Source organism: Danio rerio, chromosome 7, assembly GCF_052040795.2.
Source record: "Danio rerio strain M-AB ecotype USA chromosome 7, GRCz13ab, whole genome shotgun sequence".
NCBI classification, from domain to species: domain Eukaryota; kingdom Metazoa; phylum Chordata; class Actinopteri; order Cypriniformes; family Danionidae; genus Danio; species Danio rerio.
The window spans coordinates 14,223,173-14,367,351 of NC_141027.1; the positions used below are offsets into that span (position 1 = coordinate 14,223,173).

Consider the following 144,179-nt stretch of genomic DNA (forward strand, 5'->3'; position numbering starts at 1 on the left):
TATCCACTGAGCGGCAGTTCTATGGGTGCAAATGACTTGTTGATGCCAAAGGTCAGAGGAGAATGGCCAGACTGGTTTGAGCTGATAGAAAGGCAACAGTAACTCAAATAACCACTCGTTACAACCGAGGTCTGCAGAAGAGCATCTCTGAATGCACAACATGTTCAACCTTGAGCCGGATGGGCTACAGCAGCAGAAGACCAAATCGGGTGCCACTCCTGTCAGCTAAGAAGAGAAAACTGAGGCTACCGTTCGCAGAGACTCACCAAAAATGGACAATAGAAGACTAGAGAAATGTTGCCTGGTCAGGGTCAGAATTCGGCATCAACAACATGAAAGCATGGATCCATCCTGCCTTGTATCAACAGTTCAGGCTGGTGGTGGTGGTGGAGTAATGGTGTGGAGGATATTTTCTTGGCACACTTTGGATAACGCGCCATGTCATAAAGCGTAAATCATCTCAGACTGGTTTCTTTAACATGACAAGTAGTTCACTGTACTCAAATGGCCTCCAAAGTCTCCAGATCTCAATCCAATAGAGCACCTTTAGGATGTGGTGGAACGGGAGATTCACATCATGGATGTGCAGCTGACAAATCTGCAGCAACTGTGTGATGCTTTCATGTCAATATGGAGCAAAATCTCTGAGGAATATTTTCAGCACCTTGTTAAATCTACGCCACAACGGATAAAGAGAGTTCTGAAGGCTAAGAGGGTCCAACCCGGTTGTACCCAATAATGTGGCCAGTACACCACAACTAACAGAAAACCTTTTGAGTGTTTTTTATTTATTTATTATTAAATGTGTGTGTTTGTAGAATCCAATCTATCAAACTGTTTACCTACTGGTTGGTGCGTCTGCTGTTTATTTAAAACCGTGACTGGGAAACACTGTGATAATGAAATGAAAATGAAACGATCTCGGCTTTGCCAATTTTGCAACAAGTGTGAACTTCCAGACAACTTCCCTCAGTTTGTACAGCGTTACATCAGTGCACCACAAATGATGAGCAAACCTCAGCAAAACATTCTCACATGAGACCATATCAAGTGTCATTTATAAAATAATTCATCCTAACAGACGCGCGACAGCTGGGTCAGTTGGCATTTTTGTGTGGAGTTTGCATGTTCTCCCCATGTTGGCGTGGGTTTCCTCCCCTACAGTCCAAAGACTTGCACTATAGGTGTATTGAATAAGCTAAATTGGCCGTAGTCTATGAGTGTGTGAATGTGAGTGTGTATGGGTGTTTCCCAGTACTGGGATGCAGCTGGAAGGGCATCCACTGTGCCCAAAACATTTGCTGGAATAGTTGGTTGTTCATTCTGCTGTGGCGACCCTTGATAAATAAGGGACTAAGGCAAAGGAACATGCATGAAGGTTATCATGCCGTTATTTTCAGATAAACACAGCTAAAGTAGTTTCAGTAGAGCACAGTACTGTTTCATTTATCACTACACCGAATGATTTCAGCTGTATTTCACAGCTACAACAGTCAACAATAAAGTCAAAACAAATAGCTTTAGATGAGATGTGTGAGAAACTACTGCTAGTTTCAGCTGTTTGAGGGTAAAATTACTGATAAATGTCTTGAAACACAACAACTGAACAGTCTTTAGGTGTGGTAAGCAGAATAATCATCTCTAGTTTGTGCACACCTGAGGTAGCAGTACCTCGGCTTTGCCTTATTTTCTAATAACTCAATGGCTCAATGTCATTTATTTCTTACTTAATCTATAAAACTTAAAGCTAACATTTACTGTTTATCAAACAGGTTCTAATTCTACTTGTGTTAAATTAGTTAAAAAGGTAAAACTTAAGTTTTTAGTCTATATACATTTTTCTAAACAAAATTCTGTGCTGAAATTTCTCTGACTGTTTAGTTGCTAATGATTTGCCTATTAACCTAGTTAAGCCTTTAAATGTCACTTTAAGCTGTATAGAAGTGTCTTGTGATATGTAGTAAACAATTATGTGCTGTCATCATGGCAAAGATAAAATTTAAATGATTAAATTTCAGTTTCAGTTATTAAATGAGTGATTAAAATGAATATTAGAAATGAGTTATTAAAACGATTATGTTTAGAAATGTGTTGAAAAAAAGTTCTCTCCATTAAACAAATTGGGGACAAAAATGTACAAAGGGGTGAATAAATCAGGAGGGCTATATTTATGTTAACCATAGAATAATTGACTCTTGTTTGTTGAATTATTAGAAAACAAAGCACACCTGAGGTGTAATAGCACCACCTTGGCTGTGCATAATTTTCAAATAATTCAATGGTCTGTCATTGGTTATTTCTTACTTTAACTATGAAACTAAAATGTAATATTTATTGTACATTTGTTTACCAACACAGATTAAACTTTTAGTTGGTATATAGATTTTATTATTATTATTATTCTGTGCAGTAACGGCAAAAAAAAAAAGGCGGCAGTTTCTGTCTGACATACATGTCTTTAGTTGCTAATGATTTGTCTACTTAGTTGAGCCTTCCCTGTTGAATAATCCAGCTTAAACCAACCTAAGCTGGTTTTAGCTGGTTGACCAGACTGGTTTTAGAGGGGTTTTTGGCCATTTCCAGGCTGGTCAGGCTGGAAAATGACGAGCTAAAACCAGCTTGACCAGCCTGATTTAAGCTGGTTTTAGCTGGTCATCTTCCAGCCTGACCTGCTAAGACCAGGCTGGAAACTAGCCTGGAAATGGCCAAAACCCCTCTAAAACCAGCCTGGTCAACCAGCTAAAACCAGCCAACCAGCCTAGGCTGGTTTAAGCAGTTTTTCAGTAGGGTTTAAGTTGCATTTTAAACAGAGTATGTTGACAAATATCTCAAATGTACTGTCATCATGGCAAAGATAAAAGAAAGAAATAGTTCATTTAAAATGATTAAATTGGTTACTAAAACTATTAAGTTTTGTGTTAAAAAAAACTTTGTTAAATAAAAATTTGGTGACAAAAAGTACAGGGGGGCTAATAATTCAGGATCGGGGGCTAATAATTCTGACTGCAACTGCAGGCTATATAAATCTAAATTAGCTACCAAACGATATCACACTTTTGTGGTCAGTGGTCACAATAACAATAGCCAGCAGATGGGTTCTGCAATAGTATTGCTGGTGTGTAGCTCAGGTGTTGAGGTGCATTAGCGGTTTAATCCTGTTCACAGTGAGTCTGCGTCCTGCTTCATGTCTTCCTGGTTTTAACTCAACAGCTGCCGCCTGCAGCTTCATTCTGTCAACACTTCGCCCTGTTCGTCTCAGCATTCGGACGTTCTGTTCTGCATGATGATTATGGATAATTTTATCTTCCGCTTGTCCTGCTGACCGCGATAGTCTCTGCCGCAGGCAAACCTGAGGTAAGGATATACAGTACAGTAGGCTACAACAACTCGGAGCGCTAGTCGATCTATAGCCTATAAAAGATAGCCTAAGCCATATGAACAATATAGGCTAAGTTAGGCTATTCTTGTTGGGTTTGACACGTAGTTTTAAGAAAAGGCGGTTGAATCTTCTACCGTTGACGACTCGAGTTCGGTAACGTTAGAAGATATAACACTCAGTGACAGCACGGCGCCATCTCCTAACAACAATTCGCTTTTTTGTTTTACACTCCATTTATTTTTACATGTCATGAAATGTTTACAGTTTTGAACATCTGATATTTTTTGAGCGGATATTGTGCTGTTTATGTTTTTTTAAATTACACAAAATAAGATCTTAAAGAGATAGTTCACACAAATTAATAATCTGTCATCATTTAGGCCACTTTACTTTCTTGGCTTTATTACTTTTGTTAAACGCTGAAGACGATATTTTGAAGAAATCCATCGAAGACCTGTTACCACTTAACCTAGCCTACTGTAGTATTTGTTTCCTGCCATGAAAGTCAATTGTTCATCATGTTTAAACAAGTTAAACAAAATAAGATCGATAGTTCACGCTAAAATAAGTATTGTGTCATTATTCACTCACCCCTTTACTTGTTTGGCTTTATTTCATCTGTTAAACACTGAAGAAGATATTTTTAAGAAAGCTGCAGACCTGTAACCATTGACTTTTAAATTAGTTTTTCCTGCTTTGGAAGTCAATAGTTTAGTTTTTCAGTTTTTGTTTTCACAATATCCTCTTTAGTGTTTGAAACCACATGTGGGGGAGCAAATTTTCATTATTTGTTTTAAACTCCATTTATTTTTCATTGTCAAGAAAGGTTTACAGTTTTACACATCTGATTTATATTTGTATAAATTTTATATTTTACCAAATTACACAAAATACGAACTTAAAGAGATAGTTCACACAAATTAATAATCTGTCATCATTTAGGCCACTCACCCCCCTTTACTTTCTTAGCTTTATTACTTCTGTTAAACGCTGAAGACGATATTTTGAAGAAATCCATCGTTACAGACCTGTTACCATTGACTTTATTTGTTTTCCTGCTATAAAAGTCAACTGTTACATCATGTTTGATCAAGTTAAACAAAATAAGATCTTAAAGGGATAGTTCACACAAAAATTAATATTCTGTGCCATCATTTAGGCTATCACCCTATTTACTTGTTTGGCTTCATTTAATCTGTTAAACATCAAAGACGATATTTTGAAGAAAGCTGCAGACCTGTAACCATTGACTTTTAAATTAGTTTTTTCCTGCTATGGAAGTCAACGGTTTAGTTTTTTAGTTTTTGTTTTCACAATGGCTGTTTCTCAATATGCGTTCTTCAGCGGTCTTGCGTCCTCGTGTTCTCGTGCAACGTCATCATCAGTTGCCTAAGTTCAGTTCCAATACTCAAGATCGCAAGTACAGAGGACGCGTGAAACTTCCCGGATGTGATCTTGATATCGAGGACGCACTTATGCAGACTTGAGCAGCGAACTCGCTCTGGAAGTCCCAGAAGTCATTGCGACTGGAGGTGGGAAGCGCAGCATTTTATTTAGATGTATTATTAAAGCTCAGAGATATCATTTATTTACCTCAGGAGTTTCCGTAAAGGAAACAGTGAAAGTAAACATTACCATGAACATCTTAATAAAGGAATAAACACATTAAGGGTGTTTGTTTGCTGAAATTTGTATTAAAATCTGTTTTATTTATATTGTGCAGAGTATATTTATAATGTTTTTATGCAAACGTATATATTTTTAAGAGGGGAAAAACAATAAATCGTTGTATGAATGCTTTAATGTTGGAATAATTTCCATTTAAAGCGCGTGAAGGTCATGTGACCATCAGGAAGATCGCAGCATCCCATTTCTCAAAGGACACGTTCTCTGCTCTGCCCTCGCGCTCTCCTGAGTTCGTTCTTCCGAGGACACCTGGCAAGACCGGTCTCCACAAGAAAGTCCGTTCTCTGCGTTCTTGGAATTGAGAAACAGCCACTATCCTCTTTAGTGTTTGAAACCACATGTGAGGAGCAACTTTTCATTATTTGTTTTAAACTCCATTTATTTTTCATTGTCAAGAAAGGTTTACAGTTTTACACATCTGAAAAGATTGTGCTGTTTACGTTTTACCAAATTACACAAAATAAGAACATAAAGAGATAGTTCACACAAAAATAAATAATCTGTCATCATTTAGGCTATCACCACCCCCCCCCCCCCCCCTTACTTTCTTGGCTTTATTACTTCTGTTAAACACTGAAGACGATATTTTAAAGAAATCCATCGTTAGAGACCTGTAACCATAGACTTAACGTACTGTAGTATTTGTTCTCCTGCTATGAAAGTCAACCGTTACATCATGTTTGATCAAATTAATTAAAATAAGACCTTAAAGGGATAGTTCACACGAAAAAAAAATTCTGCCATTATTCACTGACCCCCTTTACTTGTTGGCTTTATTTCTTCTGTTAAACACTGAAGAAGATATTTTGAAGAAAGCTGCAGACCTGTAACCATTGACTTACTGTAGTATTTGTTTTCCTGCTATGGGAGTCAGCACATCATGTTTGATCAAATTAAACAAAAGAAGACCTTAAAGGGATAGTTCACATAAAAATAAATATTCTGTCATCATTTACTTACACCCTCAACTTGTTTGCCTTTATTTCTTCTGTTAAACACTGAAGACGATAATTTGAAGAAAGCTGCAGATCTGTAACCATTGACTTACTGTAGTATTTGTTCTCCTGCTATGGAAATCAACTTTTACATCCTGTTTGATCAACTTAAACAAAATAAGATCTTAAAGGGATAGTTCACTCAAAAATGAATATTCTGTGCCATCATTTAGGCTGTCACGCTCTTTACTTCTTTGGCTTTATTTCATCTGTTAAACGCCGAAGATGATATTTTGAAGAAAGCTGCAGACCGGTAACCATTGACTTTGTAATTTTAAATTAGTTTTTCCTGCTATGGAAGTCAACAGTATAGTTTTTCAGTTTTTTTTTTTCACAATGTCCTCTTTAGTGTTTGAAACCACATGTGGGGGAGCAAATTTTCATTTTTGGGTAAACTATCACTTTAATTTATGTATTAAGTTGTTAATAAATTTGTAAACAAAATTACCACATTCTAAAAAAGGGTCATCGTAACCCAATGCTGGGTCAAATATGTAGAAAATTCCAATCATAAAATGTGTAATTTAAAGTAATAATAATTAAAAAATAATTCTGTCCATATTTGACCCAACTTTGAGTTACACTAACTTGGAAATGGACAGGTATAAGTTTCTGATGGTATGATAACCTTGGATTAAAATATCATGGTAACACAGTAAAATAAGTTATTTTTAAAGTTCTTAGTAAAAATATTATTTATATATATATATATATATATATATATATATATATATATATATATATATATATATATATATATATATATATATATATATATATATATATACAGTTGAAGTCAGAATTATTAGCCCCCTGAATTATTTGCCACCCTGTTTAATTTCTTCCCCAATTTCTGTTTAATGGAGAGCAGATTTTTTCAACACATTTCTGAACATAATATTTTTAAAAACTCATTTCTAATAACTGATTTATTCTATCTTTGCCATGATGACAGTAAATAATATTTGACTAGATATTTTTCAAGACACTTTTATACAGTCGAAAGTGACATTTAAAGGCTTAACTAGGTTAATTAGGTTAGCTTGGCAGGTTAGAGTAATTAGGCAAGTTATTGTATAAAGATGGTTTGTTCTGTAGACTATCGAGAAAAAAAATAGCTTAAAGGGGCTAATAATTTTGTCTCTAAAATGGTTCTTAAAAATTTAAAAACTGCTTTTATTCTAGCTGAAATAAAACAAATAAAGCTCTTTCCAGAAGAAAAAAATATTATCAGACATACTGTGAAAATTTCCTTGCTCTGTTTATCCTCATTTAGGAAATATTCAAAAAAAGAATAAGAAATTTAAAGGGGGGCTAATAATTCTAATAATTCAACTGTATATGTATATATATATATATATATATATATATATATATATATATATATATATATATATATATATATATATATATATATATATATGTGTGTGTGTGTGTGTGTGTGTATGTTTAAATGAGTATTAGGTGGACATCAGAAAAATAAGACCTGTGCAAAAATATTTAAGACCCTGAACAGTGAATTTAAGACTTTTTAAGGCCTAAAATTTAGATTTTTAAATTTAAGACTTTTTAAGACCCTGTAGTGCGAAACCCTGGGTAAAGAAATCTATTGGCTTTAGTTTTGCTGGCGGTTTCCCCGCTATCTTAAACTAGTTACTAGTTTAAAACAAGGTTCAAAATGAATTAACTCTATTTAAAACAGCTAAACTTCATTGAGACATTTGCCAAAAGGCCTAAAACTAATACGACAAATATTGCTTCCCCACACGGGGTGAATACCTCAGTCTCATCAGCACCTGAGCCAAGGGAACTCCAGGCCCAGCCCATGTCTCATGCATCAGACAATGATGAATGTATGTATAAATGTTTACACATCTTGTGCTCCAGATGGCCAGTCCTCCACTACACCTTGGTCTCAAATTCATTTCAAAGGAGCGCTACCCTGTACTATAATAGTGATGCATTCCTTCAAATAGACATCAATAGCGTAGGCGACATCTAATGTAAGTATCTATGTTTCAGTTTACTATAATACAGTACTTATTACAGATGACAGTTCACTATGGCTAATACTACATCCCCAAGTGATAGTAAAGTTTAACAGACCATGAAACTGAGGACATTTTTACAGTTTTTCCTATAATATTTTAATATTTAATATGTTTTATATTTTATAATAATATTTTTCTTAAGAAAGTCTTGTTTACTTTTTAATTTTGCTGGAATAAGAGCAATTTTTACATTTAATAAACATTTTAAGGCCAATATTACTAGATTTGTTTATGATTGTCTAACACTGTTATACAATGACTTGCCTAATTAACTTGCCTTGTTAGCCTAATTAACCTAGTTAAGCCAAAGAAGCAAAAGAACTCACAAAATATTGATGCATTCCTTCAAATAGACATCAATAGCGTAGGCGACATCTAATGTAAGTATCCAACATAATGTAGTTTTAGCCATAGTGAACTGTCATCTGTAGTAATTACTGTAGTATAGTAAACTGTGGTGTATATTAGTATAACATGCGCTATAGTTAGTATAGAAAAGTACAGTATTGAGTATTTGTTTCTATATTTCTATAGTTGTTATGTTACCCTAGCAACAACAGATTAATTCAAGTACCTTACTATAGTATAGCTCAAAAGTAGAAGGTATTTACTATTTAAAAAAATGATGCAGGCGGCGACAGAATTGTTTTAATATAGTTTCGTCTATAGACAAAGTAGATCTTATGAACTGTAAATCATTAACTTTCTGAATTTCAGCATGTTTCCTTATGGCCGAGCGGCTCGCTATGAATATTCTTTCGCATTTGATACACTGTTGAGATATGGGAAGTGGTCGGTGTAGACAACATCCTTTTTTGTCTTAAATTGTGAGGAAATGAAAGTGTTTGAAAACTCCCACGTTTGAAAAAACACATTTTAAAGCAGGCAGACAACAGAAAAGCTTCAGAGATGCGATGAAGTGTGTATGTGGAGGATTTTAAACATCTATGGTGCTCTTCCTCTCTCTCTGTAGACGTTGATTTGGGGTGTTTCTCACTGACCTGACTGGAAGCTTCCAACATACTGCTGCAGACAGGTAGTAGTAACAATTTATTTGCTTGATGGTTGACTTTATTTGCTGGCTTTTTTTATGACGTTATATATACAGTTGAGGTCAATATTATAAGCCCTCCTGTGAATATTTTGCTTAAAAATGTATCCAAAATCAAAGTTTGGTTACATGACATCTTAAGTCTTTTGAAATTGGAAAAGATTAAGTTTTTTCAGAGGCTCGTCTCACAAGTTTTATACTCATTGGAGGCCACTACTAAATTATTTTGATGATTTAACACCTCTGGAAGTGATTATTTAAGAAATCATTTTATGGTGGGAATTATTATATTTTTTTAGACTAGCACTGTCTAGAACTGTCTAGAACTGACTAGAACTGTCATGCCCTAAACTACACGCATTAGTCCAGCCTAAGCACAACTAAAACCATAATAACCAAGAAGTGGGTAGCACATTATTGTTAGTATAACTAGCTAATGTATGTATTTTATTTTATTTATTTATTTATTTGAAGTTATTTATATATTTATCTCAAAATGTACTATTATCATTATATTTGTTTTATTGTTCATTTCTTATTTTTATTTTTCTATTACTCCGTCTTCCATTATGTTTTACAAGAAAAGTGGCTATGTGTATGTATGGCTGGGATGGGTGGGGGGTTTTGGGGTTAAATGTTTACAAAAGTGTTCAAAAAGGAAAAAAGCAGAAATTGGACATATGTATACAACGATTGCTATCCACTTGTGTTCAATAAATAAAGTTTATAAAAAAATAAAAATGTTTCCCAAGTGATAGTAACGTTTAACAGACCAGGAAACCGAGGACATTTTTTTTTACAGTTTTTCCTATAATATTTTAATATTTAATATGTTTTATATTTTATAATAATATTTTTCTTTAGAAAGTCTTGTCTACTTTTAATTTGCACTTGTCTACTTTTAATTAACACTGCTATACAATAACTTGCCTAATTAACTTGCCTTGTTAGCCTAATTAACCTAGTTAAGCCTTTAAACTGCACTTTAAGTTGACTGGTACAGCATCTTGCAAAAGAACTAACAAAATATTATGTACTGTCATCATGGCAAAGACAAAAGTCATAAGAAATTATGAGTTATTAGAAATTAATATTAATTGATTAAAAATATAAATATACAGTTAAAGTCAAGATTGTTATCCCTCTTGGGATTTTTGTTTTCTTTTTTAAATATTTCCCAAATGATGTTAATGAGCAAGGCATTTTTCACAGTATTTCTATGCATTATACAGTACTATGATGTAAACCCAAGAAAAACCGTGAAAATCCTAATTAAATTCAATTCAGCTTTATTTGTATGGCGCTTTTACATGTAGATTGTGTTAAAGCAGCTTTACATAAATGGTCATAGTAAATTGGAACAGTGTAGTTCAGTTTTTAGTGTTTAAGTTCAGTTCAGTTTAGCTCAGTTCAGTCAGTGTGGTTTAAAATCACTACTGAAAGTCCAAACACTAAAGAGCAAATTCATTGATGCGTAGCTCTACCGATCCCAAACCATGCAAGCTAGAGTGTATATAAACAAGATGTAGAAACCTGTTTGGAAACCCGCTAAGTAATGCACTGAGTGTATGCTTTACCAAACAGATAGGTCTTTAATCTAGCTTTGAAATGGGAGAAGGTATCTGAGCCTCGGACGTTATCAGGAAGGCTATTCCAGAGTTTAGGAGCCATAAATGAGAAGGCTCGACCTCCTTTACTCGACTTTGGTATTCTAGGTACTACGAGAAGCCCTGAGTTTTGAGATCTTAGAGAGCGAGTTGGATTGTAGCGAGACAGAAGGTTGGTTAGATAAACAGGAGCTAGATTATTTAGAGCTTTAAATGTGAGAAGTAATATTTTAAATTTAATACGAAACTTAACAGACAGCCAGTGTGAGAAGGATAAAATTGGGGTGATATGATCATATTTTCTAGACCTGGTAAGAACTCTGGCAGCTGCATTTTGTACTAATCAAAGTTTGTTAATAGAGGATGCTGAGTGTTACAGTAATCCAGCCTAGAAGTCATAAAAGCATGGACTAGCTTTTCTGCATCTGAGATATACAGCATACGTCGTAATTTAAAGATATTTCTCAGATGAAAGAAAGCAGTTTTTGAGACATGGGATATATGGTTTTCAAAAGTTTAATTGCTGTCTAATATGACACCCAGATCTTTTATAGTAGCGCTAACACTAACTTTGTATCCTTTTAATTGTAGGTTGAGTTGCGAGATCTTTTGAGTACGGGATTTAGGCCCAATAAGTAATAATTCTGTTTTGTCTGAGTTTAAAAGAAGAAAATTGTTGGTCATTCAGTCTTTAACATCTTTAATACACTCAGTTAGCTTAGACAGTTCAGACATCTCATCAGGTTTAGTTGAAATGTATAAATGATCGTCATCTGCATAGCAGTGAAAGCTGATCCCATGTCTTCTAATAATGTCTCCCAGAGGTAGCATGTACATTGTAAACAGCAAAGGGCCTAAAACTGATCCTTGAGGCACCCCATACTTTACCGGGCTGACTTGTGAAGGCTGTTCATTAATATTCACAAACTGGTAACAGGGCTCGAAATTAACTTTCTTACTTGGTAGCACCGGTGCTCCCAACATGAAATATTTAGGAGCACCAGAAAAAATGTATAATATTGACAAGTTGTATATTAAAGGATTTATTGTATTTGAAAACAACATCAATTGGGACTAACAAAATACAGAAACAACTATCTAACTAATGCTGTGATGATTTAATATTTGTGAAATAATTCTAAAATGAATGTTGAATAATTATAAAATATTAATGATGACAATGATGACAATAATACTAATAATGAAATATATTTTTCATCATCATGCTGCCTTGAATGTGCTTTAATGTAAGTTATCTGCTATATAAAGTCCTACTGTTACTTTATGAAAAAATTAATTTATAGTTTGCATCAAACACAAATGAAGCATTGTAGTAAGAAATATTTGTTTTGTACTATTATGTTTATATGCATGTCAATTTAAAAAAATAATAGCCTATTTAGCAATATAATATAATAAATCTATTAAATTCAATGCTGAAAGCTGCAAAGCAGTCCTCAGTAATTAAATGGAAAAATAATATACACCTCAAGAAAGAACGGACAAAAGAAAGTAAGAAAAGTCTCACTTTTAAAAGTTTTGGTTTCGGTTTGTGTCGTTTTAATGCTCAGCTTCGTTACGCGCTGAATTACATTTTTCTGTGTTTGTGGAAAAGCATGCGAGTCAGCCGACCCAATATATGAGGGGGGCAGAGCAGGATTCTCCCAATGACCACTGGCGCTATACTGTTCTTTGTTATAACCCGCATCAGTTTAAACGCAGTAAAGGCAAGCTTCATTGGCGATGGTGTTTTAGCGGACATTTGCGTATGAAAAAGTTACGAATTGCCGTGAGATTGTGTTGGCAGCACACGCAGTGCATGCAACGCATCGAGATTCAGTGTACTTTTCACTCTTCAGCAGTTTGCATTCCCCGCGGTCACAGAAGCTCCCTCCCTATCATCTGACAGCGGAAAGTCTTGAGTGATTGACAGCTAATATGAACCAATATAGCGGCAGGGAAGAGCGCTTTTACCATGTTTAAAAAAAACTGGTCGCACTCCAACCTAAATATTCATTCGCACGAATGCTCCCAATAGATATTATGAGGTCGCAAAGCTCAAATTTCAGGCGCATATGCGACCAAAATGGTCGCTATTTCGAGCCCTGTGGTAACGATCAGTTAAGTACTTAAGGACTTACACCATTGTAGAGCATGTCCCTGGACACCTGTTGACATAAATCACCTGTAGCAATTTATAAGGATATTGTGGTCAATGGTGTCAAATGCTGCACTGAGATCGAGTAAAACTAATAGCGAGTAGCTGATTCCAGTACATCAGCAGTTTCTAAAATACTCAGACCAGCTCGTCTGGCACCAACAACCATGCCATGCTTAAAGTCACTTAAATCCCCTTTCATCCTCATTTGATGCTCGGTTTAAACTGTTGCAGATCGTCTTGACCATGTTTACATGCATTAATGCATTGAGTTGCTGCCTTGTGATTGACTGATTTGCTTTAGCAGTGGGACAGGTGTACCTAATAAAATGGCCAGTGAGTGTGTGTATATTATGAAAATGTTAAAGCAACTTGATGCTCAGATGATTATACAATGTGCATGTTTTTCAGACTTCTGATTGGGTTGTTCAGAAATGGGCTTTGCGGAGGACCTATGGTGTCCTCAGGGTCACGCAGCCCTCATGAAGCTACAAGACTCTGAGCTGCGTCTGATGGAGGTCATGAAGAAGTGGATGATGCAGAGAGCCAAGAGCGACCGCGAGTTCTCCATGCAGCTGCACCAGATGTCAGCCATGGTGGAGAAGATGGAGGGAACTCAGCCTGGAGGAGGACTCAACTACATCAGCCAGTTCAACAAGGTGGGAGCGTTTCTCTTTACGCAAGTGTAGTTTTTTACTGCCACGTTCCCATCATTCATTTTATGTTTGACTTTTATGAAATTAAAACTAACCATTTGATTTTGTTAGCTTGTTACCAGTTTTGTGGTGAACCATTCATCTGTGTTCATTCATCAAGTCATTAAGAAAAAAAACTATAGTTTGCCCCTGTAATCTAACATTAAAATCTGAAAATGCACTTCCTGTTTGTTTTCAGTTGAATTCTCAGATGATGCCCAGATTGGGTTTTGGGTGTGGCTAACATGCTTAACCACGCCTCTCCAACTGTCAGTTTTCAAAACAAACAGAAAAGGTGAGGAGGAGGAGTCTGTTAGGTTGTAATAACTCTCACGAAACTCTTTTCCCGATCTTTCTGAATAAATTGCCTACCTTTCAACATCCAATCAGCTTGCAGTGAAAAAAAATAAGCCACACCCACTGTTTTCGCATTTAATATTCTGTTTCTCAAGGAACTACATCATTATACGTACAAAAACGGTCGCAGCTCCAGGTTTATGTGGAGTTTACTGCCATTGTTCATTTATACACTGCTCTACTTTTTTTTACAGTACAACAAAATAAGAAATTGGCAAAAATATCCATATAATGACAGTTTTTAGTGATCCACATGTAGTAAGATGCAAATAAAAGTATTTTTATTAAAAAATATTTTATAAAATGTAATTAAAATTATATTTTAAATTGATTTAAAGTTATTGTGAACTGAAAACTCAGTATGTTGATGTGCTTCAAACTGAAATGGAATACTGAGTATATGGCAGGGCTTTATTTTTGCACATCATTCCCTCATAGCAAACTAACGGCAAGAAGCATGTGGTTACTGTCAACATGAATAAGAAGCCGCGACTGTTTATTTCCGTATTGTGATTCAATTCCTAGAGAAACTGAATTAAAATGAGAAAACAGTGGGCGTGGCTTGTTTTTTCTACTGCAAGCTGATTGGATGTAGTAAAGTAGGCATTTCAAAAGATCAGGAAAAGGGTTTGGGGAGAGTTCCTACAACCTAACAGACTCCTCCTCCTCATCATTTCTGTTTGATATCAAAGCTGACAGTTGGAGGGGTGTGATTAAATATGTTAGCCACGCCCAACACCTCAGACAGATGTAATCTGAGAATTTTACTGAAAACAAACAGGAAGTGCGATTTCAGATTCTTCAATTAAAGTTTACAAGCGCAAACTATTTATTTTCCTAATGGCATGCACAGATGAATTGTTCCCAACAAAACTGGCAATGTGAACTTACAAAGTCACACGGTAAATTTTGATTTAATGGGGACTTTAAGAATATTGTAGCTGTTAAACTGACGTTAACGGAGAAGGACCGCCACTATAAACTTGAAAGCAAATATTCAGACTTTGATCGAAGATTACCAAAACAAACATTATTTTGTATAGATCAGGGGTTTTCAAAGTGTGAGGCGCGCCTCCCCTGGGGGGCGCCAGAGCATGTCAGGGGAGGCGCGGGAAAAAAATATAATATAATAAAAATATAATTATTAAGTTTAATTATTATTTGTATTTTTTATTATATTTAAACGTTTTAATTAAACAAAGCAAAAAAAAAAAAAAAATACGTCAAATATAAGAAAACCCAGAAGGCCATAGCAGTGAATTCGCTTCTGTTTGGCAAGCCCGCCAATACAGGTATATGCCTGCTAATACAATGGGTCGGTTTCTGAGACCCCCCCCGATTCAAAGCTGTAATGAAGTTCACGGCCCTTTGGCCGCCGGGAAGAAGGAGGCGGAGAACCGAAGCAGTTTTAAAGTGATTTATTAATGACAGTGACGGCAGCTCCGTCTAAACCAAAACAAACGGACGGCAGCTCCTCACGGAGACTGCCGTCAAACTGAAAGCAAAAGTAAAATATGTCCGGGTCCGGTCCTCTCTCGGCTTCCTCTGCCCTCATTCCTCCTTTTATGATCCAGAGCTCCTTCCGTGGGATCTGAGGCATGTGCGCACCGCAGGTGTATCCACTTACGCGGTGGCCTCACTCCGTTCCCACGGCGCTCGGCCACGCCCCCTCGCCACAAAAGAAAATAGATTATCCATATGTTAAATACAGGGTTTCCGCTGGGTTTTAAAATGTCTTAAATTTTAAAAACTAAATTTTAGGCCTTAAAGTCCTAAATTCACTAAAATATTGATGTTTAGGTCCTAAATCCTTATAAACAAGTTTTAATTTTCATCTGTCCATGTCTCCAATCACCAACAGTCCATCTCAAAAACCCTTCAACCAAACTCTAAATACTAATATGCTACGTTTAAAAAGGAGCATGTATAAAACTATTTTTAACTTTGTTTGTATTGATACATTATTTAAAATACGTGGTAAAGACATACCTAATTAGATTTAGTTTTTTGGATGAGGCTAGTAAACCTCTTTTCCACATGACCAACTGAAAAAAAAAAATTCTTAGGGCCCTATTATACACTTGGCGCGACGCAATTGTTATTTGCTATTTTCAGCTCTGCGCAAGAGTCGTTTTGAGGTGTTGCGCCACGCTGTTTAAATAGCAAATGCATTTGCGCTCATATGTGCGCCCATAGGCGTTCTGGTCTAAAAAAGCAGGCGTGTTTTGGCGCGTTGCTGGTGCGTTGCTATTTTGAGAAACTATAATAGTCTGTTCTTTAGACCAGAATAAAGCCGGTCTATTGTCTGGCGCAGAGTGCGCCTGGCTTACACACTGCCTAATACACACAAGATGTAGAGCAAAACGCAAATGTCTTTACAAATGAAAAATATATAAAATATTAAGGATATGTATAGGATATAATAAGAATATATATAGTATATAAATATAAAGGATTAAAATATTACAAAACATTATTTTCTACCCTGCATGAATTTAAAAACCACTGCCTTCATACTTTCTTCATCTCGGTAGGCTTTTTCAGTTCATTCAATTTGCTTTCGTATAATGTTATTATTATTAGCAGTATTATTTATTATATCCATATTTATATTTGTTTTATTAGAAACAAGCTTAAATTTGTCCACCTGTCAGGTTTTAGACCATATAGGGCACAGCATGATTATTAGGGTGTAACTCAGTTTTTTGACCACACTCTGTTATTATTGTTCATTTATTTGTTTGCTGGAGATTAGAACTGAATTTAGAAACAGTTCTGAAACTAATCTTAGCGCTTGACAAACAAAATTAATTATTTATAGACTAATTGATGTCTGTGCGTACAAGGTTTCCCTATCCACGAGCGTGAAAGTGAAACTAGATTATGAGATGCCTTATCTCTCATTCTCGCGCGGTAGATGCTCTGTTTAACTGTTTTCTTGCTAGTGAAATGCTTAGTTTTTCCACCTACACTTACTTTACGTCATGTAAATAGCAAATGCGCTTATGGCGCGACGCAGCTGGCTCTTTAAGGGAAGGGGAGATGAGACTCTGATTAGTTTATTTTCAAAAAAACACCTATAACTCATTGAGAAAATAAACTCAACCCTTTTAGACCATGCGCCACGGTGCAAAGCGGATTTTCCCATCCTTATATTAGCACAAATGGATTCTGACACGCCCTGTAAGCATTTGCGCCCTGCGCTCTGCGCTTTGGGCATGGATCGTCAAATTAGAGCCCTTAGTGTTTAGCCATGTATAAGTCTGAAATTTTACTTATAACGGTTTTAAAAAGGCATTGGCTGTTTCTCAATATGTCTTGCGTCCTCGTGTTCTCGTGCAACGTCATCATCAGTTGCCTAAGTTCAGTTCCAATACTCAAGATCGCAAGTACAGAGGACGCGTGAAACTTCCCGGATGTGATCTTGATATCGAGGACGCACTGATGCAGACTTGAGCACCGAACTCGCTCTGGAAGTCCCAGAAGTCATTGCGACTGGAGGTGGGAAGCGCTGCATTTTATTTAGATGTATTATTAAAGCTCAGAGATATCATTTATTTACCTCAGGAGTTTCCGTAAAGGAAACAGTGAAAGTAAACATTACCATGAACATCTTAATAAAGGAATAAACACATTAAGGGTGTTTGTTTGCTGAAATTTGTATTAAAATCTGTTTTATTTATATTGTGCAGAGTATATTTATAATGTTTTTATGCAAACGTATATATTTTTAAGAGGGGAAAAACAATAAATCGTTGTATGAATGCTTTAATGTTTAAATAATTTCCATTTAAAGCGCCTGAAGGTCACATGACCATCAGGAAGAACGCAGCATCCCATTTCTCAAAGGACGCGTTCTCTGCCCTCGCAGTCTCCTGAGTTCGTTCTTCCGAGGACACCTGGCAAGACCGGTCTCCACAAGAACACAAGTCCGTTCTCTGCATTCTTGGAATTGAGAAACAGCCATAAATTTGGAGAGGGTGCTCGCTGCAGAGCCATTTGAGCAGAGCTGAGCTCCAGCGAGGGGGAGCATGAGCTCTCGTTCTGCCTCCTGTAAGCTGTTTTAATGCGTACACCAACCCCACCCCTAACCCTACCCCCAGTGACATCACTCGTAGAAGAAGTGCAAAAAAGGTGGAGCTCAAGCTCAAGTTACCCCTCGCTGGAGCTCAGCTCGCCCAAATGGCTCTGCAGCAAACACCACTTGTAAATTTGACTTTGTTAAACCTGCAGAAACCCTGTAAACAATCCATATTCAGTTAAAATTATTTAATGTAGAAAAAAAAAACTCGCTATTATTGTACTATATATGCAGTACACAAAGTGTATTTACTAACATCAGATTTGGGATTGAAGTTGAAATATTCTGGCCAAAATAAAATCTTGTCAGTCCATCCCAAGTGTTTAACAAAGTTCCTGACAGTGATGTTAGTTTTTGTGAACTTACATGAAACTAAAAGTACAGCAGTTCACATTGAGTCATCCAGAGGAAGCACACAAGTTCAGAAAACATGGTGAACAGATGTGCGACATATAGAACAGGATTCAAATGATTACAGTTAATTATAAACATAATCCTGTGTCCTATTTTATTTTTTTTCATGGTATTGATATTCTGCATTTTGATTGGCTGGAGGGTAAGCAAAAAATACTTTAATGCACACAGCTAGTTCTAGTCAGTTTTGATAACATTTTGTAAATAAATGTGCTACTATTCAACTTTAGTAGTAACCATAATAACTAATATTTGCCTGAGAGTTAAATCTCAACTGATGTGTGCCTCACCAGGAAAGCAGATGGAGATCAATCCTACTCGCAAATTTGCTTTAAACTAGGGGCTCTATTTTATGGTCTAGACCAGTGGTCACCAAACTTGTTCCTGGAGGGCCGGTGTCCTGCAGATTTTAGCTCCAGCCCTAATCAAACACACCTGAACAAGATAATCAAGGTCTTACTTGGTATACTTAAAACACCCAGGCAGGTGTGTTGAAGCAAGTTGGAGCTAAACCCTGCAGGGACACCGGCCCTCCAGGACTGAGATTGGTGACCCCTGGTCTAGACGCAGAGTCTGAAGCGCATGGCATGAAGGGTGTGTCCGAATCACTTTTGTTATTTTGAGGACGGAAAAATACACTCTGCACCCAGGCGTATGGTTTTACAGGAGTCCTAATTTCAATATTATACTATTAAATAAAAATAGTCTAAAGATGACTCAGACCACATTGTCTTTCTCTGGCGTTATAGTTTGTGGTGTGGAGTCTGCTATGAACGAGTTTTAGCGAGACATCTTATATATATCTTTCTTGGTATGAAAAGGAGTTCATAGTAAAAATAGTCTCAAAGTTCTGCAGAATTTTTATTGTGTGGATGGTGTTAAGATATTTAGATATTATGATGCCATTTAAAGAGTTGAAATAGAATAGCTAAAATAGTAAGTGCACTGTTGAAACATGCAGGCAATTCAAAACCTTCTGCCAAAAGCCTTCAGGCCTTTTCTTATATTCTAGATAGTGTTCTTTGAAGTCCATGTAAAACCAAAATTCTCAATGTTTAGTTTGCTAGCGCACATTGTTATTTTTTAATCCGTACAAGTTAATCCACCGAAAAAAAAAGGAAATAGAAAGTTTGTTTAGGTATCTTCAATCAAATCCAACACATTTGCTTCTGTATTTAGAGTAGATGTCTTTCTCTATTGATGTCAGTTTGATGGCTTTAGCTAAAATATTATTAACCACACCCCTCTAACCGTTAGTTTGCTATGAGAGAATGACACAAAAATAAAGCCCCACCCCTTACTTAATATTCCATTTCAGTTGGGAGCACATCAACATACTAAGTCTCAGCAACTTCTGATTCATGGGCTTTAATCAAAATAACTTCCCCTCTATGTTTTCTCTGACATATTTACTATAGCATGGGGGCAGTATGAACCTGTCAATCACATGAGATCAACCAATAGCAAACCACTATCATCCAATCAATCTCCTATACACAAAATCCACTCCTGATCTACATTTGACTATGATAAACATCACAAAAGGGGAGAGAGATTTAGGGCTTGGTGATATTGAAAAAAAAATAGTCACGATATCATGTTTCAAATCATTCGGTATTGATAATTATTGAATATTTTTAACAATACATTTAGAAATATTAGGATTTGATTGAATTAAATTGAATTAAATTGAATTTAATTTAATTTAATTTAATTTAATTTAATTTAATTTAATTTAATTTAATTTAATTTAATTTAATTTACAAACATTACGAAAACTGGGTGGGTGGGGCAGCGGGACAACGAATGCTGAACATAAGCGGGAGCGGATGGGTTTGAACTACAACCTGCGGGAGTGGGCGGAAGCAGAATTCAAAATTTAGTCCCGTGTTGATCTCTACTATACGGCACTCATTTTCACATGTGTTGTTATTCTGATCTAAAGTGACAAGCATGATCGTGTGGTTTCCTTCACTATTTTCAATGCGGTTTGCGCTCATGCTCCCCTGGCATTTCTCGGAAATAAGCGACCATCTACCGTTTTCTCAGAGGATGAAAACGGACAAATCATTGCTGCAGCTTCAATGCAAGTTTATAGAGAAAAGTAAAAAGCGCTGCAGTGTTTGGGTGTGCTGTGTTTGTCTGAGGTAATAAGTCTGCTGTTATTACTGAAATGTGTATATTCCATACAAAGTCTGAAACAGATTGGTTAGCCCAGAAAAAAACTGTAGCTTTCATTTTATTTCAATATTTAGAATGCTAGTCTATTTTTTAAAAATAATTTTTAATAAAAATGTTTTTTAATAAATTTCTTGATTGCTGGTGTCATGAGAAGAGGTAAATGCACTAAAATTAAAATGGAATCACGCAATTATATTTTCAAACTCTAAATCCTAAATGTTGATTAATTTTCTAACTTTCACAGTCGTGGAACGTGCTGGTCAGTCAGACGGAGAGCCTCAGTCGTATTATGCGCAAACATTCAGACGATCTGATGGTGGGACCCCTCAGTAAACTCACCCTCCTCATCCGGGACAAACAGCAGCTGAGGAAGACTTACGGGGAACAGTGGACGCTTCTCAACCAGGACATGTGCAGGGTCAGCGCCATATCACTTTTACACACAGCTGCACATTCAAGTTACACTCTTTATATATATATATATATATATATATATATATATATATATATATATATATATATATATATATATATATATATATATATATATATGGTTCCTTTAATTGTTTGGAATCTTTGCATTGCGTAAACGGTTCTCTAGCCACTCCTTTTTTGCATTTAGAAGAGAGCGCAGTCATTGAAAATTAAAATTAGTGTGAAATTAAAAGTTGCAATGTTCACTTTGCTAGTACATGTTGTTATTCTTTAGATCAGGGGTGTCCAAACTCGGTCCTGGTGGGCCCGTGTCCTGCATATTTTAGTTCCAACTCCAATTAAACATACCTGAAGCAGCTAATCCAGCTCTTCCTAGGTTCTTGAAACTTCCAGGCAGCTGTGTTGAAGGAAGTTGGAGCTAAACTGTGGGGCCCTCCCGGACCGACTTTGGGCACCCCTGCTTTAGATGAACAATTCATTTGTGTTTTTTGTTTTACAAGCATTTTACATTTATAAGCATTTCAGAGCTAATCCGGCTGCTAAATCAGTGAAACATTAGAGTATTATCATTTTTTGTTAGCATTTTAGCGTTTATTCAAGCTATTAATTCACTGAAACGTTAAGAGTATTACTATTTATTTATTAGCATTTTAGCACTAAATATAGCTACTAAATCTGTGAAACTTTAGGGTATTAGCATTTATTAGCGTTTTAGCATTAAATCTGCCTGCTAAGTCAGAGAAACATTAGTGTATTAGCATTTATTTATTAGCGTATTAGCATTAAATCTAGCTACTAAATCAGTGAAGTGCTAAAGTATTACCATTTACTTAGTAGCATTATAGTGTTAAATCTAGCCACTTAATCAGTAAAATGTTAAAGAATTACCATTTTTTATTAGCATTTTAGGATTAATTCTAGCTACTAAATAAGTGAAACATTAAAGCCTTAGCTGTTATTTAGTAGCAATTTTGCAATAAGCCTTGCTACTACATCAGTGAAATGTTAGAGTATTAGCATTTATTTATTAGTGTTTTAGCGTTAATTCTAGTTACTCAATAAGTGAAGCATTAGAGCTTTAGCTGTTATTTAGTAGCATTTTAGCAGTAAGCCTTGCTACTACATTAGTGAAATGTTAGAGTATTAGCATTTTTTAAATTGCATTTTAGTGTTAAAGGGCACCTTTAAAAGAGTCTTTTGTGTCTCCAGAATTTGTCTGTAAAGTTTCAGCTCAGAACTCTCATCAGATTTTTTATTATACCTTTTATAAGCATCTAATTTATACATTGTAGCATCAGGTAGCAGTTTTGTTGTACTGCGTCTTTAAGGCTAGTCCTCCCCGCCCACCGTTTCTAAGTGCCTTTCAACGTGCCTTAATCTTCTCCCTCGGCGGCCTCAGACAACAAAAAGAAGACCTCACGTAGCGTTTGTGAGAAATACAACAGTAAGAACTTAACCACTGAGTATTTGATGCATTTGTTGTGTTGAGTTGCAACGATGAGTTACACACAATGTCGTTACAAAGTTCATGCACACACACACACAAAGACAGCGCGCGTTTAGCTATACACTCTTTTTCCACGCATATGTGGACAGGATACAGGTTAATCTCCACTGCTGTATGGATATCTGTTATGTTTATGTACAAACCAAACCTAATTGAATTGAATTAAATTGAATTGAATTAATTTAATGTCCACAAACCGGGATTGAAGCATCTACTTTTATAATTGTTCTGACATGCGGCTATGGTGATGAAGTAAAGCTGAAGTAAATCGCTGTAAAACATTTTTAAAACACTTTAAACATGTGAAACTCACTCTTGATCACATTTGATGATGAATGATGATCCTTGAAAACTGAACAGACCTTTTATTCCCAGTTGCTTTGCGCACATCCTGTCTTGTTGATATGATTATATGTGTGACTACCACGACATGTTAATATGCAGCTGTCAATCAATTCGGTGGGCAGGGGGAACGCACTCTTACGTCAAGTTGCGGTCAGTCTGAAAACCACTCCAACTGGTCCACCGTTTTTATGTTGTTAAATTGAAAAAAAAGGACTGGGTGTGTTTATTTCACCCCACTATGATGCTCTATACACTATACCTACACATATGTCTGTCCAAACAGCTTGAAAAGTAGATTTTTCACCATAGGTGCCCTTTAAATCTAGCTACTAAATTAGTGAAACATTAGAGTATTAGCATTTATTTATTAGCGTTTTAGCATTAAACCTATAGCTACAGTACCTTAATCAGCGAAATGTTAAAAGTATTAGCGTTCATTTAGTAGCATTTTAGCAATAAATCTAGCTATTAAATCAGTGAAATGTTAGGGCATTAGCATTTATTTATTAGCATTTTAGCAATAAGTCTAGCTATTAATTCAGTGTAATCCTAAAATGTCAATTGCATGCACTTAAAAAAACATTTGACCAATTTGAGCTTTTATTTCTTCCTATACTGTAAGAAATTAGTTTTCAATATATATATATACATTTATTTTAAAATACAATAATTTATAATTCAAGCAAATATTTATTCTATAAATACAAATTTGCCAAATAAATAAAAACATTGTAAATAGTTTTTAATATATATGCTTAAATGTACACAAAATACATTAACTTTTAACACTGGAAGAAAATCTTCATTTTAATATTTCAAACATTAAAAACAAAGAACATTTTAAAATCTTCATTTTTGGCACTTTTTTTTTGGAACAGTGAATATGCCGACATAATATTGCACTTTACAAAGTTTCCAGAATTTGACATTAGCATTGTTATACAGAGTGGCTCTTTCAGAATTTTGCTCATTTGTGTATTAATCCAGTTCATACTTTGGACACTGTATGCTACATGTAAATGACCTTAGACAAGTTTTTACTGTTAGGCTATCTGAACAAACTTAATCCATAATTGGGAACCAGAATATCATAACCACTACCAGACGTTGTTGTAAGGAACCACTGTTGTTTAAATGCTTGACATAGAAGGAAATGTTAAAAATCATAAAGTGATTGTGAAGCTGCAGCCGAATCATCATTGTCTGTTTATATTTAGACCATGTCTGTAAGCTGTTGAATGGTTTAATACTGCAAATGTTTGCAGAAACGCAGTGTAAAGTGGAAAAAAGGCAGATGATTGTTTCTTTAGGATCAGCAACACCTTATCAGATTGTGTTGTAACATTACACGTGAAAAGAACACCTACTGTGACTGCTTTAGGTCTCAGAATTGGTAAATATGAGAAATAAGTGTTAACCCAATGTGAAGATGCGTGCAGCTTGAGTAACAACTTCATTAACTTCAGTAATTGTTTACAGCATAGTTTATCTGCCTGATTGATCTTCTATGGAGTAATGCATGATTTTGCACCAAAATCATGCATTTCTGCAGTTTTATTGAATGTACAACAGCATTACAGTATATATAGGGAGCAGTGGTGAAAAGAGTACTGAAAAATCATACTTAAGTAAAAGTACCATTGCTTGCCTAAAAATGTAGTGCAAGTAGAGTAAAAGTATCCGTTGTAAATATTACTTAAAGTATCAGTAAAATCTAGCCCTTTAAAGAGTAGTGCGTATTACGTCGTAAAAAGCTGAGGCATTTACATATAATTTGTGAATGTTTGTAAACGTAATATTCTGTAGTGCATTGTCCAGCAAGCACAAAACGTCATGAGACGATAATATTAGTTTAGATTTAGGTTGTGATCTCAAGTGACCAAAATCCAATGTCTAGTCAGCGTCTAAGGACAACATTATTTTGATGTCCAATAACAACTTCAAATGATGCTGATATTTGGTTGATTTTAGGTTGTGTTGGAAAGTAACCAAAATCAACGTCAACCAACGTCATATTGACGTCAAATACTGACATTTATTCAGGCATGGCAACCAAAACTCAACATCTGATAGACGTCATAGTGGTAACGTCCACACAACGTCAAGCTGTTACATCATTAGATGTTGATATTTGGCGATATATTGACGTCAACCCGATTTTCATTTTCCAAGCAAAATGCAATGTCCCCATGACCTTGCTGTACAACGTCAATCTACTGTCGCGTTGATATCTTGTGCCTGCTGGGTGTTTAAGGCCATTTCGGTCTTCATACAGTAAACATTCGTCATCTTCAAATCAGTGGCATGCATAAAGTCTCTGGGTCATTGCGTGTGAAAATTCTGGACATCTTCTTGGACACTTTCAATGCATCAAAACAATTATGCTGCAATTATAAATCGCCCATGTCTTTAGGTCGTTCATTATGATGCGATATACCTTCTATGTGCGATTGGATTGGACAGAAATCACAGCACTGATTTTTCTAATCCTCATAGACAAGAAAAAATAAAGCAGGTTGCAGGTTGAAGGAAAGTTGTGGAGTAAAAGTACCAATACAGCACTAAAAAAGTACTCAATACATATTTGAAAATATACATATTTATTTATTATGAAAATATATCTGAAAACATTACTTCCCATATTGGAATGAATATACCTGTGATTAAGATGATAAAATCTCATTGTGGTCCAATCATTCATTCATTTCATTCATTTTCTTGTCGGCTTAGTCCCTTTACCAATCCGGGGTCGCCACAGCGGAATGAACCGCCAACCCATCCAGCAAGTTTTTTTACACAGCGGATGCCCTTCCAGCCGCAACCCATCTGGGAAACATTCACACACACACTCATACACTACGGACAATTTAGCTTACCCAATTCACCTGTACCACATGTCTTTGGACTGTGGGGGGGAAACCGGAGCACCCGGAGGAAACCCACGCGAAGGCAGGGAGAACATGCAAACTCCACACAAAAACGCCAACTGAGCCAAGGTTCGAACCAGCGACCTTCTTGCTGTGAGGCGAACGTGCTACCCACTGCACCACTGCCTCGCCCATTGTGGTCCAATGTTTTTAAACAGCAGCCATGTTTAGTTAGCCATGTTTTAGCTATAGCACTAAAATGCTTGTTAAAATGCTTTAAGAGCAAAAATGTTGGAGTCCTAAATTATCTTTAAAATCTTTTTCCTACTGTAAATCAGCATTTAGCTACTTTCTTTTTAAAGATGTTTTATAAATATGAGCCCAGGCCAGCAGCTAAATTACAAAAATGTAGCCACTTCTCATCCTTTCATGTTCACAATATAAAAAAGCGCTTCCTTTATCTTCATTTGTGAGTCAAATATCATAATAATATCTGCAAAATGTAAATGTAAAATGCCTGAATTAACACATGCGACTCATTTTGCTGCAGGGATCTGAATTTTGATTTGTGTGTTTTTTTGTGTGCTGTTGTGGAAGGTTAGGTCACCCAAACCGAGCTGGACAGGCTCAAATCCAGTTACAGACAGCTGGTACGGGACGCGACCTATGCCAAAAAAAAATACCAGGAAGCAAGCAAAGGTAAGAAGTCGTCTCCGCTTTTGCCCAGTTCTCTAAAAAAGCATGAGCTTTCTTTCATTTTGAATAGCGCACTTTGTGCTGAAAAAGAAGCACACAATAAACACCAAGAGAGAGACTGTTTAATGTTTAAACACTGGGCGGTTTTCGGATGTTGTCTGTAAGCAAGGTGTCCGTCTGTTTGGGTTCAAGTAGAAAAACCTGTTTTTAGACCAAGGCATGAGAAGTGACACAAAGATGTCACAAAGTTTCAAATTGCAGAGGAAACGAGACAAACTAAATGGGGTTTCTCCAGTGACCAAAGTGTCAATGTTTAGCACTGCACTGTTTGCAGCATTTAGGTGGGCCGCAGTGAATGCAGCAGCAAATACATATACCAGCGACTGATATGAGAAGTAACTATAGATATGTATTTGCATCATGCAGTGCATAGCTACTACTGGAGTACATGTTTTTTTAAATATACTGCAATGGTTTTTTGTAGCGTTTAAAGCAATGCAAGATATGTGGACAGTTCTGTGGTTTTGCTGGCTGAGCACATTTAAATGAGCAAATCTACTGTTGTAATTATAAACACACTCAGCAGATCAGAAATTCAGGGTCAGTGAGATTTATTGTTTGCAGTCAAAAATACTGTATGGTGTATTTATATAAACAGAAATATTGTGAAATATTTCAATTTAAAATTGACGGTCTAATGTTTGAATATAGTTTAGCATTTTATTTCTTTCAGTGTACACTGGAACATTTTTGATCAATTTAAATCTGATCCAAAAATTTTGGATTTTAGGAAAGCAACATTATATTATTATCTCGGTTCTGTCTGGTTCTCAAATTAGGCACTAGTACAGCCTCTTCACCCTTGTGTATTACTCCGCTCACATGGAGTGACAGCATATCTATATACTTATGACAGCATATACATATACTTTTGAGGCTTTTATGCGAGAATGTAGATGTTTAGATTGCAACTATGCAGTTTATTTATAAGGGCAGTGCCTGATTTAACTATTCATACTTTTGGAGATTCAGTGCGTTCAGTCATACTGAGCAGAGCAAAGATGGTTGACGTTCCGCCACAAGATGGCAACAGAAACCACACAATAAGTCTTTAGCAGAGCATTTTCAACAGTATTTTCTACACGTACCTTTCAAGCTAGGGCTGATCAAATAATTATAAAACAAGTAATTGACATTCTAAGTCAATCTCTCTCTTGTTAACATTTTGTAATGCTGTATTTATACCATAGTAATCTGCTAGTGTTTGCTTTGCTTCGTTTTTTTCTGGGTTTATTATTGTGATGTCCCGACTGCAACAGAGAAATACTGGGAAATCTCTGTAGACTGATGGCATTTCATGCCATTCAGCCTTATAATCTTAAAATGTGAGCAAAATCAGCTGTTTTGTCATCACTTTAGACATTACGCTAGAGAATCATTCAAACACTAGCTCTAAAGTGACATTTGTGAAGTAGCAACGGTTCCTGCTGTTCTGATGATCAGCTGCAGATGTGAGTGAACGGCAGAAGAAAGTAGTTCCTCTTTAAAAAAGAGTTTTTGAGGCTCTGTGTTTGATTTTCTTTTTTATATACACGATTATGACTTCAAACTGTTGTATAAACACAATATCACACTTGTAGTAGTGCAATATGGAAGTATGTATATGATCCCTGGTGGGACACTAAAACACTCTGCCTGCGGCCTTGAGCCAACCCACACCTCCCATCAGTGCAGACATACAGTCATATCACACATCTACACTTCTGTAATATTGCTTATATATATTAATAGTTACATTGCATATCTTGATCTTAAAATCTTGAAGATGGTACCGTATATAACATAAAATAAATGTAATGTTTTTATTTTAAGTAGGATTAGTGTACAGCTTTATATATTTTTTGTTTATATGAATGAAAATATACAACAATACAAAAAAATTAATTGATCGCTTGAAGATCACTCTGGGTCTGTGATTTATAGTTTTGCATTGGAGTGAAACAGAATGTTGTGTTTTTAGACATGTTTGTATTCATTTTTTTTTTTTAAATGTTTTAACATTTTAACATTTTTGGTGAAATAATCCTGAATTTCAATCACAACAAATGAATTTGTTAAATTTATTTAAAAAACAAAGAAACAAATAAATGTAAGCAAACCTTTATGAAACAAAACAAACATTAACACTTTACTCACTAAATCCTGAAAAACTTTTTCCCTTTTCCATACAGTAGCTGTAAATGTATAGGATTGCTAAACAGTGAATTACAGTATAAACACTTTCTACCTTATATCAATATTCATGTACAAAAACAAAAACAAAAAAACAAGATATTATTGTGATTTTTATAATAAAATAGGCAGGTCAGGGTAATTAGGCAAGTCATTGTATAATGATGGTTTGTTCTGTAGACTATCGAGAAAAATATCTATAGCTCAAAGGGGCTAATAATTTTGACGTTAAAATGATCATTAAAAAGCCAAAATAAATCAAACAAATAAGACTTTCTCCTGAAGAAAACAATAGTATTAGACTTTCTGTGAAAATTTCCTTGCTCAATATTTTTGACTTATACATATATATGTGTGCGTGCGTGTTTTATTGTATTAATAAATGAAAATATACTGCAAAGCAGTCAATTGACCACTTGAAGATCATTCTGGGTTTGTGATTTATATTTTTGTATTTAAGTAAAACAAAATTTTGTTCAATTCTGTAAACTACTGATGACATTTCTTTCAATTTTATTCTTGAATAAATAACAAAAAAAAATGTAAACATGAGTGTATTTAGTTTTTACTAAACAGCAATACTAATGTTTAACATCTGAAGACATAAAAAAAAATAATGTTTGGTGGATTAATCATGAATTTCAATCGCAACAAATTAAAAAAAAAAAACTGTTATTGCGACAAATTGTCATTTTCTGGAAAAAAAAGGTTAATTAAACAAACAAAATAAAGTTTAGCCGAACTTTATAGAACAAAACAAATACTAACATTTTACTGAAACTGGCCCCCCATAGCTGTATATGAATAGCAGTGTCTGGTAATTGTCTGGTAATTAGGTGTTATGTTAAGTTTCACATGTTGATGCATGACAAGCGTGTGGATGTTCCTTTGTACAGACAGAGAACGTGACAAAGCGAAGGAGCGCTTCATCAAAGCCACCCTGAAACTGCATGAACACCACAATGAGTATGTGCTGTCAGTGAAAGCTGCGCAGGTTCATCACCAGCTCCACTACGGCCAATCACAGCCTGCGCTGCTCGGAGCCTTACAGACACTGCAGGAGGAAATGGTGCTAATTCTGTGAGTCAACTTTCATCACAAAATAAAGCCGGACAGGTCTATTGACAGCCTGAATTGAAGCAGAGCACTGTTGCATATGACTTAAAGTACTGTATTCTGCGAAAACAACCACCTGGATGTACTTTAGCCCATTTATTACATAGCCACTAAACAGTAATATGTGACACAAAACATTGTTCTGAGCCACGAAAGTTTGTTAATACTTTGATTATCCACTGAAAAAAAATATTTATTGGATTTACTACATTATTTTCCATGTAGGCAAAGCTGTCAGAAACAAAAATGGATGAATGGAGCATACACTAACTTAGTGTTTTCCAGCCCTGTTCCTAGAGGCACACCAACAGTACATATTCTGTATGTCTCCCTTATCTGACCCATTAACCTCAGGTTTTGGAGTCTCTTATGTTCTGATAAGTTGATTCAGGTGTGTTTGCCTAGGAAAAGGTTGAAATTGTGTACTGTCGGCGTGAATTCAGGAACAGGGTTGGGTAACACTGACTGCACTAACCTACGTATTATTCAGTCACAAGATGGTGCTAAATTGTCAAAAATAGCAGTGTGACATATAAGCAATTATTAGGCCCACATGGAATCTGCGCGAGCAGAATTCCGCAGATTTTCCGCAGAATTCCACAGATTTTCCGCAGAATTCCGCAGATTTTCCACAGAATTCCGCAGATTTTCCACAGATTTCCGCAAATTTTTAGCCCATCATTAATTATTTTTATTTACTTGAGTAAATCTAAGTTTATTCAGTTTTTTTTATTAATTACAGTGATATTATTGACTAATATGAAAATGTTCATCAGATTTATGTACAATGCAGTTTGTAAAGTCATATTTTCTGTCTTTTAGTAGATTAAGATTTTAGTAGATTTACCAAATAAAGTGAATCTAATTGGATTTGCATTTTAAACATTAAATAAAGGTTAAAATAAATATTTTTTATTTCACATATTAATGTTTTAGTTATGATACTTCCAAAATAATTCCGCAGAAATCCGTAGATTTTTACCAAAATTCTCTGCAGAAATAGCAAAAAATGTCCGCAGATTCAGTCTGACCCTAGAAATTGTATAGACGTCAGCGTATTCACTTATGGCGAAAGTTTGAAGTTCTCACATGAGCCTGTGTTAGTCAGAATACCATATCTTGGAATGTAACAACTGACCAATCAAAATGATGTATTCCAGACAGCCGTGTAAAAAAAAACGTGTTGAATGCTTGTTGATTGGCATGCAATAGATACAATTTTAAAAAGCTCTGGGTTGTTTTAACTCAATGCTAGGTAAAAAGACACCATTGGGTACAAAAAATGTAATTAAATTCTAATTTAAAGGGCTCCTGTTTTACACATTTGACAAGATTTAAGATAAGTCTTTGGTGTCTCCAGAATGTGTCTGTAAAGTTTCAGCTCAAAGTACTCATTAGATCATTTTTATACTCTCATTAATATATGTGAATTTTGGGGTTAGAGGACATTGTAGCTGTTGTGGCTGTCTGTGCCTTCAAATGCAAATGAGCTGGTTCTCCCTGCCCACTGTTCCCACATGTGTCTGTTTCTCCTGTTGCGTCACATCAGATAAACAGCAGTCAGTGACAGATGTATGTGAATGAAGCAGAGATTCTGTTCAGAGTCAAAATACCAAGTAAGATTATTTGATGTATTTGTTGTGGAGTTTATTCAAGATTTTCTAAAACGACGAGTGACACACGGTTGCCGTTAAAAAGTACCCAATACATGCACAACTTGTTTTAACTTTGCACTATTTATGCATTTCTACTTAAAGCAATTGATGGCCAATAGACAACACGATGCCGATCCTCCGCCCCAGTTGGAAACCCGCTTGCGAAAAACACACATTTAGGTCCCGTTTACACGAGCACGTCTTAGTTTTAAAATGGCATTTCAGAATAAAGATGATCCCTTTCCACACCGTGTTTTACCTAGCATTTCTGAAAAGTCCTCTGAAAAAGCACACCACATGACCACACACACACACACAGCCACACACACTGTCATGCGTCCATCTGAGCTCCAGTGAGCAGTGCACATTGGACAGTTTAATAAGGATGTATTGCTGGATTGCGTCTCACTATAGTTGTTAAACGTGATATTCAGACATCCCAAGTCTCCCGCAAATGCATAGAGCCTCCCAGATGCCCGCAGATGAGTGATAATCTCCCGGAAATTGCGCGCCTCCCTCCCAGTCCTCAAATAAGTCGAACACCCTTCTCAACCCTCACCACCGGATCACTCCTCGCTCTTCAGACACGTCGCACGCACTCTATCAAACACCTCCTTCCCCGCTTTTCACATAACGACAATGTCATCGTCCATCGCGATGTTTTATATTAGACATCGTATGATGCCGAATCGCCCAACCCTAGTAGACACTGCTGCATGGATATGTTATACTACTGTACAAAGTAAACCGGATTTAACATCTACAAACTGGGACTCCTGTTGTGTGCTTGAAACATTTTCACTTATAATTGTAGTGACGCAGCAGTGGCGATTCCAGCAGTTATGAATTACATTGTGATTTTACTTTTCTTAATACTATATGCACTGTTTTATAAACATTTAAACTTTTAAAACTCATTCTGCATGTGCAGCTGATCACAGAGAGTTGGAACAGATCTTTTAATCCCAGTTTTTATGCAAATCCTGTCCTGTGGACATGTTTATATGGATTACTATGAAGACATGTTAATATACACCTGTCAATCATATTGGTGGGTGGGGAAAACCACATTACTACATCACTTTGCGGTAGGCCTCAAAATCACAGGTATTTGGATATTATTTTAACGTCAGGAATTTAAAAAAATTAATTTGTTGTGTTTATATCATTTCAGTATGACTGTGGACACACTACACCTACACACAGTTCTGTTCAAACAGCATCCTGAAGTTGGTTTTGCATCATAGGTGTCCTTTAAAAAAAAAACTACATTGGGCGTGTTCGTATTTGACCCAACAACCCAGCATTGTTTTTTGTGTATGGTGTCATTGACTACTGGTCAGCAGTATGCGTAATCATTACCTTTTTTAGAACAGGCGACAGTTATAGACTTCTGCTTTTTTCCCCGAATGTACAATATACTGCAGATATAGATACAGTTAGTGGAAAAGCAGAAGTAGGGTATCTGTTTATGGTGTGTGTGTGTAATGTGACCTGTTTTTGTCCTCAGGAAAGAGATTCTGCAGGAGTATTTTGATCTGTCGAGTTTGATTCAGGATGAGGTAGTGAGTGTTCACACTGAAATGGCCAATGCCCTGAAGGCCATCCAGCCGCACAAAGAGTACGACAACTTCATTCAGCAAAACAGGTATATAAGTATTTCCCTTTTGTTCCCCAGGCTTTGCTAAATGCAAAGAGATCCCATATTAGATGAACAAAGGATGTAGCACACAGCTGCCTACTTTCTATATTGAACTGTGTGTCGTGTCCTAAAGTCAACATAACATCAAAGTCGACCCTGTTAACTTTAATTGTATATGTTCCTTTTTTGCTCATTATTCAAGATTGCACATTATAATTAACTGGATCAAACGGTTGGTCAAAGCTGATTCCTTAGCAACTATTCTGCTGTACTAACAAAGCTTAAACTTAAGCTTTTAAAAATCCTAAATGGATGGATAGATAAACTAATGGATTGACAGAAGGATTGTTGAACAGATATAAAGATGGATGCATGAATGGATTAATTGATTGTTAAATGGATGGATGGATGGATGGATGGATGGATGGATGGATGGATGGATGGATGAATGAATGGGTGGATGGATGGATAGATTGATAAAAGGATTGTTAAACAGATATAAAGACAGATTCATGGATAAATAGATATGATGATTGTTAAATGGATGGATGGGTTGATAGAAGGATTGTTAAAAAGATATAAAGATGGATGCATGGATAGATTGATTGTTAAATGGATGGATAGATGGATTAAAAGGATTGTTAAACACATATAAAGATATATGCATGGATAGATTAATTGATTGTTAAATGGATGGAAGGATGGATGGGTTGATAGAAGGATTGTTAAACAGATATAAAGATGGATGCATGGATATATTAAATGATTGCTAAATGAATGGATGGATTGATAGAAGTATTGTTAAACAGATATAAAGATGGATAGATTGATTGTTAAATGGATGGATGGATTGATAGAAGGATTGTTAAACAGATATAAAGATGGATGCATGGATATATTAAATGATTGCTAAATGAATGGATGAATGGATGGATTGATAGAAGTATTGTTGAAAAGATGGTTATGAAGATGAATGGATAGATTGTTAAACGTATGGATGGATTCAATGATTGTCAAACAGATGTAAAGATGTATAGTCATTGATTGTTAAACAGATGGATGGATTCATAGCTTGTTAAACATAAAGATGGATGGGTAGATAGATTAATCAATTGTTAGATGGATTGATTTATTGATTGTTAAAATATATGGATGGATGGATTTATTGATAAACAGATATTAAGATGGATGTATGAATTGATGCATGGACGAACAGATGAATGGTGGATAGATAGATTAATTGATCATTAGATGGATGGATGGATTGATTTATTGATTGTTAAATGAATGGATGAATTTACTGATAAACGGATATAAAGATGGATGAATGGATGCATGAACGAACATGAATGATGGATAGATAGATTCATTGATTATTAGATGGATGAATGTATTTATTGATTGTTAAATGTATGCATGGATGGATTTATTGATTGTTAAACAGATATAAAGATGGATGGATGGATGCATGGATGAACAAATGGACGATGGATAGATAGAGTCATCAATCATTAGATGGATGGATGGATGGATTCATTGATTGTAAGATGGATGGATTGGATTTAATGATAATTTATCTGATATAAGGATGGATGAATGGATGGATGAACGAATAGACAGACAGATGGATAGAAAGATAGAAAAATAGATTTTTAGATTAAAGCATTGGATTTACTAATGGATGGATGGACGGATAGATTAATGGATGGATTCATTGTTAAATAGATACAAAGATTGATGGATATTCATTGATGGTTAAATGGATAAATAGATTCATTTAATATTGGATTTATTCATTGTTAAACTGATGGATGGATGGATAGATGGATAAGAATGGATGGATAATTTGTTAGATGGATGGATGGATGGAAGGAGGAAGGGATGGATGGATGGATGGATGGATGGATGGATGGATGGATGGATAGATAGATAGATAGATAGATAGATAGATAGATAGATAGATAGATAGATAGATAGATAGATAGATAGATAGATAGATAGATAGATAGATAGATAGATAGATAGATAGATAGATAGATAGATAGATAGATAGATAGATAGATATTTTTCACTAAGAAAACATGTTGTTGAAGTGGGAGGGAAAGTTGCTTTGACTACAACATGACTAAAAAATAAATTCAACTAATAACATCACAGCCCAGTTTAGGTTTAATAATCAAATCCTGATTAATCAAGTCATAGCGAGCATTATCTCCATTTCATTTGTGCAGGTCACGAGGAGAGGTTCCTGCATGTGTGGAGTTTGACTGCAGTCTGCTGGAAGAGGCTGACGCTCTGGAGCCTGAAGATCTGCAGCTCAATGAGCTCACAGTAGAGGGAATCCAGCATCGGTGAGCTGCTGCTTCTTTTTTCTGACCACCACTGTGGAGCAACAGTGCTGGCAGTGAAAGCGCAAATGCCAGAAAGGAAGAAGTGAAATCGCTGTTGTTGTTTCTAAAACTGTGATGAACAATTGAACACTCTAACAGGTTTTATGGATTTATATATATATATATATATATATATATATATATATATATATATATATATATATATATATATATATATATATATATATATATATATGCGCGTGTGTGTGTGTTTGTTGTTGTTTGTTATTGTTTGTGTGTGTGAGTGTGTGTGTGTTTGTTTTGGATAACAGGCACCATTTTAAGCTAATTAGAAACCAGATAATTAGTTTTTTTATTTGCACACTAAAATCTATTCTCTAAGCAGGACATCACAACCCATTACGCAGGGGGTTTTTTTACAGCAAAAGGTTTTTTCTATAATCTGCAAAATGTGCTAAAAAACACTTTTTTTGTGCCAAAAAGCACAAACCTGGTAATTGGTTGTGTGTTCATATAAATTTTATTATAATCAGGGCTTCACATTAACACATACCAAATGCAGGTAGATTTCAGCTGTGGTGGGTTAAACAGCTGCTCTCACTAGCCACTTTGGCTGGTTGAAAATAATTTTTAAATTGCTAATGCTGGCTCGTCACTAAAGAGTAGACTGTTAGACCTAATCCCAATTCTAGTTTTTTACCCCTAACCCTTAAACCCCTGCCCTTAAAACCTAGGGTTAAGGGGAAGGGCTTCAAAATGTACCCCTAAGAATTGGGACAGCACTACAGCACCTATACACGTCATCATATGTCATCGCAATCTCTTGCTTCATATGAGATTGAAGATCGCAAATTATTCCAGCTGTTATTTTTTCCAGTATTTAGCTTCAGGAAATCACTGAATGCATATATCATGTTATCATAAAGATATAATGTGGCAATAAGATTGTTACTATACTGCACATTTACATACACTGTGGCCATATTCATCTATGTAAACACACCAAAAACAACATTAACATTATAGCAGACACTGTAAAAAGCCCAATCCCAGCCACTAGACTTTTCTGACAGGGTATTCAAGTGTCGGAATGTTGTGGGACTGCTGTACAGAAGTTATTATTAGGGATTATAGTTTTTATAGCCGTTTTTATTTTAGCATTTGTTTTTAAAGCATGGCGGTAAAACACGAACGTGGTGATGAATGTATTAATACATGTGCTTGTTTGTTGTAAAAATTCGTAATAATGACAAAAAATACTAATTTGTGGATTTAGTGACCTCCAGGTGCTGCTATCCTGCCGTTGTGGCTGCTGTATCCTGGGAAATTTAAAAAAAAAAAAATTAAGTTTCAATTGGAGATTAACTCTCCATGTACGTATAGTTAACTGATGATCTGATTTTACACTCATGACCTCCCCACAACACACTTTCTACTTGGCCAGAGAAAAAAAAGGTAAACCTTTAGTGTTAAGCCCTGAAAAGTCATAGAAAAAAACTAATTGCAATGCCAAACTATGAAACCACAGCCCATTTGCTCATGCTCATTGAGCAAGCTTATACACAACACACAAAAAACTTAAATGAACGATTAGGCATGTGGACAAATCACAAAATCTAAGGCAATTTTTGCATGCCAAAGTCAAATTTATGCATATAAAATATATTTTTACAAATACAAAATTGTGGCTAATGTAAATGTTGATTGGCTAGTTACATTGGAAAGCTACTTGCAACAGTGGCTGGTGATCAAAAAAGTTAATGTCAAGCCCTGATAATATTAATAATAATAATGTCAAATTCACAACCCATTCAAAAGAAAAATGTTTGCATACTCAAGAAATATTTTAATTGTTTATAGTTTTATTGACTAAATAAAAAGAAAAAGTACTGTAACATTTGTAAAAGCATTTATATGTTTGGATACAGTAAGTTTTTTTTTTTTTTAAATAAATAATTTTATTCAACTAGGATGCATTAAAATGCTCATTAATGACTTAAGAACTAGTAATTGCTGCTTAAAATTTCAGCTCTGTCATCAAAAATGTTAAATTACATTTTAAAAACTATATAATAAATATAATAAAAATTATATTTACAAAATGTTAATTAAAAATTTTAATACTATTTCACAATATTGTCGTTTTTAACGGGACAGTTCACCCTAAGTTTCTTTTTTCTGCTGAACACAAAAGATATTTGGAAGAATGTTAGAAGCCAGCAACAAAGACTATAGAAGACACAAGACATGTCACTGATATGGTTTTGCATGGGAACATGTGTAATAGTCAATATGATGACTGAAGCCCCGCCTACTAGTAAAAGCACCAATCAGTGATCGCTAATAACTGACGAATCTCTGGGTGAGAAGCTCGGAGCAGACATGTGCTTTTATGACGGTTAATGTGGTCAACAAGCACACTGAAATCTCAACGAATACTTGCCTTACATACATAAGAAATATATCCACATAAAGTTTGAAATCTGTACTTTTAAATGAACCAACTATTCTTGAAAACAACAGTTTTCCGGATTGTAATCTGTATGAAATGAATGTGAGGTACAATCCGCTGTGTCAAACACACATTACATGACAGCAACCACTCAAACGCCCACAAACCTGCAAACAAAGATTTGCTGTCATTTCTGGAGGAGATTCGCCTGCAAGACCAAGTTGTTAATTACTTCAGAAGACCAGCGCGATCAGACGAAGCATTATCCAGAAGAAGATAATCGTACAGTTAGCTTGACAAACAGTCTTGGAGAATTTGATGTTTCCTCATTTAGACAGAATGCCTAGTGTAGATTGCCCGAGAGGCATTTGAAAAATGGCCGCTAAGTGTAATGACTTGCCTTAAAGGGACTTTGTAAGTAACCACTGACATCCGTATTAGGAAAAACAATTACTATGAAATTTAATGGTTACCAGTTTCCCTTAAATTATTTTTCATTTAACATTTTTCAAAAAAGCTTTTATGTTTAACAGAAGACATAAACTCAACAGGTTTGTGACAAGTGAAGGGTGAGTAATTGAATTTCTTTTAGTTTTGGGTGAACTGCCCTTTTAAATGCAGCAAAAAACACCAGTGCTGAAAACGTTCACACTTCCTGATATATATATATATATATATATATATATATATATATATATATATATATATATATATATATATATATATATATATATATATATATATACACACTTCACAAAAATTTGCTTGCATGACTGGCTGGCTGCAGTATTTTCACTATTTTCAGTAGCATCATACCTCATTTTGCAGTCTCATCACTGCTTCTCTTTTTGCTGTTCTTTAAAGGTCCATGAAACCCCCCTGTCTCAGCAGGGTGTTTTCACACCTCTAGTTTGAAAAAAGTCAGGAAAGTGGGTGAGTCCAGCTTTGTTTAGGGGGAGTGTCGAGTGGTAAAAGAGGGAAGGGTTTGCATGAAAAGGGGAGTTTCAGTACTTGCACGCCCTGATTTTCACAGCAAACACAGACGCAGAGATAGACAGTGACTACGTTTACATGGACATCAGTAATCAAATTAGTAGCCTGCGTCTAAATTAAACAATATTATGATCACGGTGTTTAAATTATCATGATCCTGTTTTAAATGTTATAGCACATAATACGATTAACATCATTGCATCATTGCCGCGCTATCCACATTTCCTCCGGTGTTTCATGTAATTTTGGGTGTTTCGTTCTTAATTTGTCGACTTTAAACGCAGTTTGGCACTTTCACTTTCATTCAGGAATTTTTCATGCATGCCCCCCGTGACAAACGAGATGTATTAGATGGAAGGAACTACAGTAAGAGTCTAGTGTTAATGGAATTTGATACCGCACGCCGTATGGGAGAAAAAAAAACCTCCACATTTCTCGGTAGTTGCAGAGACTCGTTAGGTGCAGAGAATAGCGTCAAACAGTGTGTAAAGACTATCCTGTCACAAAATGCGGCGAAAATCATTTCCATTGAAAATCCTACATGACGGTAATAGTTTGATTAAGGTGTTTACTTGTTTACATTGGGAGAGCAGCATTTACAGCAGATCTTTTAGTCCATAATGTTATTTTGATATTAACGTACTGTACACTTGGTTACTAAAGCATTTTGATCATGGTATGTCTTTAAAAACGGAGCGTACTGCTGACAATACTACCTAACTCAGTAACAAAGAACACTGATCACACACTTACCTAATCCGTAGAGAAAGGACAATCTACACGAACTGGAAACGTGTCTTTTTTTTAAAAGAAGACGAGCGGCAATCCGGATTTCACCCGTTGCGAAAAGCTCTCAGGTAAAAAAATGTTGCTTACAAACATATTGCTGCCGCATGTTAGCAGACCACTGTCATCCACAGATGTGAGGCCACACGCCAGCTGCTCTCTGTAAGTGGGAAATGAAAACAAAACATTTGTTGCAGCACATTTATAAACGAAACACTGATGACCCATGTCTCCGAACAATTCTTCCTCTTTCACTTTTTTTAATTACGTCTGAACCTCATTTACAATAGAGCTTACTGATTGCTTTAAACCAAGTCTTTCTCATGAATTAATGCTGAAAACTCAAAGACGTCTCGTTGTACCCGCCGATACAGACATCCAGTCTCAATGCTTGCTTTTACACAAGAATCTCATGGCCGTGACGCAGCATCAAAATTTCTTTTCAAACCGAAAGAATGAATTTGCGAAATAACCAAAAAAAATAAATAAATAAATAATAATAATATTTTACTCTTTTTTTTTGTGAAACATGTTTGTCCTAATAGTGTTTTTAGCAGCATGGGACACACATATGAATGCCATCATCTCAAAAAATGTGCTTTGGTGTTTCGTGACCCTTTAAGGCTCACGGCTGTGGAGGAGGAGCTCTTGGGTCTGGCCAGTACTCTGAGTTCGCAGCAGGCCACTGTAAACCAGCTGGAGTTGGATCTGCAGGATGAGGAGAGATCTGCGAACATAGGGCAAAGGTGAGCCTGCAAGGTCTTTGCACACAAAACTAAACGCCTCAGCAGTATAATTACCAAATAGAGTTTTACAGTGTCCCTACTATGCTTTTATCACCTTTCATGTAGTAAAATGGCTGTTTGTGAAGGTAAACGGACTGCAAAGTTCACAATGAAGGAAGCTTATGATGACCACAAGAAAGAAGTGCTTCTGAACTGCATGAAATGAGTCATATTTGCATAAAGTCAGTCTGTGGTTGCCAAGGCGCAGTGCACTTTTCTCTTACGTTTGCTTTTAAAAACAATTGGGTTAAAGGAAGAGTTTAGGTCAGTGGTTTGATCTATACAACAAGCCACGTGTACAGATGCTATGACAAGTCTGAGTTAGTTTCTTTTTTTTTCTCCGAGCAAGCTTACAGAATGGAGAAATTTTTTCCTACATGTGGTTTGTCAAACCCACTCGACTAACTGCAGCACACTCAGAACTGCACAGTGTTTTCAAGAAGTATGGGATGCTTATTAGAAGTGCATAATAAGAAGGTGTCTGGTGCATATGGAGAGGAAACGAGTGTCACCTACAGGTGGTTTCTCAAGCCCACTCACCTGCGTAAGGCACACTCGGAATTGCACAATGTTTTCACGAAGTATGAGGTGCTTATGAGAATGTGTCTGGTGCATATGAACAGAAAAAGATTTACCAACAGGTGGTTTGTCAAGTCCACTCACCTGCATTAAGCACTCTCAGAATTGCACAATGTTATCAAGTAGTTTGGAGTGTGTCGTATAAGAAGACGTCTGAAGCACACTCAGAATTGCATGATGTTGATTTTGTTTAACTATGAATGCGATCTTTTGTTTTTCAGGGTTTATCAGTTCAGTAAACGTAACGCTCTGGAGGACAGCAGGCAGCAGGTGGTTCTGTCTATGGTGGTTCGAGCTCGTCTGGAGGCCCAGCGGAGGCTTCTGGCAGATAAACTTCAGTGTCTTGGCACTAATGAGCTTCCTTCTTTAGGCCTGGATGATGATCGGATATCTCTGACCTCCAGCAATTCAGTTAGTTAACTTGCAACTTATTCAGTCTTTCCTACATCCTACACTCACTTTGCTTTCTTCAGCTGTACTTGAATTGATTTGGAAAGGTTTTAAACTTTGGATTTACCATTCTGCAATACTAAGTCAAATTCACGCAGCTACATATGAATTAAAACCTTTGTAACTTTATAAAACATCAACTTGACTGAAAGTACAATGAAATCATAAAATGGCCCCTGTAAACAATCTAGTAGCTTCATCAAAACTGTAAAAAGCAGAAGGTCTACTTTAAATGACAGTCATGCTTGTTGTAACATGTTGTAAAGTTGATTTTGAAATACGAGAATTGCACAACTATCTATACTCTGAACTACCAGGGCTCTCTCTCTCATGCTCTTTGACCTTTCCGAATATGGCTTTTTCCCTGTGAACACCCATAACAAGACAAAGATTTTTTTTTTATATTTCCCAAATAATGTTTAACAGAGCAAGGAAATTTTCACTGTATGTCTGATAGTATTTTTTCTTCTAGTTAAAGTCCTATTTGTTTTATTTCGGCTAGAATAAAAGCAGTTTTTAATTTTTTAAAAACCATTTTAAGGTCAAAATTATTAGCCCGTTTAAGCTATATTTTATACAGAACAAATCTTTATACAATAACTTGCCTAATTACCCTAACCTGCCTAGTTAACCTAATTAAACTAGTTAAGCCTTTAAATGTCATTTTAATCTGTGTAGAAGTGTCTTGAAAAATATCTAGTCTAATATTATTTACCGTCATCATACAAAGATAAAATAAACCAGTTATTAGAATTGAGTTATTAAGACTGACGTTTATACAAAGGCTTTTGCACAGTACTGTATAATGTTTGGGTATTTCTTTGTCTCTTAATTAAGATATAAACAGAAATTAATCATAAATATGGAAAATTTCTTTTCAGTTGATCTCATACTACCTCTATAACGTTCAGGTCTGGACTCTGTGGAGGTCATTTCATGACTGCCAGTGTTTTATCATGTTTATTTCCTTTAAATATTATTTCACTATCGTTGCATTTAAATCTGAAACCTGTTTGTTTTCAGTCAGATTCTCAGATTCCGACCGTCAGTTTAGACAGTGCTATGACAAAAAAACAAGAGGAGGAGTCTGTTAGGTTGTAATAACTCTCCTGAAACATTTTTCCAGATTTTTCTGAATGAGATGCCTACTTTACAACATCCAATCAGCTCGCAGTAGAAATAACAAGCCACGCCCACTGTTTTCTCATTTAATATTACGTTTCTTTAGGATCTGCGTCACAATACGATAAAGAAAATGGTTGCATCTTCCGGTTCATTCGAATGTTAAATTTGTTATGTATAGAAAAACTACATGCATGAGTGAATGACAATATATGTAAATACAAAAAATATAATGTAATTATAGTATTAGGAGAGGCTTTAATATATGCATCATTACATTTGCACACCTTATCTATCATGTAGTTCATCCTTATATCATATCATGCAGGAGCGTGACAAAGACCACAAGCACCTGAACATTGATGTAATCAGGAATCACCTGAGCAGCCTGTTCAAGCCCAAATACACGGTCAGTAGTGCTTCACGTCTGTCTTTCTCTCTCAGCTCCTCCCTGCTCAGCGCTCATATCTGTATGTGCAACTTGTGTCTGTAGAGTAGTGTGTTTTATACACCTCAACAGGTTCCCCCAGCCTTGACACCAGTGCCCGACGTGGAGAAGCCCCTGACGCAGCAGGTCTGGTATCATGGTGCCATCCCACGTATGGAGGTGCAGGAGCTGCTGAAAAATGATGGAGACTTTCTGGTTCGAGAAAGTCAGGGAAAACAGGAATATGTGCTTTCTGTGCACTGGGGCGGTCAGTGCCGACACTTCCTCATTCAGAGTACAGACGTGAGTTTACCATACTGCAAATGAGTTCACTGTGTGTTATCATGGGTGGTGGAATGTTTGGTTTAAAGCGGCCCTATTATGCCTCTTTTAACAAAATGTAAAATGAGTCTCTGATGTCCCTAGAGTAAATATGTGACATTTCAGCTCAAAATACCACACAAGAAATTTGTTATAACTCTTTGAAACTGCTCCTTTTAGGCTTTGATGCTAATGGTCCTGTTTTGGTGACTGTCGCTTTAAATTCAAATGAGAAATGCTCTTTTCAAAAGGGGGCGGGTCTATGAATGCCTCATTGTGGCAGATTCAAAAACTCCAATGGGTGGGGCTTTTCCCTTAGATGACACATACAAAGGCAGAATGTCAATCCAAGGGCTCTATTTTAATGATCTAGGCGCAAAGTCTAAAGTGTATGGCCCAAAGGGTTAAGGACATGTCCAAATCCACTTTTGCTATTTTAAGGATTGAAAAATATGCTTTGCGCCCCAGAGCATGGTCTAACAGGGTTGTGCTTATTCTTTTAGGCCCCATTTACACTGCCAGTTAAATGTGACCCAGTTCCAAATTTCTTTGCTCATATGTGACACAGATCAGATCTGTTCTATGGCAATGTAAACACGAAAAAAAATGCATACATTCAGATATTCAGAGATCTGTTTCAGGCCTCCTTCATATGTGGATATAAATTGGATATGTGACAATGCGACTGTCATGTAACCAGCCAGATCGGATTTATTGAGTCATTAAGTTTTGTACGTCATTAAACTTGCGACAATGTGGTGCTTCTCCGCAATTTAATGACATAGAAGGAAGAGCATGTGTGGTGACGCTGATGCGGTAAACAACAACAACAACAGAGGAAACATGGAGGAGAAAAGTGGTCAGTGGCCACAATTTGCTCCCACCAGACCTGAGATCTCTCTCGTACCCACAAATTTCTCTGAAAGGTGAAGGAAACCATACATAAACCACAGGCGCAAGCTGCGATGACAGCACTTTCACTCCTCCTCCGCCTCAAAATCATTTTAACATTGGGCGAACTTATATATATTTACATATTATATATATATATATAATTCTATATATTTGCATATTTTACAGAGCTAAAAAGAAGACAAATTCTTCCATCGTTGGTAGTGTGGCACAGATGCTAGAACCCGCCTTTATGTATGTGCGACATTGTAAATCAGTGGTCACCAAACTTGTTCCTGGAGGGCCGGTGTCCTGCAGATTTTAGCTCCAACTCTAATCAAACATACCTGAACAAGCTAATCAAGGTCTTACTAGGTATATTTGAAACATCCAGGCAGGTGTGTTGAGGCAAGTTGGAGCTAAACTCTGCAGGGACATCGGCCCTCCAGGACTGAGATTGGTGAGCCCTGTCGTGAATGGCATAGCAAATGTAAACTCATAAATCGGATATGTGTCACAATTAAAAGAATGTGTAAACGGACAGATATAGACAACAAATCGGAATTGGGCTTCAAGACCAGACAGTGTAAAAGGGGCCTTAATAAGTTAATAATTAACCAATAATCATTAAAAATTAATAATAAACCAATCAGAGTCTCATCTCCCTTTCCCTTTAAGAGTCAGTTGCTTTGCCCAAAGGCGCATTTGCTATTTACAAGGTGCACTTTGTAAGAGGAAAAACTGAATGATTCACTGGTGAGAAAACAGGTAAACAAACCATCTGCAGCACAAGGATAAAGAACGAGCCTCCTCCATTCGCCCTCTTTACTTTTACTCGTTACTTTACTAATTTACTTTCGTGGATAAGGAAATGGTGTTGTACGCACTCTTTTGAAGACATCCATTAGCCTACATTTTTTATTTCATTTGTTAAGCACAAAGATTTGTTTCAAAACTATTTCTCAATTCCGTTCTACTTTCCTGCAAAATGCTGGTCATATCCAAACACACGTCCTATTCTTATGCCCCATATGGTGATGCATACATCTCCAAAACCCGAAAATGTATCAAAGCAAATATAAATATGCATATAATAAATAATACTAATGATAATAACATTATACAAATGCAAATGGTCATGAATGAACTGAAAAAAGCCCCCGACATGAAGAAGCCATGGAGGCAGTGGTTTTAATAATTATCTAGAAAATAATCATTTTTGTAATATTTTAATCCTTAATTTCTTTTATATGTAAAGATATTTGTGTATTGCTGTACATCCTGTGTTTGTTAAGCAATATGTTAGCATTTGTACCCACATAGGCACATAATTAACGCACTCTAAGCTGGACTTTAGACCAGCTTTCAGTTGGTCAAATTGCGCAGTTTATTTCAGTTCCTCAAAATAGCAACACGCTAACAATGCCCCTAACGCACCCTATTTTCAGACCAGCACGCCCCTGAGTCCACAAAGTGGTGCAAATGGATTTGCCATTTAAACAGCATGGTGCAAAATGTGAATATTAGGGTTGCGCTGGTCTGAAAATAGCAACAAATCGCGCCAAACATGTCTTGCACCTTATTGCGCTGAGTGAATGATAGAGCCCAAAGTGTTTCTGCAGACTGTTTTTGTGAAGTGAAATTATGTATAAAAAAAAAAATAAATTGAATGAATCAATTTCAAATTAATCTACAAATATGCTGTTTATTTACTCTCACTTAGGTCATATAAGATGTACAGTAGGGGCTTTTTTACTTAATCATAATGTAATAATGTTGAAACTAATGTTCAGTTTCTTGCACAAATGAGTTGTTTTGCTTCATAAGACCTCGGTGTTTTTTTTGTTTAGTCTTTTTAGGCATATTATAATGTGTAGCCATTGATTTACATATTATAAATCACTAAAGATCATGTTTTGAGCTGAAAAAAATATTCTTTAATGCTCTACTGAAAGAAAAATATCCATCTTCCATTGTCCGAAGGTAAGTATAATAATAACAAATATTTATTTCCAGGTAAACTATGACTTTAAACTTTAAAGTAACATTGCTATTACAAAAATATTTGTGACGAAATCATTTTCTGTCTGCTGTTTAAAAAGCGATTAGTTACTTCACTTTCAAATGTGAGTAAACGCATTGAATAAAAAGCAACAAGTTGATCTTACATAAAGTTAATTTAAACTCATTGTTGGTGGAAGCTGTTAAGTTGACTGAACATAACTATGCACATAGGTAATTTAGCTAACAAAATTAATGCAATGGATTTATTCAAAGTAAAGTCAACTAAAAGCTTTTACTCAGTCTGGTAGATTGTGTGCTGCTTCAGATTATTTTCTTTATTATTTGAAGTCATTATATTTGTGTGTGTGTTTTAGGGAGTGTATCGTCTGGACGGTGAGGGATTCATCTCTGTCCCGCTGCTAGTGAATCATCTCTTTAATTCCCATCAAACGGTCACAAAGAGGACAGAGATTGTACTGAAGAAACCCATCCCGAAGGTTGGTCTCTGATCTACTACAGCTCTAAATGAATTGTTACTGATGTGTAGCTGATATATGATTGCCAAGATTAGAATTGAAAAAAATATTTAGTAATTTCTTCAACATCACTGTCCTGTTGAGCTGTTCAGAGAGGTTTTAGCGCCCCTTTGTGTCCACTTTAAAATACACTAGTCATCACTATACTCCACAAACTACTGTAATTACAATTAAAAAACTAATCATGTTTATTTGATTGACCCTAGTTAGATTTTTTTTAAAGACGTTTAAATTGTAGGTTTATAAATATTTTCAAATAATTGCTTCATAAAAGTATTTGTAATAGTAACTAAACTATTGTTCTTATTACTATTATTTAAAAACATTCATAATCCAGCAATACAAAAACCTTTGTATTAAACAATCTATAAAATCATAATTATTATTATTATTATTAGCCATAGTAAATTACTTAATTTTTAACTTAATAATAATAATAATAATAATAACGACAACAATAATAATAATCTATTTGAAAATAATAATACTAATATAATAAAAACAATAATGTAATACTAATCTTATTTAGTCATAAATTAATGAATTTCTGTATGTATTTATTTTTTATTTTAATTAATTAATTAAGTTTATTTTGTTATTTAATTTCATTATTATATTTTTTATAATGAGTGGTTGTAGAAGTTGTAATATTTTTTACAAACATTACTTGAAACTATTGAAAATTCCACAATACAAACATCTTTATTATTTTTTTTTTTTTTATTTAGATATAAAATATATATATTTTTAATATTTACCAAAGTGAATTCCTTTATTGTTAAATTAATATTAATAATAATTATAACAATAATGAATAATAATTATAATATAATAACAATAAAATAATAGTAAGCTTATTTAATAATTATTTATTTCGTTTCTGTATGTATTTATTATTTTAATTTTAATTTATGTATATTATTTCATTTATTTTTTTCAACCCTTAAACCAAAAATAGTGTTATTATTGTATTTTTTATAATGAGTAGTTGTAGAAGCAGTAGTATTTTTTACGAACGTTATTTCAAATTATTGAAAAATCCACAATCCAAACATCTTTATTATTATTATTTTATTTAAATATAAAATATATTTTTATTATTATTTGCCATAGTAAATTACGTAATAATTATCAAATTAATAATAATAATAACGGTAACACTTTACAATAAGGTTCATTAGTTAATGCATTTACTAACATGAACTAATCATGAACAACACTTGTACAGCATTTATTAATCATAATTGAACATTTACAAATGCATTATTAACATCCAAGTCCATGCTTGTTAACATTAGTTAATGCACCATGAGTTAACATGAACTAACAATGAACTACTGTATTTTCATTAACTATTGTTAACTAACATGAATAAATACAGTAGTAAATGTATTGTTTATTGTTTGTTCATGTTAGTAAATGCATTAACTAACATTAACTAATGAACCTTATTGTAAAGTGTGACCATAATAACAATAAGCTATTTTAATAATAATATAATTTTAACAATCTTAATTGGTAATTAATTAATTAATGTATGTATTTATTATTTTCTCTTTAAATAGTTAATTTTATTATTATTTTTTAATATTTTAACCTTTATACCAAAAATTGTGTTATTATTATATTTTTTATAATGAGTGGTTGTAGTAGTAGTAATATATTTTATAAACATTGTTTGAAAATATTGAAAAATCCACAATCAAAATCTTTATTATTATTTTTTATTATTCTTATTCTTATTATTATTATTATATGATTTATATATAAAATATATTATTATTAATATTTACCATAGCAAAGTACTTAATACTTTTTAAATTAATATTAATAATAATAATAGCAATATTAAAATATTTTAATAAAAGAAAATATAATAATAATATAATAATATTAAGCTTATTTAGTAGTTAATTTCTGTATGTATTTATTTATTTATTTTAATTAATTAATTTATTTTATTTTGTTATTTTATTTATTTTAAACCTCAAACCAAAATTTGTTTTATTATTATATTATATTAAATTATATTAGATTATATTTATTATATTATATTATATTATATTATATTATATTATATTATATTATATTATATATTATATTATATTATATTATATTATATTTATTATATTATATTATATTATATAATTTTTTTATAATGAGTGGTTGTACAAGTAGTAATATGTTTTACAAAAATTATTTAAAACTATTGAAAAATTCACAATTCAAACATCTTTATTATTATTATTATTCATTTTTATTATTTATGTTATTATTATATAATAGCATTATTTAATAACACTAAATTATTACTAACATCTACAAAAGACCTAATGTTGATTTCACAAGGACATTAATATACTATATTTGACGTTTGACTTTGTTTTTTTAGCTGCTAGGTCTACTGCTGTATATCTTGTACACTTGCAGAGATTTTTGACAGAGATACATTTTATGGCTTTTTTTAGGATAAGTGGGTCTTGGAACATGATGATGTCATTCTTGGACAGAGCATTGGTCGAGTAAGAATTAAATAAAAGGACTGAAGTTTTATACAATGTTTAACTAATAACTGGCCAAAGCAGTTTAATGATGTTGTTTGGTTTATAATGTTATCAGGGTAACTTTGGTGAAGTGTTCAGCGGCCGCCTGCGCTCAGACAACACTCCAGTGGCTGTGAAAGCCTGCAGAGAAAACCTGCCTGCAGAACACAAGAACAAGTTCCTCATGGAGGCCAGGTTTATATACATACACGCACACGCACACACACACACACACACACACACACACACACACACACACACACACACACACACACCTGTACACTGTAAAAATTTTTTTTTAAAAATTCAGTTTCTGTATTTTGTCTTTTCCATTTATTTATGGTTGTAAATTGCATTCTGGGATGTTGATCTCTGCCCTGCGACTTTTGATGTTGAAAATTCAACTCTACAGTTTAACAAAGTGACTTTTATTGACATTTTAGTAGTTTGAAATAATATAACGTATAAGAAATAATGTATAGAGGAATAAGCCTGTAAAATGACAGCAAATGAACTGGCAGTTTATTACAGGTTTTTGTACTATAATATACAACCCCAAACCAGACAATATATCACTTTAAACTATTAAAATGTCAATTAAAGTCAATTTCTCAATCTGTTCAAGATTAAAAGTTGTTGAAAGAAAGATCATAATAGATCATCCCATAATGCAACTCAAAAGCCTAAATAAACTTGGAAAAATTAAAAGATGAATCACAAAATACTGAAAACTGCTATTTTAAGGATATTTTACAGAGTATATGGTCACACACCTTCTCATTCAACTGAACATCTCTGTGTTTCTGCGCCAGGATCCTGAAACAGTACGACCATCCAAACATAGTGAAGCTTATCGGCGTCTGCACTCAAAAACAGCCTATTTACATCATCATGGAGCTGGTGCAAGGTACATCACAGCTTTGTTAAACATCACTTTAAAAAAAAGGCGAAGATTCTGTCATCATGTTTTATTTAATTATTGTTTATATATTTTATTTTTTTACCATCAACACGAAGCCACTGTCAAGCTTCCCTCACCACAAAACATATTTTATTTTACTGTGAAATTTGAAGGACTACTGGACATGGTTTCTGTACTGAGAGCATGTTTAATGGAACTTTTTAGAAATATATCCCCAGGAATAATTTTAAATTAAGTAATAATTATAATTATTATATCTAATAATTATTATAAGTAAATATGTAAATGTTATATATATAAATATATAATAAATATAAATATAAAGTTGTGTATCATATACTGAACTGAAAAATCATAACTAATATTTTTTATGTAAAATGTTTTGTTTCTGTTTATGTATTTTTTGTATTATCTCTTATTGAATTATGATATTGTTATTATTATGTAATGTTTTAATATATTACATTTAGCCTTTGGCTATATATATATAAATACTGGGCGAAGCAGTGGCGCAGTAGGTAGTGCTGTTGCCTCACAGCAAGAAGGTCGCTGGTTCGAGCCTTGGCTCAGTTGCCGTTTCTGTGTGGAGTTAGCATGTTCTCCCTGCGTTTGTGTGGTTTTCCTTCGGGTGCTCCAGTTTCCCCCACAGTCCAAAGACATGCGGTACAGGTGAATTGGGTTGGCTAAATTGTCTGTAATGTATGAGTGTGTGTGTGTGGATGTTTCCCAGAGATGGGTTGCTGGATAAGTTGGCGGTTCATTCTGCTGTGGCGACCCTGGATTAATAAAGGGACTAAGCCGACAAGAAAATGAATGAATATATACATACTTGTTATATGTTTTTATTAATACACACTTAATATGTGTAATTATAATACACATTTTATAATTTGATATTTTTAATTTAATCAGTTTTTCATCGTATATTAAATTAATAATTAAATTATGAAATCATTAAATATTGTTTTTATTTAGTATTTACTGAAAAGTTCTTAAAGGAACTCCTTAATTGTTACAAAGAGCATTTTGTTTATTTTATTAATAATATTTTTTTATTTTATGAATAATGTATTAGTAATATTATGCATTATACTTTATATGCAATTCTATTTAATGTGGACAGAAATTCTTAAGGAACTATTTTTCTTCGAATCACCATTGCTTTGTTTTTTGTTTATTAATTGTATTTTTTAATGATTACTTTTAAAATTTATATAAAAAAAATTCATTAAATTTTATTTATTAATTAGTTATAATATAATTTTTCTGCGAAAAAAGGTTCTAATTTTGTTACATCTGTAGTTTTTTATCAGCTTGCCTGTTTGTTAATTATATTAAATAAAATAGGAAATTACAAGGCGACGCAGTGGCGCAGTAGGTAGTGCTGTCACCTCACAGCAAGAAGGTTGTTGGTTCGAACCTCGGCTCATGTTATCCCTGCCTTCGCGTGGATTTCCTCCGGGTGCTCCGGTTTCCCCCACAGTCAAAAGACATGTGGTACAGGTGAATTGGGTAGGCAGAATTGTCCGTAATGTATGAGTGTGTGTGTGGATGTTTCCCAGAGATGGGTTGCAGCTGGAAGGGCATTCGCTGCATAAAAACTTGCTGGATAAGTTGTCGGTTCATTCCGCTGTGGCGACTCCGGATTAATAAAGGGACTAAGCCGACAAGAAAATGAATGAAGAAATTACAAAGATAAGACTAGATTACAAAGATTTGAAGTAGAATAAAATCATAAATAATGCTTTTTGTCACAAAAGTATTTAATGTTTTTGCTTTTTATAATCATTTAACACAGTAATTGTATTGTTAAATTAAAGATCAATTATGAAATGAAATGAAATAACTACATCATATTTATATATGTTTTATTTTAATATTTTATGTAATATGAAAAAGCTTATTTAGTAACAACTTTCGTCACAGCTTTTTGCCTTTTATTGATGTATATAATGATTTTGTTTCAAAAAATACTTATTAAATACATTATTTTTTAATTACTAAGCATACTGTATTATTTTCTATATAATAAACTATTTTAACTGTTGAATAGAATAGAATAGAACTATTCCTTTACAAGCAAATCTTTTAATGGCATTTTCTTCTGGCAGGAGGAGACTTTCTGACGTTTCTGCGCACAGAAGGCCACAACCTGAAGTCCAGCATGTTGATCAGGATGGCAGAGAACGTGGCGTCAGGCTTGGCGTATCTGGAAAGCAAAAAGTGCATTCACCGGTGAGAGGGAAATATGGTGATGTATTAACACTCAGGCACTTTAGTGGATCCATAAAGCACTGGCAGACCTCATAAAGAGCTCACAGCGGCCTTTTATTGAATCCAGTAAGGAGACTCCGGCTATTTCTCTCTTTACCAGCTCTTTGATGGGAAGGTTTGGCTGATCATTAGGAAATGAAAGCTCCCTTCTCCATTTAATCGTGACTGCTTCCCTCAAAGATCTAGAGTTTTCGTCAAAGGACCTGTCCGTGGCGGCCTTACAAACTTTGATGTTTCAACACGAAACAAGAAGTTGTTATAACTCAGACATGCATTGTTCGATCTGCCTCAAAATTCACACATTTGATAACAGTCCTGACCTGAACACGTTTACCTGCCGATATCCAGACACAGTTATAGCGCCACCTGCTGGCAACAGGAAATTAAATGTTTTACACTGTAACAACCTCCTACCACAAATTTTATCGTATCAGCACCAAATTTGGGTGGTGTTATACGAAAGCTCTAGCGATGATATATTGTGAAGTGGCGGCCTGACAAACCTCAGTGTTTCGCCATGGAAGAGCAAGTACTTTTAACTCAACCACACAATGTCCGATCTGCCTAAAACTTCACATGGTTGATAAAATTACTATTCAGATCTGTGATTTTCTCAGGTTTTTCGTATATTTAAGCTTAATGTGATTTAGTCCACTGTTCTCTGTCATCCTAACGCCACCGGACGGTGGTGAGCCCAGGTGCGAGGTCCCTTTCATTGCTGCTTGAAGCTTTAATGAAGTTTTATTATTTGTTTACAAAGCCATTAATAATCTTGCTGACTTGCTCTGTCTGTACACCCCCTCTCGATCATTGAGATCTTATGATCTCAATTTACTGTGCCCAGAACACGACTTAAAAAATGAGGTAATCGAGGGTTTGCAGTTGCTGGTCCTAAACTCTGGAACACTCTGCCAATTCACATAAGACTTTCCCCCTGCATTTCTGTGTTTAAGTCCGTTTTAAAGAACTGTCAATTTTCTCTCACTTTTAATAATCCTTGATCACTGTTTTTTCTTTATTTGCTGAATGTTTCTGTTTTCTTCTCTGTCTTTAGTACTCCGCTCAACTTTGGTTGTTTTTAAATGTGCTTTATAAATAAATATTGTATTGTATTGGTTGGTTCTTGTAACTTGACCCATGGTGCATTTGCGGCATTCTGAAAAGAGATGTTTTCAACTCAATGCGCTGAAGGTGCGCCTGGAAAAGGAGAATGTTTTGCACCATGTGCACATCACAACCATGTTGCTCCCTATTTGCGCATGCATGCAGCACATCTCCATTTGAAATAATGAACTTGCGCATGCAAAATGATATGTGAATAGCCGCAAGTCTACGTTTACATGACAACGACAGAGGAAAAACTGAGAAGTTTTTCCAATGTGTTTTAAAAAAGGTTAATGTTTACATGACAATTTCAAAACGGTCTACAATGAAAATGACCAAACATGCTGTATTACAGTGTCAAGCGAGTAAATGTTTTTTTATCACATAAATGCGTGTTAAAATGGAGTAATATTACAGACAAGAAAAAATAGATCATTGTTTCAGTCAAAATCCACACTAACAGTCTACTTTTGGGATGGTAAATCATGATGGCAGCTCTTTTTATCAATCTCTTGAGCTGTCATGTGCGTGTGTGTCTCTGTCCAGAGATGTAGCGGCCCGTAACTGTCTTGTCGGAGAGGAGAGTGTGGTGAAGATCAGTGATTTCGGGATGTCCCGTGAGGAGCAGGATGGCGTTTATTCTGCTACTGGAGGAATGAAGCAGATCCCAGTCAAGTGGACAGCACCAGAGGCCCTCAACTATGGTAAAACTAGTCCAGGGGTTTTAGAAATGTACAAAATACTATTAGAGTGTTCAGCCTTATAATCAAAAAATGTCAGCAGAATCAGCTTAATTTAGACATTAAGAGAGAGAATCATTCAAACCCTAAAATGACGTTGGTGAATTAGTAACGGCTCTTGCTGTTCTGACGTCAGCTGCAGATGTGAATGAATGGTGAAAGAAAGTAGTTCCTCTTCCAAAAGAGTTTTAAGACTCCCTGTGTTTGATTGTCTTTTTTATATAAACGATTATGTCGTTGAACTGTTGTATAAGCACAATATCACACTTGTAGCAGTGCGATGTGGCTGTATATTGTCTCTGGTGGGAAACTAAGGCGACGCATTCATCCCACCAGTGCTGATATACAGCCACATTGCACTGCTACTCATGTGATACTTCTCATTTATAATAGAGTATTATTTTTATTATTATTGTCATTTTTACATTTAATAAATTATAAAATATTTAACTGTAAAAAATGATGTGTGTTTGTGTGCATGTATGTATAAAATATCTTTATTTGTAAACATCTTTAAATATTAGAATTAGAATAATAAATGGATGGCTCCAGAGGCCCTCAATTATAGTATGTATGAAACCCTGTAGTAGATAACCACTGACAACAAATGTATCAACAGTTTAAACAGATATATTGTTATACTGAGACACTGAACGTATTGATTAAAATGAGAAGATAAGAGGTCAAACAGAGCTGAGAGATCTGCATTATGTGTCCTGCTGGTGAATGAAGTGTTAGCACTGCTCTCTGCTGGTTCACCAGGGCGGTACACCACAGAAAGTGACGTCTGGAGTTTTGGAGTGCTGCTTTGGGAGACATTTTCCAGAGGAGTCACGCCATACACCATCCCAACTGTCATGAGCAACCAGCAGACCAGAGACGAGGTGGAGAGAGGTAAAACACTCTGACACTGGACAAACATTAGCAAAGAAGATTGGAGGAAATGCTTTTGTTGATTTACCCTTTGATCATTTTGCTCAGATTAACCAAAAAAATCAGGAGATGCTTGGGTTTGTTTTTGGATGAGAGTAGAAACTTTTTATTTTCTAGACCTTTTTTAGAGACTTTCTGAACTCAAGACCTCAGTTAGCTTCTGCGGTTCTCCATCTGTGATTCTTAGAGATTTTTAGCCTGTTGAATGATCATCCAAACTAACAGACAGACACTTTTAGTGTGATTCATAACACTTCCAGTTGACTGCAAGAATTGTGCATTTTGAATGTTTTTTTTACAGCTGAGAGAGCTCAAATGTGCTACAAGTTAAAGTCTGCTTGAAATAAAAAAATTACTATGTGTATTTTGCTAGCTCACGTTGTTATACTTTGTTATACGTAAATAAATAATCCTTGCAAGTTAATCCACTGAAAAAAGTTTGTTTTGGCAATCTTCGATCAAAGACTTGCCATTTGCTTTTGAATTTGGATTGGCAGATAAAAAAACCTCTAAGAGCCATCTGACAATGTTGGTCTGAAATGAGCATTTTTCTCAGTTATTTCACTTTAAAGGCCATAAAAATAATCTATTCTTTGCCAAATGACTGAACCTACAGGAGCCTGAGAAAAATGCTCATATTAAATATATATTAGTGCTGGGAAAAAAATTAACCACATCTAAAATAAAAGTTTTTGTGTACTGTGTATATTTTAGTTATTTTGTTATGTAAATATAAACTCACCGGCCACTTTATTAGGTACAATTGTCCAACTACTTGCTAACTCAAATTTCTAATCAGCCAATCACATGGCAGCAGCACAATGCATTTAGGCATACAGACATGGTCAAGATGATCTGCTGCAGTTCAAACCGAGCATGAGAATGAGGAAGAAAGGGGATTTAAGTGACTTTGAACTTGGCATGATTGTTGGTGCCAGACTGGCTAGTATGAGTATTTCAGGAACTGCTAATCTACTAGGATTTTCAGGCACAACCATCTCTAGGGTTTACAGAGAATGGTCAGAAAAAGAGAAAATATCCAGTGAGCGGCAGTTCTGTGGGCACAAATTTCTTGTTGATGCCAGAGGTCAGAGGAGAATGGCCAGACTGGTTCCAGCGACAGAAAGGCAACAGTAACTCAAATAACTTTATGTGCAATGGTGCAACCGAAACACCGCAGGTAAAAACAAATTGACGCACGTGCGCAGAAAGCCATTTCCGCGCGCCTCATATGCGCAGCCCCCTGATCCTGGTTGTTTACTGGACATGCACGCCAATATGCGTCAACACGCAAGTCGACAAAGCTATAGTTGATATTATATGATGATGATGATGATGATGATGATGTTACTTTGATGCATGGCTATGAAGCAGAAAGGAGGAATGAGTCAGGGAGGTAACTAAGACTTCAAAAACATAATACTAGGCCATGAGTCAGGTCTAAAACAACAGATAATTCTATAAAACATGTATTTTTTTTTATTCTATAGAACTGTCATAATTAATATTCATGCAAAAGTCTTAGAATATTACTCCAGTTGTGTCTTTACATTGTTTTTCAGTTCCCTGTAGAATTGATTTTTGTTATTTATTTATAATAATTAATGCACAATAATAATAATAATAATAAACAAATTTTTATATTTATTGAAAATAAACAAATATATTTAAATTTATTAGTAATTATTTTAAATGTATATAGTTAAAATATAGATTTAAATATTTTATAAAACATATATATATATATATATATATATATATATATATATATATATATATATATATATATATATATATATATATATATATATCAACCACTTAGTGTCCTTATTTCTTGGGGGATGAGGAAGGGGGTATGTTTGGGGTGGTTTCTCCCAGGGTGCCATTTAAACTAGAACCACCACTGGCCGCACTAACCCGTTGGAGCGAGTGTTTACACCTGGACCTCCTTCACGGGACAAGGATGGAAACTTTTGCTTTGTGTTTACCTTATTATTAAAGTTGTTGCACGTCCACTGGTTCCCACCTCAAAATGAGTGAGTTTGAGCTACTTCTACAATAAGGTAGCGTTCAGAAAAAACAAAACACCAGCAAAGAAACTCAACACAGACGATCATAGACACTTACTGCCAGCTAGCGTTTTGAAAGTATACACACAGAAGTATAAATGCACGACAACGCACAAGGCATGCACTGTGGGTCACGCCAATTACTCGACTCAGAAGTATAAACCAGGCTTTAGACCAGGGAACAGTATTCCACACGTCACCGATACATCACGACTAAACAAGCAGGTATTTTGTTTCAGCAGGAAATGCATACTGAAATAAAAGTCTGCAGCAACTTCTGGTTTACGCGGATACTACTGTGCTGTGATTGCAATCATTTGTTTGCAGTAAAAGCAGAGTTAGCTGATAACAGCTTAAGCAAAAGATCAAAAGGTTTACTCAATGAAGACTTTTTTAATAGCAGCCTTTGTTCAAATTTAATACATTTTCCAATATAACTGAAGTGTTGTTTCTGTGTTTAGGATATCGGATGCCGGCCCCAAATAACTGTCCGGATGAAATCTACACCCTCATGTGTCAGTGCTGGCAGTACGACCCAAGAAAAAGACCCTCATTTCTCAAACTAAAGGCAGATCTCGGTGCTTTATGTCAGTAACACACACACACACTCACACACACTCAGGCTCACATGTACAGTAAAGGCAGTTTGTGTTTTATTGAGGCCAAATCAAGGGATATTTTATTAATATTATTATTTGTACATCATGCAAATCTACAGTAAGTGTGCACCATCAGTGCCATCTTACAGAAAAGAGATTATAATTAATTATTACATCATTTTATAAACATATTCAGTGTTCTGGAAGCTTGTTTCCTACGAGGCTTTATTAGAGGTATTTCAATGAAGTATAAATTATTATTGTTTTGCACATGTGATCACATGAAGCTAAGTCTGTACATACACCTGTTAATGTATGAAAGTACTGTGAATAAATCTGATTCGTAATTATTGATAGTAACTGCTTTTATTCAGCAGGGGCGCACTTAAATTGATCAAATGTGGAAGCAGATATATAAGCGTAATCTCTCGAAAGAATTGTATTTGAAATGGACAGCCATAAACATATTTCTGGACCAAAAGTCAAATATTATAATGGTTGGGTTGGATGACTTTGAGAAATGATTATCTTAATAATTACTAATTTTGCAAATAAAACATTTATTTTCACCATGGCTATAATAAGCAAGTATTTAATGAGCATAAGTATGATACTATTTGTAAATGAACATGTTTTACATTGCAGAATATTGTCTATAAAAATATCATTATTATAAAATAGAACAAGTAGGCAAGGCAAGGCAAACTTTATTTATAGAGCATCATTTTACACAACCGTAGTTGATCCAAAGTGCTTTAAAATGAAATAAAATATTTTAGAAAATAAAATAAAAATTGTAATAAAATTTAAGAAAAGGAAATATATATGTATATACAGCTGAAGTCAGAATAATTAGCCCTTCTGTTTATTTTTTTCCCCAATTTCTGTTTAACGGAGAGCAGATTTTTTCAACACATTTCTAAACATAATAGTTTAATAACTCATTTCTAATAACTCATTTATTTTATCTATGCCATGATGACAGTAAATAAGATTTTACTGCATATTTTTCCAAGACACTTCTATACAGATTAAAGGGACATTTACTTAACTAGGTTAATCAAGTTAACTAGGCAGGTTAGGGTAATTAGGCATGTTATTGTATAACGATGGTTTGTGCTGTAGACTATCGAAAAAAAAATAGCTAATAATTTTGACCTTAAAATGATTAATAAAAAATTAATAACTGCTTTTATTCTAGCCGAAATAAAACAAATAAGATTTTCTCCAGAAGAAAAAATATTATCAGACATACTGTGAAAATTTCCTTGCTCTGTTAAACTTCATTTGGGAAATACTTGAAAAAGAAAAAAAATTCAAAGGGAGGGCTAATAATTCTGACTTCAACTGTAAATATACTTGATATTAAATTAGATTCATATTAAAACCGAACACAAATATTTACTACTACTATTATTAATAAATTGGATTCATATTAAAAACAGAACACAGATATAATACTATTACTATTATACTAATACTATTAAAATAAAAGGCGAGGCAGTGGCGCAGTAGGTAGTGCTGTCGCCTCATAGCAAGAAGGTCGCTGGGTTGCTGGTTTGAACCTCGGCTCAGTTGGTGTTTCTGTGTGGAGTTTGCATGTTCTCCCTGTCTTCGCGTGGGTTTCCTCCGGGTGCTCCGGTTTCCCCCACAGTCCAAAGACATTCGGTACAGGTGAATTGGGTAGGCTAATTGTGTGTGTGTGTGAATGTGTGTATGGATGTTTCCCAGAGATGGGTTGCAGCTGGAAGGGCATCTGCTGCGTAAAAACTTGCTGGATAAGTTGGCGGTTCATTCCGCTGTGGCGACCCCGGATTAATAAAGGGACTAAGCCGACAAGAAAATGAATGAATGAAAGAATATTAAATTCATTTTTTTTAATTGTTCAGAAAATCAAACAAATGTAACAAAACTCCTTGACATGTACGGTATGTCATCATCTTCTCACGGCAGACTCAGTTATTTACTCCAGCAAAAATTCATTTGGCTGTTTTTATTGAGCAGCTCAGGAATCCGTCATATGCTCAATGTATTTCCTCCATTGCTGTTACATAAAACGTTCAAATAAATTACATAAAGCTATCTGCAGAAGTGTGAGACACACAGGTGTGAAAAGGTGCGTATCGGTTCATGGATCTCATCTGCCTCGGGGACGAACAATACAAATCATAAGATATAACAGGTGACACATTGTGCACAAACCATGTGCATAACTTGATTGCATGATATTTTGGGCTCATGCAGGACTATCATATGACACTTCTTTCATTTCTCCCGTTCCAGGATTACCTTTGCTTTGAAAAATGATAGCAGTTATTAGGTCAAGTCACATTAAGTCCAAGCTCTATGCAGGCTTTATCGAGCAATATCTGATAAGTGTATCATCTGAGTGCACATTCGGTTGATGAGGTCATGATCAGCTGAGCGGTTCACATTTGCTTGATCTTTTGACATTCGATTGAAGACAGAATCATTAATTTCACTATTGTGAAATTTCCAGAGTGCTATTAAACAGGGAAAGGGAACATTCTAAGTATTTCATATATTATTGAGCAGGCCTTAACATTTTAAACAAATTTTAAAGTCACTATTATTAGTTGTCCATTGGCTACAGAAAAAAAGTACTGTTGTCCAATGACAATGTATTGCCTAATTAACCTAACCATAGATATTTACACTACAGGGTGGGCCATTTATTTGGATTCACTTTAATAAAATGGGAATGGTTGGTGATATTGACGTCTTGTTTGTGCCACATTAGTATATGTGAGGGGGCAAACTTTTCAAGATGGGTGGTGACCATTTTAAAGTCGGCTTTCTTGGATCCAACTTTTGTTTTTTCAATAGGAAGAGGATTTGACACATCAAACTTATTGGGAATTTCACAAGAAAAACAATGGTGTGCTTGGTTTTAACGTAACTTTACGTTAAAACATCTCGAGGTCTACCTGAGCTCAAACTCCCCTCTCGCCCTGCAACGGGAGGGAGCCCCTGGAGGATCTCATGAGCTCAGGGCTCTCTCCCGGGACAGTGTGCCAAACTAGCTCATGGTTTCCGCTACATTCATTTTTCCATGGCGGGGCGCCACGCCTGAATTGTTCCCGCCACGGCTACATTTTAAAAGGTAAGTGAAGTATAACAGCGCAAACTTTTCTGTAATCGTAGTAGTGCTGTGCGTAATTTGTTTAACTCTTTAAGGTTACGTGCCGACTGACTGACTGACAGGTGCGTGATACGTGAGGCCAGCAAACACGACGTATAGCCGTTTCACTTTACTTCAGACCGCATTAATGCCGCTCTGTAGGTTTATTGGAGACATTCATAAATATTCTTACCAAATCTAATAAATGTTGGAGACATACTCACTACATAACCGCACTAAAACGCACTTCAGCAGCATTTATTTGAGAGCGCACAAGAAGATCTGCGCTTGAGCAGCGTATATTTGAGGGGGCGTGCAAGAAGTTTTGTGCACAAGCAGAGGAAATCGGCGCACAAGACAAGAGATTCGCATGCTGTAGGCTATTACATAAATGCGATCCGGACTTGTAATACTGCTCTCACGACATTTGTCATTGAAATAACGCTACAAGTTGGTAGATCTGTGTGAAAAAAGGCCTACGGCCACAGCTTAAACTAAAACTGAATTTAAAACTTTTAATTTCCCAAAGAAGGTCAAGAACTCCATCTTTACACCATTTTAGGATAAGTCTATTCATAAATTGCTAGTTCTGAGTAAGCTTGTGCATGATTGTGCATTTGCAGTGACGTTTTTGCATTAATTGTGCATTTATTGTTTAAGTACTAAATTTTTTGTGACGGGTGTATATTTCACAACACAGGCTCATTGTGAAAACCTACTGTATACATTTCTGGAGAATGCAAATTATGTAGCCAGAGCTACGTTAGGCTGCATTTCGTCTTTAATACAAACTCTATTGGGCGGTATGACGCCGCTAACAGCTTCTGTTTCTTTTTGTGTTACTAGCTGACCGTTTACATCTGTGTGGATGGCTTTTCCACTGTTACTAGTTCAAATCTGGCAAAGAACGGTACCACAAAGCAGCTAAAACAAAAGGCAAAAAACAAAACAAACAAGTAAATAACAGGGTGAGAATGTGGTAAGATCCGAAAACATGGTAAAAATCAGACAGCTGTGAGGGCGTATCTTTTTCTGGATTGCTTTTGAAAACACTGTTGGTTGGGTTAAGGGAAGGCAGTGATCGGAGAATTGGTAAAAGTGAAGAATTAAAAAACCTTAATAGAAAGCAGGCTCAGTTGGGCATGACCTTTTCTCCACTGGCCAAGCGTCTAGTGCAGAGCTGCAGTCAAGGCGCTGGAGGCAGGAAGATGGACCTCAGCAAAGACTCGTCTGTCCCTGGAGCGTCTCATGCTCTCCACTCCTCCATGACCACCACAGTAGCTGCTCAGGATGCGGCCTGGTCCAGGCTTATGGAAACCCAGGGATTGTCGCGGATCTTGGATCACATCAGTGGCACTGCATAGTCTCTGAAGGCCTCGGGATGAGTATCCCCAGGTAGAAATAGAGGATAATGAGAATAATTAGCATAGCTGCTGCTCATAGTGTATATAAATGAGATGTAGAAACCTGCGTGGGGCACATTCATGCATCATACTGTTAGGTGATGCACTGAGTATGCTTTGCTAAAAAGATAGGTTTTTAATCTAGTTTTGAACTGAGAGAGTGTGTCTGAGCCTCGGACGTTATCAGGAAGGCTATTCCAGAGTTTAGGAGCCATAAATGAGAAGGCTCGACCTCCTTTACTCGACTTTGCTTTTAAGGGTACTACGAGAAGACCTGAGTTTTGAGATCTTAAAGAGCGAGTTGGATTGTAGCAAGACAGAAAGTTGGTTAGATAAACAGGAGCTAGATTATTAAAAGTGTTATATGTGAGAAGTAATATTTTAAAATCAATACGAAACTTAACAGGCAGCCAGTGTGTAAGGAGGATAAAATTGGCGTGATATGCTCATATTGTCTAGACCTGGTAATGAGCCTGGATTTATATTTTATGGGATTTAATTTAGAAGACAGATATGTAGCAAATACAGTGTATGTAAATGCCTCTACATTTACTGTCTGTGGCACATTTGGAGACAGCGGTGCACTAGTGCATGAACAAAAATGTTCCAGCATGTTAAATGAAATTATTTCCACGTGTTAGAGGGTAAGAATAAATGTGTTCTGATCTATATCAGGGATTCTCTACAGAGAAAAGTCAATGCTTGAGCTGAAGAGAGGAATGAAGATCGAGTATGTGATTGTTAAAGACTCGTGGATTAGTGTACGGAGACTAGATTTGCAGTTTTACAATATTAATATTACACTCCATTTTCACACAAACTTTTCTACTTTTGCCATGTTTCTAGTTGAAATGTCAACAAATTCTTAAATCAAGAAGCACTGGTAACACTTTAGAATAGTGGTCTATTAGTTAATGTATTTACTAACATGAGCAAACTATTAGTAATGCATTTTTATGATATTTTAATCATCAAGTTATAAATAACGTTCATATTAACTCATGTTGCATTCTCATGTTCACTTACACAACTTTGTTCTTTTATAATGCAATAGTTCATGTTGAACTATAAATAATACAGTAAATGCTTTAAAAGATAAGTTATACTTGGTTAATGTTAGGAAATGCATTAAGGATCTTTATTCTAAAGTGTTACATTTTCTAGACCAGCAAAAAGGTTGTTTTGTTTTCAGAAATATTGTTAAAGTTAAGTGAGTTTTCCCTTAAAGCAAGCTAAATAATGTTTTAATGGGGTAAGATACACTTGTTTAATGGGGTATAAAAAATATACTTTTTTTTTTTTTTTTAATTTGAATAAGATTATTTTACTTACCACACTGGGGTGCGTATCTCAAAAACAACATAACTGTGGCTGAACTATCATAGTTCGATGCATAGTTTGGGAAAAGAACGATGTAGTGACGAGTGTTACCCAAAACCATAGTCGCAGATCCATCTTTAGTTATAACGTAAAACTCTTATATTACGCTCTAAACGGGGTGGAGTACCAACTTCTATTGAGAAAAAAAAAGAACATAATTTTTTTGTGCAAATTATATTGTTTCGCACGCATCTAAAAAAAAATCCATTATTAGTTTTGGTAAAAACATTCACTCGTTTTCCCTATTAATTGAAATATACAGTTGAAGTCAAAATGTTTAGCGCCCCTGTTTGTTTTTCCACAATTTCAGTTTAATGGAGTGAAAATTCTCAACACATTTCTAAACATAATACTTTTAATAACTCATTTCAAATAACGATGATGACAATACATTTTATTAGATGTTTATTAGAAGACTATACAGCTTAAAGTGACATTTAAAGGCTTAACTAGGTTAATTAGGTGAACTCGGAAGGTTAGGGTTATTAGGCAAGTATCAAATATCGGGCAAATATCGGAAAATATATAGCTTAAAGGTGTTAAAAATTTTGACCTTAAAGTGTTTTTAAACTATCAAACTGGTGAGCAGACAGGCAGGCAGGATACAATGACGAGTAAAGGCTATCAAGCTAAAAAGAAAAGAGTCCAGGTAAAGTCAGACAGTGAATGTTCCAGGCTTAAGCTGTGGTCACACTGGACTTTTGTCCCCAAAGACTGAATGCGTCAGACCGGAAACGCATTGGAAAATTCAAGCTTGGTGAACTCTGACCTCCGAAATCGCATTACTTGACTGCGTGAGACAGGGCCGGAGTGGGACTCCTTTTCAGCCCTGGAGTTTCAAGCCTTGGACCGGCCCATCTCAGTTCACGACTGACTATTAAAATAAGGTCATTTCCAATTCAGTTTCTAAGGACACTTTCACATAATTTTTCAAGAAAACAGCTGCTTTAGAACTTCAAATTTCCAACAACCCTAACAGTATTATATGTCTTAACAATAAAAATGAAAAAAAAATAATAACAATTTTTCAGATGAGGTTCGAACACGGGTCGGCCGTGTCATATTTTAACGTGCTGACCACTGGACCACAGAGGCGCTGGTGATAATATGTGGTTGGAAAATGGCACTATGACCTGCAAGACTTTTATTGATGGCTTAATCTTTTTCTCTCCTTTTTAGATTTCTGATCAAGTTATGTCAGATTTATTAATGTAGTGAATCATCTGATTTTCATTGAGCAGGTGTATTATTAATCAATATTAATTATTCGAATTCTTACATTCACTAAGGTGCCGCTGTTTAGAGTCGAATGATGATAGTTACATCATTAATAATTTGCAGGCTGCATTTTGTTTACGGGGCTGCGAGAAAAAAAATAAAAAGAGCGGAGCTGCGGCAAAATAATGAATAAAAAGAGTGAGGCTATGGTCAAATAAATAAATAAATGAAAAAAGTGCAACTGCTGAGAATGCAAGCAGCTAGGGACACCGGCCCTCGTGGCCAAAAAACGAATCGGCCCACCGGGAATTCTCCCGGTTCTCCCGATTAGCCAATCCGGGCCTGGCGTGAGACCAATCAAGGAACCTCTCTGGACAGAAATGTAAAATATGGAGCAATTGCTTGCCTTTTTTAATATCTAATCATCTTGTTCAATCTTTTGGCAGCACCGTATGACAGAATTTCGCACGCACAAACTCTAGTGTGACTGCGGCTTTATGTAGCGTGAGCGTGTGATGAGCAACAGGTGAAGGTGATTAGAATCTGATGATTGGGGCTGTGCAGGTGCAGTGAATGAATCTGACGGTCTGGAAAGATTCCTGACATTACATCAATCAAACTGACTAAAGACATTAAGTTAAAGTTTGTGTTTAGAACTTTGTTAAAATAAGTTAAAGCAACATAAACACATTTGTTGTCTTGACTTTTTGTCATTACATTTTTTTTTATTCAAGGAAAGTCTGTTTTTTTTCTTGGGGAAAAAAGTGCATAATTTCTGCCAGATCAGCAACCCAATTTCAATGCAATTCTCAGATCTCGTCTGAAATCATTTCGCTTCTCAGGGTAATCCATCTTGGAAAATATAAAAAACTATTTTCATGAATTTAGCTTTCCCTCTTTTTTTTGCATTTCAAAACTGCTCTGCAAAAAACTTGACCTTGAACTTGTATTTATGGAGCGGTACAGACGTCACCCGTGTTCTGAGATCATGACACTGATGGTCCCCATGTGTTGAACAGCATGCCTGTGTGACATGTTGAGTGTCTTTTGACGCAGCAACGCATCACACCAGATACTCTCTGAAATGCCTGCAGCCCGCAGGGTTTGCGCTCATGCACCTTAACATTTTATTCATAAAATAGGCCCAGTTTTTTCATGCAGAAGTTGCCGGTTTTGTTAAGATATTGCACGTGCTTGATCATCTTGACAGAATGTTCAGCCTTGGGGAAGTTCAGACATTTTTAGCAACTCACGCACACAACAGGTTTTAAAGCATTGGGTGGAAAAGCCAGTGGCGAATTCTCTCAGTGTTTTTGAGATATCTGTGGCAAATAACACCTTTACGTAGCTTGCTGTTTTTACAGTATTTCACATGCTGTTAACTGTGCATACTAGTTCAGATTCACAAATTAGTTGGAGTTAACAGGGCCATGTCTTTATCCATCTAAGCCCTGCGATTGTCCTCTAGTAAAAAAGCATTTCTCGTTTAGAAGAAGGTTTAGTACTGGTTTTTAGTCATGAGGGTCAATTTTATTCAATTGAGGTTTAGAATCTCCATTGTTGTAAATGGTTTGATAGGATAATATTTGGTCGAGATACAAATGTTTGAAAATATGGAATCTACAGAGTTGAAAACTAAATGTACATTTTGAGAAAATTGCCTTTACATTAAAGTTCTAAGGAATGCATATTATTAATCAAAATTGAGTTTTGATATGCGACAGAGTGGCGCAGTAGGCATTGCTGTCTCCTCACAGCAAGAAGGTCGCTGGTTGGAGCCTTGGCTGGCTCAGTTGGCGTATCTCTGTGGAGTTTGCATGTTCCCCCTGCATTCGCGTGGGTTTCCTCCGGGTGCTTCGGTTTCCCCAACAGTCCAAAGACATGCGGTACAGGTGAATTGGGTAAGCTAAATTATCGGTAGTGTATGAGTGTGTATGGATGTTTCCCAGAGATGCGTTGCAGCTGAAAGGGCATCTGCTGTGTAAAACATATGCTGGATAAGTTGGCGGTTCATTCCGCTGTGGCGACACCAGATTAATAAAGGGACTAAACAGAAAAGAAAATGAATGAATGAGTGAGTTTTGCTATATTTAGAGTGCATTTACAAAATGTCTTCATGGAACATGATCTTTAAGTCATGTTTCCAAATATTTCTGACATTAAAATCGATCATGCAATGTATTTTTGAGAAATTCTAAAATGTTAACTTCCACACAATCAATTTGTGCTGAAAGTGCAGAAAGCACCTTTGTTGTGTAAGCAGTTCATAAACTTATCACAAAGCACAGCTTGCAATGCAAGAGCCTTTAAGTACACAGATTGTGTGAAAATTAGCAAATGAGTAGCTTTAGCAGTGTACACTCTCAGAAAGGCTGTCACTGGGGCAGTTCTTTTTCAAAAACGTAAACATTTGAACCTAAAAGGTCCATATTGATATCTTTAAGGTACACACTAGAACAGGGGTTCCCAAACTTTTCAAATTTTCCCCAAAATAACAATGCCAGTGACTCGCGACCCCCCATATCCTCTGAGGTGGTTATAAAAACAGAAACCTTGCATGCAATGACGCAGACACACCAATTAAATTTGTGTCAGTGCTTTAAATGTGCCAGAAAGTATAACCTGATTTTATAAAATCAAAAGGCATCTGACGCTATTGCTGCCTTTAATATAATGTAATTACCCCAGGGGTCGCAATCCAATAGAACTTGTAACTATAAGCTACTATAGTAACTATATAGTATATAGTAACTATAAACGACTATTTTTATTTTCAGTATAGTTATGGATAAAATATGTTAATTCTTATGGTTTAATAAAAATAAATAGATTTTTGGAAATCACCAGGCGACCCCCCTTCATTGCCCCGCGACCCCTCGGGGGGTCCCGACCCCCACTTTGAGAACCACTCCACTAGAACACTAGTATACCTTAGAATTCTCTAGGTATTACATTGGATCTTTAAGTTATCAACATGTAGATGTATAATGCATAGTATTGTTTACCACAGGTTTATTTTAAACAAAGACTGTCCTGTACCGAGTGGGTGTGTGAAACAGCACGTAGAAATAGTGTTGTAATGGAGGAAAAGTGCTTTAACCTTCAACACATGCTATGTCACAAAGACAGAATGTCCTCAGAGCTCAAATGAAGATATTTTAGAGGTAATGCGAGAGTCCGTCATCCTCTATAGACAGCAATGGTCTCAAGATGTTCAGAAAAGGAACCAAAAACATTTATTGTGACTTCAGTGGTGCTGTAACTGCAATCGTACAAAGCTCCAAAAACACTTTTGCATGCAAAAAACCCCCAGTAAAAGCAACTTTGCTAGCTTATGTCCTATTTTAAGCCACATCAGACAGGTTCTGGTGTGCATTTAATATGACTAACATGCACCCTGATGAGAAAGACAAAACATTGATACAGTTGAACCACTGAAGTCACATTAAATGACTGAGTTGAGTTTTTGTTTTTGTTTTTGAACATCTTGGCATTATTGCTGTCTATGGAGGATGAGAGAGCTCCAGCATTTCATCTAAAATATCTTCATTTGAATTGTAAGATGAGGGGATGAGATGAATTCTAAGATGATAAGATGAACAAAGGTCTCAGGGGTTTGGATTGACATGATGGTGAGTAATTAATAACAGAGTTTTTATTCTTGAGAGAACTAACCTTTTAATGGCTCTCGGGGTAGGGGCCGTAGCGCGGTTTATTAAAAAGGAGTTACTTGTTTACCAAGTCAGCAAGCATCCTACGGTTAGCAAAAGCAGACTTTGGTATATACTCATTTGTGCGTAGGCTTTTGTTTTATATTTTCATTTATTTAATATGTTTTTATTACTTTGCTTCGCTTCACTTCACTTTTTTTTTTTTTTTGGGGGTTGGGCTGAGCACTTGTTTACATACTGTACGGACATTTTCCCACTAGAAATTTTTATGGTGCATCCTTTTTTCCCCATACCTAACATCCCATTGTAGATCAGCAAGCATCTACTGCGTCAATCTGATATGCTGATTTAATGTTCAAGAACTCATTATCATTGAGGCAGAAAACAGTTGAGCAGCTTAATATTTTTGGGGGAAGTTGTCACACGACTATTGAAATGTTTAGAGTAAAATCTTTTTAAATAAAAGTTTAATGTAATGTAATGTGTATTTATATAGCGCATTTATTGTGTATGGCCATACACCCAAAGCGCTTTACAATCATGAGGGGGGTCTCTCCACACCACCACCAGTGTGCAGCATCCACTTGGATGATGCGACGGTTGCCACAGGACAACGGCGCAAGTGCGCTCATCACACACCAGCTATTGGTGGAGTGGAGAGACAGTGATAGAGCCAATTCGGTGGAAAGGGATGATTGGGTGGCCATGATCGTATGGGCCGATAGAGGGACTTTGGCCAGGACACCAGGGTTACACCCCTGCTCTTTCTCTTTGGGATTTTTAATGACCACAGAGAGTCAGGACCTCGGTTTAACGTCTCATCCGAAAGACGGCGCCCACTGAAACCACTTCCAATAGTAACCTAGTGTGCCCTAGTGGTCTCCTATCCAGGTACTGACCAGGCTCAGCCCTGCTTAGCTTCAGTGAGTAACCGGTCTTGGGCTGCAGGGTGACATGGCTGTGGCTGTAAATGTGTTTATTTTATCAATAGTGATGCATTCAATTGATTTAAGAGACAGTAAATGATTTGTAATTTATTAACTAAAGATTGTAAATAAATGATGTTGTTTTAAACTTACTATTCATGAGAAATGCTTTTCAACTTGATGATGGTTATAAATAGGTTTTTAATATTTGGAAACTAAGCTAGTGCACTGTAAAAAATAAATAGTTGAGTTGACTTAAATTTAAAGCATCTGCTGCAAAGAAATTTTGAGTTTATTAAGCTTTAGTGGTTGAAGTTGTGCCAAATTTTTTTAAGTCGACTGAAAAGGCTGTTTTAAGTCATGTATACTTTATAAAATAATTTGGCAACACTTCAACACTGAAGCTTAATAAACTCAAAATTTCTTTGCAGCCAATTGCTTTAAAAATTTATGTTAACTCAACTTTTTTTTCACAGTAGTAAATGCTCAAATAAAGAAGTCAAAATTTGTTCTTTCATTGAGCAAACATGCAGTTAAATAGTTTTTATAGGTAAATTCAGCTCTGAGCTCAAAAATATGTCCACCAAACTTACAATTTTAAACTTAATTAACAATTTATACACTCTCAGAAATAAAGGTACACGATCTGTCACTTGTGTGGTACCTTTTCAAAAGGGACAAATTTGTACCTAAAAGGTCCATTTTAATACCTCAAGGGTACATAAAAAGTACAAAACAGTTCTACTTAAAATTTGTAGGTACTAATTTATACTTCTGAGGTACCAATATGGACCCCTCAAGTACAAATGTGTACTTTTAAAAAGGTACCACCCCAGTAACAGCTCTCGTACTTTTATTTCTGAGAGTGTAAGTTGGATTTTTTTACAGTGCATGTTAAAATTTTTTTAAAGAAAACTATTCAATATTGCTGACTTACCAATGGGCTAAGAGTTTTGCTTCTTTATACTGTGCAGAGTTCAACGGTAAGGATTTTCTTTCTACTGGCCTGATTGGCTCGATTTTCATTGACCCCACCCAAAAAAAAAGCCTTATAGAAAGCCTTATAAAAGCTGTATAGACACATATTTTAAATTTGGTCGCAAAAGCTAAACATACTTGTATACATATACTTTATATTCAGCAAAACTTTTCTTTAAATACAACTGAGTGACCATTTAAAAACTTACCATTGTGATGTAACAATTTTTTTTTTATTATATATATATATATATTCCTTTGTTCATTCCGCTGAAATTTCTTACAGTGACTTGATCGATTTGTGTCGGGACGACACGAATGAATTGTGTGGAACTGTGGCTTTTTTGTCTACATTGTACTTATGCATTTTGTATTAATATGTTTTTTTTTATTATTATTTGGCAGTGAGTGGCATCACATGCTCAGGCACGCGGCATATTACATAAACTGCTGCAGTTACTATCAGCATGACAATCAGAGTCTCCTGGTCTTTCTGACTAGTAGTGCTCGTTTAGAGTGAGATAAATGACTTGCTGAAATTCTTGCGCTTCATCAACGATTCACCTTCATGGCTGCACATACCTGACTCGCCTACAGAGAAACACATTGTGAAAGCTAGAATTCTCCAAACCGTTTAGCCAGCTGACAAGTAGAGATCTTCGAGATGCGATTGTAATCCAGCCATGCCTATTTCCTCCAAGCCTCTCTTCCCAGTCTGAGGGTGTGCTTCTCTGGCGAATGCGCCTGATGCCACTTGTCACTGAGATGAATTATAATGCCTTGATTTCTCAATTGCTGTAGCATATGATGGTTTTGGGAGATGCTTTTACTTTCATATCTGGGTTACATGCGGTTGTGATATGAACTACAGTGACCTTAAGTGATTCATTTTTTATCTAAACTTCTCTTGAGCTACAAAGCAATATCATTACACTTTGCTGTATAAATATATACAAAGGCACACTTATTATCTCTCAATGAAATCTTTATTCTTTTGATGTTCAACAAGGCAAGAACATTTTCACTGTATTTATTATGTATTTCATATTTGAGGGTTTTTTTTGTCTGGAGAAAGTCTTTTTTTTCTTTGCTTGTATTAAGCCTTTAGATTGCACTTTAAGCTGAATAGTATCTTGCAAAATAAATAGTAAAATAGTATTTACTGTCATCGTGGACAGTACAAAAGCATTTTTGTTTATTTATGGTTTAGAATATATACTAATAATCATGGTCACTCACTTAAGCTAAGCATCGCTGCGCCTGGTCAGTATCTCGATGGGAGACCACATGGGAAAGCCAGGCTGCTGCCAGAAGTGGTGTTAGTGGGACCAACAGGGGGCGCTCAACCTACAATTTGTGTGGGTCCTAACGCCCCAGTATATTTATGGGACTATATACTGCTCAGTGAGTGCCGTCTTTCGGATGAGACGTTAAACCGAGGTCCTGACTCTCTGTGGTCCTTAAAAATCCCAGGAGGTCCTACGAAAATATTTGCCCACTGGCCTCTGTCCATCCTGTCCTCCTACTCAGTAGATACTGCATTTGAATATAAATGGAATATTCGACCGTTAGAAAAGTACGTTCTATACAGTATGAATGTGAGTAGTATGAATGGAACTGGAAAACGTATTACATGCGCCATTTTGTCATGATCATGTGACCTACCCATGTGACTTGCGTCACTTCACTCCCATTCATGAATTCTCTCGTGGTCCATCATGGGATCAGTACAATGCGCACTCAAGAATCTCACCGGAAGTAGTAGGTCATCCAGGTACTTCTCGCATACTGATTTTGGAATTCTGTAAATTCGAACAAACTACTCTGCTTGCATATGGATTTAAGCGTACTATATAGTATAGAAGTATGCGATTTCAGATACAGCCTCTGTCTCCTCTCCACCTATCAGCTGGTGTGTGGTCTGGCGCAAAATGGCTGCCGTCACGTCATGCAGGTGCATGCTGCACACTGGAGGTGGATATGGAGATTTTCCTCCAAAAAATGCGTAAAGCGCCTTGAGTATCGAGAAAAGTGCTAAATAAATGTAAGGAATTACGATAATTATTACTAAAATGTGTTGAAAAATACTTTTCTCCATTAAACAGCACTTGGAAAAATTAAAAAAATTTGTCACACTTTATAATAAGGTTCATTAGCTAATGTTAATAATGCATTTACTAACATGAACAAACAGTGAACAATACATTTACTGCTGTATTTGTTCATGTTAGTTAACGTTAGTAAAAGTTCATTGTTAGTTCATGTTAACTGATGGTGCATTAACTAATGTTAATAAGCATGGACTTAGATGTTAATAATGCATTAGTAAATGTTCAATTATGATTTATAAATGCTGTATTCACCTTATTCTCAGCTGTCGAGCGGTGGCTGCCATTTGAATCTTTTTGTCTCGCGACTTCCGGTCACATTCACTTCCATTCATTTTTTGACGTTAACAACTGCTCGTTACGCTGCTTGATGTTGCAATTTAATATTTTCTTATTATATTATGCTACTTGGTCTGTATAGTCAACTTTCCGCTAACAAAAACAACTCACCGATAGTAAAAACAACCTTTCTTTTCTTTGCTTTTTGCTTTGAAAATCTTTGGTCTCCAGCTTGCAAGAACAGTGAGGTTTACACACCTTCAGGGTAGTCTAGTAATTCGTACAAAATTATAGGCTACAGTATGTTATAATTTGTTTTCTTAGGGTTATGATGACTTCCTAAAATATGATGACAGATATCAAAATGAATTCTAAAATCTCAATAGAAGCTTTGGATATAAATATGCTGAAACAGAAATTCAATTCGGCACAGTCTTACAGTACATTACACACAGAACCACTATGTTGTGTGTGTGTGTGTACAGTATATATACATATATATCAAATCGAACCGAGCCGTTACACCTATAATAATATATATATAGGTGTAACGGCTTGTTTCGGTTTGATGCGACACAGTGGTGTCACGGTTCGGTATATTTTCGATTCAGCAAAAAAAGAAAAAAGCCGAAGGATTTCTCTGATTTAAGATTTCTGGAACATTATCATTCGTTTGCAGGCATCCAGGAGTCTCTATGCATTTGCCAGAGACTGCCGAAACTTCTAGGAGACTTGGGATGTCTGGGATTACATTAACGTTACTAGCCATTTGGCGAGCTAGTGTAGCGCGTGCCTGACTGGAGTAGTGTATGGAGGTGGGCGGGTGTGGTGATATGTGAACAGGTTATTGAGATTGTCTGTTTTGTGTCGGGGTCCAGGGTTGCTGGGGTAACGTGGGCAGAGCCAGCACGAGCATGCTGACACAGAAGGCAGCAAGATTGCTAATGAGTGCATGCTTTAATAAAGTGATATTTTGAGTCCAAAAGCGATGTTGTACTGTTCAATAGGACAGCGAGGGAGGCAGCATGTTGCCTGCCACGTCATTTGGGATGCCATGTTGAGGGTTGCTGCACCGAAAACATTGTATTTCGTACTTAATCTCTTTTAGTCTCAATCGAATCGTTCGGTTTGTAATGCGTACCGAACCGAAAGTCTCGTACAGAACGGTTCAATGCGAATACGCGTATCATTACACCCTTAATATATATATATATATATATATATATATATATATATATATATATATATATATATATATTAGGGGTGTCAGGATTTTGATTTTTAATCTAAATCGATCGAAATTTATGCTCAATTTCAATTATCGAATCAAAAAATAGAATCGTCGATGCTGCCACACCCCCATGTCACATCAGCTTGGCTTGCCAAGCAGGAAAAAACAGGCTTGTTGAAGTGCTTGTTAAACTGCAGGAGACCTGTCGACAGAACTTAAACCCTCTCCTCTTTCAATGAAGTCGCCGGTGTGTAAGCATTTTGGATTTCCAGTGAGTTATGTTGACAACGTTCGTGTTGTCGACAAAAAAAAACACTGTTCTGCAAGCTCTGCTATGTACGTATTACGTACGGTTCATCCAATAAACAACACCGGCATCGCGATCCTCCGCCCGCCCCCGTTGCAAATCCGCTCGCAAAAAATACACACTCAGGCCCTGTTTACACTGTCTTTGTTTTTAAATGGCATTTTAGAATGACAACGATTTGACATACACAGTGGCGTGTAGCATTTCTTAGCAGCCCTCCTTCCTCTCTACCTCTGAAAATGCACATCAAGTGACCACACAGACACAGGCGCTCCAGACAGCAGGTCCAGGCAGTCAGAGGACTGCTTCAATCTTTCACTCACTTGTACTTAGTCATTTTAGCGAACACCTCAGATACTGTTGGCTGGTTCCTGTTGGTTGTGCCTCTTTTTTACCGACGCCATTATAACGACACAGATCACTGCCTATTCACGAGTCCCGTAGAAAAAGTGATTGACAGGTGGTAATTATGTGTGTATCTTGCATTTATTCATTTACTGTATGATTTGTTTATGGGTAAAACAAAGACCATGCAGGTCAGGTAGTTTAAACGGTAGGCTACAAATAATTAATTGGTCATTAATTAATTAATTATTCATAATCGAAAATTGAATCGAATCGTGCCTTTAGAATCGAAAATGTAATCGAATCGAGAATTTGGAGGATCGTGACACCCTTAATATATATATATATATATATATATATATATATATATATATATATATATATATATATATATATATATATAGCTGTATCTGAGTGTATATGCTGTATCTGTATATGCTGTATCTAATAGTCCACTTTAAAGAGTGAAGAAAAACAATGATTTTCAATTTGGTGATGCATACAGTATTTAACACTTAGCAAGCGGTCTGTTAGTATTGAAACACAGCATTTTGATTTCTGTCATGTAAACAAACATGACTTTATAGAAATAATAGCTGGTTTAGAAACTTCCACCGATAAGATTGTGCTGTGGATGCAATCTTGCGCAAATTAATTTGGAGCACACAGTGCATTATGGGTATTTTCCAAGTGGCAACATCCCACTCTCTCTTTTATAACTCATTCGTTTCAATTATATTAGGTCTGCACAATTAAGTGCAGGCCACTTGAGTGACAGCTATGTGTCTGGTCGCCATCACGTCACCTCAGCTGATTTAAAGTATGAGGAAGTAATTTGCATTTTCCTCCTGTAGAAAGAACAATGCTTAGTGGCTCAGTGTGTTACAGCAGTGTCTTTAAAAGACCTACAAAATCCTTTATTAATATGGTATACAGCCAAGCACATGTGATCAGAACACAAACGAGTCGCAGGTACTGATATATTAAGCGTTTCTCCCAAAGAAAATCTCATCTAAGCAAAATCCTAGCAGGCATCTGTAGCTCCTCTTCTTTGCCCATTTTTGGTTACCCCCGGTCAGTGCGATGACACGCAAAGAAAATGATGATGGTTGGCCACACCCACTTGTAGCTTCATTTGCGCTCTTCAGAAACCTATTGAGAATGTCACTGATACTAGAGTGACAAGCTGCGTCCCAAATGGCACACTATGCACTCATGCACTATGTACTTATGCACTTACACACTCAACAGGATAGTACATGTATGTAGTGGCGTCCCAAATAGCACACTAAGATTTTTTTACTAAGCGGCAATTCAAACCGTTTCCCTGATGACGTTTGACGGTTGCCAAATCAGTGAAATAAATGACCGAATTATCAAATAATACCTGCCGTGAGCATAACCGCATTCACCATCGGGAGGCGCTATAATCACTCTCGTAGGAGAATTTTGCTTTCACCATCCAAAATAAATAAAGTTATTCAACATGTGTGCCCGATAGCTCCGCTTCTTCCGCTACGTAAGCAAACCTGCGGTCGTTGAGTGCGTGAAGTGTCCATCATTACACACTTCATTTTAGCGGCTGAATGAGTGCATCATCCGGATAATTAAAGTGCACTTATTATTTTTAGAGTTTTCAGTGTGAACGCACTACTTACACTATTTATACTACAAAATGGCGTAGAATAGTGCATAAGTATGCGATTTGGGACGCAGCTCTAGTACTTTTCTAGCCATTGAGTGTGCACTTGTAGCGGTGCATTGTGAGATTGATTGAGTGCACTTCAGATTGTCCTCTAGAAATTGCTACTGCCTCAAATAGTGCACTTTTTAAGGGGTAAATGAACAATTTCTGTAACAGCCATATTAGTAGTTCCAGCCATTAAACCTTTATTGAACTTTTTTGTATATACATCAATTAAACTGCTGTGATATTAAAATGAAGCCAATCAAATGCCGAATCAGCAGTACGTTATTAAAGGCTTGACTTGTGTCAGATTGACAGTGGATCATGTGATTTTTCTTTTGTCTCCAATGATGGAATGTGCTAGATTGCTAAGGTCAGGCATGGTCATGTGATTCCAGTTATCCTAAGAATGCAGCTCTGATAGGGATCTGAGGGCCACGCTTACAGTCACATGCTCTCTCAACCTGCTTTTTTTTTTGTTTTTTTTTTGTGAAACACACCTCCAGAAGTGCTGCAATAGACACATGCTCTCTAGCCAAGCATAAAGCAATGCACACACCCCTTTTATTGTCTAGACATGAGGCGGGCTTTAAGATATGAGACCGGTTTGATTTATTCTCACTTATTTGATTACTTAATTATTTGATAATTTAGTGGTTTGTTATATTAAACATTTTGCATTCCAGAAAAACGATTACACATGAATTTTAAAGACTAAAATTTTTACATACAGTATTTCCAACAGTGTTAAGTTCTATTTTGTTTTTATTAGTTAACAACACTAGTCAATGACTTAACAATGAGCAATACTTCAACAGCATGTAGTGTAAAATTAATTTTATTAATGCACTGTGCATGATTAGTTCTACTAAATGGGTCGTTCTACTAATAAAAGCATTAAAAAAGGTTAATAAATGCTGCAAGAATATCCTACAATATTCATTGCTGTTTCATGCTAATGTAAACGTAATGAGACCCTATTGTATAAATAAACTGAAATATTGTCATTTTAATCAGGTCCATATGGTTTAATAATAAAGTCAATTCAAGTCAAATCTAATCTGAAATAAAGTTTGTTTTCAGAACAATAAACATTATTTTTAATATATAATGTAATGACCTGGTCCACAACGCTGATAGCCAGGTGCATTATGGTAAAGGGCTTAGAGTTGATTATATGTGTTGCTGGCAGCTAGCTCTTTGCAACTCTCACTAAAGCTAAGCCATACCTGCTAACACTCCCATTTTTCCCCGGAGTCTCCCGTATTTCAGACCCATACCCCGTTCTGTTAATTCTCCCGGAAAACTCTCCCGGAAAATTTCACAATAATTTCAATGATCCTCTGCTTTTTGGTACAATCTACACCTCCGGATCGTCGACTACAACACATGCCCCCACTCTTTAGTCTGCAATTAGAACAAATGGGAAAGCTAGGTTGCTGTGAAAAGTGGTGTTAGTGAGAGTGAGTCCTGATGCCCCAGTATAGTGAAGGGGACTCTATACTGCTCAGTGAGCATCGTCTTTCAGATGAGATGTTAAACCAAGCTCCTGACTCTCTGTGGTTGTTAAAAATCCCAGGATGACCTCCGAAAAAGAGTAGGGGTTAATAAACCCAGCATCCTGGCCAAATTTGCCCACTGGCCTCTGTCCATCATGGCTTCCAAACCATCCCCATATCATAATCAGCTTCATCACTCTGCCTCCTCTCCATCAATGAGCTGGTGTACGGTCTGGTGCAATATGGCTACCATCATCGTCCAGGTTAATGCTGCACGCTAGTGATGGATGAGGAGATCACCGCCAAATAATGTGTAAAGCGGTTTAAGTGTCCAGAAAAACCCTATATAAATGTAAGGACTTATTATTATACTAGCTAAATAGTTGGTATGCTTTGTTTTTAAAGTTATGTGTGTTTATGTTTGATTGGTTTCTGTGGTTTAAACTAAATCTTTCCTTGTTTTATAAAATATTGGCCATCACCACCATCAAGGGTGGTGTGTAAATGAAGAACATATGATCCTGTAAGGGCTGTTGTGATGTTCTGAATAATACCTGCTTATTCTGTTAAATTGCTGACATCAGAGACCCTCAGGGTCGTGTGGTGTGTTCTGGTGTGTAAAGTTATTTGCCATAAATGCTAGCACCCTGCTAGCCGTTTAGATTAATTAAACAGTTTTGTTAGGTTATAGTATCCCCAGTTGCACAAGTACAGCAATTATTACAATATTTTAAGTATAAAAAATATATAATTTTAGTGTTTTTTTATTATAATCTATAACATTTTGATGTGTAATGACATGAGAATAGCAAATTGCAAAAAGTATTTCCCAAAATCAAAATGTGCTTTAAGTAAAAAGCTAATTTTTTAATGCAAAAATGACAAGATAAAGAGATGGACAAATCGCAAAAATACAACTATTGCAGTATCCAAAAAATAAAAGAGAAAACGAACTATCCTGTAAATAGTGCAAAAAACAAAAGCGGATGTTTAACATGAAATATTGCAGTTTCTTTGATCACTGACGCACCAAGAAATACAACACGTTAACATTGTGAATAATATGTTTACTAAGGATTTTTTTTTATGTATAGCTTCAACGTTTTGCATAACGAATAGAGCTGATTTGAGTGATATGGTTATGTAACTGCTGTACAGATACTTCAGAACACACCGATAACATCTGGTATGTACTCAATGCAGAACAATGCCAATCACTCAGATATTGACTGTTTCAACGTATCTTATGACTTATGAGTGGAATGCCTGCAGAAAGAAGCTTGATAATAACTATTGTACTAGTCATGCTCACCTGTTTATCTCTTTAGGATCAAATAAATTGTACATTTATATGGTTATAATTGCTATATATATTATATATGCTATACATTATATATAGCAATTATAGCAGTATATATGTGCACTTTGATCCTGAAGAGATAAAAAGATAAACTGACGCTAATTTAACTTTAAATTAATAAACTTACAATAAATCGAAAAAAAATATGAGTTATATATAGGCTTGTACATAATATATATATATTCCATTTCTATATTAATTTCAGTAATAATATGTAAGTGTTTTATGTAGGTTAAATATGGTTTGTATGTATGTAGTAATGTTTTCTGTCTTTTAGTAGATATATTGGACTGATTTTGTTTATCAGATAAGTGATTGTAATTGGATTTGCATTGTAAAAAATATATTATTTGTTATTATTATTATGTATTTAGTTTTTATAGTCTCAAAATTATTCTGCATAAATCTGCAGATGTTTTACAAAATTCTGCACATAAATAGTGAAAAATGTCTGCAGATTCTGTTTGTTAAAGTAGTTAAATTACCATCAGTTTAATGTTTTAGGATAAAAAAAAGTTTTATAGTTTTAAAATAAGTTTACATTTAAAAATGATAATTTCACCCTTTTAATGGCAATTTTGTGTGGAACAAAATTATATATGTTTTATTTAAATAGTATATATAATGTATGTATACACACACACACACACACAAACACACACAAAGATAGATAGATAGATAGATAGATAGATAGATAGATAGATAGATAGATAGATAGATAGATAGATAGATAGATAGATCTATCTATGGATTTTGGAATAATAGTACACATGTGTAATGATCTCTAATCGGTGAATAAATGTATTTTTTTAATAGTTCATTTGCAAATGAGGCATGATTTCAAATGAAAGTACACTGAATTTTCTACAAGGTATTACTTACAGTCAGATGATCAGGAAATCACTGCGGATGCCTCCAGAATAGCGCCGTTTGTCCCCTGTAGAATGAAGGAAATCTAATAATTACATTTTCATTATGCTAAATGACAAAAACTAAAGGTAAGGTAAGTTAAAAAAACACTTAGTACAATGTGTACACTGACAGTTCCCCATTCTTAATCATTAACAATGATTTTAAAGATTTGAATTAGCAAAGAAATCAAAATCCGTTCAAATATACAATACAAAAAAAAAAGAGAAAAACAAACCTAAAGACGACTTTCACCTGTCAAAGCAGTCCTGCATAGTCTTTAGTTCAAATGCAATTATAATTACGTCTTGTAAGACTAGTGTGACCTCTTCTCAAAAAAAAAGTAAAGAAAAAAAAACATCAGACAGCAAACTGAGATATTGATCTTGTCATGTGAGAGTCACCCTGATTTCACTTCCAGTAGGTACATGTGTACCAGGTGAGCACAGACACACCTCCACATCTCCAACTATAAATACAGCTACAGTCCACACACAAATTACAACATCCAGCAGATCATCTCATCTCTGAACTTCACACTTCACAGCATGGGGAACTTCATTGAGTGCTGCCGAGGCTTCTGGTGCGGACCTAAAAACCCTAATGTGCGGGTTAGTCTGCCCATCGTCTGCTTTATCTGGCAGATAGCCATGATCATCTTATTCGGACTGTTTGTGCGTTACGATATCGAGTCAGATGCGCACTGGGCTGAGCACAAAAAACATGAGAACATCACCAGCGACATCGAGAATGACTTCTATTTTAGATATCCCAGTAAGTATTTATGCTATTAAAGTTTGAATTAACATAAGGGATAGTTCCATAAATGTGAGATAATGTTGTCATCATTTACCAGCGTTGGATAAAGGTACTTTTAAAAGTAATATATGTCAATCTTAAAGGGATAGTTTAGCCAAAATTGAAAATTCTATCATTATTTCTTTACCCGTTGCTTGTTCCAAACTTGTTTGACTTTCTTTTCTTCTGTTGGACACAAAAAAGGATATTTTGAAAAAATCTGGAAACCTGTAACCATTGACTTCCATAGTATTTGTTCTTCCTACATATGAAAGTCTATGGTTACAGATTTTCAGCTTTCTTTAAAATATCTTCTTTTCTTTTCAACAAAATAAAGAAACTTTTGGCACCTCTTGAAGGAGGGCAAATAGTGAGCAAATGTTTAGTTTTAGGTGAAATATGCTTTTAAATCTTTAAAATAATAATAATAATGTATAAATAAATAAATAAAACGTTTCCTTAAAAATAAACATTGTAATAATTGTTAACGTGACTTTACTCAACATTTACATTTACTCAATCTTCACTGGTTCCAAACCTACAGTATGAGTTTAACCTGAAAACAAAAGAAGATATTTTGTAGAATATTGTAAACCTGTAGCCATTGGCTTCCATTTTCATTTCCTACAATAAATGTCAATGGATGCAGGGTTCCAGAAATCCCCTAAATACCTTCTTTTGTGAATATAAACCAAAACTCATAATGGTTTGTAACCACTTGAGGGTGAACTTGAACCATTTTTGGGCAAGCTGTTGGTTCTGTTACATACATGTTCATCATTTCCTCTTCTACTTGCTCTGCAGGTTTTCAGGACGTTCATGTAATGATCTTTGTGGGTTTCGGTTTTCTCATGACCTTCCTGAAGCGCTATAGCTTTGGCGCAGTGGGCTTCAACTTTCTGGTGGCTGCGTTTGGTCTGCAGTGGGCTCTCCTCATGCAGGGCTGGTTTCACTCTCTGGACCCGGTCGACGGCACCATCAAGATTGGAGTTGAGAGGTATGATATCCATTTCACATCCCTAGGTTTTTTTCATTATTATTTGAAGGTGTAGGGCAGGCGAGCCCAACTCTGTTCCTAAAGATACCTTTCTGCAGAGATTAGCTGCAGTCTTAATCAAATGCACCACCAAGTGCTTCTTTAGATCCTACTTAGTTCTTTAGAACCTACTTTAGTCCTACTTACCTTCCTCTGCAGGAAGGTATCTCCAGGAACAGGGTTGAGTACCTAAAACAAAGGGGGGAAATTACAAACTTATTCTGATACATTAAAACACCATCAATCAAAAGAACAATAAAAAGATGGAAAGTAAATTGTTAAAATTTAGATACATAATTTAAATAAATAATAAATAAAATACACATTTTCTGTACATGCATTTCACAGCTTTCCATGAACAATAAAATAGGTTGAAAACATATTTAAAAATATCAATATACAGTAATTTAAATAAAGAAAGAAGAAATGCGTGCAAATAAGCATGTTTAATTAAACAATGCCTTATTTGCATATTTAAACAGCATTTTAGACAGATTGTTTTTACTTCTTAACGTAATCAATCAAGTATAGGGAAGTATATGGCAATAACCTTTTTACCTCATTCACCTGAAGTGAAAGTATTTGTAGAGAAATTAAAACAGTTTCCTGTTTTGTTTTTATCAGTTTAATCAATGCTGACTTCTGTGTGGCCGGATGTCTCATTGCTTACGGAGCTCTGCTGGGAAAAGTCAGTCCTGTGCAGCTGATGGTTATGACATTGTTTGGCATCACTCTCTATGCGGTCGAGGAATACATCATTCTTAATCTTCTTCATGTGAGTAGCAGCATTAGTTTTACTTTAATCTGTACACTGTTGCAGTGTATGTACAGCTCAATTTATTTATTAATAGCGTTTCATTTAATTACATTTTACATTATATTATCCATTTTAGTTAAATGTTTTGGTTTGGGTATATGTTAACGAAGTAACAATAAGTAAATAAATAAATAACAGTTCAGCAGCATAAAAGATAAGCATATGAATACGAGTATACTCATTAATGGTTATTATTATTATTTTTATTATTATTTTTTTTTTTGTTTTGTTTTGTTTTGTTAATTGGCAATATTACACTGTTGTCTGAAATATTCAATTCTGATTGGTCAGTTGTGAAATTCCAAAGTTTGTTATTCCAAGATAACAACCGTTATTTAATGCAGGCTCATCCGGGAACTTTGAATCACCTTGATCGCCAATAAATATGTTCACGCATATGCATCTGCTTGTTTGTCGCATACACTGCAGTTTTTAACAGTTTGGTGCTATCTTGAGAATGAATAATACCTAGGTTAGAATATGCTTTATTCAGCCAGTTTCGTTTCTGTCAGCTTTGTGTTTTTGACTGTTTGGCGCCATCTTGTGACTAAATAATGCATAGTTTAGTGTATACTCCAATGAGCTGTTTTCGTTTCTGTCAGCTTTGTGTTTAATAAAAGAATTAATAAACTATTACAGGTCAGAACAATGTTTTGTGTCTAATTTTTACATTTTGTGGGACATAGCGGCATAATAAGTGGTATAAAGTACATCCAGGAGGTTGTTTTCGCAGAAACAAACGGGCTGTCGATAAGCCCGTCACGCATATTCCTCAATAACAGCCTGCTGGAGGTATTTTACTCCTAACATACCATACTTAAGAGTGTTTTGATTGACCAAATCAATCAGAATCTAATTAATAACTATTTAATTAAACTCAAAGCTGACAGAAACAAAAATGTCTGTATGCAGCCTACAATTATATACTTATTATTCAGTCGCATGATGATGCCAAAAAGTCGAGAACCATGGCGTGAAATATATGAGCCTGTTATTAGTTTCAGTTTGGTTAGTTTTATCTGGTTGAAATGTAATGATTTATCCATCTGAAACAAGTATTCCAAACATCCGTATAAAATGTTATGTCACTATTCCCAAATTCATATTTCTGTCTAAAATCAATCAATTAATTGTTTTTGTCTTCGTCAGGTTCGGGATGCTGGCGGATCCATGGTTATCCATACTTTTGGGGCATATTACGGCCTCACAATATCATGGATTCTTTATCGACCCAAACTGGACCAAGCCAAGCATCTGAACGGCTCTGTCTACCACTCCGATGTCTTTGCTATGATTGGTATGCTATGAAAGGGACCTTATATATTACATGCAAACATGTGATCAAATCTTTTATGAGCTGCTCATTTAGCTAAATATGTTTTCTCCTTCAGGGACTCTCTTCCTCTGGATGTTCTGGCCCAGTTTTAACTCTGCCATTTCAAATCATGGAGATGGACAACACAGAGCGGCCATAAACACATATCTCTCTCTGGCCGCTTCGGTCCTGACCACATTCGCCATATCAAGCATGTCGGCCAAGAAGGGGAAGGTGGACATGGTAAGTCACTGCAAAAATTTTTAAAAACGTGATTAATTATATGTAATATAGATAAGCTCCAGACTTGCTAAAACTGTTGGTTTTCAGTTAAAGAGTAATACTAAAATTTAAAAATGAAAGCTAAAATTTTGTAAAAATAATAATAATAATAATAATAATAAAATAAAAACTCAGTGCTAATAATGCATTGGTGGTTACTGTAACTAATTATTTTTTAAATTATGTATTATTAATAAATTTACTTTATTTTTATTTAATTTTTACCCAGGAATCATTTCTTATTTTCTTTTGGTTTAACTCATAGTTTTAAAACGACTTAAACTGGAATAAACTGGATGATATATACAATTTTGTTGTTTATCTTAAAATATTAAAATGAGAAAAAATAATAATACTAATAGTTAGTGCTGGGTAAAGTTATTTTAACACATTTAGTTACCTTTTTTAAATAAACTTAAGATTGTAATATATTACTTTTAAAATGAGCTTTACCCAACACTGTTAATACTACATTATTAATACTTATTACATTTATTAATATTTATTTGTAATTACATTAGTTTTTTGTGTTTACATTAAGTTTTTGGTTGTAACACTTTAACTTGAAATTTAACTGTTTAAAAATGATAGATTCTTGAATAAATGCAGGTAATTAGCAAACATTAAATTTGAAAAAACACTAAAATATAACATAATCACACCACAAAGAGTGAACAAAATTTTAAATAAAAACAGAAAATGTAAACTAGAGCCCTGCATTTCAGCTCAACCCCGTCGACCCGACTTTTTTTGGCTAGGGGGCCCATTTTCACGTCATACTGTAGGTAGCACGCATATTGGGCTTCGGACCCTTTTTTTTAACTTTTTTTTTTTTTTAGTTTTATGAAATCTAATGCGTGCAGTCTGGAATCGCCAGTGATGCCTTGGGTATGGAGATTTCCAGCCACATACAATGAAGAACATAAAGAGAAAAATTGCCAATGGCAAACTTAAAGCTGTGAATAATGCAAGAGGAAAGGCAAACTTCTGGTCAACTTTTCAAATAGTGACAACTTAAAATGATGAGCCAACTGGTTATGCACAATGCACAACTTGTTGAGTAAACTCACTGTGGACCACATACCGCTTGGATATCAATGTCACTAAATAAAACTTACCTTTAAAAAAAAAAAGCCTTAAAAGATTTTTCTAAATTATTTGGATAAAAAAAAAGAACAAACATAAACCATCTATTTAATACAAATCTGATTTATTTTTGGCTTTAGGTGTATAAGCTGGGCTTTGGGTCAGACTCAGGCCAAATTTTTTGATAAGCTGTTGGACAAGGGCAGGGCGACAGCCTGTGCATCTCTGGCCAGGGCCGGGCTAAGGCTTAGATTTCAGGCCTGTGCAGGGTTATAATGTGAACACTTTTAATTAAACCTCAGTGAACCTCTCAGTGATATTATATACATATTGAGATAAAATCATAATAATGTTGCATGTGTTTTGTGCATTTAGGTGCACATCCAGAATGCAACTCTGGCTGGAGGAGTGGCGATGGGAACCGCAGCCGAATTCATGATCTCCCCTTATGGCTCTCTGATCGTGGGCTTCTGCTGCGGGATAATCTCCACATTCGGCTACGTGGTGATCACTGTGAGTGAATGATCCATCAGCACAAGATAAGCATTTGTGAAGATAAATACATTCATTTCTGTGGGTTTTTCCATGCAGCCCTTTATGGAAAAGTACCTGAAGATTCAAGACACGTGTGGCGTCCACAATCTGCATGCGATGCCCGGTCTCATCGGAGGAATCGTGGGTGCAATAACAGCTGCTGCTGCCAGCCCGACTGTTTATGGGCAGGAGGGGTGAGTCTGACAACTGTATTAGTGTGACACTTAAGTTTGAGTTTGAGTTCACACAAAGTGTTTAATTTGTGAAAGTCAAGTCGCATTTATTAATATATAGGGTTTTTAAACTGGGTTTTAAATGTAACTTAAGTAATTAATGAATAGTTTAATAATAATAGTAATAAATGGCTTAATTTAATTAATCAACTAAAATACATTTATAAACTATAAATTGTTTTTGGAGAAACAAAATAAAAACATTATACAAATAAATAAATAATTGCATTGAATTAATTAACGAAACAAAAACATTTGTTTAGTTAATTAATTAGATTTTCCAAAATTGTATATTATAAAAGTTTAGAGTAAAACAACTAAAAATAAAAAGTCACATATAAAGACAAATTAAAATATTAACAATTAAAAAAGTGACTTTTTATTTTCAGATATTTATTGATTTATATATTTAGTTAATATATTATGAAATACTAAAATATAAACATAATATTTGCTATTAAAGCTTATTTTCCTTTTGGAGTAATAAAGGTTTGTAAATGTTGCTAATGCAAATCTTTGTCTTTCCACAGGCTGGTGAACTTGTTTGGTTTTACAGGGGATTACGCTAACAGGTCTCCTGCTACACAGGGAGGATACCAGGCTGCTGGAATCGCTGTCGCTCTCGCTTTTGGAATCGTTGGTGGAATTATTGTTGGTGAGCATCCAAAAAAAAAGTTATTTTCATGGGTGCATTCTTGTGTTGGTCTGTCATGCGATTTTATAAACAGGGGATTTTTACAACTAAATTTCCTGAGTGCATTTTTGTGCTGGTACCATGGTTGATTTAGGTCTGTTGTTTAGTGTCTGTTTTTATGAAAAAATCACTGCATCGCGTCATTCAAAAATGAGTTGTTCAGTAATAAAATGCCACAGAGTTTTTTTAATATGCAAAAATATTCTGCTCTGATTTGTATTAGTTTATTTTAAAACTATTTTTAATAATGAAAGACTAAATTTGGCCAATTTTGTGGTTAGATTGTAACTCATAATATTATAAACCATTTCAATGTGGTCATATGATTGGCCCATGAACATTTCCTGCTTGTTATCAAACTATTTCATAACTGTAACCAGAGGCAATTCAGTCATAACAAACTTAATGTTAAAACAGCTATCATAACATTATTTATCAACATGTAGCTCTTTTTGGATTCTCGGAAGCTATAGAAATAAAAAATGTAAAAAAGGAAATACGTTGGGGCCATTGTTTTTGTTTAAATCCCTCAAAATCATCTATACTTTGTTATAGTATATAGTACAGTTATATACTTTGTTATAGTACAAAATCAGCATCACATTTGCGAATGATGCATGAAACGTGGGATATTAGTTCACTATATCATATCCTAAAAATAAAAACCCATCATTTTAATTATAGGCCATTTTGAGGGATGTAAACAAAAACAATGGTCCTGACGTATTTCCTGTTTTACTGTTTTAATCACCATAGCCTCAGAGAATCTAAAAAAGTCCAAATATTGATTAATAATCCTATATGACAGGTGTTTTAACATACATTTATCATTGTACTGCCTTTTGTTACAGTTATGAAATAGTTTGACAACAAGCAGGAAATTTTCATGGGCTAATGACATCACCATGTTGAAAAGGTCTACAGTATGTTATTACACTAATAATTAGATTCATTACACATACCAAATTCATGTCTTTGTTAGTTTTCTTTGTAAAGTGAGTGACATAATGAAAAGTGTCAACTCATACACTGTTAAAACAACAATTAAGATAGTATCATCATTATCTGGGATTCCATTACACTGTATTAATGCACATTTTAAACTATCGCATGAGAAATAAGTGATGGAAATGCCAAATTTCGATTTAAAATCGCTTTTTTAACAACAAAAAAAGTTTTACGCTTGCTTTAAGGTGATTTTGTACGTCTGGAAAAAGGGTTGATGCGGATAATGGGAATTGAAAACGCATTTGCTTTTGTTACAGCGTACACTATAGGCATAACACCATGTAGGTTAATAAATACATGCAAACCACATTCCCATCTTTTACATGTTAAAGGAGTTTTTGTGTCTTGACCATCCATTACATGACACATGAAATGTCTAGTTTAGAAACGGTTTCTATTTCTGCGACGTCGCAGCTGAACAACAGCATAAACTACTAAAAAAAACAATCACCTAAGGTCAGTCACTCAGCATAGGCCTACATTTATTGATGTTGAAGGTTTAATGTTTATTATAAACCTTACCCTTTCGTTGGAGTGCAAATATTTCTGCCATGTGGTGCAGATAGACTGATTTCTTGGCTTGAATCTTGTTCTGTAACGTTAGTTAAGAAAGAGTGGTAAGGTTATAACGCACTTGACTTGTTTACAGTTGGTTACTATAGAAATAACGTTATTCCAGTTAGCCACTCTGTTTTTTGCACAAAAATTGATTCACGTTGAGATCAGGGTGAGAATATACTGTACATTAATGAGCTTTTTCGGTAATGTTAGTTCTTGTAATACATGCTTCAGTGAATCATATTTATGTAACTAAACAATTGATAAAACGAATTTACGTTTTTAGAGACTTTAAACAACTGAATGGTTATTCAGATGTAACTTTAGGTCAAACTATAAAAATCATGTGTCTAATTTGACTTTACTTTTTTGGCTATATGTAAACACAAACACCAATTTTATTAGAAAAGTGTCTTGTGAACACTTACGATGTCGGTGTTCTAGATCTGCCGCTTTCAGACTGCTGAATGTTTCCCCTCCCTCACATACCCTGATTATGATTTCACAATGGTACGAGCCTTTATAGGGGTGGTCAAATGTATTTTTATATTATCTGTTATTTTAATTATTATTATTATTAGATAAAACTATTTCTCACAATTAAAGACCTGGCCCCCCACATACATCTTGTTTTGACGTCCATCATGGGAAATTAAGCATTAATTACAGGGGTCAATCCTACCAAACCCCCTTGTAATTCGCACCTTGGTTAGGATGTAAGAATCTGAAGTTACATCCTAATTAATTAAATAAATCCTAGTTTAGTGAAGTTAAAATATATGTGTGTGTTTGCTGTAGGTTGTATCCTGAGACTTCCGATATGGGGAGATCCGTCTGATGAGAATTGCTTTGACGACGAGGTTTATTGGGAGGTGAGTTTCCGTATGTTTTGCCACTAGATGGCACTGTAGTAATCAAATGACAACATAGTCACTCTCAAACATTAATAAGACAACAGACAACATTTCTCACCGTGTTTGTTCTTGATGGTCTTCTGCAGGTACCTGAAGATGAAGAGAGTATTCCTCCCGTTCTAGAGTACAGCAGTCACATGGTCGGAAAAAACCCAGACATGATGTAAGTATTTACTACTTAATTCTCTTTAACGTGTTAAATATTCAAAGTTTTAAGTGTAGAATGGACTATTTATCAAAATATAATTGCGTTTGAGCAGTTATACCTTTCTTGTATTTAATACATTTTCAATTAATTAAAAAAAGTATAGGCTAATATTAAAATATAATATAATAATACAACAACAACAACAACAACAATAATAATATGTATAATATGTAATATATTAATAATTGTAATAATTAAAAATAATTTTAAAATTACAAATAGTGTATCCATTACAATCAAATCAATTTCAAAATGTATTTGTCACAAATAAAGTCATACATAGTATGACATGCAGTGAAATGCTTTCACAACCACTTGTGACCTTAGAATAATTACAACAAATAGCAAACATAATAATTATAAGATTCTTGGAGAAATATAAATTCAATAGAAAATAAAAGTTAAAAAATAAACAAATATTAAGACTTTCAATATTTAGTGGCTGCAGAAAAAAGTACAACGTATAACAATATAAAAGACTCATCTGCACAAACAGAAACATAGAAATGTAAACGTAGAACACTGACCCCAAACATAGAACACTTCAAACAAACAGAATGTGTCCTGTTTACATTTTTCTGAGCATAAAATAATGACTATCATTCGTTTTTAGTGAATTAGAAACCACTAAAAAGTGATTCAGTGTAACAGTAGTTCATACCACAAAAAAATCTTGCATATATAGTACAATAAGCATTTCATGAAAGACTAAAAGACTATTAATAATTCAGTGTGCAGCCCCCAAATACACATTCATTTTCATTTAAAAATGTCATATAATTGTTTTTACTTTGTGACCTTGCATCCTTCAAAACCATGGGTCAGCAAGAAGTTTTAATTAACTTAATAAATACTCAATTTAAATCACTTATGTATTTTTTGTAAGTAAATTGATTCAGGAATATATCCATATCGCCGAGTTTAACAAAAGTTATTTTATAAATATTAAAGTAAACACTAGTTTTTAATGTTTTCTATGTATATACAGTTTTTTTTGCTGACACAAAAATAGCACGTTTTGTCTGACTGGTGATGTAAAAGCCACAAAACAGCATCCAGTGTTTGTTGTATTATAGAAGATGACCATGAGATGGCAGTACAAAACCACATTACGGCTCGATTTACGGCTTAGCTTGCTCTTCAACACAAAAACATAATGATCATCAATACTTGTTGCATCTTAGTAGAGAAATAAATGACAAATTACATCTTTTATTACAAACTTACAACCTTTTTTGATGTTTATTTACAGTTATTTAAAATTTATTTACACTTTTAAATTAAGCAATGAGTTGTTCTTTAATATTTTCCTCATTTTTTCACCATTTAGGTCAGAGTCAAACTTCACAGTGGAGCACAGATAATGCCAGAATGAATCAAAGCACAATGTCTTAATGACGAAAAATGAGCCTCATAATAACATCAGTTTGAGACAATAAAAGAACTGAAGAGACAGAATGAATGTTCAGACCAAGTCTGCGCTCAATATAGTCCCTGGAAACCCTGTGTGCGGTACTGACCTGCCAAACAGAGAAGAGACTCAGTAGAGTCTTTAAGGATCTGCAGCTCTTACTTCAATTTCATATAGAGAGTCCTCAAATTAATTAATCAAGACGTTTATGCATATCTGGTTTCTAAAACTTCTATAGATTTTATAATCCACTTGTCCTACTAGTTCTAGACTTAAATTATGTTAAGTTTTAATCATTCTGGAAAAGAATGAAATAATAATTATTATTATCATTATTCTCTGTTGTGTTTGATGCTGTGTGATTGTAGATTATTACACTTTTAATATTATGAATGTGTTCATTATTTATCTGTAGTTATTTTATTGTACAGTGATGTGTTATTTTAATATGTGAAGGATTGTATGATGACTTTTGAGTCTTATGTGTCTTTAAACACATTTTTTTTATTATAAAATATGTTTGATCTTTTGTTTGTTTGAACCATGTTATAAAAAACATATTGAAGCCAATACTTTATGTTGAGATATATTAAATACTTAAACACCTAAACAAGCTTCGGTTTTTTACTTTTACTAATTGTTGCTTTTATTCTTCCTGGTACCACTTTACAATAAGGTTGTATTAGTTATTGTTAGTTAATGCATTAAGTAACATGAACATACAATGAGCATCACATTTATTTGTTCATGTTAGTTAAAGTTAGTAAAATTAAAAAGTGATTCATTGTTAGTTTGTGTTAACTCATACTGCATTAACCAATGTTAACAAACACGAATTTGTATTTTAATAATGCATTAGTAAATGTTGAATTATGATAAAAAATTCTCTACAAGTAATACTTCATTTATGTTGGTTCATACATTAACTAATGAAACCTTATTATAAAGTGTGACCTTTTTTCTAATACAAATGAAGCCAACAGCCCTTAAATCTATTCTTTAACAAATCTTTTTTTTTATTTAATTGTGTATAAACGTACATATAAAGATGTTATGACATGCTCTTAAAATACTTTTGTTTTTTGATATTACAGGGCTTTTGTTTGGCCTTATAATGCAATCTGTTAACTATTTGCACCTCCCGGGTCCATCTGACCTGAAGACTCATTACATTATTAAACAGTTTTCAGTAAGCTGGGTCCATTATATGCAATACGTATGCAATTTATAACAATATGTAATGAGAATAATCAGTATTAGCCCTAATACTGATCAATCTCATGATATGTTTTAACAAGTTTATAATAAATTAGAAAAATTATGATATAATAAAATGAAGAGTTTCTTTGTGGAGATGTTCTCCTGTGTTTCCCCCAGGTTCCCCGGTTTCCTCTTACCGTTCAAAGACATGTGACATAACTAAACTGACTAAGCTAAAAATGGTGCCACAGATGAGCTCTTAACCAGCAGTATATTTCTTCATAGCAATCCCTAATTTGTCATTAGCCATAAACAGCAGGGGGGTTCTCGAGATCTACCTGAGCTCAAACTCCCCTCTCGCCCTACAACTGGAAGGGAGCCCCAAGCTCAAGGATATTATAAGCTCAGGGCTCTCTCCCAGGACAGCATGCCAAACATGTTTTTAATTAATAATCAGCTAAGTGTGAACTCTTGAAACACACACAAAAATGCTGGATTCCACACAATCAATTTGTGTTGGGACAACATGACGGAATTAAATTGTTATTTAAGTCGATTTAACATGAAATAATTAAGTTGTAAAAACTCAAGAATTGTATTGTTTCTGCTCATTTTATATAAGTAGTTTGAACAAACAGCAAACGTTAATCTTTTGACTGTATAAGAATAGTATTTTTTATATAGTAGTATATTTGTTTTCAGAACAAATTAATTTTACTGTCAGTAAAAGTGATCAGTGTTTCAGGCGTCTCTAGTTGATAAATAGGTGCATACTGTATATTCACATATATTTATACACTACCGGTTTGGGGTCTGTATTTTTCATAATTATTTTTAAGAAAATTATGCTGTTTATCAAGGCAGCATTTATCCCTGTAAATGTAAAAAAACAAGTTAATATGTTAAATATTTGTTACAATTTTAAATAACTGCTTTCTTATTGCACATAGTTTTAAATAAAATTATTATTCCAGTCATTATTATTTTATTACTATTACCATTATTAATAATAATCTTACTAATGATATAAACTACTCTTGAACAGTTTATAGTGCAATAACATTTCACAATTTTACAATGTGTACTATATATACATACATACATATATATATATATATATATATATATATATATATATATATATATATATATATATATATATATATACATATACTGAAATGAACTACAATTAATACACTGTATGCAAGTATTGTTCAATTTAGTAAATACATAAACTAACGGAACCTCATTGTAAAGTGTTTTTGATTCTAATATATTTTAATAAATAATTAAATTAATAATAATAATAATAAGGTATTTCTAGGATCTTAAAGCATTTCTATTGCATTATTCCCTCACTATAACTGCATTTTTAAAAGAAATCATTTGTATTATGAAGATTAAACAAATAACACTGTTCACGAATAAATCTTTCATTACCAGTAGTTAAACCTGGGACTTCTGCAGGACCATGCAATACTTTTTCTAATGTTATCAAGCACAACAGGATTTAATAATGCCTAATAAATGCTGATTTTATTATAATTAATAAATGATGAAATTAACTACAATTATACACTGTATGCAAGTACTGTATAATTTAGCAAAAAATTAATGGAACCTCATTGTAAAGTGTGACAAAATATTGATTCTAATATATGTTGTTAAATAAACAAAAAAATAATAATAATAATCCGTTTTTATTGTATTATTTTGTTACTATAACTGCATTTTTAAAAGAAATCCTTTGCATAATGAAGATTAAACAAATAAAATTTTTAAAAGAAAATTGTTTCATTACCAATAGTAAAACCAGTGATTTCTGCAGGATCAACATTTCCCCCCTTTTCCCCTTATTAAAAGCATTCTTGAGAAGCTGAATTTGGTCTCATTGTGGCGGAGAAGTGTGTAATGGTTGAACTGGTGATTATGAGGTAAAAAGCACGGTTGAATGGGATCTGCTGGTCATCTGTTCAGTGTGTTCTGGTCAGCCTCAGGCCAAACTCCTCCATTCTCATGCAAATCCACTGCTTGTAGAGGGTCAAACTGGGTCAATTGGGTCATTTCCTGATCAATCAGCATGACGTTTAATGAACTTCACATACTCTGAGCTTTTGTCAATGAGCACAGCAAGACGCCGATGATGCTATTGAGAGATTTCACTTTTCTGTCAATGACTGCAGTTTGTGTGTGATTTCATCTTCATCAGTTTAATAGGTGGGCCACTATTAATCCTGAGTGTCTGTACTCAAACCTGACAAAAGACAAAAATAGTCTGTGACTCGGTGTTAAAAGGAGCTTACTTATACCATTTCTGAAGTATATATTGTTGATGTGGGTTGCATATAATGTATTGCATAAAAAGATGACCTACAAACTAAATCACCTGACCACAAATTGCATTAAACCCCCCTTTTTTTGGCACAATATTTGTTCTGAGACATTTTCACCTTTCGAAAAATATATATATGTTTTCTAACTTAGAGTTTTTGTTTTGTTTTTAAAGGTTTTGTTTCTAGTCCAAATTTCCAAAAAAAAAATTCACTTAAAAAATGTATCATGGCTTTAGTTGGTCCAAAGCAAGGGTGTAGAATAGGCATGGATTGGGGGGGGGGGGGGGGGGGGGGGTAAAAGTCCCCACCAGTATCCACCAATTACTGAAGTGTCCCTAGGAATAATTTAATCGACTTCAAAATAAAACAATTCAAATCAAGTTCGCGACGAGTTCACCATAATACTATTAACCAAGACTGTGCAACTAATCGAAGTTTGGTTTTGATTTTGGACTCTATGAATATGACAAAAAATAATGAGGATAGTTAAATTGTGTCACAAAGCTCTCTAAATTTCTGCACATTCATTCCTTCTCAAAGCCAGACTGTAATAAAATCATGTAAATTGACTTTTGCAGCATGGGCTGTGATTGTATTTGTATTATTAAGTGTTTTTTTTTTAAATAATTAAGTACTTAATTCATGGTTTCAAAAGCGCGAAACAGAATTTGTGCTGTTCAATGCATGCGCTCTAGGAATGTATGTCCCCACCAATGTCAAGAGCACTGAATGTAACTATGTTTAAATTAAACAATTCACTTATGTTTGTCTATTAAAACCAAAAGAGTCGTGTTGGAAAAAAAATGTAAAAAGTAAATTTTTAAAATTTAAACAGCTCGCTTAATTAAAATGAATGAAAGGGAGCTGTGTTGCTTCTGCAGTACTGCATTTTGGTCAATAGGTGGAGTAATATCAAAGAGCTTAGAATGACCAAGAGGCGACACTCTAGTGTAATTTGGGAAACAGCCACTAGAGGGCGTTAGGGCCATTTTGGAATGAAAACTCCAATAGAACAACAGCATATTATAAGTCTGTAAAATAAACTATTAAAAGTGCTGATGATCGTGATAATAAGTGTTGTATTGTTGTCTTTCAGGTTGTATCTCATCTTTAATGCGCTTTTTAAATAAATAAATAAAAAACAAAGCAGCTGCTTGCTATCTCGACAGTAATGAGATCCAATGGACGGCTGATCACTTTCACTCCAAAATGGCAGAATCCAGGGCTGTTGATGGGCGCTGCTGTTGCAATGGAACGTTCTATTGAGTGTCGCCTCTTGGTCATTCTAAGCTCTTTGGTAATATCTGCACATGTGCAGTTTTAAAACAACACAGGATTCACACCACAACAATTGCTCTCATCATATATGAATAAAAAGATAAAGATTACAGTACAAATTTAAAAAGTGCACAGAAAGTTTCCTCAATGTGGACACACAGGTGAAATTCAACATTCATTCATTCATTTTCTTTTCAGCTTAGTCCCTTTATTAATCCGGGGTAGCCACAGCAGAATAACTGCCAATTTATCCAGCATATGTTTTTATGCAGCAGATGCCCTTTCAACCCATGTCTGGAAAACATCCACACACACTTATTCACACTCATACACTACGTACAATTTAGCATACCCAATTCACCTGTACCGCATGTCTTTGGACTGTGGGGGAAACCGGAGCACCCGGAGGAAATCTACGTGAACGCAGGGAGAACATGCAAACTCCACACAGATACGCCAACTGACCCAGCCAAGGCTCAAACCAGCGACCTTCTTGCTGTGAGGAGACAGCACTACCTACTGCGCCACTGCGTCGCCCCTGAAATTCAACATTTAAATTATTAATGTAACGTAGACCTACTCGCTTGTAATACCATGTTGTGTATAACATAAGCGTTATAGTATTGTTATGAAATTGCCATGTTACCTGTGTCTTTTTCAAATTATATTTAGAAAAATGTGTTTTTTCCATTCCAGTGAAATTTTATAATTGGTAAATTTTAAAATACAATAAATCCCCCAAATAAAGTTGCAAACGATGGTAGTAAGGAACTCTATTTTAAATGTGTTCTGTGCATGTCAGCCGGCAGCTAGCTCACTGCAACTCTCACATGGCCGCCTACTGAAGCTAAGCAGGGCTGCACTCGGTCAGTATCTGGATAGGAGACCACATGGGAAAGTTAGGTTGCTGCCGGAAGTGGTGTTAGTGAGGCCAACAGACGGCACTTAACCTGTGGTCTGTGTGGGTCCTAATGCCCCAGTATAGTGAAGAGGACTCTATACTACTCAGTGAATGCCATCTTTCGGATGAGATGAGACCTACAATTAGAGGAAAACTTACCTTTAGCTCTACTATAAAATGTCTGGGTGTCATACTAGACAGCAATTTAACTTTTTAAAATATATCCCATATCACAAAAACTGCCTTCTTTCATCAGAAATATCGCTAAGTTACGAAGTATGCTATCCATCTCAGATGCAGAAAAGCTAGTCCATGCTTTTATGACTTCTAAGCTGGATTACTGTAATGCTCTATTTGTTGGCTGCCCAACATCCTCTATTAACAAACTTCAATTAGTACAAAATGCAGCTGCCAGAGTTCTGACCAGGTCTAGAAAATATGATCATATCACCCCAATTTTATTCTATTACACTGGCTACCTGTTAAGTTTCGTATTGAATTTAAAATATTGTTCTTACATATAAAGCTTTAAATAATCTAGCTCCTGTTTATCTAACCAACCTTCTGTTTCGTTACAATCCAACTCACTCTTTAAGATCTCAAAACTCAGGGCTTCTGGTAGTACCTAGAATAGCAAAGTCGAGTAAAGGAGGTCGAGCCTTCTCATTTATGGCTCCTAAACTCTAGAATAGCCTTCCTGATAATGTCCGAGGCTCAGACACACTCTCGCAGTTCAAAACTAGATTAAAAACCTGTTTAGTATCTGTTTAGTAAAGCATACAGTCAGTGCATCACTTAACGGTATGATGCATGAACATGCCTACACGGGTTTCTTCATCTCGTTTATTTACACTATGAACAGCAGCTACACTAATTATTCTCTTTATTCTCTATTTCCACCTGAGGATACTCATCCCGGGATCCTCAGACCACGCAGCGCCACTGATTATATCCAAGACCAATACTTTGGTAATTTTTCTTCGGCTTATTAGTCTCTATTTCAGAGGTCGCCACAGCGGAATGAACCGGCTACCATTCCGGCCTATGTTATACGCAGCAGATGCCCTTCCAGCCGCAACCCAGTACTGGGAAACACCCATACACTCTGACATTTAGATTCTACAGCCAATTTAGTTTATTCAATTCACCTATACTGTATGTCTTTGGACTGTGGGGAAAACAGGAGCACCCAAAGAAAACACACGCCAACTCAGGGAGAACATGCAAACTCCACAAAGAAATGCCAACTGGCTCAGCCAGGATTCCAATCATCAACCTTCTTGCTTGAGGCGACAGTGCTTACCACTGAGACACTATGCCACCCGATTTTAACCAACACCCCAAAAATAATGACCCATAATAACAACATAAAAAACAAACCATAATCTATAGTCTTTTTTAGACAGTGTCTTGAAAACATCTGCTGTTCAAAGATCTTATAATCCTCTTTAAAAGGTCTGCTGTGTTGCATTTAATGTCTGAAAATAGATGTCTAGATATTTTGAATATTAGAAAAGTCTCTAATAAATACTGTACTACTTCCAGGTGTAAACACACACCTCAAATGGATGTCTACATGATGTACATGTGGTATCAGGTATAAATGGTGACTCTTCTGTAGAATTGATGGACACTGCACACTACCTAACAAAAGTCCTGTCGTCGTCAGTTGTAAGAGCAACAAATAATACCTTGACTTCTAGTTGATCATAATGAAAAGTGTCAGAAGGTCGATTTTTCAGATGAATCATCTGTTGAACTGCATCCCGACCATCACAAATACTGCAAAAGACCTGAACCAGCATAGACTCAGTTAAATTTGATAAAGGAAAAATCATGGTTTGGGGTTACATTCAGTATGGGGGTGTGCGAGAGATCTGCAGAGTGGATGGCAACATCAACAGCCTGAGGTATCAAGACATTTGTGCTGCCCATTACATTACAAAACACAGGAGAGGGCAAATTCTTCAGCAGGATAGCGCTCCTTATCATACTTCATCCTCCACATCAAAGTTCCTGAAAGCAAAGAAAGTGAAGGTGCTCCAGGATTGGCCAGCACAGTCACCAGACATGAACATTATTGAGCATGTCTGGGGTAAGATGAAGGAGGAGGCATTAAAGATGAATTCAAAGAATCTTGATGAACTCTGAGAGTCCTGCAAGAGCGCTTTCTTTGCCATTCCAGATGACTTTATTAATCAGTGATTTGAGTCACTGGAGAGATTTATAGATGCAGTCCTCCAAGCTCATGGGAGTCATACACAATATTAATTATTTTGCCACTGCAGTATGTCTTTATATTCTATACTGTACATTATTTCTGTTAAGTGACAAGACTTTTGTCTAAGCAAAGTCAGACCTTGCTGTCCCAATTAAATAATTAAAAATCAAGGCATGATCATATTTTATTTGGGTAAAATAAGCGTAATCTAGAGGCCTTTGCCTTTCATAGAAGCCACTTCTGATACTAATGATTAACTAAACGGTCAAGTTATTATTTATTGTTTTTAAAACTTGGATAGGTGACAAGACATTTATCAGGTAGTGTACAAGTATGCTATTACTGTATTTTACATTTTTATTATTTGTATTTTTGAGTTCATCTGTGTATTTTATAACAATCTGATTCAGTTACCAAAATATTAACTGTTGTCTTATCTTGTAATGCAATATTTAAATTATTAAAATTGTTACTTTCCCATAGAGAAGAGAAACGAGAGGTGGAGCCTGGAGTTGAGAACCGACCACCACAATTGCAATTGAGCCAATGGTCTGAAAGCAGGAGAGCCGAGGTCAAATCCCTTCTCCTCTCTAATCAAACAAGTCTGCATGGGACGGGGGGTCGGGGTGTCGCTCCTGTAACAGAGATGTCCTGCTTTAATCCCCTGTGTGAAGGCAAGCGGGACGCAGGCGGGCAGGTGGGACGACCCGGCCTTAGTTTACTCTGAAAAGACCTGCCAGAGGAGCTGGAGCGCCCACAGATCTGCACTTGGATCACATAGCTCAGAGGCTGTGTGTGGAACCACTTGGCCTGCCATTGTCCCGCACGTCTGAAAGCCTGTAATCAGATTAAAGATTGCCAGGATGAAGGGGGCTAGTTTTTCTTTCTCTTTCTGCAAGGGAGCGGGGAGGGAGATTTCAGCCCCTCTAATCAGTACCTGCCATTGAAGAGCAGGAGAGGAGCTAAATAACTCGGCAGGGAGTGTGGGTACAAGGGCCTCATGGACAAATTGGCCTGTTGTTGCTTGGGTATAATGGTGGGCAGTGAGTGGGGGGGTGCGCTGGAGGAAAGGTGGTGTCTTTCATTCAGCGCTCTTTCCCCTCCTGACCTGATAATTATATCACTCTTAAGGCCTGATTGGCACTGGCTGATTGGTACATCTGTGCTGATAGACCTTTTTAGCCACGATCTGTCACTGAATCCTTCGTTACTTGTGGCTGGGAGGGGGAGAAACCTGTTATTTTGCTTGGGGTCTCGGTGATGAAGGTGTTGTTTAAAGGTTGAAAAAGGTTTCTCAATGAATTGTAGAGGATTTAGGACCAGCCTAAAAACTGAAAAGTGATTATTTCATTTTATTTCATTTATTGTCCTTTAATTTAGTCCCTTTATCTATTAGGGGTCACCACAGAGGAATGAACCACCAACTTATCCAACATATGTTTTACACAGCGATTGCCCTTCCAGCTGCAACCCAGTACTGGGAAACATCCATACACACTCATTCAAACACATACACTACAGTGAATTTAGTCTATTCAATTCATCTATAGTGCATGTATTTGGACTGTGGTGGAAATTCCTTCCATTTATACAGAGCTTTTCTAGACACTCAAAGTGCTTTACACAATGGGGGAACTTTCTCATCCACCACCAGTGTGCAGCATCCACCTGGATGATGCGACGGGAGCCATATTGTGCCAGACCGCACACCACACACCAGCTGATTGTTGGAGAGGAGACAGAGTGATGAAGCCAATTATGATATGGTTAGGATGGTTAGGAGGTCATGATGGACAAATTTGATGGTCACATTTGGCCAGGATACCCCTATACTTTTTTTTAAAGGACATCCTGTGATTTTTAATGACTACAGACAGTCAGGACCTCCAATTAACATCTCAGCTGAAAGACAGCACTCACTGAGCAGTATAGAGTCTCTATCAATATACTGGGGCGTTAGGACCCACACAGACTGGAGGTTGAGCGCCACTTCCGGCAGCAACCTAGCTTCCATGAGGTCTTCCAGGTACTTCCAGGTCTTCAGGCACTGACCAGGCGAGAGTTGTAGAGAGCTAGCTTTTGGCAATTTTTTAAATATAATTCAAGACAACTGAATTGGAAGTTCTAAAATAATCACAAAAACCAGCGCACTTCCGCATCGCAGAATAAAGCCAATAGGCATGAGCGAGTACCTGACAACCAAAATAACAATGATGGACTGCAAGCAGGGCTGACACATCCATTGAGACGACCCAGAAGACACTGCCAACCCCTTCACTTCCTGAACCGGTCACTTCCGTTTTCACTTTCGGGTTGAGGGTGGCGTGATCATCATGCTCCGGCCCTGACAACAAGACAAATACAGACACTATCAGCAACCTGATTTTACCAAGTAGGACATGTTCCTAGATTAACTTCTATGTTGATCCTGGAAGAACATTCTAATAAGCCAATCAGAACAGTTTATGTTATCTTTAGCTTATGGTTAGGTTTATGCATCTCCACATGATTGTTTTCCAACTATTCGTCACCTTAGATTTATAAGGTTCTATCTGATATTTTTGTCAAAATTGAGTTATTGACATATTCTTATTAAATGACAACCTATTTACATTATGTGCAAATTAAATAAAATTAAATGAAAAAACTTTAAAGCTCATTATCTCCAGATAATTCATAACACAGATAGAACCTTTTAATTCCAAGGTGATGTATTGTTCCCCTCTGATATTTAGAATAATTCACAGTTATGGTTGGGTTTAGGGGTAGGGAATAGGTATGGATTATATTTTCGAACAAAAAAGATGTTCCAGGATCAACATAGATGTTAATCCAGGATTGCAACATGTCACTGCAAGGATTCATACTCAGCATTTTTCGCCTTTTTCATAGATGTGAGAATTAGGTTTTTACATTTAAGTTATTTTGTAAACAAAATTAAAAAAAACAACAACTATAACCCAGATAAAATATATATGAAAAAGCAAAAGATCGGGTGTCATGGTGGTGCAGTGGGTAGCACAATCACCTCACTGCAAGAAAGTCGCTGGTTCGAGCCTCGGCTGGGTCAGTTGACATTTTTGTGTGGAGCTTGCATGTTCTCCCTGTTTGCTTGGGTTTCCTACAGGTGCTCCGGTTGCCCCCACAATCCAAATACATGCAGGATAGGTGAAATAAATAAGTTAAATTGGCTGTAGTGTATTAGGTAAAATTGTGTTATGGGTGTTTCCCAGTGTTGGGTTGAGGCTGGAAGGGCATCTGCTGCGTAAAATATGTGCTAGATAAGTTGAAGGTTCATTCCGCTGTGGTGACCCCTGATTTATAAAGGGGCTAAGCCGAAAAGATTAAAAAAGATCAACAATGTACTGTTATTTACAGTACACCAGTCTGCCACATTGGAGAGAAAAATGTAAACAATGCCACAGAACTGAATTTTAAACTCTGTCATCTAGTTTTATTCTTGAACGAATAAATGCTGATTATTTAACTGATTGTATTTTAGGCCTACATTACAACATTGATGCTGTAAAAGGGACCATATTAAGCTTTCACCAGAAGTTTATCCTGAAAAACACTAGCTGTGTATATACCCCATTAGTAGTTCTAAAGTTGTTGTATAAACGCATAACACATGATCATTGGTGATGAATCCTGGTAAATATTTAGAAGGGATACAGCTATGAACACACACACCATTCGTTCATTTATTTTCTTTACAGCTTAGTCTCTTTGATAATCTGGGGTCACCACAGCGAGATGAACTGCTAACTTATCCATCATATGTTTTACGCAGCGGATGCCCTTCCAGCTGCAACACATCACTGGGAAGCATCCATACACTCTCATTCACACACATACACTACATAGTTTAGCCTATCCAATTCACCTATAGACTGTGGGGGAACCGAAGCACCTGGAGGAAACCCACGTGAACATGGAAAGAACATGCAAACTCCACACAGAAATGCCAACTGACCCAGCCGAGGCTTGAACCAGCGAACTATGCTGTGAGGCGAACGTATACCCACTGCGCCACTGTGCAGCCGGACACACACACACACACACACACACACACACACACACACACACACACACACACACACACACACACACACACACACACACACACACACACACACACACACACACACACACACACACACACACACACACACACACTCACACCAAAATAGCATAAATTTTGGGACACTGGACAATAATACTACTTACTATTTTTGTGTTACTGTGAAGGTTGGGATTAGGCAAGGTTGTAAAAAATGCAATTTAATGGGTCTAATTTAATTATTAGTATAAATAGGCTAAAACACAAAATTGCTGTTTATTCATATGAATAATACACAAAATTGCTGTTTTTACATTATTGTGAGGGTTGGTTTTAGAAGCAGACGGTAATAAAATACAACTATTGGGTAATTTATTGAATCATATACATACTTTTCGGTTACTTCCGGCCGCAGCTGTATCCCTTCTAGCAACAACCGGCTAAATCAACATCGCGGTACTTTGATGATGCCACACGTGACAGTGACATGGCGTCGCGCCTTCTGAAAATTTTTAACCGGCATTTACAACGCATGCTCACGCCAATTGGTAACTTTTATCAGTTTTTGATACACTGTACGATCTTATTCGTAGGCCTACAGTTTACTATGATTTGATTACCCTCACCAAAAGAAAACTCACATTTTCATACGAACGACATCGTCTATGAATTCGTGTTCTATGAGTTAATCAGATTTCGATCTGTGCGCACTGTTGCAAGAAGTTGAACCACTCATTTTGTTGGAGTCGTGTGGCATAAAACAGCTGTGAGCTTCACGACTGTCGAGGTAAGAAATAACATTTAATATTTTTATTTTATTTTGTGGTCATTTTGGTTGCCAGATTTCTGATTGTATAACCCCCCAAAACAGCTCTAATCCACAAAACTAAGATATTTATTTTGTAAACATGTATGTGTACTTGTATGTGTTTGTGTGTGTGTGTACAATTAAAGTCAGAATTATTAGCCCACCTTTGAATTTATTTTTTTAAAATATATATTTCCTAAATGATGTTTAACAGAGCAAGGACATTTTCACAGTATGTCTGATAATATTTTTTCTTCTGGAAAAAGTCATATTTGTTTTATTTCGGCTAGAATAAAAGCAGTTTATTTAACACCATTTTAAGGTCAAAATTATTAGCCCCTTTAAGCTATATATTTTTTTCAATAGTCTACAGAACAAACCACAGTTACACAATAACTTGCCTAATTACCCTAACCTGCCTAGTTAACCAAATTAACCTAGTTAAGTCTTTAAATGTCACTTTAAGCCTGTATAGAAGTGTCTTGAAAAATATCTAGTAAAATATTATTCACTGTCATCATGGCAAAGATAAAATAGAAATGAGTTATTAAAACTAATATGTTTAGAAATGTGTTAAAACAAATCTGCTCTCTGTTAAACAAAAATTTGGGGAAAAAATAAACAGGTGATCTAATATATATATATATATATATATATATATATATATATATATATATATATATATATATATATATATATATATATATAGTAGCTCATATATATTTTTTCCTTTTTTTTCTTCTTCTTTTGGGCTGGGCAGATAAATTATATAATATTGAAACGTGATAAAATTTATAACAATGATAAGGTCTGGACTTTTTTGTTTTACTTTACATTGATCTAAGCAGATATGTGCAATATTGGGAATCTAAAAGTGTGTTGATATTGAATTTTCAGCCACTGCAATGTAGAGATTCGAGATGTATCGAATTATCGGCCACCAAAAATTTATCAGCAAAATATATGTTATGGCATTTAATGGACCCTCTAATTTTTGACGCTTGAGTCATTGTTGAGGGACTCTTTTAAATCTGTAAGCATTACCAACATATATAAATATATATTGTTATCATTCAGTATGGAAAATAATTTTTGCCGTATCGCCCAGCCCTATTTTTATGGTAAGTAATCTGCTACGTTACTCTTAGTTACTTTTATGTTACTTTTTTTTGACCTGGCTGAGGCTTGATCTCTTTCAGAACTTGTAGGGTTTTTTTTCTTCTTTTTCTTCTTCTTCTTTTTCTTTTTAATAGAGGAACTCTGCAATGAACACCACACTGTTTAACCTTCATTTACCATAAAAAAACCCAAAGAAAACATGTATGTTATCTTCTGAGAAATTCCTGACCCTATAGAGCTTTACATGCTGTATACAGATTATGAAAGTTTAAAGCAACGTGTTTGTACTTTTGTACTTTTTGCCTTATTAAAAAGTAAAATCACTGTTCATCAGATAATCAATCTTCTTTACCTTTTCTCCAATGTGTTCGAAATAATGAGAATAATTCCATCTTGACTTCTGTCTGTTCCTACAATGTGTGCAGGATTTAACGTGACTACGTTCATTTAAATACAGCATTTTTTTAAAGCAAAGTAACTAAACTAAAAAGTAACTTAAATATTATTACCTAATTTTTCAAAGTAGTGCATTGCTTTACTCATTACGAAGAAAGTAAAATCATTGCGTAATTTGAGTTACTTGTAATGCGTTACCCCCTACACTGATTGTGTGTATATACATCCATTCATCCATCTTTCTTTCTGAACTTTTACATAGCTCACTAATAAATACATAATTGCCTCTCTAATATAGTTTTCCATTTCAGTTGCTCTATAATCTGCTAATCAATTTTTACCTTTCATTCACCAACTGTTGCACTATTACTGATGTGAAATTCTGCATTATTCTCCTCCATTTCTCTTGTTGCATTAAAAAGCGTGTGAATGCAAATCAGACATTCATAGTTCAGCTTCTCTTAAGTGTAGAGGCAAGTCTGTGGCATCATGAGCCTTCAAAACCTGGCCCTGCTTGTCATGCTAATCTTCATTATTTTGTTCCCTTGTTAGAGGACCTTCCTTCTCTCATATGTTGGTTTTCCCAAACTGCTTCTCATGTCGGGCCGTTCCTTTATACGTATTCATGGATTTCTACTAGCGAGCGCATTACGCCTCGTTAAAACTCAATCAGGCTTTCTCAGTGCGACATGAATCCGTTCGCATGGGTCAAGGGGTCAGGTCTGGGAGAATATGACCCCATGGACAATAAATATAGTGGTTCATTTACGCCAGTCCGGCTCTTTGATTCGGACACAAGAGGGAACGAGTCGGGATTGAAACTGATGGTGGTGGGACAATAAAGATGGAGCACGAGCTGCTCAAAATAAAACGTTCTTCTAATTAGAGGATCCACCTGCATTGGGAAACGCGTGAAAGGAGGTGGGAGGGATGGAGCGCGAGTCCATGTAATGGCAGTTCTTTTGAAAACTGATTATTTGGCTTTTCTGTCACCCTCTGTTCTTGATTGGTGAAAAAAAACTTTTTGGGATTATGCTGCAAAAAAGAGGTTTAGCTTTTTATTTTTGAGATTAGGTTGAATAATAATGGGTTGAGTGTGGATTTCCTTAAAAAGATTCACATAATAAAGAAAGATTTACTGTTGATTTACTCATCCTCAGGCCATACAAGATGTAGGTGGGTTGGAACATTAAAGTAGAACATTAAATCTTAAGTCTTTGGTGATTCATAAAGTTGATGGTAAAAATAAAATAAGAAAAATAATAAAAAATAAATAAATAAAAGTACTGCCATCATAAAAACTTTTCAAGAGATACATTTGTACATCAAGTTACGTTTGTTTTACATTGAAATTACCTCAGATTACATTGATGATAGGTTAATTAACCTTTAAATGTAGATATTTAAATATGTTGCAATATAATTTCCACCTCTTTAGAAAAATTTCCGTCTTTATTGGTTGACATGCTGTCATTTTTTTATTACATAGACATGTTTAAGTTTACTGAGCCACCTTTGGAGAACTTTCATTCAATGTACTATGAATGAAATGCAATACAATGTATTTGATTTTAGTTTTTATTTTCTTTACTAGTAATTTTAATATTTTTTAAATCATTTTTGTCATTTCACATGTTTTAGTTTTTCCTTTTTTTAAAATCAAATCCTTTAGTAAAGATTTTAAACAAATTAATTTATTAGTATAATATTATTCAACTCTAGTTATTTTGCTATAAACTGATGCACTTTGATTTTATTTTCTTTACGAGTAACTTAAATGGCTTTTACAATTTTCTGTTGTATTTTTGTCTGAATAAATCCAGAATTTGATCAAACCCAATAATTTTATATTTTTATTTTATATGATTTTTATTATTGTCCAGCACTCCAAATATATATGAATATACCAGATGAATCCCTTAACGTTAGCGTAGTATCACCTTGGTACTGTATAAAAAAAAGTTACTATATACTTTATAAACAAAACTCTGCTCAATTTGACCCAGAAAATATCATGTTCTCCAGTCAACATGTCAACCAAATAGAAACTTTACATAAGAAACTTGCAATAATGCCTTCAATGACTACATTTCACATCAGCTTAAACCCCTGTTAAACAGCAGCAGATGGTAGAACAGAGAGAGAGGTGTTTCCTTTTGTTTGACAGCTTGCCTTGTAAATACACCTTCTTTAGGGCTTTCTTTTGCTTTTCTTCTTGGTCAGGTATAGCAAGCCTTTTTCCATGTCTACTGAGGGAAAATAATCTGTCCCTGTCTGTGTCACTCAACACAGGAATCGATCAAAGGAGCCAATCGGTTTATTCCGACCAATTAGTCCCCTTTTTGGCCCTGAGCATTGGCTTAAAGGAGCTGACCATAATCATCGGCTCTACCTGATAATTAGTTGTAATTCTAGTCGCTGACACGGCTTAAGATCCTCATTTAGAAGGCTTGTCACTCTGGGGGCGGGATGAGCACAGAGAACGGGAAAGGCTTTTTCCTCTGCTTAAACACGGCAGATGTGTTCGTCTATTGATTACATCCTTACTCCATATTGAGCGACGCACAGCTGATGGGAGAGCTGGGAAAAAGAGGACTGGCCAATTGTAAGGTGAGATGAACGTGTTAATGAAGAGAAGCACAGTCGAGGCCTGTTCACATCAAGCAGTTTTTTATTTCATATGTAACTAGTTTTCTATTGAAGGTATTTTCATTCAAAGTAAAATAACTCAAATTGAGCAATATTATACAAATAAATTAATTTACTAAAAATCTTCACTAATGGATTTACTTAAACTGAAATATTTAAAATGACAAAGAATTGAAACATTTTTTTTTATTGCTTGCGAAAAAAATAATAATTTTATAAAAAAATATAAAATATTTACAAACGTATAGTCATTAGATGCATTATTACAAGTTTCTTATGTAAAGTTTCTATTTTTTAGTCGAGAATGTATTTGTTTAGATTGCAGCTATGCAGTTTATTTATAAGGACAGTGCCTATTTTAAAATATTTATCATTTCTGAGAGACAGTGTCTGCGGCCATCAGCTGTTGTCTATCCACAAGATGGCGACAGAGACCTCATAATAAGCTTTTAGACGATTGAACAGCGTAATTTCCATCTAAAGCGGATCAAATCATTATTATACCGGTAAGTGTTATCTCTCTCTTTTGTATGTTGTAGTGCTGTATTTATACCATATAATTGTAGTTTATTGAGTGTGAAATAGGACTCGCAAATCTGGAATCTGTGTTGTGTTGGCAGAAAGAAGAAATGCCCGCATGTGTTCACCGTTTTTCCTTATTGTAAACACAACAACAATCTGGTAGTGATTGTGCTGTTATTTTGGGGGGTAATTATTGTGATTAATCCGATTTCAACAGAGAAATACTTTAGACTTTAATACTGCAGGGAGATATCTCATTGCATATTACATGACATCTCATGTCACGTTTTGCCTAGAATCTTAAAATGTAATCTTAAACCTGTTTTGCGCTAGAGAATTATTCAAATGCTATCTGTAAAGTGACGTTGGTGAATTAGTAACAGCTTCTGCTGTTCTGACATCAGTTGCAGATGTGAATGAATGGCGGAAGAAAGTAGTTCCTATTACAAAAGGACATTTAGACTCTCCGTGTTTGATTTTATTTTTATATATACAATTATGCTGTTGAACTGTTGTATAAACGCAATATCACACTCGCAGCCTTGCGTCATGGCTGCATATCATATATATAGAATAGAATTTAAATACAAAAACTGTTGTGTTTGGTCAAAAAGAAGTGAAGTTTAACAAACTAATTGTCAGGAGAGCATGTGATATGACTGATCGCGGCTGGCCTCTTATCTGTAACTGACAAGAGTTGCAGATATACAATCAGATTAATCCAAGCCTACAATAAATAGACTGATTTTACCCAACTGCCTATCTTCATTTTGGAAGAATCCCCCCTTCCACCCCATCTCCTCTTTTTCCTCCTTTTACAAGTGGCGGCTCTCGAGACCTATCTGATCTTTTACCCCCTTATATGCTTATTGACCAGGCGGGACCCCTGGGCTCAATTAACTCCGACCTTAGGATTCTGTCCTGGGACATAATGCCAGACCTGCTAATATTGTCAAGCAATATAGTTGTCTTTTCAAATACAAATATGCTCTTTGCTGCAAGTGTTTTATTTTAATTTGTAGAAAATAACAAAAAAGTAATAAAGTCATATAAATAAATGTATTAAAATTTTACAAGTGAATTTGCTAAATAAAAAATAAAGTAAAAAAGATCAAATGTTAAAACTTCAAAATTGAAGAAAACAGAACATTTTAAATTAAAACCAAAAACTAAAACTACAATAGTAAATGCTAACTAAAAAAGCTATACTTTTTTATTCTTCATTATTTTGATTCTGAAGAAAGTGCAGATGTGTTTTGAAATTAATAAATAACTAAATTTAAATTCCACACAGAAATTCCAAACTGACTCAGCCAAGGCTCGAACCAGCGACCTTTTTGCTGTGAGACAATTGTTCTACCCACTGCGCCACCATGACGCCTCTTATATCATATCATATCAACTAATTCTAACATATTTTAAAAGATATTTATGTGGAAGATCATCAAAAAAGTTTGATCAAATTTCCAATTTTCCTAAGATAAGATTCTTTAATGTTTAATAATTCAAAAGTTTTAGGGCAACTTTCATGTGATGAAAGGTGTTAAAATTTTCATTACCATATATCATCAATCTTTCAGAAAAATTAAAGGTATGTATATATATTTATACATTCTGTTCAGTTATTAGATGTGATTGGCGAATAGCCATGTGATATCCTGCAATATCAGAACTCTATACAACCTCTTTAATCTTGTGTATTACTCCACCCACATAGAGTGACAGCAGATCAATAAACTCACTACAGTTTGACAAACATTGCAGCTGTTGAACAAAATGTGCTTTTTAGGTGAGAATAGTTGTTGAGATTTCAACAATGCAGTTTATTTACAAGGATAGTGTCTATTTTAAATATTTATAATTTCGGAGATACAGCGCGTCGGCATCCATCAGCATGAGCAAAGACTGTTGACATTGTCCATACACTAGATGGCGACAGAGACAGCATAATAAGCCCTTAAAGGAGAAAAACTGAAACTTGTAATTTTAAACTATACAGTTGATCAAATCATTATAAAACTGGTAAATTAAATTCTAAGTCGATCTCTGTCTTTTGTATGTTGCTGCGCTGTGTTTATACCATATAATTGTAGTGTGTTGAGTGTGAGATGGCACTTGCATATCATGAATGTATGTATTTTATGTTGGCCACTCTTTGTGTAACCCTGAGTTACTTTTTGGTTTGTTTCTAATGAGTCTCCTGTTTTTGTTACTGCAGACTAGTTAAGTAAACGGAAAGAAAGAAGAAATGCCTGCATGTGTTTAGCATTTTTCCTTAGTGCAAACACAACAGTAATCTGGTAGTGTTTGCTTTGACATTTTCAGGTTAATTATTGTGATCTCCCGACTGCAACAGAGAAATACTGGGAAATCTCTGTAGACTGATGGCATTTCATGCCATTCAGCCTTATAATCTTAAAATGTCAGTAAAATTACCTATTTTTCTCATCACTTTAGACATTACGCTAGAGAATCATTCTAACACTAGCTCTAAAGTGAGCTAGTTAGTGAATGAGCAACGATTTCTGCTGTTCTGACGTCAGCTGCAGATGTAAATGAATGATGGAGGAAAGTAGTTCTTCATTCAAAAAGATTTTCAACAGTGCAAAACAGCACTGTTTCTATTTTATTATTTTTTAATGTAATTTATTCCAGTATTAGCAAAGCTGAGATGCACAAAAATAAATGAAAAAATATTATTTTAGTTATCACAATAGCTAAAAATAAAAAAAATCACAATATTTTCTTCTCAGATTTTAATATTCGGATTGAACATATATGCAAAACAAAGAAAACAAGCAAAAAAATAAAAGCTGTGTCCCGCCAGAAAGTTGTTTCCCGCCCAAATAAAGTTTCGCTAACCCCTTGTATCCTCCTTCCCACCCCCTGGTCTAGGGCAGAGGCCGAGCGTCATCTGTATGCGCTGCTGCCAGCGGTCCTTGTGTGTTTTTTTCAGAGGCCCCGTCGGATCTTGGAAGCAAAAAACAACAGATTAGTCATGATCTTATCCACCAAGTATCTGCCCCTTTCTTTTCTCCATCTGACAAGTGTCTGCGAGGGGGAGGGCCTGCTTTTCAGAGCCATCAGATGAACTTTACACCAGAAAAGGAGGTGGGCGACGGGGGGAGAGGGACGTCTTTTCAGTCGCCCTTCTCAGTTGCTAAGGTGGAAGGCCTCTCCATCTTTGCGCTCTTGTTGCTGGGGATGAAGCCTCTCTGTCAGTGGACAGCGGTTGCTAGGCAGGGCAGAAAGTGGAGGAGTGAACGCTATGCCGTCTGGCAGCATTGTTGTCTCGGCTGAAACATCTCTTTCTCCTGATGGCTGCTGAATGACAGGTCGGTTCGCACACCTCATGTGGGACCTGATTCCTTATGGAGGGACCCCAGACTTACTGGGTGGTACCGTGGAAAAAATCGCTTTGAATGCAGTGGGTTGAATATGGGCAGGGCAGATTTCCCTGATTGCTCTCTGGCTGATTTCCACTGTATGTCTATACAGAGGAGGATTCCTTTTATTATTACTTGGGCAAAAGGCCTCCTAAAAAACATATTTTAAAACTGTTTGTGATATGGACCTGTAAATCAGGGGTTCCCAAACTCTACAGCCCACGATCCCTAAATTTACAATGCCAGTAACTCACGACCCCCAAGTTTTTTGGAGGTGGTTATAAATATACAATTCTTGCACATACAATATAAACCCGAGCATATTGGCAACACAAAAAAGTGCAACAGTCTAACAACCATTTCATTTTTATAGCCATTCATTAATTTGTTTATTTAATATAAACTTCACCTAATAAGAGTGGTGGAAACAATGTTTTCAGCACATCTATTATTAGTTTAATTTTAGAGACTGCCAATCAGAGATCATTCTCAATGTTCAGTTGTGGCCTGTATTTATTTTTTATTTTTTTATGTATTTGATTGCCGGTAAGGGGTCCGAAAGTTTAACCTGGTGCTGTAAAATCAATCTGCTGCTGCTGCTGTTATTGCTGTGTTGTTAATCTAATGTAAACGCACCATTCCTGTGAAAAAAAATAATTGAAAGGCTGATAGTTTTTCATTTGCATGTTGTTTTTTAATATTAAAATCTACTATTTCTATCTTCTTTGGGTTATGGTTAAAATATGTCTAAATAGTAATAATAATATTCTAATAGTTTAATCAAATTTATTTGACTTTTGAAAATCACCAAATGACCCTGTAATTGTCCTGCGACTTAAAATGTCCTAAATTTGAAATAATGTTTTGTTGTAGGTCTTGAATCTTTTTTTTAAACAGGTCTTTCCTTTGTTCATGCTTTGCTACCCAATCTGGCCAAAACCCATATAATCATTAATCTCAATAAAACTTGAAACTTTTTATTTAAAAGGTAATTTTTACTTCTATTTATCATAATGTTTTAATTATTGTCCTTGCAATAACATTTGTTTAAAAGTGCTCCATGAATTTACTGCTAAGGACACCAACCTGGAAAGATTGCTGTGCAAAGATTTAGTTTATTAAAGTTTTTAAAACTTTAAAATATTTGTTCGTATTTTACCATTTATTTTAGGTGCATGAAGACAAAGAGCTTGCTTGTTTTTACACTATATTAGAAATATTTTGCTAAGAAATATCTGACATATTTTTTTTCAACTAATTTATTATTGTATTATTAAATACATTAAATTAAGCATTTTTGGACAGGGAAAATTAAAAATATTTTCTATCATGGCCATTTAAAAAATCCTTTAGCTCTTTATGAGTCTAATATAAGCCTGTCACGATATTTATTTTTTGTTGTAAGATATCCGCTTGTTAAGTGGTGACGTGTTGGTGACGTATGTAATATTGTTTCCGGGTCCAAGCCGCCACTCATTTGAGTTGAGAAATTATTTGTTTATGATCACTTTTAATTCATATCACACATTAAAGTAAATTTTTATATAAAGTCATAGTGTACACAACAATCTCTGGGCTGCTGCATCACAAATACCAAAATTTTAACAATTTATAAAAAAATGAATTACTTTCTGGCCATCGGATATTAGGCATGGACGTATAAATTGCAATTGTGATTTTCGAAAGTATTAAATCTCTTTGTAAACGTTTATTTTTACCATTTCATGAGTTTCCCCATACATATTGAATAGATTGCTTGAACCCGAAAGCCGCTTCGCGTGACATCACACTTAACAAGCGGATATTGAACCAAAATATATTGCAATAAATTATGTCATTGTCATTGTAAGACAATTTTATGCCATTCATTATAATGCCAGAATGACAATATAATAGCATCAAAATAGTACACTCTTCCAAAGAACACATCCTATTGTTCTCTTTAAGAATGTTTCACTTAATTATAGTCATTTTAACAGTTTAATAATCAGGCATTGAAATCAGAATGTGAAAGCGCATAACCTAAACAAATAATGATAAATGTTTACAAAAAAGTGCAAGGTACAAAGTAACAAAGGCTGTGATATCTGCTGATCTATTTTCAGCTGCCAGACACCCACATAAAAATATACTATTGTAATTTATAGTGAATATTTTAGTGTTTTTTTTAAACCATACTTACACTGACACCTCCAATAGAGATAGAGATGTTGCAGCTAGCACAATGTTGCTATAATTGGTTTGTATGGGTGATATAGATTGCTTCACCAAAAATTATTGAGGTCATGTCCATAAGTTGATATATTGATTATGTGACAAGCCTAGTCTAATATAAATTTCATTCTAAACAGTCTTAAAAATGTCTTAAATTCCTAAATTTAACTTGGTGAAACCTGCAGAAACCCTGAAAGAGCTATTCTATTTGTAAACAGTTCTCAAAAGAATATTTTATTTTCTTATTTCCATTTTGAAGAAGCTTTTGTGGAATGTAAGGTTTGGATGTTAAAGATAATGAGATTCATACATATAATTCAATTTGTCCTATTATACAGTGCTCAGCATATGTACAGTAAGTACACCCCTCATAAATGTCTTTTAAATTCATATTTTTAATAGAAAGCTATACAATATTACATTTGTGCATATACATTAGATTAGTCAGTACTGAAGCCAAATCTGGAGTTTATCTAACAAGATAACTTATAATAGCGATCCAAAAACTAGTACACCCACATTTATGTTATAAAAAATATTAAATACAAGTTTAAAAAAGAGGAAAATTCAAGAGAAGCAAAAAAATGTGTAGGTTATAATTGTTTTTGCAATATTTAGCTTGAATTTTATTGTATTTAAATTTCTAAATATGTTGACTAATATGTTGACTAAATATGGTGACTAAAATGTTATTTTCATAAATATATCTGTTTAATAAATCTGTTTCACTGAGAAATGGATAAAAATATTTATTTTCAAAATTGGGTGTACAGAGTTTTGCTGAGCACTGTATATTACATTTAGAATGCCATATTTGAGGTTTTAGCCAGTTGCGTTGCTGTTATCAATTTAAAAAGTAGAGAAAATCAAATTAATTTTAACTTGCACTACATTACATTTTTTTTTAAATAGATCAGAAGAACCTGTGGTTTTCACAGTGATACCATTGAAGAATTTTAGTTTCTTCCAAAAGATCCTTTAAATAAAGTACTTAAATTTCTTAGATTTTAAACTAAAGAAACTTTTTCTACTATAAATTATATAAATTATAATGCACAAATTCATTCGACACTCTTAAAAGTAATATTTATTTTTTGACATCAGTGGTTCCATGGGGAACATTCAATATCCATGAAACTCCTAATTCCATTAAAGGTTGTTTAAAGTACAGTCGATTTTTTTAATAACCTTTACACTACGAAATATATTTTTAAGAACTGTTGACCTAAAGGTTTTTTGAGGAACCAGATATACTGAAAAAAGCATTGCATTTACTTACATTCTTTTATGCTAAGTGATTGTAAACAATGGGCTAAATTTAAACAAATAAATTAAGTTGAACATTACTAACTATATTGTTTTAGTTTAAATTCAACCCATATAAATTGTTAGCAACAACTTACCCTAAAAAATGTATCAAAATCCAATAAATAATATTTTTCAATGTGGTTTTCTGAGTCATCACTGCAAAATCTTTATTACAAAATGAGAACTCATGAGAATTAAGAGAGAAAAAAGTCTAAATTGCAACGCAAAAGTCTAAATTGGTAAAATAAAATTGTGATGAGTTACAAGTTTAAAAAGTGACAATTACATTTTGCTTGTTTCAAATCTGAGAAAAATTGAAAGAGTCACAATCAGAAATGTTGGACATGAACTAAAAAAAAGTCATTAATTGCTCTCCCCACATCTCAATTAAACAATCCTGTGGTTTATAATTTATTTAAAATTTGGAAACAGGTTAGAAAACACTTTGTGGCAAACATGTTCTGTCTTAAGCTCACTGACAGAGAATCATTCATTTCTCCCTTCTCAAACTGACTCTCTATTTCAGGTCTAGTCAAGTAAAGGGATACACTCCTTTAATGATCTTGTCGTTGATAATTGTTTTTCAACATTTCAACAATTACAGCAGATATTTTATCTACTGAGTACCTTTTTTTAAATATCTACAAGCTTGCAGTTTTTCCCAAAGAATTTCTATAATTTCCCAGTAATACCCTGTGTCTATTTTAGCTATATTTGGTGTCAGTGATGATGCAGAATTATCTAAGAATCAACATACAGTGTTTAGATTTATAACCCTTTGGCACGTGGATTGATTTTACTGAGTCGGACATGAAAAGATACTCCATGCTGCTCAATATTGATAAAAAATGGAATGTTCTTCCTGCAACTTGAGAAGCTCAGACTTTCCCTTAAAAACAAAACTAAGAATTTCCACGTAATATGGAAATAATTCATTGAGTACTTTAACAAGATAGCAGTGATTGAACCCTAGTAGAAACACCTCAAATCCCCCCCTTTAGTGCTCTTCCCCCCACTTTTTTTTCAGTATTTTTAGTTCTTTTATACATATATTATTCACATGATATTACAACTTTTTCTTTAAAAGGAAAAAAAGTGCACATATTTAAAAGTTATAATTTGTACTGATGTAAAAAAATGTAATAAAGAGAAAAAAATTAAAATAAAGTTACAAATACTTTAAAATATGTTGTTTTCTTTCATAAAAAAACAAGCTTCCATAGGTCCAATTTGCCGCCTAATTTATCTTAAGCCTCTCAGGTAAAAACAGACAATATCCTGCTCAACGAGGGCCCCCAGACAGTCTCTTGCATCTAAACTGGGGTCCTGAGAATGGTCAACGGGGCCTCTACATACTAACTTTACAGGACATAAAGCAGAACAGCTAATGCACAATCACAACCCAGCCAGACTCCATTAAAGCATGCATATTCATATCTCTGCATGCGGCGCTGAGAACCAAAGAGCACGTGGGGCCCCTGGGAGCCGTCCTGGGGTTCCCAGAGTCTTGCTTCAGCATGACAGCACTACATAGGTTGCGCATGAGAAGAAACGCCCCCCGAGAGCCATTTAATAGGCACCGTCCCAGACAGAGCCTTGTCTGGACTTAGACTGAGCCACGTTGAAGTTCAAGAATACCAGACGAGGATGGGTGGAGCTCCAGGGGTGGAGTCACGGCCCTCCATTGATTTAAACCATTTTTGATTTTCAGAAATGCATGCTTTTGCCTCCCACTACCATTGGAGGACGCAATTCCCAGACACTAAGGTCAAAAAGTCAGTCTGAGGCAACTAATCTGCCACTTTCGTAGACTAGACTGCATTTCAGATGCGCCATCTATTGTGTTCAATCCTTGGGAATTCTCACACGCCGGCTGAAATTAAACCATCAAAATGAAGCCGTCGATACAGTCTAATCCCTCGAGCGTTTCAGGTTATGGTGTCTAAAGATTCCTGACATTGCTGCAATTGCAATAATTCATGTGCGCGATTGTATTCTCTATGACAGAGCATTTAATCTCTCCTTCAGACGTTATACATCACAAGTGTGTGACAGAAACACTAAGACGGGCCCGGGAGCACATCAATTTCCTACTGTAAGGATTTTCAAAATCATTGGTATCCTTAGGCTTTGTAAAAATGGATCATGCTACTGTAAGAAGCTTAATACATTGACCCTGAGCAATGGAACGAACCTATACGGCATAATGAGTCGTTTTAACCTTGCTCATACCTTTTACCGTGCTGATGGTTTGCGTCTGCGATACACTGTTATTCACTATTGCTAGCTGTTGAGGTGTCTGTAATGATTACTTGTGGGACTCATTTGGTGTAATGATTGCTTTGCATTGCGAAGGCAAGGAAGCATTATTGGCCCCGTCGACGCTCTCATATACTGCCAAACAAATTCCAGAGTGGCTACACGAACAGCGGTATGGAGTCAAGTGCCTTTCATGCCCTTCATAATCAACAGACCTTCACGAGGAACTCTGAAAGGGCGAGTGTTGTGGAGTTCAAGTGTTTGCTTTTCTTAAAACACAAGATGCTTTTTATTTCTATCTACAGTAGGTCTTGTTTAACTAATGAAGACCTGAAAGTGTTTGTAACAGCCTTTATTAAAAGTTTTAGCACATAACGTGTCATCAAAAACATTGGTTCATCCGTTTTTTTTTTTACTATTGTTATGGGATGTTCCCATGCAAATGTAAGATATTCTAAGTGGTTTCTAGGGTGATGCTATGCAGTTAATAGTTGCTAGGATATTTTGTATACAGTTGCTATGCTATACATTTTCTGGCTTTCTGGGTGGTTGCCAGAACATTGCATTGTGAATTTATTCTAACTGCAAGATCACTTGTTTTGAATAGACATTGGTTTATCTGTTTTTATTATTATTATTATTATTATTATTATTATTATGGGATGTTCCTATGCATGTATAAGGTATATTCTGGGTGGTTGTTGGAGTGTTGCTATGCAGCTACTAAGTTGCAAGGACATTTTGTATACAGTTGTTTGCTATACTGAATGGCCATTGGTAAATCTAGTTTTGTTCATTGTTTATGTGATGCAAAGCTTATTTAATTAGTAAGTAAAAGTACTGTCACTTGCCAAAATATAATGCAAGTAGAGTAAAAGTAGGTACTCAAAGTTTAAGTAAAAAGTAGCCCATATAAAGTACTCCTGAGCGATACACTACCTAACAAAAGTCTTGTTGCCTATCCATATTTAAGAACAATTTAACTTCTATTTGATCATTTGGTATTAGAAGTGGCTTATATGAAAGGCAAAGGCCTCTAGATTACGCTTACTTTACCAAAATAAAATATGATCATGCCTTGATTTTTAATTACTTAATTGGGACAGTAAGGTCTGACTTTGCTGAGACAAAAGTCTTGTCACTTAACAGAAATAATGTACAGTATAGCATAAAGTCATGCTGCAGTGGAAAAAGAGTTCATATTGTGTCTGACTCCCATGAGCTTGGAGGACTGCATCCATACATCTCTGCAATGACTCAAATAACTTATTATAAAGTCATCTGGAACGGCAAAGAAAGCACTCTTGCAGGACTTATATATATATATATTTATATTGATATAGATATTCATATATTCCGAAATTATCTACTAAAATATTTTACATACTAAGTGAAATCTGTGAAACCTAATTATCTTAAAACAATGGGGGCAACAATATGACATGTTTGACATGACATGCTTTGACATGTTTGGTCATGGAATTTGTACTAACAAGCTAAGAATTTTCTGCAGTTGGCACTAAAACCCAAGCTCGTAAAGCACTGATAGAAAACATACAATTTGTTCATGTGTTTGAAAACGTAACATTCTGTAGTACATTTAAACACATTATTTAGGGCCATTTGGCGATTTCAATCATCAGATGTTGCGCGATTAGCTACAATGTTGCTGGAGTTGGTGTTTATGTATGCGCCGATTATATATTGCATCACCAAAAACGATCATGTCCATGAGCTGTGCGATAAGTCAATATATTGATTATTGTGACCAGCCTACTTCCACATTGTACATGTTTGCTGCATTTAATGTATAAAGTGTTTGCATTTTGAGGTGGTTTTCTGATAAATTTTAATATGCACTATTTAATTGGACTGGAATCCCAGGACCAATTATTTTTAGACAATCACCATGTACAGGAAATAATATACTTTTATTTTACTAAACAAATGTAGTGACTGCAGGTTGAAGGAAAATAATGGAGTAAAAGTGCTGACACATCACTAAAAACGTTCACAGTTTTAAAACTACTTTTTAAGTATTTGTAATTCAATACTTTATACCGCTGAATTTAATGCATTATTATTTTATGCAAAACAATCTGCCTTTCCAAAATTATTTTTTCCATTATTTAAATTTCCTAAAATCCAAAAAATAAAGTTATTGTAATTTACTTACTCCCTATTTTACTGGCTTACAACCAGGGCCTTAAAGATATTTTTTCCCATAGCTTTTTTTATTGACTGTTTTTAATCAATTTAATCATATGTGTGTATTCTTCATTTTTAAATGTCATTGTTATCACCTATACCCCCACTACTGATGAGTCCGCCAAGCCATGTGCTCAGAGAAAACCAAAATGCCTAAAACCTGCTTTTTAAAGATCCTTTTTAAAATCCTGTCATAAAAAATGGCTCTCCGGCATATTTTTTTTCTTAGCTCAGTGGCACAGCATTTGAAAGGGTGTAATTATGGTTATGGACATAACACTAGGACGTCCCATTAGGGTGTAGTAGTTGGTGATTACACAGGTGCCATGTTGCAGAGCACAGACTATACTATTAAAGAGCATGACCTATGGAGAGTGTCCACTCATCTCTGCCAGCCTTAACGTCAAATGAGGGTTGATTACTAACCTCTGGCCGCTGGTCGGCTGCTGATTGACAGCCAGCTCAGTTTTTCCTACTGTTGCCCACTAAATGGGACCTTGCATGGTGTGCCTTGACAGATGTAGCAGGACATCACAGCTGAGCATAGAGAAGGAACCATACAGAGGGAACTGAGGAGAGTTAATCCCAAAAAAAAAAAAAAACGTTTTAGTCATCTAGTTTTATAAGTACAAAACCTACAAAAAAAATGGTCATGTGATCTGCTTGTTAAAGATCTGGTAACACTTAATAATGATCCATTAGTAAATGTTAGTCAAAATACACTCACCGGCCACTTTAATAGGTACACTATACTAGTACCTGGTTGGACCCCCCAGAACTGCCTTAATCCTTTGAGGCATAGATTCAACAAGGTACTGGAAATATTCCTCTAAGATTTTGGTCCATATTGACATGATAGCATCACACAGTTGCTGCAGATTTGTCGGCTGCACATCCATGATGTGAATCTCCCGTTCCACCACATCACAAAGGTGCTTTATTGGATTGTGGTCTTGTGACTGTGGAGGCCATTTGAGTACAGTGAACTCATTGTCATGTTCAAGAAACCCGTCTGAGATGATTCACGCTTTGCGTGTGAAGTAGCCATCAGAAGATGGGTACACTGTGGTCATAAAAGGATGGACATGGTTTGCAACAATACTCAGGCAGGCTGTGGTGTTGACACAATGCTCAATTGGTACTAATGGGCCCAAAGTGTGCCAAGAAAATATCCCCCACACCATTACACCACCATCAGCAGCCTGATCTGTTGATACAATGCAGGATGGATCCATGCTTTCCCCACCATCCGCATGTCACAGTAGAAATTGAGAGACTCATCAGACCAGGCAACTTCTTCCAATCTTCTATTATCCAATCTTTTATCGCAGAAGAGCATCTCTGAACACACAACATGTCGAACCTTGAGGCGAATGAGATACAGCAGCAGAAGACCACACTGGGTGCCACTCCTATCAGCGGAGAACAGGAGATTGATGCTACAATTGCACAGGCTCACCAAGATTGGACAAAAGTTGCCTGGTCTGACGAGTCTCTATTTCTGCTGCAACATTCGGATGGTAGGAACAGAATGTGGGGTCAACAACATAAAAGCATGGATACATCTTGCCTTGTATCAACTGTTCAGGCTGGTGGCGGTGTAAGGGTGTGGGGCATGTAATCATGGCACACTTTGGGCCAATTTGTACCAATTGAGCATTGTGTCAATACCACGGCCTCCCTAAGTATTGTTGCTGACCATGTCCATCCCTTTATGACCTCCACAGTCACCAGATCTCAATCCAATAGAGCACCTTTGGGATGTAATGAAACAGGAGATTCACATCATGGATGTGCAGCCGACAAATCTAATTCAATTTAATTGAATTGAATGATCTTAGTGGCCTGAGTGGTTCTCAGGATGTTCAAATGAAAGGTGGTTGTTAGGGTATTGCTATGCAGTTGCTAAATTGTTTAGTTGCTAGGGTGTTGCCATTATTAATGTTGTTGCCATTTAAAATGAGCTATTTACAATTTTTTATATTACAGAGCAAGGATTTTTTTTTCACAGTATTTCCTGTAATATTTGTTCTTCTGGAGAAAGTCTTATTTGTGTTACTTCAGCTAGAATAAAAGTAGTTTTTAATTAAAAAAAAAAACATTTTAAACTTAATATTATTAGCCCCTGTTAGCCCCTGACTTACTTAATTACCCTAACTTACCTAATTAATTTAGTTAAGCCTTTAAATTGCACCTTAAGCTAGGGCTGCATGATATTGGACAAATATGACATTGTGAATATTCTGTTTTTCTGCTATATTGCAACATGGACAATTTTACCAGCCAGCTTGAACAGAAAGAATTCAGTAAGATTGATTTGGATGATTCTGTAGAGGAGAGAATCATGCATAATATAATATAAACAAAATAAAAGCACAGATAAATGTGAAATAGACAGTGCTTTGTGCTTCTCTGGGTAATCTAACAATATTCAGGCACGGTAATTGAATAATCAAAATGTAAAAACCCTGTGTATCTTCATTGTAAAAATAATTCAATAAAAAAAAAAATCTGTTAAAGATATAAATTTGCATGGGTTTCCTCCAGGTGCTCTGGTTTCCCCCACATTCCAAAGAAATGCAGTATAGGTGAATTGAGTAAACTAAATTGACCGTAGTGTATGTGAGTGAATGCGAGAGTGTATGGGTTTCTCAGTACTGGGTTGAGGCTGGAAGGGCATCTCCTGCATAAAACATATGCTGGATAAGTTGGCGGTCCATTCTGCTGGGGTGACCCCTGATTAATAAATGGACTAAGTTTAAAAATAAAATGAATAAAGATAAAATTGGTACATTAATTGTGCCTGAATGCTTACAAATACACACGCATCTCTAATATCAACTCGCTTGGATAAAAATATCTCTGTTATATTGTAAATATAATAGTATTGTAAATACTTCTCTAAAATATGTTCTTTCTGAGTAAAAAAACAACAACTATTTCCCCCATTGAGCATATTATATTTTATTTATTATAAAGAAACATTTACACAATTTTGAAACAGTAGCTTTTGATGTGGAGGGTTCTTTTGTGCTGGAGGTACTGTTGCCCTAACAAACTAAATAAAATAGTCATACAAACCCCCGCAAAAAACAAACTTGTACACACCGTAGGAATGGTATAACAGCAAATGTTGGCGCTATTACAACCTTGACGTTTCCAATCCACAGTAAACCTTGAAAACGTTTATCGTCCTATGCCTACTTCTAGATCTCATTGTTGCACATTTCTGCTGTGTGATTGGCTCTTCGGCCAATATAGAATAAGAAAGTCCAGAGCTTATCATTGTTATCAACATATAATTTTATTGCGATTCGATATAATAATGTTTATCAGCCCAGTCCTAGTAGAGTGAGCTTAAAGGCTTGTTTCTTCATATTCAAACTCTCTCATCACATGTGCATGAATGCCAATGTTGCGCTGCAGCACCAGGCAGAAAGAGGGCAGCCGCTTCCTAGCCCAGCGCTGCAGGATAGAGGCCGATCATTGTGGAGGAGGAGGCAGGAGGAGCACCGTGAGGGTCTGGGAGTGTGTGTGTGTGTGTGTGTGTGTGAGGGGGTGTTTGGGTGAGAGGCGACAGCGTGAGTATTGTCCCAGCGCCTGACTCGCCACTCTCAAGAGGCTCGGGGTTCCCACGGTCCGCACAGCAAACAAACGCACCTCAGCCTTTCTTCCCCTCGCTTTGCAGTGATGTCATTAATTACCATCAAAATGCGTGCGACAGCGAGCGAGAGTGTGTGAGTCTGCTCGCGAGTGTATGTGCGTGTGTGTGTGAGAGAGAGAAAGAGCGAACGAGGCAGCCATAAAGAAAGGGACCATTGTCTGTGCTGAAATAAAGAAATCTCCACTGAACCATTGTAAATGGGTAATGCTGGAAAATGCACCAAAATGCCGGGTTTGGTGAGTTATAGTTGGGCTGTCACATCTTGTCAGGAGCCCACAAATAGTGATGTCCAAATGCAAACAGCCCTGCCCTCGGAGAGACACTGTACCCCTGTGATTTACTATATTCTCAGTTCTGTAACTCCAGGCTTGTATTGGGACATCAAAAAAGAGGGCGAGAATGATCCTCCTCGCCGCTGGCAAAGATACTGTGTGTGTGTGTGTGTGTGTGTGTGTGTGTGTGTGTGTGTGTGTGGACAATGATTCTTACAAGTTGGTTAAATCTGGCAAAACTTCTCTTGGTGAACATAAAAGGCCATGTGTTTGCTTTTGAGAGGTAAGGGTTTGGATTTCTTAAATATTACAGACAGATATTTAATTAGATGCATGGATGGATCAATTGATAATGGATTGGGGATGGGTTGATACATGTTAAATAGGGATGTCCAGATCAAATTACATGTTCAGAAATCAAGCCCGATTACGCAGTTTCAGACTCTATTGGAATTAGATGTTACCTCCCGAACAGGATAAGGGTAAATATTCTCCTTATTATTAAGCACATCTATAGTTATGCGGTGGCACAGAGTTAGACCTCGTTCTAGACTTCACACAGAAACAGCAATGCATGCGGCATGACATCACTTTGTTGCAGCGACTCTATTGGTTAAATGCAACAAGTTCAAACAGCAACAACAAACAGCAAACAAGATCACGAAAACAGCTTGAAGTCAAAGGCACGAGTATGTCTGCAGTCTGGAGATATTATAAAGTCGATGACGACAACATTTCCATAGCAAACTGTGAGTTTTTCCATAGCAACATTTCCATAGCAAACATTTCCATAGCAAACAAATAGGATTGTGCGAACTGTGGGACGTGTAGTAGGAGGTGAGCTTCCCTCCTTCCAGGACATCTACACCAGGCGGTGCATGAGGAAAGCTAAGAAAATTATCAGCGCTACAGCCACCCAAGCCATAGACTTTTCTCTCTGCTATCCTCCAGCAGACGGTTCTGCAGCATCCGATCACGCACCAGCCGGCTGAAGGATAGTTTCTTCCCTCAGACTATCAGGCTGATGAACACTTAACACACCCCACACAGACTCATCCATACCCCTCACTGCACACCATCAATATGTTGCATGCAGTGCACTTTAACCAATCTATACTTGAAACAATACTGCCTACAACTAAGTGGACACCTGTTCATTGTACATATCGCTGTCAATTTCACATTGTCATTGTATTTGCACTGTCTGTATTTTGCACTGTCTGGAGCCAGCACCTAAGCTTTTCACTCATCAAAGCACACATGCTGCTGATGATGTGACAATAAAAGGGATTTGATTTGATTTGAGATATGTAAACTTGGGATTGCCTGACAGGTATTTTAAGTTGAGGTGATATTTGTTTTTATATTAGATTTTTTTTTATATTTGTTGCACTAAAGTCCAAAAGTGAAGAATTTGTTATTTATTACTTGATTGTTCAAGCTACCTCACAGAAGTGCTCTGTTTGTTAACAGAGTTGTTGAATGTTAAAATAAGGTGAATTAAATAAAGAATAAGGAACATCCTGTTTTTTTTTTTTTTTTTGCTCTTATACTTTTTATGCATTATTGAAGTACCGGATCAGGTTTCGGTATCGGTTGATACTCAAATCAAATGACTCGAGGGCAAAAAATCTGATCGGGACATCCCTAATGTTAATATACTAGATTAATCTGTTTACTGATCAGTTATTCATCAATAGACATTTAAAGGGATGGTTCGTCTAAAAGCTTGTCATCATTCACCCTTTATTTGTTTCAAACCTTTATAAGTTTCCTTCTATTGACAACAACAACAAAAAAAGATATTTAAAAAAAAATTTGAAAACCTGTAACCATTTTGGTTTCTCTACCAAATGGTTTACCATATTTTGACTGTTTTAAAAATGATGGTTAAAGCAATTAAAAAAGAATGACTGTTTTAAATAATGGTTTACAGCATTGTTGGTTTACAAAAAATTATAATCCTGTTGCACTACACTTGATTTTGGTTTTGTTGTAAAAATAAAACAAGAAACAAAAAAAAAACATGTTAAATGAGAATCTGAAATGTTTTGTGGCATACAAAAAATTAAAGATGATTTAGTTTTCAAAAGGTTTTGTTTTGATAGTTTTTAAATAAATTAGTCTTACACTTCATATTTTTAGATTTTTCATAGTATATGTATTAATTCTGGTACTTTTACCATAAACTGACATATGAGTTAAGAAATGCAATGCAAAAATAATTTTTCTTGGCACTTAAAGGGTTAAGCTAAAGCCCAATCCCAATTCTATTTTTGTACCCCTACCCCCTCCTCTTCCCTTTGGCCCTTAAAACAGAGTATGAAGGGGAAGGGCTTTAAAATTTACCCCTAAGAAATGGGACAGCACTACAGCACCTGCACATGTCCTCATATGTCATCGCGATCTCTTGCTTCATATGATATCAGATGATGGCGACTGCTGTAGTTATTCCAGTTGTGTTATTTTTTGGTATTTATGTTCTGGAAATAACTGAAGGCATATATCATGTTATCATAATGATCTAATGTGGCAACAAGATTGTTACTAGACTGCGCTTTTACGTACACAGTGGCCATATTCATCTATGTAAACACACCAAAAACAACATTAACATTATAGCAGACACTGTAAAAAGATCATTCCCTGCCACTAGACTTTTCTGACAAGATATTCGTGTGTCATCGAGTGTCAGAATGTTGTGGGACTGCTATACAGGAGTAATTATTTGTAATCATAGATCACGAAATTTAGCAGTTTTTATTTTAGCAGGTTTTTTTCAAGCATGACGGTAAAACACGAATGCGGTTATAAATATATATTATAACATTCTTGTTTGTTGTAAAAATTCGTAATAATGACAAAAATATTACTATTTGTGGATCTCCTTACTTGGGGGTGCAGCTATACTGTCGTTGTGGCTGGTGTATTCTGGGAAATGTTCTCCTTGGTTTCGAGTGTGGTCCTGAAAAATCTTCTTTCAAAGGGCTGTCTACCCCTTCCCCTTAGCCCTACGCCTTCAAGCTAAAGAAAATTGGAATACCCCTTCACAGGAACGCTTAAACCAAGGGGTAAGAGGAAGGGCTAAGGGGTAAAATTTAGATTGTGCCGAAGTTTAATTGTTTTCTTCAAAATATCTTCTATTGGAAGGAAGAAGCTTTATGGAAGCTCCTAAAGGTTTGGAATTACTTGAGGGAGAGTAAGTAGGAGATTTTTACTTTTAGGTGAACTATCCTTTTAAGGCCTGGTTTCATAGCCAAGGAAGACCAAGTCAGGATTGTCCATACTTCAGTTAGAACATTTAACCCATTTGTGCCCAAATTGTTCTAAATGGTTTCATGCATGTATCCTTGTTATAGTTTTGCTCAGTCGCTTGTCCCGACACCATTGTTTATGAACAAGGCAGTCAAATTGTCGTGTTTTCATTATGACAGTTTACACATGTTTTCCAATGCAAAAAAAAGTCTCAGATTTTGGTGACACGTCCTGAAAATGCTTAAGACAGCACTATATACCATTTGCACAGCCTATTTAAAACTATAGTAAAAATAGACATATCTGCATTTTGTTGGGGTATCTGAGTACAAGACACTGAATATGTATGTTTTACATTTTTACTGCATTTGCTCTTTGCAGATCTAAAGAATAAAATACACCCAAAAAGAATTAATACACCCTTATTTACAACAAACATAAACTCCCTTTGAAAAGAGCTTTGCACAACTGTTAACAGCTATAACTTAATCTATAACATACAGTACATTGGTCTGTAAATCATTCATGAAATTATTCAATTTAGAAAACATAGAAAACAAGGGAACAAAAGATTTAAAATGTTTAGTGTCCTATAATAGTCTCCAATATGAACAAGTTTTAGATTTTTTTTTTATTTAGATAATCGTATTTCAATATGTGGCAACTATAGTTGGCTCTTTAATGTAAAATTTGTATAAAAGGAGAACATTTGGCATTGTAACTCTAAACAACTGCTTTCAACAGATATTTTATTAGATACATCGACATCAACTAAAGTTTTGAAAATGCTATCCTAGTGTACCACTCCTTTTAAGACTAATTACTGATTCTTCTCAAGAAGATGTGGAATTAATCTTTAATACAAGCAAGACCTTGTATTACTTTGTGTTGGGAAAATGTTAATCCATTGGACTGTAGTTGAAAAACCTAATAACACGTTTGGCTCTTGAAAAGCCCACATAAGAAACAAATCAAGAGTTTTGGGATATCTGGGAGGTGTTTTTGAAAAATTGAGATATTGAAGAAGCTTTGAAAGTCTAAAGTTGGTGAATGTGAATTGGTGTTTGATTAGATTTCTTTTTTTTGTAATTATTTTTATTATTATTATTATTATTATTATTCCTCAAATCTGTCTGGGTAAGTTTTGGTTATTGGGGCTTGATTAGGGTTTTGATTTATTGTAAAACCTTCAATCGTTCGTTTTCTTTTAGGCTTAGTCCCTTTATTAATCTGGGGTTGTCACGGCGGAATGAACCACCAACTTATCCAGCATGTTTTACGCAGTGGATGCCCTTCCAGCTGCAACCCATCACCGGAAAACACCCATACACTCTCATTCACATTTATACACAATGGACAATTTAGCCTACCCAATTCACCTGTATCACATGTCTTTGGACTGTGGGCGACACCGGAGCACTCAAAGGAAACTCACCAAACACGGGGAAAATATGCAAACTCCAAACAGAAATGCCAACTGACCCAGCTAAGGGTCAGTATTGAGGGAACCTTAAATGGAAACCAATCCATTACTTTGACTGATTTTGCAGGTATATATGTTTGCCTTTGCATTATAATAAAAGCCAGTGAATAGTGTTCGTAAGAGTTTATTTGGACAGATAGACAGACGGATGAATGGATATATTGACGGATAGATAGATAGCTAGATACGTACGTAGGTAGGTAGGTAGATAGACAGACAGACAGGCAGAGTTTGTGTGCATTTGTTTATGAGCTTTCTCCCATTGTCATTCCTTCAACTGCCTGAACACTCATTTCTTCATGCACGGATAGCATCGTATTTTGGAGGATGCCAAAACATGCCCTGTACCGGCATCCTCCTGAACGCAGCAAAGCTCTGACGGGCATTAGCCGTGCCCTGGCAGCATTGTGCCCTGGAATGTGAGTGAACTGACCCAAACCTCCAATCGAGCACTCATTACTTATGGGTTGCCCAGCGGAAGAATCCGCACGAAGCACTGTCCTGCCTCATTGTGCCGTGTGTGGACCCACAAAGATTGTTTTTAATGTGCATCCACTGGAAGTGATGGCGAGTCTGCAGCATCAAAGCACAAGCAGATAATTGTGGGCATCTGATCTCTCCAAGGACATTCAGTGTTAATTGGGAGCTTCAAATGGGCAAAGCGAGGAGAGTGTTTTGTTGGTGGCGTACAAAGCGAGGGGGTAAACGCTGCTCAGGCCGCGAGGTGCATCTCGGCTCCTGACTGGGCGCCTTGTTCTCTGCTGCAGGACAGAGCTTGTGAAAAGACTCGTCCACCTCATTCATTCAAAGGCTGTTAGACTTGGCCATAATTTGAAACAATGGCCTTTGCTCGGGATGAACAGCGAAAAAAGAAAGAAATGATTTTGCCTCCTGATTACTAATTGTTTTCTTGTATTCATTCGTTGTTGCAAACCAACCGTGCAGATCTTGTTATACGCGTTTCCAGACTTTTTCAGGTCAGCTCTCTCTGAATTGTGGGGTGTTGCGTATAGGTTTGAAAAGGATTGCTGACTGGCATGATGCAATTGCTGTTACTAGCTTGACTGCCCCTGTTGCCACAAGATGGTGCCACAATGATGGCAGAGATGGGCACTAGCAGTTGCATTTATTCTGTTTTATTTGAAGTTATTTACCTGCTTTATCATGCACCACTGCTGTATGCAAAGTTGTTGTTTTTTTTTAAGAAGAACTCATAATAGGTGTTTGCACAAGCAATCTGCACTTAAATGCAATGTGGAAAATACTGACTTTTGTGGCATCCTTATATGGAAATTAATCCACAGTTCACATTTGCCTTGACTGATTTATTCGAGAAAGCATCCTCATTTCACAGCATTTTTAACTAGTGCCTAAAATCTGTAGCATCACAGGTAGGTTTATTTAGGTGTCTCTTGAAGAGGAATATATGTACATTGATATCTCATTGTGTTGAATACAGTTGACTCGGGGAAACTATACCATACACTTTATTTCAGTTGTATGTTTTTGCTGATTGTATTTATTATAGATTATCATGCATGAACATAATATACAAATAATATAATAAAATAAAAATACATAATATAAAAAATATGCAAATACAGAAATGGACTGCAAATAGCACAGCAAAAACGTGCCGGGAGACCCCAAAAAGTTTATAGATGGTCAGAGAAGCAAATAGTAAATTCATTCAATCTCTCAATAAACATGTGCATGAAAATAATCACAACGCATGCAAATACAGAAAGGTGCTGCAAAAAAGCTCAGACAACAACAAAAACGTGTTAGGGGACCCAAAGTTTTAAAGAATGTTTATTAGATTTATGGAGATGCAATCCCACTACAGAATCATCCTAATCCATCTAACATTATAAATTCATTTCAAACAGAGATATTAGGTCATCTGGTGAAATTGTATTCATATCAAAATATATAATGTAACGATGTTACATTTTTTTCAATATAATACACAGTCCTAATACACACACACACACACACACACACACACACACACATTTCTAACCATAATAGTTTTAATAACTCATTTCTAATAACTGATTAATTTTATCCTATATATAAAAATAATAAATACAAATAAATGAATAAATGTGTATGTGTGTGTGTGTGTGTGTGTGTATATATATATATATATATTACATATATATTAGTCAGAATTATTAGCCCCCCTGAATTATTCGGGGTGAATAATTAACCCCCCTGTTTATTTTTTCCCCAATTTCTGTTTAATTAAGGGAAGATTTTTTCAACACATTTCTAAACATAATAGTTTTAATAACTCATCTCTAATAGCTGATTTATTTTTATCTCTGCAATGATGACAGTAAATAATATTTGACTAGATATTTTTCAAGACACTTCTAGAGCTTAAAGTGACATTTAAAGACTTAACTAGGTTAATTAAGTTAATTAGGCTGGTTAGGGTAATTAGGCAAGTTATTGTATGATGATGGTTTGTTCTGTTGAATATTGAAAAGAACTAAAGCTTAAAGGGGCTAATAATTAAAAAAAATTAGTACTTAATATTTTAAAACCTTAAAATGGCGTTTTAAAAAATTAAAAACTGATTTTATTCTAGCCAAAATAAAACCAATAAGACTTTCTCCAGAAGAAAAAATATTATCAGACATACTGTGAAAATGTGTATATATTTATATATATATATATATATATATATATATATATATATATATATATATATATATATATATATATATATATATATATATATATATATATTTGGTGCTCCGCATATATAAGTACACCCCTCATGAATCTGAAAAATTCATATTTTTAATAGAAAGCTATGCAATATTATATTTGTGCATATGCAGTTGAAGTCTAAATTATTAGCCCCCCTTTTTTTTTTTTTTTTTTTTAATATTTCCCAAGTGATGTTTAACAGTGCAAAGGAATTTTCACAGTATGACTGATAATATTTTTTCTTCTGGAGAAAGTTTTGTTTTATTTCGGCTAGAATAAAAGAAGTTTTTAATTTTTGAAAAACCATTTTAAGGACAATTTTTTTTCGATAGTACAGAACAAATCATCATTATACAATAACTTGCCTAATTTCCCTAACCTGCCTAGTTAACCTAATTAACCTAGTTAAGCCTTTAAATGTCACTTTAAGCTGTATAGAAGTGTCTTGAAAAAACATATAGTCCAATATTATCCAATAGTATTTGTTATAGAAAAGTATTAAATAAAAATTAATAAAAAAAGTAAAAATCAAGAGAAGCAAAACATTTAAAAAAATTTTTTTAAATTTTGTAGTTTGTAATTTTTTTTTGCAATATTTTGCTTGAATTTAATTGTATTATCTTTCAATTTCTAAGTAATTTGTAGACTGAAAATTTTATTTTAATAAATAAATTTGTTTAATAGATCTGTTTTGTTTTAATGCACCAACATACATTGCCTATATTCAATGAGAAATGGATAAAAATATGGTGTAAAACAATTAGAGAGTTTAAGTTATGAATATTATTTCCAAAATAACTGCAAATCGACAGCAATGGTTTGACAAGAAAGCATAAAAGTTTGAGTACATTTTCCTTGTACAATTTGTTTTCGCATGAATTTCATGCTGCATGGTGGCACAGTGGGTAGTACGTTTGCCTCACAGCAAGAAGGTTGCTGGTTCGAGCTTCAGCTGGGTCAGTTTGCGTTTCTATGAGTTTGCATGTTCTCCCCGTGTTGGCTTTTTCCTCCTGGTGCTCCGGTTTTCCCCACAAGTTCAAAACATGTGCTATGTGAATAGGGTAGGCTAAATTGTTTGTAGTGTATGTGTGCGAATGAGTGTGTATGGGTATTTCCAGTATTGGGTTGCAACTGGAAGGGCATCCGTTGTGTAAAACATATGCTGGATAAGTTGGCGGTTCATTCCGCCGTGGCAACCCCAGATTAATAAAGGGACTAAGCCGAAAAGAAAATGAGTGAATAAATGAAATTCATGATACAAGTCAGTCTGAATCTCTGCCTTTAGAAGTTAGAGTTTTTTCACCCATCATTTACTTGCCTTTCACTCAAGCACGTATTTTGAAGAATGCAAGTTGCTGGCACAGTGACACCCATTGAATTCCATAGTAGGGCAAAATTTTTAAGGATGTCAATGAATACCTGCAACCAGCATTCTTCAAAATATATATTTTTATGGAAACTCGATAAAGGTTTAAAACCAAATGAGGGATGACCAATGATGAGGCAATGTTCATTTTTGAGTGTACTTTCCCTTAAAAGATCTGCACACAAAAACATATAATAGAAAATATCTGACATAACAACATTTAGCAAATTACATATCTGGAGCAGTTCTGCAGTTTATGTAAGTTCATTTATTAACACTTGCACTAAAAAAAAAAAAATTTTCAAGTGGAAAAATATTTTTTTTTTAGTTAAAACGAGCTGAAACAAATCTTGAGTTTTTAAGGGAACAACTTTATTGTTTTATGTCAAATCCACTTGATTTTGTAAAAACTAAGTTGCCTTAATTTCTTTTAATTTCTTTGTCGTCTCAAGGTTGCGTCCCAAGTGTGTAACCCAGCATTTTTATAGTATATAATTTTATTAAGACCTATATGGGTATCTTGTGTCCTTACAAGTTTGAAAATCAGAACCATAACAATTGTTTTCATAGCCCGTATATTTTTTTCAAAACAAACCAAAAATAGCATAGAAACATAGCGTACCCCATACCTGGGTGGCACTAACTGACCTCCTTGGGGGTCTCCAGAGTCTCAAACACCCCCCCCCCCCCCCCCCAATCCGTTTCATTGCAGACCCTCTTTCAATGGGCTAAACTTTACTCAATGCAACACAGGAAGAAGAGGACGAAAAGAAAAAAAACAGTCAACAAATCACAACGTCCCTATGCATGTGAAAAGAGCCACAGCAGTGTGCGCTTGCTCTCACAACGGCCCGAGCGCATTAAGATTCTGCGTTAGTCCTGCACCGGCTTCTGGGCCCTGAAAGACCCTGCTGAATCTCTGGATGAGTGTGGTGGTCTGACAGACAATGACTCCACTGTGTGACTTCCTCTTTCTTAACTTCCCTCTTTTGACAAGTAAAAACTCCCTCGCCACGCACACACAAAATTAATCTGCCCTAAATGGATGAACTTTTCAGGTTTCCTCTTGCTCGTCGTCGCCATCTCGCATTTTGAATGAGTTATGAAGCAAGCTTAAATGAATGGAAATAAAGGACACTTTTTTCAAACCTTTTACATAATATATATTCTCGAGAGATGCCAAGACTGTAGATTATTCGAAGTAAATGTCTTCGTTAACACGCTGTCTCTCATATCTGATCGCGTTTGTACTCATGGTGTAGAGTTTTATCATTTTGTTTTTCTGGTCATCCTCTAACTGGCACTTGATTTCGCACTAACGAGTAGTTTTCATCATTTTTTGCGCTATACAGACACAAGAAAGAAGTCTGTGACGAGTTTGTTATGAGTCGATAGAAAGTCGGAAACATACGTTTTGATACTGTAGCCTATATGTTACACATCGGAGTCCAACTCGGTCTTGGAGGGCCAGTGATCTGGAGGGTTTAGCTCCAACCACAATCAAACACACCTGAGCCAGCCACTCAAGCTTTTAGATATACTAGAAACTTTCAGGCAGGTGTGTAAAGCAAGTTGAAGCTAAACTCAGCAGGACACCGACCCAGGACTGAGTTTGGAGACCCCTGGTTTACTTGCATGAACTTGAACTGAAACTAGATTTAGTTTTTGTTTAAATCCTTTATATGCTTTTCTTTTTGTTTTTATTATTAAATATACGTGCACACACGACATGATTACATCATAACTTTTTAATTTTAGAAATACGAATTTAATATTTTGGTTAACCCTAAAATACACGTATAGGCTACACAATACCACTATGATCACAATAATATTTATTAATCATCATCTAGTAAAAAGGCTAATAAGATTTTATTTAATATAAAATGTATAGGCTACACAACATTGCTACTACCACTACTGCTTATTGTTATTATAGTTATAGCATTATCATCATCATCAAGTATAAAGGCTAATTAATTGTTCTATTTGTATAAAAACGTAACCAATACCGCTACTTTTACCACTACTACTATTACTACTACTACTACTACTACTAATAATAATAATAGATTATTACTACTATTATTATTATTATTATTATTATTATTATTATTGTGTAATAAAACTATACAATACATGCATAAGCATAATACAACAACAGTCTACTACTACTAACCTATTATAAATACTATTACTACAATTACTGCTACTACTAATTCAAATTGGTTGTTGTTGTTGTTGTTGTTATAACATGTTTAAGTTCAGAGATTAGAGTAAAATCTCGTATCTAGAACGACTTCAAATATGTCTATAGGTTATGGATAAAAAGATTTTCAGTTGGACAGAATGTCTGCTTCTTTTGTCCCTGCGGATTCAGTCTCAAGGTACGACAGATTTTTCTGAAGCGATAATGAGACATTATATGACCTGTATTGAAGCTTTAGTAATTTTAAGTGGATATGCTCATAATGCACTGTCAAATTTAGTAGAAATGTGACAATAATGAAGACTTAACAATGTTGTATTCGAATTCAAAAGCTTTAGTAATCATAACAGCTAATAATATTGACAGCCTAATGATTCTATAATTAAAATCGAAATGCATAAACGTATTTTTAAACGCACCTTTATATTTGTTTCGTTCATTCAAAACACTTTGAGATTATATAGAAATTTCAGATTAATATTGACTGTTCATTGGATAGATTTAAGGCATTAATTTCTCCATATTTTGTTTTCTTAGGAATGGAACATGCTTCAACGAAATATGCGTGTAAGCTTAAGCTACATTTCTGATCTCATGTGTGAAACAAAGGCTCACAGACTATAACACAAGTGTGCAATTAACTAGAGGCCCATTTGGCAGTGCGCCAAATTAGGGGAATATTTGCATCACGAACAGTGGAGATTTTCAATGAGAACGAAAGATGTGTTTTCATCTCTAATAAACAGCTTAGTAGTTCATCTTAGTGAAAAGCACAGTACTGCATTAAAGCGTTTACTTTAATACTTTATAATAATAATTCTAATAATATTTAATGAACAGATACCAATCTAGGCCTATGTGTTAAACACTGCGCACATCTTACAAAAATAAAAATGAAACACTCGTAAAAGTCTTAGTAATTTAGTTCGGGCTGGATGTGATTTTTAAAGACGCAATTTAATATGTGCTTAATAGATCAATAGATATTTGTTGCGTTCAGTCAAGTTACAGTCAGTTCAGTCATGCTCGATTTTCCCCTTGTGATTTGCTTATTTCATCTAATCTTACACGTTAATCCCTCTATTAAAATAGCATCAAACGATGAACGATGCTTGTATGGTAATATATTTCAGAGTGATCTATAATGTTTATTAGGCACATTCCCCTCTTTATTTCTGATAACCAAGTCTGGTTTGTGTCCATTTATAGTTGGACACTTCGGATATATTCTCTCTACATGCATGATCTAATCAATTACATAATTGTTTGTTAAAACTTATGGATGTTGTCGCCAATAAAAAGACATATATGTGTGCATTTTCATTAACGGCATATGCATTCATCTTGACGGGCTTTTGTACTGGAGCTCTTAGTGTTGGATACGCGCCAAATGTGGCACCTTCCTCTTGCCAAGTGTTACATTAGCTGTAATTATGTGTAAAGGGTCTGTTCTGTGTGCTGAACACTGCACCACAAGCACTAAAAGCCAAGTCAAAATGGAATTACAACAGCAGACCTCATGAACCGCAAAGCTGCATGTATTTATATAGGCCTTGCTTTCGTCAATACCTCTCCCTTTCTCCTCTAAGATGTTAAAGTTATTGGACAATAAGCCATTAACGCGTTGTTAACGCCCTCTTTTAATAGTGGAACCGCATATTTTCAGCTCATGTTATAATAATTCTAGTTAATTTTAATGCAATGTGTGCATTCGTGTTAATAAATAGCTCTTTAAGTCTTTTTTTCTGTTTGTTTTGTTGCATAATTTCCATCTCTGCTAAATATTTTTTTAATTATGTAGGCTATTATAGTATATGTTTTAAATTCATATAAGAGAACGGATGCTGACGTCCACCACTACCCTACCCGATTAGTAGCACCGAGACTAAAAGGCCTGTTTATTCTCGCGATACAGCGAGGTGCAACGTGACATCACACACAATTAGCCTATGCATAAATTAACTCGCGATAATTAATGTTGTTGATGCCTTGATGTTCACACAGTTTAATATCCACTCAGCTGCGTACACCAACGCACGTCCCCTAGATGGAGGCGTAGATCATTGTGGGGTAGGCTGTTAATACTTTATTGATCATTTAGGGTTTATTTTCATTGTTAGTTCTTCATAATAGCATGCAAGCATCTATTTCAGGGTGAATTCAAGTGCTTGTTCAATGCCTTGTTCAAATGATTCGGCGGGTTTGTGGGTGCTATTGTTGGTATTCCAGCCAAAAGATGTCGCCTTTTTCCTTTAGTTCTACAGAATAGGCAGCTCGCGTGGGGCGCGCGCGCTTGACGGGCAAAAAAAAAAGGGGGCGAAAAAAATCGAGCTCTCCCATCCTCAATGTCTCATTATTATTGGAAAGCCATTAATAAACATTTATGTAACATTTAAATCCAACATGTCCGGGCTTTTTAATCGATGCATTATCAGCAAACAATGAAAAGTACAGTAGGTGCCCATCTGCCTCATTAGATATTCGCCATTCATCAAAGAGGCAGGGGCATTTTGTTAGAGTCCTGCGCACGCGCCTAATGCCTCTAACGTGCCAGTCAATGACAAAACCAGTCCTGAGCTTCAACTTGGCATTTAAGTTATTTTAAGTTGCTTTACCCTATTTCGTCCAAACAATAATAGTACATTAAATAATTCGATTTTCCGAAGGCAAGTGCTTATCGGATTTATGTGTGTACTGTTGTTGGGTGTATTTTTCCTGAAGTTCCTTATTGTAGCTATATAAATTGATACTCAAAAAGATGTGAACATCATTCACAATGATTTTTTAGGTTAACGAGGGAAATCTAGTCCCCAAATAAGAGTCCTAATGACAGGGTGAGGCGACATAGATGCCTGCGTCAAACTATAGAAAAACTGGACTCAAGCAGCCGGGGGGGGGTTTAAGATATATTAAATTACCATGATTGGGAATTTAGGCATGGTTCAAGCCTGTTGAAGAGGCTGGGGTGTCTGAAAGTGGTGCTATTCATCTCGGGAAAAGAGGGTCAGAAGGTCGGGGAAGTTCACAGGACCTGTTCCTATTCTTATGCTAACTTACAATACAGAGTCTAATGCTTACTGGTTTGGAAGATATAAATGATTGGACAATAATCCCGGCGCTCTTGGCTTTGCTGAGCCGCTCTGTTGCTAATTGCTGCTCGTCTGGCTGTTAATGAAAGACTGAGCTTTTTCCCATCCGCGAATCCTTCAGTGTTTTGGAGACCGCGAGTAAAGGAGAAAAGGTGTTGCAACACGTTTTCTGTATCTGTGACTGCGTTTTATTCGTGCTTTGTGTTTTTCAAACGTTGATATAAAATTCCAGCATTTTTAAATCTACGATTATTATAATTAACGTCAAGTGTGTCGTCCAATTTAAAACACGGACGCTTTACATTCGCTGCACAATTTGGTGTGTTAATCAGAATAATTTTCTATTTTATCACTACCAATCCCTATTTTTTACCTATTAGAAATTTCAAATGTAAAATGCATTAAATCTAAGCAAATACATTTGTACAAACTTATAGGCAAATCATGCTATTTCAACAACAACAAAAAAATGATAGTGTGGGTATGTCTCAATTTTGGTTCAGGAATTTCTTTATAGTAATGGTTTAAAACTGTGTTTTTGCAATAATTCCATATAAAAATGTGTCTTCATCTGAAAAGCGTTCTAACAATCTAAATAACTTTTTCCACTGTGAGGAACCTTTTGCGTCATTAAAAAGCCATTAAAGTTCAAGTTTTTTTTCACGGAACCATAGATGCTAAAAATACCCTTTATTTTTAATATTGTATTTTATTTTATTTCCCCTTAAAACCTGTATACCTCATATTACCTTATATTTTGAGAGACAGTGGTGCTCATTCGCTGGATTCTAATCGGTTAAATGTAAACTCCTCTTTTCTTTGTTAACTTTGACCATTATAACGAACAAAAAGAGTTTAGTTTTTTCCCTTTTACATCACAGCTAAAGATTAATTTCTCAGTGCTTTTTAAATAGGTAAACCCTCAGTGCCCCTTTGTACAATAGTTGCTATTTATCTGCTTATGACAAGCAGAAAATCCGAGCAGAATTAATGAATGAATACAAACGATCATACAGCGCCACGTGACTTAACACCTGCAGTTAGCGCGCGCACTTTGGTGGGCCAATTCCGGCATTTTTGCGTTCTCAAGCGTTCCATTTAATAAAGAACATTAGTTCCATTTATTATAGAACAGTAGTTCCATCTAATGTAAAAATAAAGAGGGAGATTCTGAGCAAGGATGTACATATGAATTCACACAACCGCGTCCTCTAATGTTATTTATTTATTATTATTATTATTTATTATTATTTTTGTAAATCGACGTTTAATTCAATTCACTAAGCTTTCGATGCGCCTTTAGTTTCATTGTTGTTCATTCATTAATCGCGCATCAGAACAGAAAATAAATCCGTTTTGCCACGATAGCCTGGATTATCTAGAGGCCTAAACCTTATTTACATCTGCATGCTTTCAACTAAATATGCTGTATTGTAAGTGGAATTGAGTCAAATGAATTATTAGTGGGGCACACGGGGCAAAATCGTGTCATCTCTTTCCCCTTAGATCATTGGATTGGCCCTTTGGGAATAACTGGACAAACCACTTGAACCCAGCACATCACCTCTGACCCCTGTGTCATCTATGGCTGGTCCTCAAGAGACCAGTGTTGACATCAACTTCAAATATGACACTGAAGAGCATCAATGAGGTCCACTTTTCCGACTGCTGGAATGCAAACTGATTAATATTTATGTAAAGAAATAAAAAATGTTTAAGATTAAATGATATTATTTGCACCATAGCACTTGTCTTAACAATTCAATATAACTGATTTCATGGTTGCATGTATGTTTGTAACCTTACTTTTTGAAAGATACTATTTTTCTAAATAAATGCAAACAGATGTTACTTCAGAGTTCATAATATATAACATTCCCCCTCCCCAATATCATAGTCATTTGATATTTCATAATCAGAGATATTCATGATTTTTTTAAGAGGCCTGTTAGTGCAAATGACGCGTGTCTGGTCAGTTCTGAATCAGTTTGACCCTTTGATTCGCCATAAAGAGGTCACTACCCTTTTCTATTAACTAAACCTCAAAGGTTACCCGAGACAGGCTGTGGTGAGGATGGGGAGATCGTGGAGTTTGTGTGTAGCTACTTAACCATGTTTTGGAGACCAATTTGTTTTGAGTGAAACATGTCGAGTATCTCAAAAGCTTTTTTAGGGTTTGTAAAACTTGTATGAAAATAAAATGAGTAATATTAGTCTGATATGTATATTATAAAAACAGATACATGCTTCTACACAATCCATTCATGCTGCCCAGACACAAATCGATTAAGTTAACGTAATTGTTTTGTTTAGTCCACTTAAATTTGTAAAAACAATTAAGTTGCCCCAAATAAACTCGCAATACATATGCTTTTCATTTCATTTCAAATAAATAGCCTACTTTGAACATGCAGCAACATATTTTTGAGTGTAGTTACAGTAGCTACTTTATAAAATGGCTAAATATATTTAGCTAAAATATATATTTATTTAATATATCCGTATAGTTGCATTCACCAATTAATTTGCACACAAACAAACCTCTTATCTTGTAAACAAGCTGTTTGGAAATGTACAACCTAAATTGTTAAAATCCGTGTCAGATAAAAATAATGCAATCGTTGTGGATCGAAATATTATTAGAAGACGTGGACATTTAATTTAGCCTAATATAGGAAAACATTTTAAGTAAAACAGCAAATGCATTTCAGAGCAAACACAACACGCTAACAGCTCTTAAAGCATTTGTGCAACGAGTTAAGTCATTGTGTTGTGCTCAGTCTTATTATAAGGTGTTATACGCATTCACGTCTATTCGGGCATAAAGTTTAGACTTTCAACATTTTAATGCATGTGTTTATTTTAATAAAACGAAGCACTGCTGCTGATCACGCGTCCTGCTGTTTAGCATTTAACATTGTTTCCCCCATCAAACTATAAAGCAGACGCGAACTTATTTTCTCCGAATTGTCTTGTTAATTCTATTCTTACACAAGTGTCTTACTACTTCCTAAGAAGGATGCTGCTTGTGGATGATGGTTATTTTACCCCTGTAGCTGATTTCTAATTGCAAACTAATGGTGTTACAAACTTACCCCGTGTTACAGCAGTCCAGAGTCTCTCCCACAATATTAACTTGATATCCGAACGACTAATGAGTCTCTTCTTTCTCCACAGGCTCATCCATATATGAGCGCTGTGTTTGTTAGATTTAGATAGCTGGAAATCTAATACACACAGGTTGTTTATTGCTAATAGTAAATGTTTATATAATGGTCGTGTCACGTATGTGTGTTTTCCAAGAAAAAAATATTTGTGTTTCGTCAGACCTCGTGTTTCTCCTCTTATTGTTGATTTTACGGATGCAAGTCAATCACGCCGTAATAAATTACATAAATTACTGGGACGGAGTTTAATTGTGGAGAGAAGTTTGGGCAAAGCTAAAAGCAAAGAAAGAAAGAAAATGGTTGAAACAATAAAAAATATGGGTTGTATTAACCCAACGTTGGGTCAAATATAAATAAACCCAAACGTTGTTTATTTATTTTTTTCCAATTTCATTTAAAATACTTTTTTTATTTTTTATCAACGGTTGGGTTTATACATATTTTGACCCAACATTGGGTTAATGTACCCTAGCATTTGTAGAGAGAATATTAATACATAGCCTATAGGCTATATTGTCGTATTTGTTTCTCAAATAATTGAACATTCATTAGCGATTGCATGGTACTGAAAATGTGTAACTATTTTAATCTGATTTATCTCGTTGATAATGCTGTGCATTATTTGATCTTAAATAACCAAAAGTATCTCAATGTATTTTTAATGATATTTGTTTTATTTATCCTTTTTTGGTACAGAAATAGGCTGAAGGTTGTAGAGAACGGGTATGAAACAAATGGGACTCGAAGCTTGGGCTATTTAAAAGCTCAAGATAGCGCTAATTTGCACTACATTTATAAAGGTTTTGGCGTTTAAGGAACGATTAACTAGCACGACTCAAAACTTCAGATTATTTTGTGATTGTGGAACTTCAGTGGAAAATCCTATTAAAATTAAATTTCACCTGAAGAATAAATCTTGTCAGATTTGCAAAAGAAGACATCCATCTTCACTTGAGAGGTGTGTGAATGCTTCTTCTGTGGCTTAATGTAATTTAAGATGTTTTACATCAGGCATATTCCTCATCAGCTGTCGGAGTGCTGAATGAGCATTCCAGCTCGTGCATATTTTTAAGAAAATATCATGCAAGGAATGTATGCTTCACCTTTATTTAATCCCAGTAAATTAAAACAATAATTGAAGAGAGTCTGCCAATCAAGCAAATCCAATTATTTGATCTCTTTTCCAAAGATTTACAAACACACTAAGCCTCAAACCCACCCAGCTGACTCATTCTGCATCAGCACATATGTTTTTTTGACTCCTGCATCAAATGAGGTGATTCATTGCTGGTTATTTTTTGCTACTCAGTTTATCATGTGGTGTCAGAACTATCAGCTTACAATTTAGCTTAATATCCAGCTCTTACTGTATTTCTATACCCTCCTAAAAATACCAATAGTTGAAGGATCAACGATTTTTTTGTAGAAATGTATTGTTCTGATGACCAAAATGACTTCTTAAGAAAAAAACCTTTTATTTATTGTTTGTAAATTTTATGGGAAGCAGAACCTAAAATCAGTCTCAACAAACTCATATTTAATGCATGTTTATTAGTACAGACATTGTTTAGACATTACAAAATCAGATAAAAGTCTAGATATTATGCTGTAGCTACATTACAAACACAACTGTATCTAACATGAAAGCTCACTATAATGTATATAAGACAAGAAAACATTGAATACATATAAATTCTCAGACACTGCCATGTTGCAACATTAGCAAACATCATTGTAAACATTTCACACATTAAGGCACATTGTTGAGCAATTGATATGACACAATTTTAAAAAAATCTATATGGTTTAACAGCCCAAATCATTCTGATTACAATTATTAGTGATTGTCTGAAGGCTGCTATCCAGATAAATCAATTAGTGCACATGTTAAATCTATCCCTCATGACTGCTTGTTTAATTTCCACAGAGCACTGTCTGGAAGAGATGTTGGACACTGGATTCCTGAGGTGATCAGATTGACCATTTGAGTCAAACATAGCAGGATAGGGTCTCAGTTTCTCCAGCAGCTGATGACAACTGTGGTTTTATAGGTATTTATACAGTTTTCCATGGTAGGAGCCTGTTTAGAGAGAAAAATAATGAACAAGATTAATATCACATGGCTTACTGTCATGACAAATATAAGAAAATATACTGGTAACAGCAACAAGATGCTATTAAAATCAAGTTAAATCCTTTAAAGTATTTTTATATACAGAGAAAGCATATTAAATGCATGATAAAGTATGGGAAAATAATTGTCATTCAGTGAAATAAATATTTTAGTAAAATTAAAAAAAGACTCATTAAAATAAATTTAAAAGATTTTACATGATAATAAGTCAGTATTTTAGGGCTGCACTGTGATCATTAAATAGAGCCTTTTGTAATGTCATTAACAAATGTAAGTAAGTTAAAGTCATGTCGGATAAACCGTATTTGCAAGTTGTTGTTTTTTATATGCAAGAAAGAACAATACAAAGATACAATGTGAACAGAGACGAGGAGGGTTACATAAATAAAATTCCAGCAAAGTAAACAAGTTTAAATGATTTACACCAAAAAGGAGTTTTACATGCAATGTAATTGTTAGAGTCTTTTAAAGAGTTCACAAATAAATCAAAGTCCTTTCTGAAAATAAAAAAGTAAGGGTGTTTCTTTGAAAATTTACATTTATGGATTTTAAATGTTGCCAAAAAAAGCAATACATTAATAAATTT

General features: G+C 35.2%; 2 protein-coding genes and 5 long non-coding RNA genes across 12 annotated transcripts in view; 3 read left to right on the plus strand and 4 right to left on the minus strand.

The window, feature by feature from the left end:
- The first annotated feature begins 3,235 nt into the window (after window positions 1-3,235).
- Window positions 3,236-58,381, plus strand: fes (FES proto-oncogene, tyrosine kinase). Of its 5 annotated transcripts, none has more exons than XM_087259705.1 (20): window positions 3,236-3,354; window positions 9,085-9,150; window positions 13,339-13,586; window positions 20,900-21,073; window positions 26,412-26,508; window positions 29,634-29,817; window positions 33,019-33,156; window positions 35,382-35,501; window positions 40,356-40,478; window positions 41,318-41,507; window positions 42,997-43,077; window positions 43,162-43,398; window positions 46,686-46,808; window positions 49,316-49,369; window positions 49,467-49,585; window positions 50,203-50,297; window positions 52,424-52,547; window positions 54,237-54,394; window positions 55,193-55,324; window positions 57,894-58,381. In XM_087259705.1, the coding sequence occupies exons 3-20, from the start codon at window positions 13,362-13,364 to the stop codon at window positions 58,025-58,027; spliced, it is 2,508 nt and encodes an 835-aa protein (XP_087115831.1). In that variant the 5' UTR covers window positions 3,236-3,354; window positions 9,085-9,150; window positions 13,339-13,361; the 3' UTR covers window positions 58,028-58,381. The 5 variants fall into 5 exon arrangements, with proteins under 5 accessions (XP_087115831.1, XP_087115833.1, XP_087115830.1 ...); XM_087259707.1 differs by having other exon boundaries at window positions 43,189-43,398; XM_087259704.1 differs by having other exon boundaries at window positions 9,085-9,147.
- Window positions 52,385-63,676, minus strand: LOC147835932 (uncharacterized). The gene is made up of 2 exons (XR_015495415.1): window positions 62,289-63,676; window positions 52,385-52,521 (listed from the first exon to the last, which is right to left on the minus strand). It is a non-coding gene; the product is annotated as an uncharacterized LOC147835932 (long non-coding RNA).
- A 2,995-nt stretch (window positions 63,677-66,671) lies between these two features.
- Window positions 66,672-70,908, minus strand: LOC147835933 (uncharacterized). Its single transcript, XR_015495417.1, has 2 exons — window positions 67,577-70,908; window positions 66,672-67,462 (listed from the first exon to the last, which is right to left on the minus strand). It is a non-coding gene; the product is annotated as an uncharacterized LOC147835933 (long non-coding RNA).
- Window positions 70,909-76,887: 5,979 nt separating this feature from the next.
- LOC141375316 (uncharacterized) lies at window positions 76,888-88,937 on the minus strand. 2 transcript variants are annotated; one of them, XR_015495419.1, is made up of 4 exons: window positions 88,800-88,937; window positions 82,456-82,497; window positions 80,448-80,502; window positions 76,888-78,547 (listed from the first exon to the last, which is right to left on the minus strand). It is a non-coding gene; the product is annotated as an uncharacterized LOC141375316 (long non-coding RNA). The 2 variants fall into 2 exon arrangements; XR_015495418.1 differs by having other exon boundaries at window positions 82,043-82,497.
- Window positions 81,002-91,978, plus strand: rhcga (Rh family C glycoprotein a). Its single transcript, NM_001089577.1, is given in 11 exon segments — window positions 81,002-81,248; window positions 82,077-82,269; window positions 82,933-83,083; window positions 84,275-84,422; window positions 84,517-84,683; window positions 86,184-86,321; window positions 86,400-86,536; window positions 87,106-87,230; window positions 89,634-89,707; window positions 89,836-89,912; window positions 91,288-91,978. Coding segments are annotated over 11 exon segments (1,470 nt in total). The 5' UTR covers window positions 81,002-81,022; the 3' UTR covers window positions 91,322-91,978.
- An 11,799-nt stretch (window positions 91,979-103,777) lies between these two features.
- LOC141375317 (uncharacterized) overlaps window positions 103,778-144,179 on the plus strand; it is a 41,148-nt gene continuing 746 nt past the window's right edge. The window contains exons 1-2 of the long non-coding RNA XR_015495414.1: window positions 103,778-104,151; window positions 139,799-144,179. The exon at window positions 139,799-144,179 is cut by the window's right edge and continues 746 nt beyond it. This is a non-coding gene — a long non-coding RNA (uncharacterized LOC141375317). The remainder of the gene's footprint in view (window positions 104,152-139,798) is intronic.
- Window positions 142,991-144,179, minus strand: part of si:ch211-132d3.4 — a 27,087-nt gene continuing 25,898 nt past the window's right edge. Inside the window, exon 5 of the long non-coding RNA NR_186720.2 lies at window positions 142,991-143,539. This is a non-coding gene — a long non-coding RNA (si:ch211-132d3.4). The remainder of the gene's footprint in view (window positions 143,540-144,179) is intronic.

Coding starts and splice junctions, on each gene's coding strand:
- fes (XM_087259705.1), top strand. CDS start 13,362: ATGGGCTTTGCGGAGGACCTATGGTGTCCTCAGGGTCACGCAGCCCTC. Junction 41,508..42,996: donor CTCTGACCTCCAGCAATTCA/GTTAGTTAACTT, acceptor CATATCATGCAG/GAGCGTGACAAAGACCACAA. Junction 55,325..57,893: donor CAGAGACGAGGTGGAGAGAG/GTAAAACACTCT, acceptor TTCTGTGTTTAG/GATATCGGATGCCGGCCCCA.